This window comes from Opisthocomus hoazin, chromosome 15 (genome assembly GCF_030867145.1).
Source record: "Opisthocomus hoazin isolate bOpiHoa1 chromosome 15, bOpiHoa1.hap1, whole genome shotgun sequence".
NCBI lineage: Eukaryota > Metazoa > Chordata > Aves > Opisthocomiformes > Opisthocomidae > Opisthocomus > Opisthocomus hoazin.
The window spans coordinates 22,502,083-22,621,723 of NC_134428.1; the positions used below are offsets into that span (position 1 = coordinate 22,502,083).

The following is a 119,641-nucleotide window of genomic DNA, read 5'->3' on the forward strand; positions in this document are numbered from 1 at the left end:
CACAAACCAGCCCCTCGGGCCCCCTCACACCCTGAGGACCTCCAGACACCTGCCTCACGCCCTCCCAGCGGGGCAGCCACGGCCTCCTTCACCTCACCAGGCGACAAAGCACCAGGGACAACAAAAACTCCTTTCGCAGCGAGAATTTAAAGCTTTCCCTCTCCCACCCCTTTGAGGTGAACGGACAAACCACCGCGCATGCGCGCTCCCCACAGCGCACCCGCTCCTTTGTGTGAGGCGCGGGCACGGCGCACGGCCCCCCCCGCCCTCCCGCCGCGCAGGCGCAGAGCGGCTCCCCGGCGCGCCCCAGCTCCCCCCGCCCCTGCAGCGCGGCGGCGGCGGCGCAGGCGCGGCCGGCGGGCGGCGGCGCAGGCGCAGAGCGCGTTTCCTGGCTCCCTTGTCAGTGCCGGGCCACCCCCCCACACCCCCCCCCCTCGGCCTCCGCCGCCGGCCGCTCCCTCTCCCGCCGCCCGGAGCGGAGCCGCGTTGACTGACCAGAGTCCGCGAGTCCCGCTCCGCTCCCGCCGCCTCAGGTGAGTCCCCGCACCGGGTCTGTCCGCGGGGCTGCTGGGCCGGCCCCTCGGGAGGGGTGGGAGGCGGCGAGGGGAGCCCGCAGGCCCACCGGTGCTGAGGGGATGGCGGGGGGGGGGGGGGGAGTCGCCTCAACCCCGGCCTGCCCGGGGGCGGGGGGCCGTGCCCGGCCCTGCCGCTGCACGGAGGGGCTGGAGGGACCCTGCTGAGGGTGAGGCGGTGGGGACCCCTCAGCTCCTTCGCCGTGAAGGGCCGGGGAGGGAGCAGCCGGGCGGGCCTCGGCGGGGCAGCCCCTGCCTCGCCCCTCGCCATGGCCCCCGCCGCAGCGCCGGGCACCTGCGTTGGCAGCGCGGGGCAGGGCCGCAGCCCGCGGTCCGTCCCAAACCGGTCGGCTTGGTGAGGGTAACGGTGTCCTGGGGCGGGAGGCTTGGGGTCACCCTCCTGGGAAAGCGCCGGGTGAGCTGGAAGGGCATGACAGTGGTAGCAGGCAGTCCTTAGTTACAGGCGCTTCCCTGCCAGGTGTTTGAAAACGATGTAGGTGCTCTGAAAATAGGCAAGGATTAAAATGATCCCTTTTCTCTCTCTCTCGTGCACACTTACGCTGTCTCCACTTCTGAGTCTGCGTCTTTGCTAGCTGCTTGTCCAGGGATGGTCTTAAACCACGTATTTCTTACCCCACTGAGAGATGACAGCAGCTGAGTCCTGTGCTTCCCAACCTTGATCTTTTCAGTCCGCATACTGAAAGAACTCCTGCTGTACAAAGGTGCAAGATTTCCTTTTTTTTTCCTTTTTTAAAAATTTTTCTTGAAATCCAGGGATGGTTACTGTGCATTTGAAGAAAAAAGATCAGGAATAACTACACTAACTATTTGGCTGACAAAGTTATCATAACAGTATCTTCCCTGTGTGAGATTCTGAGGTTGGCTGACAGGAAGGCATTGAATAGTTTACTACGTATCAGTTATATCAAGGATCATAGAGCCAGTTGCATTTTTTCTTGTGAAGTGTGAGTTTGGTTTTGCCTGTGTATTGGTAAGGAATAAATATAACTGGAAGACTTCATGAAGATATATCTTCCCCAAAAAAATAGCACTTCAACTATCGGATGGCAGAAATAGTAGTGCTTTTTGAGATTATCATCACTGTTGACTTTTTATGAGTTTGCTACCAAACCAAAATGATAATCAGTCATTTACTACAAGTTACGGTGCTTGAGAAACTGAATGGGAAGGAATGGATCATATTGCTTGTCTGGGCTGTCTTTGGGAACAGCGTGTAGGTTAGTAAAAATCGCTGAACTAGAAGCTGGGACGAGACCATGTTGTTCGTATGTAGTGCCAATCTGTAGAGAAAATACCAGGGTTGTATTAGAAAGTGTTCCAAAGTAGCTGCATTCCTTGGGGAGGGGAGATCAGATATTTTTATATTTTATTTCAGAAAGAGTAGAAAAGGCTGAGCATTCCTTGTTGGTAGAACAGCTCTTCAGCTTTTCCTGTATATGGAAATGTACTGCTACTGAATGTTGGCATGTACTAAAGCAAGATCGTGGAAAAAGCGATTTGCAGTTGTGTTTTGCTTATATTAACACATGGAATCTCAAACCATGGCTGTCCAAGGTCAAAGGTAACTCGGATTATGTCAACGTTCTCACGTTAATAAAAAGTAATTAATTATTTTGCTTAGGACTGCATATATTTAATAGCTTTGGTAGAATATGATTATTAGAAGAAGCATGAAAATCATGCTGGTTAAAATTATGAGTTGGACTTAAAGCTCATATAGTTAAAAGTTATATTTGAAGTACATTTGAAATGTAACTAAGTTGTATTTCTCAAAATAGTAGTGCTTGATTTCTTAACAAAAAAAAAAAAAGGAAAAAAAAGAAAAGCAAAAGTCTCTCCAGTTACTTGCATTGGCTCGGTACTGTATCATCTCTGCTCGCACATTCAGTGCCTTCAGTGTATTTGTTACACTAGTGGTGTGGTAAGAATTGCTACGCTCCGTAAGAACGTACTCATCTTTCATTCACTCCTGAGTTTCTGTTGGACTGCCATTCGCTTCCTGTTTGCTTCCAAATTCCTACCTTGTCCTGAAGTCTCCACCCTCTGCTAACATGGCCATACTTGGGTATGTTGTAATTTCAGGCTATAATGGGTGTGGATGTCTTGGAATGACATCACAGAGAGAGTTCTTTTTAGACGTATATATAGGGGTAAAAAGACTTTGTTCCATCAGCCAAGGATAAATTGCTATGAAAATTAGTGGAATACGTGGAAGGAATCGACAAATCCAAGTTGTATGTATTGAAATATGCAGGTTCTAATTATCACAGGTGACCTTGAGTTTTTACAATGTTGTCTTCCATTCATTTATACTGCCCTTAATACAGGACATAGAATACAATATAATATTTGAAATAACTTTGTAATTGTGGGTCAGTGCGCCTCCAATTGCAGATGTTCAGTGCTGTTTCTTGTAGCAGTTATAAGTTAAAGAAAAAATAGGTGTCAGCTTTTTCTTAACAAATTAAAATACTTCCAAACTAAAATGATTCAGCTTGTTCTTTTAGTGTTTGAGTCTCATGGGGGCAAAAGCTTAACTATAAACCAGTTAAGTGCTAGGATTAATTTGAAGAAATTAGTAATTAGCTAGTTACTAATCCTAATAATTTTTCCCTAGGTTACATATAAATGGCTTTATCAAATAATACATCAGAGATTACAGTTACATATCAATGTTCTGGACACACCAATTTAACCTCCTGATACATAGATAAATATAAACATAAAGAAAAATATTTTATTATAGTGCGACCTGAGAGCCTTGATACATTGCAGTATTGTGAATCAGTTCAGTGAGTGTGTCTCTAGAATTTTTTTTGCAGGTATTCTATTTCCCTGGTAAAACTATTAGGTTTGTTAGATCTTCTAAGAACCTGCTCTCTCACCTGTGAGGATGTACTAAGAAGCGTGCGTATATGGCTTCTAGGGCAATTGCAGTTAGCTATAGTAAACAGGACAGTTAAAATTCATCGACCTGAAGATATCAGGGAGTATGGCAAAGGCAGCTCTTTAGCAGCCTTAACTTGCAAAGTTATGATCTTCTGTAAGTGAATTGTAATACTAGACTGAAACAGCCTTGGTAAATATTGAAGGCTGATGTTGTTTTCATGATTATCTAAGTTTGAAGTGTTTTCTTTTCAATTTTACACCTTTCCCCTTTTTCAATTTTTACAACATAGGAATACCTTTAACTCGGAATGTCTCTGCATCAGTTTTTACTAGAGCCAATCACCTGCCATGCGTGGAACAGAGACCGTACTCGTAAGTAATGTGCTAGTTTTGTTTTTTTTTCAATTGCTGTTTTCTGTTTGCTGTCAGTTTATGATCTTGTAATGTTCTGGGTCAAGTTTAGGGAAGGGATGGTCAAGTACATAGTGCTACGTGTTGAATGTTCCACTTGTAATCCAAAAAGCACACGTCTGCTAAATCTGAACTTTTCTAAACCCATTACTGGAACTCTGGGATACAAGCAAATCTAGTCTTCCTAGTGTTCCAGCAAGCTCTGCCGCTTGGTCTGCACCTCCTGAGAATGAGCTGGCCCTTACCCTCTTTGAAACTCTATTTCCATACCCCAAACGAGCCCTTTCTTTTAATAGCCTAATTTTCTACTATGATGTGGACTGTTAAGTTCTGAATTTATTGTCTTTCTGTGCAGCATACTCATGACCGTGTTATGACCATAATTATTTGAAATTATCCAGGGATGTTGGCCCTTTGTGTACAAAACCAATGTAATGCTCTGAAATTTGAGAACACGGGTTTTAGATTGGAAAGTCTTTCCAAGTAAAGCGTTCAGGATTAAAAAGCCTTCTGTGCTACCAGATTGTTCTATTTCTTCTTCAAGAGATTGCCATTAGCCCTAATAATCATGAAGTCCACATCTACAAGAAGAGCGGGAACCAGTGGGTAAAGGCTCATGAGCTGAAGGAACACAATGGACACATTACAGGTAAGAGAAGATTGTGCTGTGCCAGACGTCAGGTTTATCTGCCCCCTGTTTTCCCCAGCCAAGAATCTGAACAGGAAATCTGCAAGTGTTGAGTAAATAGATCTTTTAATAGGTTGACATTCCCACTTACAGAGAGTTTTGCAGCATTTTCCTGGGCTGCATGCAATGAATGTTAGCAGGAAAAGCCCAATTTCATTTCCAGGCATTTTGGTAGAATAATTGAGCCTTTCTTTCTTATCTGTTGTTTGTTTTTCATCTGTAAGAAAGTAATGAGAATAAATTTTCAGTCTACTGAAATAACCTGGTTGTGTCAGAAATTCTGCTGTTGGTGTGTGCCGCTCCCCTTCAAGTGCTAGTATTAAAACTTCATCAAGTATACAACGTTGTGTTGGTTTGAGGTTTCTGACAGCAATAAATACCCATTTTTAGGGACTGTATAAACGCTTCAATTGGTCAGTCCTGGACTGACGACAGATGGTCAGTGAGCAAATTTTACTGCAGGCCCAGAGTATCTGTCGCTCCACGATGAAAATGTAAGAAGAGCTGCCATGATGAGTCACAAGGTGTTATTTTTAAAATGTGATTGTCCTGCGGTAGTCTCTTATATCACTGGTTTTTTTCATGGTGATATTTTTATAAGGGCTTTGTTTTCTAAGGAAATGAAAGTAATTAATACAAGTGTTTGCTCAAAACAGCAGTATCCTTTATTCTGTTCTCAGCTCACTAATGGGCAGAAGTATCTGCCCAGTAGCATTTTGCAGGAACTTTGTTCAATTTATCTGATTGTTGCTGTCAAAGAGCACAACTGTACGTGCTCTTTTGTGAAGAGTCACTTGGGCTGAATTTACAAATGACGTGCTGTTCCCCAAACACATTTTTCTTGTACCTGTTAGTGTTAGAAGCCAAATATTCATGACTTGGGAGAAGAGCGCTCTCTGCTTTCCTATGCAGCTTATACCTTTGGAATACTAAATGCCGTGATTGTCGTAAAGAGTAGACTTAGACTGTGGCTGGGCACAGGAGATAGTCTGATCAAACTGCTTGTTGACACTGACAGGAGTCATTCAGCTGCTGCCACTCCAGCTTCTGATCACAAGGGACAAGGTCGCTTGTCTTGCCTTGATTCAGAGATTTGTGGTGAGCTGATTCTGTTCACTTACAGGAAGAGCATTATTCACTGTTTTTGCTGGCTTAGTTTTCTGCTAAGCTAAAAAGTTGAACTTGCCGTGAGTCAGAACAACACCAGTGCTGGGTGCAAGGGAGGTGGTGGGCAAGAGAGGTAAAGAGAGGCTGGATGGGTCCCCCTTTCAAAGGCAGTGCTAGGTTGACTCATGTAACGATGGTTTCAGACTACCAACCTCTTCAAAACTGAACTTTTTTAAGCATAAGCCTATTTGGAAGTACACCATATGTGAACAACATGGTAAAATTAGTACAAATTCTTTCCATATCTTTTATCCTTTTTTCAGTTTATGTGCTTAAGGTATGTTTTTAATACAGAACACAGTTCTGAAAAACCATTGAAATATAACTTCATTGCAGGAGAGTTAAGGATTGCACTCTGCATCTCAAAGAAGAATGCTAAAGAAAAGATGAAAAACAATGTTTTCCTGAGACTTTCCAGTTGAGAACATCCTTCATTGCATAGGAAGGGAAAGAAGCAATGGCAGGCTTATCAAAGGCTTCGTTTTATTCTTTGAATTTGTTATTTTTGCTTGGTAAATGTTTCTTTCTAATGGCACAGCTTAAATAGGCAGGGGAAAAATGTAAGGATTGTATCAGTACATAAAGATTGATAACTTCTAACCAAAAAAACCCCATGCTACCTAAACTTTGAGATCATGACTGCGGTCTGGCAGCAAGCAGACAGCTGTGTTAGAGGACTGTGCATAGTTTTAGGGTTGCTGGGTTTCAGCTGTTGAGACGGGTCTCTTGCAGAAGTCAGCGGTTTGAAGTCTGCGGGCGGACGGGCTTTAGCCAGACTGCAGAGCTCCGCCTGTTGGCCAGCTGTCGGAGCGGGCTTCCTTAGCGGGGAAATTGTCCGTGGAATCTGGGAATTTGGGATCTGCAATTTGTTGAAAGCTAGAGGGACAAACTGACATCCCTAACAGTTTAAAATCGTGCCTGGAGAATAAGTGAAGAAGGGGAATAGTCACATAACGTTAATAACTGGCTCTGTGGTAGAAGGCATGAGATTTTCTCTGTTTTGGTTTACTGTAAAGCAAACAGTATATAAAGGGAAAAGTTTATTAATGTGAATTCTAAATTGCAGGTATTGACTGGGCTCCCAAAAGCGATCGCATTGTAACTTGCGGTGCAGACCGTAACGCCTATGTCTGGAGTCAGAAAGATGGCGTGTGGAAACCAACCCTTGTGATCCTGAGAATTAATCGTGCAGCCACCTTTGTGAAATGGTCTCCCTTGGAGAATAAATTTGCTGTGGGAAGTGGAGCTCGACTTATATCTGTGTGCTACTTTGAGTCTGAAAATGACTGGTGAGCTGTTTAATTTCTATTTGTACCTTTAACATCTGCATGGGAAAGCTGAAGCCTGGATTGTAACGGTGGTAACTAGGTTGCTGTTTTCCTAATTCCTAAAATCTTCAGGAAGTGTAGAGATAGGCCTCATCTGTTCCTTCATGGACTTTTTGCATCTTAGGGAGGGAGTTTGCTCTGCTTTACTCTGGTCTAGCACCTAAAGGCCTTGGACTTAGTCTATTTTCAGGTTATACACGTTGACATGGATGTGTTCCGACTGACTGCCATAAACATACGTTGCTTTTCTAAAAGCACAAGAATTTCTGCAGAGTAAAAATGTCTTTACCACCACTGCAAGCCTGAAAAAAGAGAAATGTTCCCCGCTCGCCCCCTGAATGAAGAAACCTTGACTGGAGTCTTTCTTCTGTATAGGTTATTTTGCGCCATTTCTTGTCATTAAAGAATTCAGGTCTGTCACTTATCTCCAGGGTGGCCTAGTAGAAGATGTCATCATCTACCTGCTCCGTATTCTGTCATATATTCTTGTCACAGTTTATAGATTTCAGACAACATTATCACAAATATTTCCACTGTTAATGTTTTTTTCTCTTTGGCGTCTAAACTGAGTGGTGATCTTTAGTGGATCTACGTTTGTTGCTGTACGTGTTGAGGCTGCATTTACTGTATCATCTGTAGGTGAAATCAGTATGTTGAGTATCTTACTTTGGGGTGCCGTTCTGTGTGCAGCCTTCCACGTGGAAACGGTAAACGATGATACCATCTGCAAAACACATTTTAAAGATTGTTTTGGACTTTTATGCTTTCCCACATACTCAGTTATTAACATTTTCTCTGCCTCACTCGTCTGCAGAAGAATCAAAAGTTGAAGACAAATAATTTAATGCGATCCTTAGAACTGCTTGTGCCTGGTGGAAGTAATTTCAAAGAAAAAGCACCATCATCCCAAAGGCCATCAAGTGAATAACAGATTTCATTACTATTTTGTAGATAGTTCAAATAAACTAAATCTGCTGAGATATATTTAAGCTAATATTGATGCATTCAACATCAAGACCATTTTTCACTGTACTTAAAATAATTGAGATGTATACATTAGTCGTGTCATTGGCAGTTCACCCATTTACTTGTTGCATTTTATAATTATTGTATTATTAAACAGTAGAAAAGTTGATAGGCAAAAGAGGTGACTGCAAAACTCATCAAAAGGAGCTGGAGATGAATTGTACTTAGTTATCTAAGAAAATAGTGCCGCTTAGCTCAGTATCACCATCAAAGCTGAGGTCTTGTTCACAGGATGTAAAGGACCAGGAAATTACAGGGCAAAATTCACATTCAGAAGTTCAGTCTGATGCGTTATGAAAATGGGTTACAAGGAGAATAGGTTTCAGGTGAAGAGATACGTGTTTAACTTGAATTTGTTTATAATCTTTAAAATTTTGATTAAGATAACCGTATAAATTTCACAGACTGTACAGGGGAATATGAAAGATTTGGGCATAACGTGATTTGTCTTGCAAAGCTGGTGTGTGTAGTCATTGGCAAGGGGTGATCTTTTTGAGGAATATTTCATGGGGGAGTCCGGTAAAATATTTTAATATAAATTTTATCTCTTTTTTTTTTTTTAATTTTAGGTGGGTGAGCAAACACATTAAAAAGCCTATTCGTTCCACTGTCCTTAGCCTGGACTGGCACCCCAACAATGTTTTGCTGGCTGCGGGATCCTGTGACTTCAAGTGCAGGTGAGAGAAAATAAAGCATCTGTAAATGAATTTGGATTGCTGGTTCAAGTTGGTTAGTACCATGAGCATATTGATCATGCATTTGCTATTAGAATAAAAGATGACTTATTGCATATTGTGGTTGTTACCAAAATATATTCAGCTTGAGAAACTTTGGCTTTGGTGCTACTGGATGCAGGCTTTGGACTACTAACATTTATCTGTCGAGGGACACACCTGAATTTGATGAACTGGTGAGCTTCTTTACTAGGAGTATACAGAAATACTGCTGCGCAGCACTGAGTGCTGAGATCTAGTTGTTGGGCTGAAATTAGACTAACAGGTGCTATCTTGTAGGAAAGCATCGCTGTTAGTCAGAGTTTAAAAAGTAGTATCCTAATGCTGGAGTTCCAAAATCAGAGTAACTCGGCGCTTCCGAAGGAGGTATCCCACCTTTTTCTTCCCCGAGTCACTTGTTCTCTCCCCTTCGCCTGTGCCAGCCTGAATGTTCATGCAGTCGTGCGGTGGGCAGGGTCAAGGAATTGATGCACCCGAAACTCAGCATAACATTTCTGCAGAACAATGAGAAAAAGGCTGATAAAAGCAGCTTGGCATGTGAGATGGGTGGCGTAGTCTTTCAAACTGAGTATGAAATTACACCATGAGCGGTAGGTCCTGCAGGTTGCTCTGTACTGAGTGGTTGGTGTCACTACAATGAAGTCTGCATAGGGAACTGTCTGCAGAGTGGTTGACTTTAATTCATACTTTAGTTAATCACTTGTACCTTGAATAATAATGAAAGCTTCTTTTCTTAAATTCTTTATGTAATAGGGCAATTTTAAAGCTTCAAAGTGTGTACTGAAAATGACTAAGAAGGAGTGGGAGGGGGAGGTGGGACCAACTATTACATTCCTTATTTCAGAATGAAACCCATGCATCTAAATTCGATCCTTTAATACCTTTTTATGTAAGGAGAGACGTTAAATGGAAGCTGGGAAGAAGGGGAGAGTTGTCTCCCTTCCCTGCCTTACCTCCAGTTTTAGTTCGATGAGCTGTACATGTTCACTTCCTTTCACAAAAAAAAGGTGATGTAAAATGTGCTCATTCGTCTTCCAGAAGCAGCTGCTTTTCACATGTGGAAATTTTTTCTTACATGTTCGTAAAGCATCTCGGGACTCTGACATTAGGTCAGCTGATGTCTATCTGTCTGTCTGTCACCTTGTACTTCAGCCCTTTTGTCTCCAAGCTTTGTTCGGTGCTTGCTGCGTACATTGCATCCCTGATTATCTCCTCTCTCCTCTAGCATGTTTTGGTTGAGAAGCTAGACTTCAATAATTTTCTGTTTTTGTTGTTGGGGAACATTCAAGATGTGATTCAGTCAGTTTCCTGGGAGCATTCTCTAGAAGATTTGCTCAGTCTTTTGTTTCCTATCAGAAAATTCTTTCTGTCCTGCACCTTATTGCTCCTAAAATGGGGTATATTAAAAAAAAAACAAAACCACAAAAACCAGATCTTGGTTTAAAACATTTGGGAAACTTTCTGTTCTTCATTTTACTTTAGGATGAATCATGTAATAATTCTGCTGCTTTTATCGTAGAATATCCGTATAGAAACATTAAAGGAAGAAAGGAAAAGTAGTGGAGATTGGTACTGGGTTTTATGTTTCTATTTCTTCCCCAAAACCATGAAAGAATATTCTTTTTGGTAAATAATGAATACAAATCTCTTGAATTCCAGTCCTAGGGAATGTCGGTTGCATATTAAAGGTAATAAAGATATCTGGGCCTGAAGTATGCACCTGTTCTGATAGGTGGTTCTGAAGAAAATTATGAAATGGATCTGCCAGAGCCACTGCCAATTAATAAGCAGCTAAGTGGGAGACATTTTGGAAAAAGAACAGAGGGCAGAAGAGTCTCCAAGTTGATAGGTATTCAGCAGGGTTTTTTTAGTGGCTGGCCTAGATGAGCTCCCCTTACATTTGTCTTTACAATTATATATATAGCTAACAGCACCACATAGGCGTGAATTTTATATTCTTGCTGGAGCAATGTTGCTGTGGGAATGAAAGTCATTTCGCTATGTTCTTTGAAGGCTGAGGCCTTCAAACTGAGCTGGTTTTGGTTTTAAAAGAGAAGGAGACTTTGGTAAGGGAAAAGACTTCTTTTTTTTTGACTAGCAGTCATCTTCAAGGTCTTTTGCTACTTAGGAATGATTTTTCTGCCTTGTGTCAAAGGCTGTTGCTTTAAACATCTTGTCCTATTTCCATACATTAAGAGAACCATCCTTTTAGATGTCTCTATAAAATTAAGTTGTTTGAAGGATTATTATTAGATTATATTTAAATTTATAGAGCCAAGTATAAATTCATACTTAATTCTCTGGAAATCTGTACCTAATATAGCTGCAGTTAAACCCTTCTTGTTCCAAATGATCAGCTTTATTTGAATAAACTGAATATAGGTACCTTTTGAAGTGCATACCCCACACATGCAAAAGATTTAAAAAACAGGGAGGAGGGAGCAACATTTCCTTAAACTCACTACAAAATAATTCCTTTTTATGTTTGACTGCATCCGTGAATATATGATCTCGTTTTTTCTTTAATACTGGAATGTTTCTCTGACAGTAGTATGGCGTAGCTCACTCGCTCCTCCTGTTCAATGGACTCTAATCCTATATTTGTGACGTCCCCGTAACTTCCATGGTAACAGTCAAGAACACCATATTGTGGCATGTCTGAATCATGCAGAAGGAATTTGATGAAAGGGGGAGGCTTTCTATTTAAACATATCTTGAAAATTGTAGCACTGGGAAAAAAACCTGTAAAAACATTGTGGTATTTCAGGTTTTCAAGGCGTTCTTTCAGTAATGAGCCAGAATAAGGTGGCTTAAAGCCCCTTTGCTGGCATTTGTACATCGGTTTTCTTTCTCTGAAATCCTGCTAAAAAGTGAATGTTTTTAAAAAGTGAGTAATTTTGTAGGTGTTTCTATTAGCTTCTAATTATACAGCACAAGTTGTGGGTTTTTTCTAAAGAGGAATTGACTCTGAGGCTTATTAACATCACAAAAGGGTGAAAGGGAAATCTTAGCCCAGTGGAAAATGCAATGACAGTGTGTGGGTTTTGTGCCATCTTCTGGAAGAAAGGAGAGAAATACAAGACACAGCATTTATGAGAAAACTGTCCGCATTACCCTTTGTACTATTGCTTTGTCTCTGTATACAGACACTTCCCAGCCACCAGTGGCTTGTTGTTTAAAGATACTGTAGTATGTTATTTTGGTAGAATTAGAATGCATCTAGTTATTTCCAGCGTGAAATGTATATGCAGCTCCCAGGAGGTTTATCCTGTCTTTGTTCATGCCGAAATCTTTTATTTGCAGGGTGTTTTCTGCGTACATTAAGGAAGTGGATGAAAAACCAGCCAGTACACCATGGGGCTCCAAAATGCCTTTTGGGCAGCTGATGTCAGAGTTTGGGGGTGCTGGAAGCGGCGGATGGGTGCATAGTGTCAGTTTTTCTGCCAGTGGTAACCGCCTAGCCTGGGTCAGCCACGATAGTACTGTGTCAGTTGCTGATGCCTCAAAAAACATGATGTAAGTATGCTCTTTCTGTTTGTTGTTAGCTGTTTGATGTGAGAAGGAAGCTGTATGTGGAATGTTGTACTTGCAGCAACAAAAGGAAAGCCGTGACAATTTTACTGTAGGTTCCAGGAATCTCTTTGAGGCCTATATAAATAATGTAGATTCTTTGAATTTTATATTATATAATTTGAATTTCTTCTTAGACTTCATCAGTGAGTGTACATTCATTTACTTTGGGGGGGGAAGCATTTGGAAAAAATACGTTCCGCTCTAGTGCCTGGGAAAACAAAATTTCTGTGTAAATGGATCCAAGAGACCTGCAGAAACATGCTCGCTCCATAACTGCCGAGACCCTATCACCAAGCAGGACCTGCAAAGAAGTTCTTCATTTCATAGCGTTAACTCCAACCTTAAGACACCACTGCTGACAGGTTTCACACCTTCCAGTCCCACAAAGTATTTTAATAACAATGCTTCCGTCTGCTCTTAATCTTCATCTGAATAGTTTTTCAGTGCCCATGGCATTGCCAAGGAAGAGATTCCCCCTAGGTTCTGATAGCCGAGATCTCTGGTGGATCATCCAGGCATTGCTGTGCTTCCGTTTGAATCATGGTCCTGATGGCTACAGCTGTCTAAGTACCTGGTTGGGGATATCATTAAGGATGAAGTGTTCTAGAAAATTTCCTCATTTGTTATAAAATCACAAAAGTTGACTTAGTTTAACATCCAGGCTTTTTTCTCCTGAAAAGTTGATGTCAAGCACTAAAACTTCAAGTGTTTTTTATATGCAAATAAAATTAATAGCTTCATCAATTTGAACCTTTTTTGAGGGTATTCTTTTTAAACTCTTGCCACTGCTTACACACAATATAAGATAACTTCAGCCTTTCACTCGGAATACTTCATGTTTGTTATAGATCTTCCAGGACGCTTTCATTAGGTTAAAACTTTTTTATTACAAATTACAACCTGCTGGTGTTACCTCAGGACAACTGAGCTACACTGACTTCTTTTCCAATAATCTTTGCGTGGGTATGATCTTTATTTTTTGTTGGAGCCAAAGATGAGAGTTTTCGATGAAGCCTTCTAACAAATGTTCTTGTGTTCAGGGTTTCGCAGCTGAAAACAGAGTTCCTCCCACTCCTGAGTGTGTCGTTTGTCTCTGAGAACAGTGTGGTGGCAGCTGTAAGTGTCTATTATTTTCTCCTTGTAGAGTGTTGTAGTGTTCTGGAGAGGAGAGAAACACCATACGTTACAAAGTTAGTAAAAAGCAAGCTCTTCCAGAGTGTCTGTCTTTGCATTTCTGCAATTAACAGCAGCAGCAAAAAGCAATGGTGGTTATGTTGATTATGTTTCTTGACATGGTTTTATAAAGTAGGCTTAGAGAACTTGTAAATAACACACTTTTAAACTTACTAGTGTAAATATGATCCATGTGATCAGACACCTGGTGCTAGCCAAAATAGCAACCCACAGGCAATGGTTAATTTGGGTGTGTGTTAAAAATACACAAAGCTTTTGCTTCATTAAAAAACAAAGCTTTCCCAGGGGAACAAGTCTTTCCCGAGTGACATCTTACAAAAGCGCTGGAGAAATGTTGAGAGAAATAGATTTCACAGTTTTTCCAGCCTCGTGCCTACTCCAGTTTCTTTAGTCGCTCAGAAATGCTCTGCAGATAGAGCCGCTTCTGACTTCACTTGCTATATTTTGTAAGTCAGTGAAGAGAGAGGGAAAATTCAAGTAAGATGATGAGTTTTTTCCTTTCTTCTGCTGCATTGCTTTGTCAAGGCAGCTGTTCCAGTAAAATCCACCTGACATAAATAATCTTTTAGTATATTGCTCATTATAGGAATAAATTCCTTCCTTAGCGAACTGGACAGAGAGGAGCTGTTACCCAGCAAACTAGGTGTGAATTTATTTTCTTGAGCAACCAGTGAAGGGTTCTCTCCAGCCGGTGCCCCACCGCGTGTCCCGTCTCAGCCCAGCCCTTTGAGGGCAGGAGTCCCTCGCGACCCTGGCTGAGAAACATCAGCTCATGCTTTCATGATGTCTGGTTGCAGGGCCATGACTGCTGCCCGATGCTCTTTAACTGTGATGACCGTGGCTTGCTGACCTTCGTTTCCAAATTAGACATTCCAAAACAGAGCATCCAGCGCAATATTTCTGCTATGGAACGCTTCCGAAACATGGATAAAAGAGCCACTACAGAAGATCGTAACACTACCCTGGAGACACTGCACCAAAACAGTATAACGTGAGTGTCTTGGCCGTCAGTCCGAGTTTTTCTGGGGTGTACCGCAAACCTATGGGAGCTCAAATTTGCCATACCAGATGGGTGTAGCTGGTATCCCGTTTCCATTTTTGTTCTTCACAAACAGCTGGCTGTTTCTGGGACTTGTATGGAAGCTTGTAAAGTTAATCATTAACATGGCATGCGTGCTACTGCTGTTTGCTCATGTTTAATGTGTTCTGTAACTTGAACACGGTTTATCTTATCAAATATGTAGATAAATCACAAGAGGTTGGTAGCACTGTGCAAAATCTAGTCAGCAAAATTCACCTAAAAGAGGAATTCACCTGCCAGCTTCCTATTTCAGATGTTATTTCCATGTGTATTTGTTGATCAAAAGGATTGATTCAGGTTAATAGAGCAAAATATCCTTGCGTTTTAAAACCTGTGTGAGCCTAGAGAATGCGAACATTTCTGAAGCAATTTGTCTTTATCCAAGCAAAATGTTTAGGCTGCAGCCACTAAGCGATAAAAGAGCTTTCAGCATCCTTTTTCTTTGCTTATTTTTCTGAAGCATTGTAACAAAAACCTAGTGTAAGCTCTGCTATACTCACGCCTCCCCTTGAGACAGCAGGAGTTGAATTCAGCCCAAATGTCCCAGCTTTTTGGCTCTCTGGAGAGGGTGTCTGTCTTACAGCTGTCCCTCTCGGTTTTCAGCCAAGTGTCTATTTATGAGATAGACAAACGAGATTGCCGTAAATTCTGCACCACCGGCATTGATGGGGCAATGACCATCTGGGATTTCAAGGTATGCTTTTACTGCCCTGTTTATGTGAACTGGGAGCGGTGGTGGGGGTTTTTTTGATCTCTAGCATCAACTTCTGAGGCTCAGCCCTAACACAGGTTTTGTTAGCACTAGGAAATCCAGAACTCCATAAGGAAGGCAGAGCCAAGATTCAGCATAAATGCAGATATACTTTGTTTAGCAGATGGTGCTAATCCAGACAGAATTTTTTAATGGAATCACTTAATGTCCCTGTAGGAATCCCACTAATTTTCTCCTTTTCCAACCACTACCTCAGCCGCAATCAGGCTGGAACGATCGTTGGTACGACAAGGCCTGCTGTCTCTTCTTGCTCCCATCTCTTTGGACTCTGCTCACTGTCTTTCTGCAGAACGTGATCCTGCCCTCTCATAATGAACTTACCAAAGTAGCTAGAAGCTCCCTTGAACAGTTAGGAAATACAGTCAGCACTGTGCTGAAAACCCATAAGGACTGAAGGCAGTGCTTGCTTTGCTGAGGGCTAGCCAACAGAGGTCTCTGCCGGCCTCCCGGGCTGCGCTGCCTGGGAGGGGGAGAAGAGTTTGTCTGTGTTCTGCAGTGCCAGAAAGCTCTGGCGGGGCCAGGAGCCAAACGAGAAATTGAGGCGCTGCAAAGGCTGCTTTAATGCACTGTCAGGAGCAGAGGGTGGAATCAGTGGTCCATGTACGCATGAGTTTGAAGTGAATGATTGTAGTGGTCTCCGGCTCTGGAATATGAGCCTAATCTCAAGTATTCAGAGTTTTTACTTGTTTTTTCTTAACATCAGCCTTTATGATGAATTATTTAACGCGGGATACTGTAGCAGATTGTGATTAAGGTTTTCTCTCTTTCAAGACCTTGGAGTCCTCTATTCAAGGTCTACGAATCATGTAAAGGTGGATTTCCGTGATCTAGCAGGACAAGCTGCTTGACAGAACGCAGCTCCCACATCTGCACAAACCTGAAAAGGGAGGAGGAAGGTGGAATGTTTGGAAACACTGAGAAAATACAGCTTGGCAGATTTTCTTTTGAATCTAAATTTGGTGAATTGTGTTGGTTTCAAAATCAGCTGTGATTGTTCTTTTTTTTTTTTTTTTTCGGTTGGTTGTTTCATTCCATTCTTTACCAAAGCTGCTCCTTAAGTAGTTTATTGCAGGAAGTTATGAATCACTAACTTAAAAGGGGAATTTTATGTAAATTGTCTGCTAGAAATAATAATAATAAAAAAAAAGAAAAACTGATTCTTTGTTTTGATGTTCATTAGCAGTGATTAAAAAAGGGATATTAAAGGAATTAACTCTGAGAGAGGGGGCGGGAAAACCCTGCACTGGTATTTTATGGCCTTAAAACAGGAAGAGTTCATCTTTACTGAGAGTTTCGTAAAGTTGACAGATGAAGACCTGGAGTTCTGGTGATCTGGATGTGAAGATTCAGCTGGGCTTCTTTAGGGGGAATTATTCCCTTGAGGTGATGATTTTGGAGGATGAATGATTTTGTCCTCCTGACTCTTAGTTCTGTCTCTGCCTGGTGTTTGATCCAGTAATAACAGAAAATTAACCTGAATGTCTGTTTTATTGTCCGTTTAGTGGGTCATTCCAAAGGCAAATGTCCAGAATAATTTGTAGTTACCTTTTAGGATTTGTACAAAGGCTTCTCATAGTGCAGTGCCTAGGATGCGGGGCGGAAGGCTGCGTGTGGAAAGCGAGGCAAAAATCTGCCAAGCCGGATCTCAGGAGGACAAATTGAAAGCAAATCACTTTTGAAGTCCGTGAAGCCACCCAGGGCTGCATGTCGTGCTAGAGCCGAGTGCTCGGCCTATAAAATTCCGTGTTTCTAATGACTGACGGGGAAACGAAGCACGCTTGACAGAAGGAACGGCGTGGTCTGGCTTCTGTGCAGATCCTTGGTCTCCAGGTGACTGTATCTTTTGAAGTTCATTTCTGAGGCTCATAGGTACTGAGGCATTTGCACATAACTTATTTTATTCACATGGTTTAGTTAAGATTAACTGTGTTGCTGCCTTGAGGCAGGCTGTGCTCTGGAGGGGATTAGCTGGCTCACAACACTGCTTTATGAGGTTTAAGACTTTGTAATTTCTGTCGAAAATGCAGAAGTGTCTTAAAAAAACCCCAATGACTAAATTTACCACTTCCTCTGGAACCGGAGTTGCTTCATACACTGCTCGTTCCTCAGCTCCGGGTGATTCAGAAGGGAGAGTGGAAGATGAGCTCACAAAGCTGACGACTGCTGCTGTTCTGCTGCAAGTGAGCTGTGTCCGTCACGGAGCTGCATCCTTTCAGGGACGATGTTGGCTGCGTGTGGAGAATGAAGGGTTTTTCCAGTTCCTTCTGGTTTTCTTATGTCTCCCACCTTCCTCCCCTGGTAGTCAAGGGTGGCTTTGCAACTTCCTCTCCCTTCTAAACATAAAATCGTGACTGTTTAACCTCTACTCCTCTCTTAGTCTAGTGACCTGCTGCATACGATGGCTCGCAGTGGGGTTGGGTTTGTCAGCTAGGACACGATGCTAACGGAGTGAAGCGTCTGCTGGAGCAAAGCGACCCTGCCAGCCTTGGCCGAGGGACAGAGGAGCGCGGGTTTGGCTTTGTCCGTCTCTGTACGTACTGTTAGATGCTTATCTCTCACAGACAAGAACGGTTTTATTTCTGAATACACTTTTTGAAAGTGTGGTGGTTTGTTTCCAAAAAGTGTTCAAAAAAATGGATTCTAAAATATATGATCTGAATAAAAGGATGGGGAAAAAAATCATGTAATGAGAGTGGAGAAAATGGACCTCTAAATTTTTATGCCTTGTTCTTTTTCTGAGTGAAGGAGCTTGACAGGTGAAATGAGCCCGTTTGCTCCAAAAAGCTGGTGAACCGAGGTTGGAGGAAGCCGCCCGAGGTTGCTGGCTGAGAAACGTGTGTGCTGGAAGCCCGAGGTTCAAACCAGATTGGAGATATAAATATTAGAAAAGCACTGAGCAAGGGGAATCCAAACAACCATCGCTCAAGGCTTGATTCAACTGAACACTGCCCGGTGCGGGGGGAGCTCTGCGCCCCGTGCACCCCCCGACGTTGGGAGTGGGGGGTCTGGGTTTCCAGGCCATCCCTCCGCTCGGGGAGGTCGTGCTGCTGCCGTCCCACCCCCGGTCTCTGAGCTGTGGGGAAGATACTTGTGCTGGTTTAGCCTCTCCTGCATCCGGAACACTGTCCTTTGTGTCCGGCGTGGGTGAGAATTGGCTGCCGTACTGAGCTGACCGCAGCACCCAGCTGCTCAGCAGGTGCTTGCACGTGGTGGGGTTAACGGCGCCTTTGAAAGCCATGTTCACAACAGAGCTCGTGGTTGCAGTCTTAATTACGGGGTAGCTGCTGGCTGTGGGTGCTCGGCACTACACGCCAGCTGGCAGACGGCTGGGGGCAAGAGATGGGGCTCTGCGCAGGCTGGGATGCCAGGGACTGCTTGCTGGAGCCTGCCGGAAAAACTCCCCGGTCTCTAGAGGAAGAGAAGCTGCAGAATCGCTGCCGCTTTCCATCCCTTCTCCCCACCCCCAAAGAAAACCCCAGCAAAAACTTGTTCTGGTGTCCGCGACGTCTGCGCGGTGGGGTGGCTCCTCGACGCCTTTCTGCAGAGGATGGAGGAGGATCTTTGCACTTAAGAAAACGGAGGTGAAAGCAGGTGAAGGATGTGGCCAAACCTCGAGTTGGATCTGGAGAGGGACCCAGCAGCCCTGAGCCTTCATCCCTGGTCTCCACAGCGCTGGCTTATTCCCCCGTGGGCTGGCGAGCCCAGGGGAAACCCAAGCAGCGTTGGAAACCAGTGCATCCCTGTCGGAGGCCGCTCGCTGTGCTCGTTAGCGCGGGCTCGGAGGGGAGCCGCAGCGGGAGCCACCTCGAGACCAGAAGCGATGAGGAAACGCGATGGCGGGCCAGGCACGGCTCCGCAGGCAGCGCCGGGGGTGACGCTTGCCCCTCCCGTCGCTTGATAACGTACCCTGGTTCCTGCTGCAGAAGGCACACGGACCTACTGCTCGATCCCATCCCCGCCTGGAAGGGATCTGAGGGGATGGGCAGAGGGGTGGTCTCCTGCCCGGCGTCCTGCTGTCCTGCACGGATGAGAGCTTCGGGTCCTGGGGCAGCACGCCTGGAAAGCCTGGACCCTCCTGGTGAAGAGCAGAGGCAGAGCATCTTGTCACGAAAGGAGGACTAGAGAAAACGTGGAGGCAGCAGGAGAAGCTTCAAGGAGTCTCAACCTTGATGGTTCTGTGATTCTCCCAGCCGTGTGGGAGCTGCTCTGCCGGCTGTGTCTCTTTTGCTGCGTTTGGGGTGGCCATGATGCTGGGGATGAGGCTGGGGGCTGCAATGGGCAAACTGCTGCCAGAGAACGGGACAGCTCGCTGCTTCCAAGGGAAGCCTTTCCCACTGTGGGGATTCACTCCTGGCCAGAGCCGCCGAGACCCACCACCCTGTGGGGACATCTCAGGGTCTCCATGAGTGTCTGCGTGGGATCATGGCAGTCCAAACGTGGCTAATGGGCTCGAGGACCGAGGGAGCAATGAGCTGCCGGCTCCGTGCCGCCCCGCAGAGCCTTTATCTGCAGCTGACCCCTCGCTTGGTGAGCTGCAGAATTAACCCCCAAAGATGAGGTCAGTGCATCTGCATCCCGTAGCTCCCTGTACCAGCCCCCGGTGCGCTGCTGTCCCGCCGTGTGCTGCTGGGAAGGGAAGGGGTGAGCGCATCCCTCCACGCGTGACTGCAGCAGGGGAGCGAGGAGCTGAAGCCCATCTCTCCTTTCCAGCAGGAGCTGAGCTCCTGGGAGTTACCCTGCCCAGCCAGGAATGGGATAAAAACCAGTTGCTCTGAAGCAGGAGGGAAAGAGGGGAGCGTGTCTGGGAGGCGGGGGTACGTGCACGCAGCCAGCCTGGGTCCCGCTGGGCTCAGTGGGATGCGGGAACCGGCAGCAGCTGCTGCTCAGGGAGCCGGGATCCGGGCACCACAGCGTCCTGCTGAGCTGCGAATGTCCCCGGCTGTGGGAAGCTATGCCCACGCGCGTCTTACCCCGGGCGGGCTCCGATGGCAGCTACTGCCTGCTGTGGGCCAGCACCGGCAGATGGGGCATCCCTGCTGCACCCATCACCCCGAAACGCACCGGGAGCCGGAGGGTGGGCAACCCTCCTGCTGCCGGGGCAACGATGGGGCTCCTTCCTCGGTGCACCCGGGCGAGTCGCCCGCGTCCCGCCGAGCGGCGGGGGCTGCTGGGAGCATCCCGGAGCCGGTGGCCCGTCCACGTGCGGCGATGGCGGAGAGGCCTGGCTCGCAGGCAGGGGCAGGGCGGCCGCCGAGCTGCTTTTGCGCTCCCCCAACGCCCACGTAAGGAAGTGGTTGCGTTTCTCGGAGAGGAAAAGGGAAGTCGGGCTGCTTCGGCGGGGCGGCCAGCAGCTCCCGCCGCTCGCTCCGGGCTGCCGTTCGTGTCGACTGCCCAGAGTCCATGAACTAGCCCTGCCTGCCCTGCCTGCCCTGCCTGCCCTGCCCAGCAAGGTAAGGCAGCCCAGCCACCCCACCGCGGAGCTGGGCTGGCCCACGGCGGCCGTGGCCGTCGCCTCTCCCGCTGCTTGCACCCTGCTCCAGGGGAGGTGGGGACCCCCGGCTCGGGGCCGCTTCGGGGTCCCGAGGGGGGTGCAGGCAAGCGCCTCGCCGCTCCCGGGTTTTGCTGTCGCTGCGTTTCGGGCTTTTTTTTTTATTTTTCCCTCCAGCTTTGGCAGCAAGTTTGAGTTTTATTCGCTTGCCGGAGGCCCGGCGGCTGCAGGGTGTTGGAGGGGGGTCTCCCCGGGGGGGTCGGTCCTGGCAGTCTGCCCTCTCCTCCTCGGGCATCAGCTGCCTCTGGCGTTACCCAGCGTGAGGAAGAGGAGGGTCAGAGTTGTCCTTCATCTGCCCTGGAGCAGTGACATCCCCCCGGGGCCAGGCTGGCTCCTGGGGTACCCCGTGCCAACATCGGGGACCGAGGACGGGTGTCCCTGGCCTGGCTGGCAGGAGGACGGAGGGGTGACCCCCTGCAGCCCCCGCAGCAAGCAGAGGGGCTCTGGGGGCCTCGGCGGAGCGGGAGGACCAGGTGGCTTCACGGTGGGGGTCCCACAGCGCCCGGCGGGACTGTCACCGTGTCCCTGCGCCGGCGGGTGCAAACCCACCTCCTGCCGCCTCGCCAGGCTCCGCGAAACCGAAAACGCAGCTCCTCGGGCTCGCGGCTTCCTCCCCAGGGCCGGGAGGAGCCCCCGGCGCTCGGCTCCTGCCAAGGTTTGGTTATCATCTCCTCCGAGGACGTTTCCGAGCTGCTCGGCTCCTCGGGGCTGGCCGGGGAGATAACGGAGCTGCATCAGGTCCCAATCCCGCCCTGTCTGGCCATCGGAAAATACCCGTTGTCCTCCCTCCGTGTCGAGCAGGGGGATGGCCACAGCCCCCCGATGCCCCTCGCCGCGGGTCACCCCACGGCTCCCACCCCGGAGCACGGCTCGGCTCAGGGGGCGTCAGCGGGGAACTGGCCGTGACCCAGTCGCTGGGGCAATGAGAGACGAAGCGTTGCAGGGAGCGATGGCAGCTCGAGCGGCCCTTGCTGCGGCGGCTGGGGGACGGCTTCCGCTCCCCGGCACAGCGGCCAAGCTTCGGGGCTGGCGTCGGATGGGTGAGCAGCAGCCAGACCCCCCAGGGAGGAGGGTCCAGGCCTCTGAGCACCCAAACCAAATTAGAAAAAAACCCCAAAGCATCGCTGTTTACTTAGTGGTGAAGCCGGAGAGCGCCGCGGCGTGCCCTGCCTCCCAGCCCTCCTCCCCACGAGCCGTTTCGGCCGGGTCACTGTTTCACCCGGGTCCCTATTTCACACGTTTTTCGGCTTCTCATCTTCTACGATGCCACCGGCAGCGTCCCCGCTCGCCATCGATGTTATTCGGCCACGGGGCTCGGGGCAGGGGCTTCGTGCCCTCCCGTGGGTCACCCCATGCCGAAGCCCAGCGGGATCGGTGGGGCTGGGGCCGGGGGCTCGGCCGTGCCCGTCTCGCTGGCTGGAGGGGCCGGGTGTTTCGGCAGGGGCTCGGCCGTGGGGGTGTGACAGCAGGGCTTGTGCCGTGTGTCAGTGTTGGGATTTCTCCGTGTGCCGAAGGCAGGTGGTGGAGCTCCACGGGTTTGCTTTGCGCCAGCCCGAGCACGGAGGTTTGCTGGGAGGGGCTTTTTTTCCTTCCCCTGTACCGTTTGTAGCTGCCAAAGAAAACGGGGCAGCGTTCAGGGAGTTCCCAAAATAGCCGAGAGGCAAACTGTGAGTAATCCCCAGCCGTCACGCCCTGGCGAGGTGTTTCCCGAGACGTCGGTACGGCCCGATGGCCAAGGGGCTGCTCCACTGCTCCGAGCCCTTCCCGCTCCCGTGGCTCCCAGAGCGGACCTGGGGGAAGCTGCTCCATCCCGGCCGGTGGGCGCTGGGGGAGCGGTGGGAGCTCGGCCAGCGGAAGGGATTAGTCAGCGGCTGAGCACATGTGGGATGGGGTGGGATGGGATGGGGTGGGATGGGATGGGACGGGATGGGGTGGGGTGGGGTGGGATGGGATAGGGTGGCATGGGATGGGATATAATGCCTCCATGGGGCTTTGGCTCTTCCTAAATGAGAAGCGGGGAAGGACCAAGCGGATCCAGCCCCTTGGAGCTGCCGGAGGGAGGAGGTGCTGCCCATGGTGGGACCCCCTGGGATGCAGCTGGGGCTGGGGGTACTGGTCCCGGGGTCCCCGTGTGCCCACCTGCCTCCTGCCCACCAGGCTCCAGCCGGCCGGGGCAGGATGATGGGGGGATTTGGAAGTCCCTGGAAGTGGTCCTTGCTTCTCATCTGGCTATGAGACACCCATGTAGCACCCAGCTGTGGGGTGCCTGGCCGTGGGGCACCCAGCCCCGGGACACTCAGCGTGGGGTGCCTGGCCGTGGGGCAGCACAGTGGGGAACATCTCCTCCAGCTCCCTCCCTCGCCCCCTGAGCTGGACCCACTGGGGCACCCTTCTCCCTTGCTCCAATGCTCTCTGAGCCCGGAAATCCTCGGGGCAACCCCTTCCCTGGCAGAGAGGGGAGGCGGTGGGCTGCAGCACGGGGCTGATCCCGGCGGGAGGGAACGCTCGGTGGGGCTGGGAACGGCGGGGGGTCTCTCTGGGGGCTTGTCCCCATGGCTGGAGCAGCATCTCCTGATGGCCACGGGGGTCTCGCCCCGTCCCCAGCCCGCAAGCCATGGCCTACCACAGCTTCCTACTGGAGCCCATCAGCTGCCATGCCTGGAACAAGGACCGGACCCGTAAGTACAGCTGGGGCACCCCATTCCGAAATCCCCAGGGATTGTCCCAAGCACCAACCATCCCGGCTGCACGTCCCTGTGGTGGGCAATGCCCCCCTGGACAGGGCAGAGCTGGGTCAGGGCTGGGTTTGGGGAAGCAGGTCCTGCCATGGATGGGTTTTTGGGGCTGGAGACAGCACACGACTCCCCCGCATCGCCCTGGTCCTGCTGCTGGGACAGAACCCGGCGCAGGAGGTGCCAGCACAGCGTCCGGCCGGAGGCCCGGCGGCAGCCGGCGTGGGGAGGGATGGGCAAAGCACTGCGGAGGAGAGGAGAGCGGAGCCGGGTGATTCACAGCCGATGGCATTTCCCGGCCACTGCGCAGGGGATGTGGGAGAGAACAAAAAGGGCTTTCTCTGCTGCGGCTGGCGTGCTGGGCAGGCAGGGCAGGATGGGGCTGCACCGAAGCTGAGCACCCGCAGCCATCCCATCCCATCCCATCCCATCCCATCCCATCCCATCCCATCCCATCCCATCCCACCCCATCCCATCCTGTCTTGTCTTGTCCCATCCCATCCCATCTCATCCCATCCCAACTTGAGCCATCCCATCCCGTCTTGTCCCATCCCATCCCATCTCATTCCATCCCAACATGAGCCATCCCATCCCGTCCCATCCTGTCCCGTCCCACCTCATCCCGTCCCATCTTGTCCCATCCCATCCTGTCCCATCTCATCCCTTCTTGACTTGACCCTTCCCATCCCGTCCCATCCCATCCCATCCCATTCTGTCCCATCTCATCCCATCCCATCCCATCCCATCCCATCCCATCCCATCCCATCCCATCCCATCCCATCCCATCCCATCCCATCCCATCCCATCCCATCCCATTCTGTCCCATCTCATCCTGTCCCATCCCATCTCATCCTGTCCCATCTTGTACCGTACCATCCCATCCCACCAGTCCCACGGGACCACACACTGGGGAAAGGAGGACACTGGGCTGTCAGGTCTCCCTTCCCCATTGGAAGAGTTTGTGGGAGCAGGGCCAGCTTCGGGGCAGCATGGGGGGGGTTGGTGGGACCCCACCGTGCAGATAGGGCTCAGTGGGGTCGCACCGAGCCTGGAGCACAGCAAGGGGCCCTGCTGCCCCCGGCAGAGCCCACCACCCAGGGGAAGGCTTTGCCCGTGCTGCTCTCGCCCCGCAGAGATCGCCCTCTGCCCCAACAACCACGAGGTCCACATCTACCGCAAGGACGGGGCCAAGTGGAGCAAAGTCCACGAGCTGAAGGAGCACAACGGGCAGGTGACGGGTGAGTCCTGGCCGATGGAGGGGATAGGGACATGGCTGGTGGGTGCCCCTGCCCCGGAAAGAGTCCCAGCTCCCTTGGTGGCACCGGCATCTTCTGAATGGGGGTTGAGCAGTGGGTAGAGGAGAGACAGCAGGTTGTGTCTACCTCTCCTGGCCCTGATCTAGTCAGAGGCATCCAGGGATGGGATGGATGGGATGGGAGAGATGGAGAGGGACGGGATGGGGAGGGATGAGGTGGGACAAGGTGGATGGGGTGGGGTGGGGTGGGGTCAGAGGATGGATGGATGGATGGATGGATGGATGGATGGATGGATGATGGGTGGGAAGGAGTGCATGGATGGAAGAAATGAGGCGAGATGGATTGGGATGGAATGGGATGGAATGGGATGGGGTGGGATCATTTGGGATGGATGTAGGAGTGGGATAAAAGAGGGACTCTGGAGCAGAGACCACCCAGAACAGCTCTGCCTTCAAGTGGCCTCCAGCCCTGAGTGACCCATCCCCATGGCTCCCTGGGCCACCATCACCTCCCTCTGCCTTCCAGGCATCGACTGGGCCCCTGAGAGCAACCGGCTGGTGACATGTGGGACTGACCGCAACGCCTATGTCTGGACCTTGAAGGGCAACGTCTGGAAACCTACCCTGGTCATCCTGCGGATCAACCGGGCCGCCCGCTGCGTCAAGTGGTCCCCTAAGGAGAACAAGTTTGCTGTGGGCAGTGGCTCCCGGCTCATCTCCATCTGCTACTTTGAGCAGGAGAACGACTGGTGAGGGTCTGCCGTGGCCTCGCTGGGTCTGTCCTGGGGGGGATGAGGGATGGGGAGATGGAGAAGAGATGGAGGGATCGATGGAAGGATGGATGGAGAGAACGATAGAGGGGAGGGGGAAAGGATGTGGACTGGGAGATAGGAGACCAGAGGAGCTGGAGGTGAGACAGGAGGAGATGGGGGATATAGAGAGGAGCTGGAGGAGGAGGTGGAAGAGACGGATGGGGAGATGGAGGGAGGTGCTCCAAACCCCTGCTGCTGGGGATGGGACGTGCCGTCCCCATGCCCTGGCTGCTGCTGCAGGCTGGTCACCCAGGGCAGGTCCACCCCCAGCCAGCCCTCCAAACGCCCGGCGGGGTCCCCGGGGGCGGTGATGCTCCCCCACTTACGCCGACCTCTCTCCCCGCAGGTGGGTTTGCAAGCACATCAAGAAGCCCATCCGCTCGACGGTGCTCAGCCTCGACTGGCACCCCAACAACGTCCTCCTGGCCGCTGGCTCCTGCGACTTCAAGTGCCGGTGAGGCACGGGGGTGGTGGGTGACCAGGGAGGGCTGAGGTGTGGGGACGGCCCGAGGATGGGTTGGGGTCCCACCCTGGGAGCCAGGGACAGAGCGCAAGAGAGACACAGGGAGGGCTGCAGGGTGCCCCGGGGACCACCCCGACGTTACAGCACTCAGTGGGGCACCCCATGGGCTCCGGCAGGGAAACTGAGGCATGCAAAGTTGGGGGCAGGGATGGAGGCAGCTCCGGTGCTGCGTCCAGGGACACATGGCAGGGCTCTCCCCCTCCCAGGATCTTCTCAGCCTACATCAAGGAGGTGGAGGAGCGGCCCAGCCCCACGCCGTGGGGCTCCAAGATGCCCTTCGGGGAGCTGATGTTCGAGTCGAGCAGTAGCTGCGGGTGGGTGCACAGCATCTGCTTCTCGGCCAGCGGCGCCCGGGTGGCCTGGGTGAGCCACGACAGCACCGTGTGCCTCGCTGATGCCAACAAGAAGATGGCGTAAGCAGGGTTGGGGAGAGGAGGGGGTTCGGGGGAGGCTGGGGGCAGCCGTGCTGTGGGCGGCAAGGGTGGGGGGGTTGACCCCAAGATCCAGGGATGGAGGCATCTGGGTTGGGATGGAGGTGGAGGGCCAAGCAGACCTGGTTGGAGGAGGTGGCACGTCCTCTCCTTGCTGTCTTGTGGCTTCCACCTGCGCCACGAGCTGTGCCAGCCTCAGCGCAGAGAGGCCGAAGCTCGTCTCCCTGCTAACACCCTGCCCTCGCAGCGTCGCCGCCCTGTGCACCGAGACCCTGCCGCTCCTGGCCGTCACCTTCATCACCGAGAACAGCCTGGTGGCCGCGGTGAGTCCGGGCTGGGGATGCGGGGTGGGCGCCGCATCGGGCACTGGCGGGAGGGTGCTGAGCGGGGCTGCCTGCTTCCCCAGGGCCACGACTGCTGCCCGATGCTGTTCACCTACGAGGAGAACCAGGGCACGCTGACCTTTGGGGGGAAGCTGGACGTCCCCAAGCAGAGCTCCCAGCGCGGCCTCACTGCTCGCGAGCGCTTCCAGAACCTGGACAAGAAAGCGAGCTCGGACACCGCCAACGCCGTGCTGGACACCCTGCACAAGAACAGCATCAGGCGCGTGCTGGGGCGTGGGACAGGCTCGGCTGCGTCACCCCGGGGGCTGCTTGAGGGTGCTGGCCCTGGACATCCCTGGCTGTGTTGCTGTCTGGTCCAGGAGCTGGGACAGCCCTGAAGCATCGCCAGATTTCCCTGGGGATCCCTGGGCATCCTTGCTTATCCCTGGGCACCCCTGCACACAGGTGGGGGAGATGGAAGGGTCTAGCCCCAGGAGCTGGGACAGACTTGGAGCATCCCCTGGTATCCCTGAGCATCCCTGGAGCATCCCTGGGTATCCCTACACAAGGGCTGGGGAGATGGAGAGGTCTAGCCCCAGGAGATGGGACAGACTTGGAACATCCCCTGGTATCCCTGAGCATCCCTGGGTATGCCTACACAAGGTTTGGGGAGATGGAGAAGTCTAGCCCCAGGAGATGGGACAGACTTGGAGCATCCCCTGGTATCCCTGAGCATCCCTGGAGCATCCCTCTTACATGGGTAGGGGAGATGGAGAGGTCTAGCCCCAGGAGCTGGGATAGCCCTGGGCATTCCTGAAGCTTTTCTGGGTACCCCCAGGCCTTTCTGGGTATCCCCAGAGCATCCCTGGGCATCCTTGGGTACCCCTGGACATTTCTGGGTATCCCTGGAGCATCACTGGCCATCCTTGGGCACCCCTTGACATTCCTGCACACGGGAGATGGAGGGGTCTGGCCCCTTTCCCACCTACCGACTCCTGGGCAGCCCCGAGGGCTCGGAGGGGGCCTGGGGCTGACTCCCCGCCGCCTTTTTGCACCCCACAGCCAGATCTCGGTGCTGGCGGGCGGGAAGGCCAACTGCTCGCAGTTCTGCACCACGGGGATGGACGGCGGCATGAGCATCTGGGACGTCAAGGTGAGGCGTCCCCACTGCGGTTCACCCTGGCTGGGAGCACCCAGCGTCAGATCCTTGTTAGCCACAGCGCTAATCGCAATCCCCCCTCCCCGCTGCTGCGCAGCTCTTCGCTGTGGTGGTGGGGCCCATCCTGCCCAGGAGGGTCCCACAGCCCTGGGTGGGGGACACCCCTGGGTGGCACTTCCACAGCTCACCGTCAGGGATCCAGCACCCTCTCCTGATTTCAGCTTTTCCCACATGGCTTGAAAAATGAGCCAAAACCAGGCCAAGTTGGGATCTCCTCCCTGCGGGGATGGGTTGGCACCCCAGGGGACAGCTTCCCCCCAGCCTGTACCCCCTCTTTCAGCTCCCCAGACACCCCCTCGTTGCCTTGACAAGCAAAAAACCGATGATGAAGAACCTCCCATTTCGTTTTAGAGCCTGGAGTCTGCGCTGAAGGATCTCAAGATCAAATGAAGGAGCCAGCTGGGAAGGGCGTCGGGGCTGCCAGCCTGCCCCGTTCCCCACGCCGGCCCGCTTTCCCCCGCCAGCCCCCGCGCCACGCCAGCCGGCCACCAGGCCACCAGCGCTTCCCCGGCTGCCAGCCAGCCCCTCCGCGCTCTCAGGCAAAGAAAACGAGTATTTTTTACTATTTTTGTTACCATCCTACCTGATGCTGGTCATACATCGCTTAAAGAAATCAAAAATAAAGTAAGGATTTTGCTGTATAAACGAAATGATTGGGGGGGGGGGGGCTGTTTTTTAAGGAAATAGTTCAGTGCGAACGCGTGTGGGAGGAGAGCACACGGCGGCCGCTGTGCCGCATCGCGCCACGGACACTCGCGTCCGCCCTGCCGCCAGCTCGGCGGGTGAACCAGGATAACGGGAACATCACCGCCCCGCTCCCTGCTTCAGCAGGATTTCAAAGTAGGATCGGTGCCGGAGAAGAGTTGGAGGAGGAGAGGCAGCGCTGGTTTCTCATGTCGCTCCTGGCACCGAGCTCCCCCCGGACACGGGTCGGTCCCATCAGATGTGTAACCCCACGCCCTGGGAGCCAGCTGGGAAACCTTGCGCTGCCACCCCGGTCCTGCTGCTTTCACAGAATCCCAGAACGTTCGGGGTTGGAAGGGTCCTCTGTGGGTCACCCAGCCCAACCCCCTGCCCAAGCAGGGTCACCCACAGGAGGCTGCACAGCACCGCGTCCAGGTGGGTCTGGAATATCTCCAGAGAAGGAGACTCCACCACCTTCCTGGGCAGCCTGGGCCAGGGCTCCGTCACCCTCAGAGGGAAGAAGTTCTTCCTCCTGTTCAGCTGGAGCTTCCTCTGCTTCAGTTTGTGCCTGTTGCCCCTTGTCCTGTCGCTGGGCTGTCGCTGAAGAGAGTCTGGCCCCGTCCTCCTGACACCCACCCTTAAGACATTTGTAAGCATTTCTAAGGTCCCCTCTCAGCCTTCTCTTCTTCAGGCTGAACAAGCCCAGCTCCCTCAGCCTTTCCTCGTAGGAGAGATGCTCCAGTCCCCTCATATCATCCTCATAGCCCTCCGCTGGACTCTCTGCAGTAGCTCCTCATCTTTCTTGAACTGGGGAGCCCAGAACTGGACACAGTACTCCAGATGGGGCCTCACTAGGGCAGTGTAGAGGGGAAGGAGAACCTCCCTCGACCTGCTGGCCACACTCCTCGTGATGCACCCCAGGATCCCGTTGGCCTTCTTGGCAGCCAGGGCACGCTGCTGGCTCACGGTCACCTTGTTGTCCCCCAGCACTCCCAGTCCCTCTCCACAGAGCTGCTCTCCAGGAGGTCAGCCCCAGCCTGTACTGGTGCATGGGGTTGTTCCTCCCCAGGTGCAGGACCCTGCCCTTGCCCTTGTTGAACCTCATCAGGTTCCTCTCTGCCCAACTTTCCAGCCTGTCCAGGTCACGCTGAATGGCAGCACAGCCTGCTGGTGTATCTACCACTCCTTTCCAGCCCGTTATCACAGGCTGCCGGGCGGTTTCGATCCGAGCACCTCTGTCTTCCACCTTCTTCATCTCTGACTCAGGGAGCGAGCGGTCTCATCTCACGGCCCAGCTGGGGGGACAAAGCTGCTCCCGGGACTGCAGAGGAACCTTTGGAGGGGCTGTATGGAAGCAGAAAAACCTTTCTACGTTTCTGAGCAGGGATTAACTGTGCATGGTAAACAATGGGCAGGGTCACTCCTTTCGCAGAGGGTATGAAACTGCGGCGTGGTGGTTGGGAAGAGCTTCGCCAGAGGCAGAAGAACCAGAACCCATCAGGTATCAGGGCAGGCACGATGCGCAGCCACTGCTCCCACGTTGCCCTGTCCTACCCTGAGCCTCTCCGCAAGGGGAATCCGACATTTCTCACCAAGAACCTGCGCAATGCGGTTGCTCCTCCCGGGAGACCTCGCTGCGACAGCTCGGGTTAATCCCCATCCCGGCGCTGCTGCCCTGATGCTGAGCATGGCCCGCCCAAGGGACGGTGACATTCGGGTTCCAGTCGACACCAGTCAGCAGGAGGTGTGTTCTACTGGGAGAAGATTTTCTCACCCGTTTCTGCATGAAGCCCCATCCCTCCCTGCCCTGCTGCATCCCAGGCATCAGCCCACCACCTCCCTCGTTAGGCAGCAGGCCGAGGGTAAGGCATGAAGCTTTTCCCGACGTCTCCGATGGACGCAAAGCGTCCATCGGAGACGTCGGGAAAGGCTTCGTGCCTTCAGGTTGCATCCACCAACGGAGCTCCAGAACCTCGAGCCAAAGCCCACACCCACAACCGGCACAGAGCCGAGCAGCAGACGCAGAAAATCACCGCGTCGCCAGGCTGCTGCCGCCCCTCGCACGCCCGCGTTCACTCGCACACACCAGAGCACAGAGCAGCTACGATAATTTACATTTTAATCAGCCAAATATACAAGTTCTCTTGTTGCTGTTGGTTTTTATCAAGTTTTGGGGTTTGCTTTTTTCCCCCCCTCCATCTGGGTCAGATACACATAATGTTGGGCTTTTTTTCCTTTAAACCAAGGATGATGTGGTTAAAAACTGGCACTATCTCTAGTAAGGAGAAAAAAAAATAATGAAGAGGAGGGAAAACAGGAGACGGGCTGCAAGAAAGGAGGGATGAAACCGGGAAGGAACGGCACTCCAGATGTCCACAAAGTCAGGCTCCCAGCTCACACCGCAACGCCCCGCAGCGACATTTGACGGGCCATTTGCTCCCGAAGGATTCCTCGATACAGGATCCTTTGGGCTGTCCCCAGCAAGTCCGAGTTCCCCACCCCACGCCCCACCCCGCAACAACCCCCCCTCCCCAATCTATGTTCTTGCAATCTAATAACTGAAGCGCCTCCCCTCCCGCCCTGCCCCCCCCCCCCCCCCCGCCCCGTCTACGAGTTCTTAATTCTAAAAACGGCAAAAAAACATTCAGGTTTCCAAACTGTTACAGAGAATTGCTGTTCAGCACAGTTCCGCACCGAGAATAGCAGCTGCCCCTAACCCCAAATGGAAATCTGTGCCAGGATGAGGACAAACACGTCGTCGGTGTCTCGTGGAGGTGGAGGTGACGTCGATGCCGCAGTGCGCCCGACGTGGCATCGGTGGTACGCAACACGACGGAGCTCCCGGCAGGCACCAGGCACAGTTCCCTGGCGTTTCCTCCTCTCGCGTGTCCTGTGCTTACTTGTTCAGGGATAGTGACTGCAGTCTTTTACCTGCCATGGCCGCTTCGTCTTTTGCTGGGGGGGAGGAAAAGAACAGAGGGGCTCGTCACTTTGCAGCATCTGTCAGGGACTGCTGGTGGCGTGACAGCCCCTCAGACTGTGATCCTGCCAGCCTTGTACAGCGAGGTGACGGGAGAAAACCCGGCCAGTCCCTGCGAGATCCCCTCCAGTTAAGAGGAGCAGCCCCCCCACATGTCCCGTCCTGTCCTTGGCCCCTCTCCAGGCCTGCACAGCCTACCCTGCTGCCGATGAACAGATCTCTCAGTGGAAGGCACTGAGGAGACACGCTCATCTGACGCCTGGCTCACACCTACGGGAGCTGGAGAGCAAGGCCAGGCAGGGGAGGAGCTGCCAACCCCCTGGGCAGTCGGGATCCCAGTAGATCAACCACAGCCAGCACAGCGAACCCGCTACAACCCCAACCCGGAGCCAGCACCTCCCGGGAGGCTGAGGGCAATACGGTTATTGAGGGTGATTCCTTCTCTCCCCCTGCTCCCTGCTGAGATGTCCTGGGGCTTTACAAAGAGCTTTGTAAGGACAAGACGGCTGAACCTGGTTCTGACGAGAGGAGTTGTGATGGCACTCGGCAACCCCAGGCGGTCTCAGGAGACAAGGGACTGCTACATGTGCCGTGGGAAACCCTGCCTCTGGGCAGCGCAGCCATTGCAAAGAGAAGGAAGAGGACATGAGCAATCACTCGCTAACCTTTTCTTTCTTCTTCTTTCTTTCTGGCAGCTTCTTCCCTTTGCTTCCGAATGATGGCTAGCCGGGCGAGATCTGCCTTCGCTTGCTCCGTTTTGCCAGCTAGGTGCATTTTCATGTATCTTTCTTTCGCCTTCTGCTTCTCTATTTCCTCCCTGTTTGAGCGAAACACACCAGTCACCAGCGCAGCCGGGGACAGGCAGCGAGGGGGAGGCTTTTGGACGGGGAAGGACGGCAGGGACAGGGGTGGACTGCCCACAGAGACTGGGGGTTTCAAGCACAGGGTTTGAACAGGGACGATTCAGCTAAACAAGGACACTGACACACAACGAGGTCAGATGAATCGGCCCCAGACTGCACAGCACCGCGATGTGTTTGTCCCAGCCTCCCACCCTCGAAGGCGTACTTCTGCTGAAGCAATCTGTCCCAAAGAAGCAAGCTGAAATCTTTCACTCTGAAACTCTTCATTGCTGAATCACAGAATCATAGGTTGGAAAAGACTTCTAAGATCATCGAGTCCAACCATCCACCCAACACCACCGTTCCTACTAAACCACATCCTGAAGTGCCACATCTACACGTTTTTAAACACCTCGAGGGACGGGGACCCAACCACCTCCCTGGGCAATAAAACTAGAAAGATGAAACTAAATGAACTAAACGAAACTAGAAGATTAAACTTTGGTTCTCATCATCTGCTCAGACAAAAACTTCACCATGATGCCTTGGATCTGGGAAACCGCTACCTTGTCAGCAGGGCACCTCCTGTAGCAAGACTGAAGCCAAGTCCAGGGTGACCTCTAGTTAACGGATTTCTGTTACGCCTGATTTTTTTGGCATAAAACTTCAGGAAAGGAATGCCCTACATCCGCTTCCCAGCGACAAACTTCACTCTGTTAGTGCACCTGGCTGAGCTGCCCGGCTCCCGGATGCCCAAGGCTACTCCCAGAGGACAGACACCTTCTGTGACGTTTCGAGGAAAGACATTTTGCAGCACAGGGAGTCCTGCCTGGCAGTCCGCTGCTGTTCAGTGTCTGCTTTCGACAACAACGTATTTAAAGGGCTTCCCTCAACCACCAACGCTTACACAGCAGGGAAACACCTCCCCGTGCTAAGCTGCTGCCAGCAGGAAGGGTGCGATTCCAGGAACGCGCTAGCTCCTGGGAAGACTCACCGCTCTCGTCGCGAGAGCTCCTTCGGTCCATCCAGGTCCAGCTGAGTTACTTTTTTGGTTGTCTGAATGACGCGGTTAGGATTCTCGATGTCTATCAACCCTTCCACTCCTTTGCGCTTTTGCTAAGGTTCAAGAACAAGAGGAAGGTTAAGCAGCTCTCGCATACCCAATGCTGCGTTGCATCAGAGCTCACCAAACACACTGCAACATGCCTCAAAAGCAGAATTCAAGACGTTTTTACTACCAGACAGCAAAACCATTGATGAACCAAGATTCACGCCAGCAGGTGTCTTCAGCCTTTTTGGAAACCTTCCTGCCTTTGCATTTCACTTATAAAAACTCACAAGTTTTCATTCGGAGGACAAAATGCTGTCAAGTAAGGTTTTTTGGGCTTCTAAAAATAGGTCTTCCATAAAAAATTCACCATAGGTAGCTCTCAAAGTGAGCTCAGAGTCAAGAGCGTGCACCTCGCTCCAAGAATCTGGGTGGTGCAAATGCTTCAAGTGCCCTGAGAGTGACACTTACCTGATAATCGTCGTCATCTTCGTCACTCTCATCCGAATCTAAAGACTTCTTCTCTTTTTTGGGGTCCCCTGTTGCTCCTTCGCCTCCTTCTTCTTGCTCCTCTTCTTCCTACAAAATCACAGGAAATTAGAGAAAATGTACGTCAATAAAAATCCCAAATCCAACGGTGACTTTTCAATTTAAGATCATTTTGGAGGGATGAGGGATGGCTCCGAGAGCACTGCTGTTCCTGGCGTGGCCCTCAGGACACCAAGGGTGCCCAGCTGCTACGAAACAAGAGCTCGTTCTCAACACCTAAGTGCGCATCACCTGCCCCAGCAGATTCACAGCTCAACAACTCTGCTGTCCTCTCTGGGTAACAGGCCAGGAAAAGGACTGTAAAAGATAGAACTGGTACTTCACTCTCCCCAAATGAAAGATCTCCAGGAGACATTTTGGCCCAGGTTTCCCATGCACAGTTATCTCATGGACTGGAAACTACACGGATGTAGCGTAGAGCTGGATCCCATCCTAGATCCAGAAAAAAAAAAAACCTAGGGAAGAGCAAATTGACAACCGTCAACCAGAAGATTATTCTCCAACAAATTACAGCCTTTTTAGCACAGCTTTTACCAGTCAGCAGTCTAGGAAACAATCTGTAGATCATTAGAAGATAGGATTAGAAGAATGAATACGGGCATGAATAGTTTGCTTTACCATTGCCAAATATCCCTCATCACAGCAGCTGGCGAAGTGGACAAGCTATGGGCAGTAAGAGGAGTAATTTTGTTAATTGGGGTTTTTTTTAAGCTTTCCCTAACAAAATAGCATTAGATGTAACCATCGCTATGCAGTATGGATTATCACAAAAAAGAAGAAATCCTTCTCAAAGGGCAGTTCTCTGGTTTGTTTTGAAACAAGACAGCCATTTCAAGCGGGGTCCTGCTGGTTCTGTTCCATTTCCAGCTGGTATTTCTATTAACAAGTCGGAAGTAGTGAACACTTTTAAACTTTGTGAATGACATCGCGCTGGTAGGAGCTGGAATCATTTTGGAAAACAGCATCAAGGCCCGTAAGTGGTTTCAGGATTTGGAAAGATGGCATGACACCAAGAAGGTGGAATCAGAAAACAAACCAAGAGGAGTTCTACTTTGGAAGAAGAAATCCAACACAAAGTTGGAATATGTGGCTAAGCAGCAAACCACACAATCGTCTTGAGTTACAGCTGGCCAAAACATTAAAAAGGAGTCAACAATATGGCTCACAACTGCTCGAAGAAGTAATCTTCTTCTTGGAGGTATTCATCAGTGTTTCCTACACGGGGTATAATTACCCTCCTGCAGTCAGTGCTGTAAGGTTTCAGCTGGAACAGTGTACTCGGGCCTAGGCAGCGCTTTCAGGAAGTCACAGCACAACAGCAGTGAGAGTGCCACGGTAGCTGTGAGAATTTGGGAATACATGAGAGCAGGTACCGCAGAACGTAGCCACGCCTTGTATAACTCCACTCAGGTAGGTGTGGAAGCAGGGGGAGCTGTCACGATCCTCTGTCGGGGCACAGAAACACACCCAAAAAAGGACTGACCAGAAAACTCTGTTATCTCTCCCTACAAGTCTGAGGCAAACAAGAAAATCATGTGTACAGGAAGAAGTCAAAGGAGTTTGGTCTTTTAAGTCTAGAAAAGCAAGTGGGTAAATGTAATAATTTCAATATACAATAAGATGTGAAGATGTGACTCCTTTTTCTCCACAGCCAAGCTGCAGAGCACGGATAAAACAATTAACTGACACTGGAGACTAGAACGATGAAATGCCGGGGGAAAAGATGTCTTGAGCTGCTGTGTAATCACCTTCCCTAGCCTTTACCCTTCAAACTGTGAACTGGATGGTCTGCCTGGCCTCCCTTCTGCGAGGAACCAGATGGGATCACACCCTGCCGTCTCTCCAGGCACAGATATTCACAATTCACACTGTGATCACCGACAGAACGATCTGCAACACTTGACTAAGCTGCTGTTAACTGCAAGCTAAGCCTGCTGTATGGGCCAGGACTTATGAGAGTAAGCACATAATGCAGGCAGACACGTACCCTTGCCTTTTGCTTTTCCGCTTGGAGCTGGGCATCAATCTCTTCAGGACTTGTGTACTGTCTTGCTCGGCCTTTGTGGCCTCCTTTTCTACCTGTACAAAAAAAAAAAAAAAAAAAAAAAAAAAAGGTTTAGTGATAAGCTTCCAGAAAGTTCTACTCTTCCTGCAGCACCCTCTCTGGATTTTCGGTGCAGACAGGACAAATCAAAATAGCTCCTCTGACAGAACCTAAACAGCAACAGATAAAGGACAACAGATAAAGGACACACTGAACTTGCCGTTGTCAGTGAAACGCCCCCAGAATTTCGGTGAAGTTACACAGAGAATTGGGATTACTGATCCACAGGAAGCTACTCGGAGAATCAGTTGGTTTCTTTCCCCCTGGGCTGTTTTTGGAGACACCAGAGCCGAGAGCCACACACCTGCTGTACGGTGTTTTCCAGCTGAAGCACAGGTCTGTGCTACGGCGAGGGAGCCGGGAAGGCACTGCCCGCCGCGGGAACTCCCGGCCCTCCGACGCCGCCGAGCCCTGACACCAGTTATCAGTGACCAGATCCCAGGTGACACCACCCTGCCTTGCCCACCCACGGCTACGGTCGCGGCCTCTCCAAGCCCCTTCCTGCACAGGAGGGATCAGAGCCTGCTCCTGCAGCAGCCATGGCCACACTGACTCTCCGACACGCTTGCCTCCTTAACCCCTCCCCTACACTACGCCTGTGCCAAGTGAAAATAGGGAGCTAATTAGACCAAAGCTTTGGGAATTATAACAGCTGAAGAACTACTGAAAGGGGCCTCCGTGTTTTACTGCTTTGCAAGGGAAAATACAAACAAGCTCTAGGAACCACGAAGAGGAGAGAGTCAGCTTAGCTGGCTGGACTGCCTGGCTAAGACCCGCTCTCAAGTTCAAAATTCTGTTGATTAACGAACTGCTGGAGCCATTCGTGCTTCCTGCAAGTGCCTGCTCCGTTTCTGCTCTCACAGCTCAAAGAACTGCAGGAGAGCGAGCTGAACAGTCAGTCCCCAGCCTTGAGCTAGGGAGCTCAAGGCAGAACCAGTGCACGAGACTGGCAAAAAGCGCAGGCAAGGGAGCTCTCTGCTGCCGCAGGAGTCTTCGAAGTCCGACGGCAGGAGCAGGAAATCCTCACGCTCTCCCCCTCCTGCTTCACCCGCCGAGGACAACGGAAACCTCACGGCAGTGGGGAGAGCCAAGGGGATCGTCCCCCTTCCTCGGGACCGCGCAGGACGCAGGGGAGAGATCTGTCAGCACCGTGCTGCAGCACGCCCGGCTGCGCTGCTGGACTCGGAGGGACGGAGCACCGGTGCGGGCAGCAGGCTTTAGAAATTCAACGTTTTCTGACCAGTCCTGCTGGCTCAGCAGAGACGAACACTCACAACTTTCAGCTCAGTAAAAGCTGAGATGTGGAATAAATTATCTCAAACAACCCCCCACCCGCCGTGAAGCCCTACAGAGACCCCCAAGATGTTTTTCTCATGCAACATGGGGAAGCGCAGAGAGCAGGCTCTTCTCTCTGAGCTCAGCTGTGGAAGCTCGTTGGCTCTCAAAACACCAGCGCAACCCAAAGCTTTGCTGCACCCAAGGATGTTTTCTGTGTGCCTGTTCCCTTCCATCCCACGTGGCGACACCGACACCCTCTGCGATCCAATCGCGATCTGCCCCGGGAGCGCTCTAGCCCAGGAGACACGACCTCACTGCCCAGCAAACGACATCACTCTAGCTGGAACGCCGGGAACGTCCCTGACACACTACGTAGCATCAAGAAACCTACACGAACCAAACCAATGCTGTGCTACAAGACCAACCCGTGCCAGGCTGCCTTCGGGGCCAGCTGGGCTCAGAGCCGAAGAACAGAAAAGCCTTATTACTGCAAATAAACAGCAGCAACAAGGGGGGAAAGCAACTCCAGAGAAATTAATTTACATTACATGCCTGACACCCAAGCAAACCGAAGAGCGGATCGATGTCATTTACATCCACGGCCCTTCTGAGCGGGAGGAGCAGGGCGGCCAGCTCAGCAGCTGGAGGGATGGCTTGGGCGAACCTGCTGGAGAGCAGCTCTGCGGAGAGGGACCTGGGTATCCTGGTGGACAACAGGTTAACCATGAGCCAGCAGTGTGCCCTGGCTGCCAAGAAGGCCAATGGTATTCTGGGATGCATCAAGAGGATTGTGGCCAGCAGGTCGAGGGAGGTTCTCCTTCCCCTCTACACTGCCCTGGTGAGGCCTCATCTGGAGTACTCTGTCCAGTTCTGGGCTCCCCAGTTCAAGAAAGATGAGGAGCTACTGGAGAGAGTGCAGCGGAGGGCTACGAGGATGATGAGGGGACTGGAGCATCTCTCCTACGAGGAGAGGCTGAGGGAGCTGGGCTTGTTGAGCCTGGAGAAGAGAAGGCTGAGAGGGGACCTTAGAAATGCTTCTAAATATCTGAAGGGTGGGTGTCAGGAGGACGGGGCCAGACTCTTTCCAGTGGTGCCCAGCGATAGGACAAGGGGCAACGGGCACAAACTGAAGCACAGGAAGTTCCAGCTGAACATGGGGAAGAGCTTCTTCACTCTGAGGGTGACGGAGCCCTGGAACAGGCTGCCCAGGAAGGTAGTGGAGTCTCCTTCTCTGGAGATATTCAAGACCCAGCTGGACAAGGTCCTCTACAACCTACTGTAGGTGACCCTGCTTTGGCAGGAGGGTTGGACTAGATGACCCATATAGGTCCCTTCCAACCCCTACCATTCTGTGATTCTGTGAAGCTCCGTGCCAGGCAGGGACAGGGCTCTGCTCCTCCCGGGGAGACCAAACCGCACATCGGACCCGCGAGTGCTGGTCCCACATCTGCCACCGAGCGACCGCATCCCGCTGCGCAACTCACACCAGCTCAGGGCCTTGGTTTCCCCATCTGTAAAATCGGGATAACGAGTCTTACCCTCCTCTGCGGAGCACTTTGAAAATATAATCACCTGCAGCTTGGCCCTGCAGTGAGGACTGCTGGCGCCTCAGGCAGGCTCGCGATCAGACATATTGGTCTTTGGCTTTAAACAGAAAAATTCAGGAATTTAGATCAAAGAGAATGGAAGAGTATTGAACGAATCACTTATTCTTTTTCACAGAATCCCAGCATGGCAGGGTTGGAAGGGCCGTCTGTGGGTCACCCAGCCCAACCTGCTGCCCAAGCAGGGTCACCCACAGCAGGATGCACAGCACCACGTCCAGGTGGGTCTGGAATATCTCCAGAGAAGGAGACTCCACAGCCTCCCTGGGCAGCCTGGGCCAGGGCTCCGTCACCCTCAGAGGGAACAAGTTCTTCCTCGTGTTCAGCTGGAACTTCCTCTGCTTCAGTTTGTGCCTGTTGCCCCTTGTCCTGTCGCTGGGCACCACTGAAAAGAGTCTGGCCCCATCCTCCTGACACCCATCCTGCAGATATTTAGAGGCATTTCTAAGGTCCCCTCTCAGCCTGCTCTTCTCCAGGCTGAACAAGCCCAGCTCCCTCAGCCTGCCCTTGTAGCAGAGATGCTCCAAATTTTTGGATCAAGTTATTAAAAAACCTGAGCAAAACCATCAGAAATAACACTGTAACAAAATTTATTAATGTCTGCTTAAACCCCCCATTTTGTATCAAACAGGGAGTGCAGAAGCCCACTAGGCAACCCAGTAACTCCGACTGACTGGGAAGGAGGGTGGGTAGGGATCGCTCTTTTCCCATGAAACTGAAGGTTTGAACCAAACACGTGAAACCGCACAACAAAATACGGAGCAGGAAATCCCGAGTCAGGGGGGCATTTAAACACAGCAGCCAGGGTTATAACCCACCGCAGCCCCTCGCCTTCACGAATGATACGCGAGAGCTTCAGCCCTGCCAACCAACAGGGTGCAAACAGACCCGAAACGAAGTGCTTAAAGAAAATCCGAATAGGGAAGCAGATTTGGCACTAAAGCTTGGGAAGCGCTGACGAAATAAATTGGAGCAAACCACAGAGAAGATGAACGGGCTGGTTTACATTAATGTGCATGACTGGGCTCTCACCAACGCTGGCACGAGAGCCGACGAGGCAGACGGCGCATCTGGAGAAGGTTCTGGGTGGATCCGGCCCAGCCCCTCATCACCTCTCCTTAGCCACACCAGCAAGCCGCCACCTTGCTCCGACGCGGAGCCGCCGCGGCCCGGCGAAAGAAGCCGCGTCCGGAGCCCCCGAACCCGCCATCACCCCCGCACCACCCCCCCCACCCCCGCTGCCCCTCCAGATTCCCCGTGCCCAGCCCCGCAGGTTCTGCCGGGAGGGGAAGGCCTCCCCCCCCCACCTCGGGTGCGCCCGTGGGCCCCAAGCCGTGCCCCGGGGGGAACGGGCCGCACTCCCCAGCCCAGCGGGGAGCGCCCAGGGCCCAGCCCGCTGCCGGTCTCGGGGGGGGAGCACACACACACCCCCGACCCGGTCCCCCCCCAGGGGCTGCCGCGATCCCGCGGCTCGTAGCGGGGGAGGCGCAGAACGGGAGCCCCGGCTCCGGGAGAAACGAGGGGGACCGGCCATCTCCCGGCGGGGGAGCCAGGCGCCCCCCGAAGGCCCCCACGAGGAACCCGAGGGCGCCCCCCGGGATGGGGGGGGAAGGACGGGCCCTGCTCGCCGCGGCCTCCCCCCACGCCGCGGCTCCGCTCCTGGGGCCTAAGTGGCCTCCCCGCCCTCCCCCGCCCGCTCTCCCGGCCCAGCCCCCACCTCCTTTCGGCATCGCGGCGGCGATGGCGGCAGCGGCGGCTGCGGCGAAGCCCCCCCCCTCCCGGCTCCCTGCGGTGACCCGGAAGCGGAAACCACTCCCCTCCCCCTCGCGCGCGGGGCCCTCGGAGCCAGCCCAGTCACCGCGACCCCGCGAGGACCCCGCCGCGGGGCTGCCCTCAGCGCTGCCGCTCCCACCGCCCGCGCCGCCTCCTCCGGGCTCCCCAGCAGTGGGGAGCGGGGCCGCTTCCCCTCCCGCCGAGCCGCGTTCTCCGCCCTCCCCCGGTCGATGCGGGGGGCGCGCACGGCGCCGGCGGGTTTCCTTCAGGCAGCGCGGCGGGCAGCCCAGGGGGCGGCCCGGGCGGGAGAGGCCCCGCCGGTGAGGGCGGAGCGGAAGCGGAAGCTGCGGCCGGCGGCAGGTGAGCGGGGCGGCGGGACGGGGCCTGTTCCTGTGCCGCCAGCACTGGCCCAGCCCCGGGAGGGACCGGGGGGCCTCGCCGGGGTGTTCAGTGGGAGCTGGCGGCGGCTGCTCGGGGGCGGCCCGGGGTGGAGGAGGGGCGGCTGTCGTCTCACCGCGCTGAGGGGGAAAAACCAATCTGCTGCGGCGGGGCAGGGCCTGCGGGCGGCCCCGGGCGAGGCTTTGCCTCTTCCCTCAGCCCCGTGAAGCTCGTTTTTATCATCCGAGTAGAGAGTGGCAGATGGGCGGGGAAATACTTGTAACAACTGTTTTCATTTCGGGTTTTTTTTCCAGCGGTTCTCGGGATTTGGCAGCGCCCGCCCGCCCCGGGGCAGGCGAACCCTCGTTTCCCAGGCAATGCCCAAGGTGAAGAGGAGCAGGAAGCCTCCCCCAGATGGCTGGGAGCTGATCGAGCCAACGCTGGATGAGCTGGATCAGAAGATGAGAGAAGGTAAGCGGCAGACCTGGCTGCTCTCAGGGACGTGTCCCTCACACGAGCTCATCAACAAGGGCAAGTGCAGGGTCCTGCATCTGGGGAGGAACAACCCCAGGCACCAGTACAGGCTGGGGCTGACCTGCTGGAGAGCAGCTCTGCGGAGAGGGACCTGGGTGTGCTAGGTGGGTGACAAGGTGACCATGAGCCAGCAGTGTGCCCTGGCTGCCAAGAAGGCCAATGGGATCCTGGGGTGCATCAAGAGGAGCGTGGCCAGCAGGTCGAGGGAGGTTCTCCTTCCCCTCTACACTGCCCTGGTGAGGCCCCATCTGCAGTGCTGTGTCCAGTTCTGGGCTCCCCAGTTCAAGAAAGATGAGGAGCTACTGGAGAGAGTCCAGCGGAGGGCTACGAGGATGGTGAGGGGACTGGAGCATCTCTCCTACGAGGAGAGGCTGAGGGAGCTGGGCTTGTTCAGCCTGGAGAAGAGAAGGCTGAGAGGGGACCTTAGAAATGCTTTTAAATATCTGCAGGGTGGGTGTCAGGAGGATGGGGCCAGACTCTGTTCAGTGGTGCCCAGCGACAGGACAAGGGGCAACGGGCACAAACTGAGGCAGAGGAAGCTCCAGCTGAAGATGAGGAAGAACTTGTTCCCTCTGAGGGTGACGGAGCCCTGGCCCAGGCTGCCCAGGGAGGCTGTGGAGTCTCCTTCTCTGGAGATATTCAAGCCCTGCCTGGACGTGGTGCTGTGCAGCCTGCTCTGGGTGACCCTGCTTGGGCAGGGGGTTGGACTGGTTGACCCACAGAGGTCCCTTCCAATCCCTGCTATGCTGGGATTCTGTGATCCTCAGCTATCTCGGGGAGCACAGTTGCCCCCACGAGTATGGATTGACTTTTCCTTATATCCACCTGCAGTGACACCTCAGACTGCGCCTGGGCCAGCACCGGTCGCTTTTCCCTGGGTGTGCCTGGTCGCAGAGCGCAGCAGGTCGCTGTACAGCTGTTGTAGGGCACGCCACAGCTGAGCCCTGGCTGAACGCACTGGTGTGCGTGGAGGGACGGGTAGTTCTTGTCCGTGCTGTTGCTCTGGTCTGACGAGGCAGGGCAGCCGTGAAGTCACCTGCTGTCCCCATGTGGGTCACGCCATCCCCACTGTCATTCTGTTTTCATTTCCTAAAGGACCGGTTCCAGGTCAGGTCCCTTCCATTTGAATCTTCTTCCTTTAAGCTCAGTCTTGTCTCTGTAATGTATCAAAGTTCTTGGGGCGGTTTATTGCGAAGTGACTAAGGAAATAAGTTGTTCTGCCTGAAACCGTCAGCTGGAACCTGGTGTTTGTGTTCCCTCCCAGCGGAGACCGAGCCTCACGAAGGGAAGAGGAAAGTGGAATCCCTCTGGCCTATCTTCAGAATTCATCACCAGAAGACACGTTACATCTTCGATCTCTTCTATAAAAGAAAAGCTATCAGCAGAGGTGAGGGGTGCAAACGTGTTACCCCGGGCTGGGGCAAACGGAATGGGGGAAGCTGGTGGGATCGATCGGGTTTCTGGGGAGGGACGATGGAGGGAAGGCTGGCGGCTGCCTGGCTTTCGCTGCTAGTTACTACAGCTAGTAATCCCCGATAGTGAGTCTTCTGGCCCTTCCTGAGAGCTACTGGTGATGGTGTCTGCTCCTCTGCAGAGCTCTACGAGTACTGCATCAAGGAGGGCTACGCTGACAAAAACCTGATCGCAAAGTGGAAGAAACAGGGCTACGAGAACCTCTGCTGCCTGCGCTGCATCCAGACGCGGGACACCAACTTCGGAACCAACTGCATCTGCAGGGTCCCCAAAAGCAAACTGGAAGTGGTAAGGGTTTGCAGCTTGGTCCTCGGCTGGCCCAGGCCCTTGCGGCACCCGGTCTGACTCCTCTGGGGTCAGGGACAGCGGAGGAGGCAGTGCTGTCCCTTCGGGTAATTTCCCCTAGTTCTAGCATTTTCTGTCTTTGCTGGTAGAGTTGGCATCTAGTTGGTTCTAGAGTTACTGTCAGCTTTGGCATGCGGTCATTTAAAGTCGTTAAAGTACAGGAAACAACAACAAAGCAGAGGGCAGCAACCCTTCCCCCACAGCGCCTTTCTCTGGTCTGTCTGCTCAGGTCACTTGGCTGAAAAACCCTCCTCGTGTTTCTTTTCCAGGGGAGAATCATTGAGTGCACTCACTGCGGATGCAGAGGCTGTTCTGGGTGAAGCCTTTAGCCGTAAGACTGCTTTCTGAACCCTGAGGGGTGTCATCCTACGCCGGGGACTGTCGGTGCAGTTATAGCTGCCTTCTGTGTGATTGGGTATTCCTGTATAGCAATTAAACCAGCAGCGTATTCACCTGGATCACGGATACAGCGGTGGTTGTTCGGGAGTAGGTTTTTGTGTGGCTGTTGATTTTAAAATAAAACCTGCCTTCTTGAGAGTGGTGCAATCGTCCGGCAAAACGTTTCTAGGCCCTTCTTCCCCTGCTGGGTGTGCTTCGGTTGGTTTGGCTTAAGGTTGCTCTGCGTGCCGCGAGGTGTTCTGAACCAGCTCGTATCCCTCTTGCTCAGCTAACTGAATTTAAAAGGCCATGTGGAAAGGAAATAGTACAGTTCTCAAAGCTCCCATCTGATTTAAGCTTGTTTTGGTTTCGGCTGCCGCCGGCAACAAAAGCGCCACGCGGCCGCCCCTCCCCCCGCCGGCGTGCGGAGGAGAATGGAAAGAAAGAGGCAGAAACTGGTGGGTCGGGATAAGGGCAGTTTAACAGAACAGCAAACAGAGGGAAAACCGGAACAACAACGATACAAATAAGGAGAAAACACAACAACGAACCGCAGGACCCAGACAGCACCGGCGCCGCGTCCCCCCAAGCCCCGAGTGCCTTCCCGCTGCGCCGCCCCCCCCACCGGAACCCCGCGTGACGTCACATGGTATGGAATACCGGGCTCTGTTTGGCCAGGTGGGGTCAGCCCCCACCCCCCGGCTGTGCCCCTTCCTGGATTCCGGTGAAAATTAACCCTGTTCTGGCCAAACCCAGGACATTATCCACCCCTTATTCCATACCATCTACGTCATGCCCAGGTCCCCCATTGTCCAGTTGATCACCACTACTTCTCCTGTCTCCAGATATCATTCCCTTAGTCTATGGATCATCACTCTAAAGTGTCCGTTGAGTTCGTTTAATCCATGACTTCAGGCTCCATCTGTCGTTATGGTCTTCTGTGGCAGGGGAGGTGATGTGTGGTGATGGGCGGTCACTTGCTGCATCCGGAGCTCACGGCTGATGCATCTGGTGTGGCCCGTGCCCACAGTCTGCAGGAGATGTTGATCTTGATGAAGTTGCTGGATGCCAGTTGTTGAAAACCAGGTCCAGTTCCATCATTGCTGTGCTCTGCTAGGTTTTCATCGAAAAAGTCCATCCTTCTTTAATCTGGAGAATTCTTACTATGCTACTACTGGTACAAAATATAACAATTATAACAGTGATAACAGACAGTGACAGGGTTATTTAACAACTAACTTTATACAATTTATTTATGGACTATTCTCGCCCAAAATTAAATCCCCATGAGGTACACATCGGACTTCCCCATCCTTCCGCATTACCCACCAGGTACACCCAGGTCCTTGAGCAAAAGCAATCCCGCGGACGGGCTTGCCTTTGCCCGAGGCAGGCGTAACCCAAACCGTCTTCCCTAACACGTTCCGCATGTGCACTACAGGGACTTTATCCCCTTCTACGGGGCGCTGAGGTTTTGACTGGGCAGGACCAGCCCGGTTGGTGGACCCTCTGGTGTTAACCAACCAGGTGGCCTTTGCTAAATGGGTATCCCAATTTTTGAAAGTCCCACCCCCCATTGCCCTCAAAGTGGTTTTTAGCAGCCCATTGTAACGTTCGATCTTTCCCGAGGCTGGTGCATGGTAGGGGATGTGATACACCCACTCGATACCGTGTTCTTTGGCCCAGGTGTCTATGAGGCTGTTGCGAAAGTGAGTCCCGTTGTCCGACTCAGTTCTTTTGGGGGTGCCATGTCACCACAGGACTTGTTTTTCCAGGCCCAGGATGGTATTCCGGGCGGTGGCATGGGGCACAGGGTAGGTTTCCAGCCATCCGGTGGTGGCCTCCACCATTGTGAGCACATAGCGCTTGCCGTGGCGGGTCTGTGGCAGTGTGATATAGTCAATCTGCCAAGCCTCCCCATATTTATATTTTAGCCATCGTCCTCCATACCACTGAGGCTTTACCCGCTTGGCTTGCTTGATTGCAGCGCATGTCTCACATTCATGGATAACCTGTGCAATAGTGTCCATGGTCAAGTCCACCCCTCGGTCACGAGCCCATCTGTATGTCGCGTCTCTTCCTTGGTGGCCCGAGGTGTCATGGGCCCACCGAGCTATAAACAGTTCACCCTTATGTTGCCAGTCCAGATCCACCTGAGCCACTTCAATCTTAGCAGCCTGATCTACCTGGTGGTTGTTTTGATGTTCTTCAGTGGCCCGACTCTTAGGGACGTGGGCGTCCACGTGACGGACTTTTACAGCCAACTGCTCTAGCCGGGCAGCAATATCTTGCCACAATGGGGCAGCCCAGATAGGTTTGCCTCTGTGCTGCCAGTTGTTCTTCTTCCATTGCTGCAGCCACCCCCACAAGGCATTGGCCACCATCCAAGAGTCGGTGTAAAGATGGAGCACTGGCCACTTCTCTCGACTGGCAATGTCTAAAGCCAGCTGGATGGCTTTCACCTCTGCAAACTGGCTGGACTCACCTTCTCCCTCGGCCGTTTCTGCGACTTGTTGTGTAGGGCTCCATACAGCAGCCTTCCACCTCCGCTGCTTCCCCACAATGCGACAGGACCCATCCGTGAACAGGGCATACTGTTTCTCATCTTCTGGCAGCTGGTTATACAGTGGGGCCTCTTCAGCACGTGTCACCTCCTCCTCTGGCGATGCTCCAAAATCTTTGCCTTCTGGCCAGTCCATGATTACCTCCAGAATTCCTGGGCGACTGGGGTTTCCCATTCGGGCGCGTTGGGTGATCAGCGCGACCCACGTACTCCACGTAGCATCGGTGGCATGATGCTTAGAGGGGACCCTCTCTTTGAACATCCAGCCCAGGACCGGCAATCATGGAGCTAGGAGGAGCTGTGCTTCAGTGCCGACCACTTCTGAAGCAGCTCGAACGCCTTCATATGCTGCCAGAATCTCTTTTTCAGTGGGAGTATAGCGGGCCTCGGATCCTTTGTATCCCCGACTCCAGAACCCCAGGGGTCGACCTCGAGTCTCCCCTGGTGCTTTCTGCCAGAGACTCCAGGTTGGGCCATTCTCCCCAGCTGCGGTGTAGAGCACGTTTTTAACATCTTGCCCTGACCAGACTGGACCAAGGGCTACGGCATGAACTATCTCCCGTTTAATTTGTTCAAATGCCTGTCGTTGCTCAGGGCCCCATTCAAAATCATTCTTCTTCCGGGTCACGTGGTACAGAGGACTTACAATTTGGCTGTAATTTGGGATGTGCATCCTCCAAAAACCCACAACACCCAGGAAGGCCTGTGCTTCCTTTTTGCTGGTTGGTGGAGACATAGCTGCTGTTTTGTTGATGACATCCATTGGGATTTGACGGCGCCCATCCTGCCATTTTACTCCCAAAAACTGGATCTCTTGCGCAGGTCCCTTGACTTTACTTCGCTTAATGGCGAAACCGGCTTTCAGAAGGATCTGAACTATTTTCTCCCCTTTCTCAAAAACTTCCTCCGCGGTGTCACCCCATACAATGATGTCATCGATGTACTGCAGATGTTCTGGGGCTTCACCCTTTTCCAGTGCAGTCTGGATTAGTCCATGGCAAATGGTGGGACTGTGTTTCCACCCCTGGGGCAGTCGATTCCAGGTGTACTGGATGCCCCTCCAGGTGAAAGCAAACTGTGGCCTGCACTCTGCTGCCAAAGGGATGGAGAAGAATGCATTAGCGATGTCAATTGTAGCATACCACTTGGCTGCCTTTGACTCCAGCTGATATTGAAGTTCTAGCATGTCTGGCACAGCAGCACTCAGCGGTGGTGTGACTTCATTCAGGCCACGGTAGTCTATTGTCAGTCTCCACTCTCCAGTAGATTTTCTTACTGGCCATATGGGACTATTAAAGGGTGAGCGAGTTTTGCTGATCACTCCTTGACTCTCCAGCTGGCGGATCAGCTGATGAATGGGGAGAAGAGAGTCTCGGTTGGTACGATACTGTCGCCGGTGCACTGTTGTGGTTGCGATGGGTACCTGTTGTTCTTCAACCCTCAGCAACCCCACAACAGAAGGATCCTCCGAGAGACCAGGCAAGATGGACAGCTGTTTAATTTCTTCCATCTCCACAGCAGCTATGCCAAAAGCCCACCGATACCCCTTTGGGTCCTTGAAATAGCCTCTCCTAAGATAGTCTATCCCAAGGATGCACGGAGCCTCGGGGCCAGTTACAATGGGGTGCTTCTGCCAGTCCTGCCCAGTGAGGCTCACTTCAGCCTCCAGTACACTCAGCTCTTGGGACCCCCCCGTCACTCCCGAAATGCAAATGGACTCTGACCCTTTGAACTCTGATGGCATTAAAGTACACTGTGCACCAGTGTCCACTAGAGGTTTATACTCTTGTGGATCTGACGTGCCAGGCCACCGAATCCACACCGTCCAATAGACACGGTTGTCCCTTTCCTCCACCTGGCTGGAGGCAGGGCCCCTCTAATCCTCATCAGAGAATTTGCTGCTCACCTGCTGTAAAAATGATTTGGAGGTCCCCTCCAGAGGATCAGAATCAAGGTCAAACTGTCTACCTGGTCTGGAGAGCTGGCTGCTGGAAACTGGAGCGGCATTTTTCCTAACAGAATCCCCTTTTGTGATTGTTTTACCTCGCAACTCACGTACTCGTGCCTCTAGACTTGAGGTGGGTTTTCCATCCCACTTCCTCATGTCCTCTCCGTGGTCACGCAGGTAGAACCACAGGGTGCCCCGTGGTGTGTAGCCTCTGTATTCCCTCTCCTGAGCAGAGAAACGCTTGCCCCTAATAGCTGAGATGCGGGCCCGCACAGGTGGGGAGTAGGACATATCCTCTTTGAATTGCTGGAACTGCCGGGACAATTTATTCACAGCTGAGACAAGGGAGGAAGAGAGACTTTCCTCATATTGGCGGAGTCTGACAGCCACCTCATCCACTGTTGGTGCGTCTTTACCTTTCCAGTTTACAACTGCCAGTGAGTTGGCATGTGAGGAGGGTGCGCTCCGCACAAACTTCCTCCACATGGATTGTGAGCACTGGAGTTCATCTGGGTCTGTGGGTACCTGCTCATCGTCTGTGTCACAGTAAACCAGCTCCCGCACAGCCAATTCCCTCAAGTACTGAATACCCCTTTCCATATTGGCCCACTTGCCAGGATAGCATACAAAATCGTCACTGAAGGGGTACCTCTCCCTCACACCTGACAGAAGTCTCCTCTAGAGGCTGAGGACTTGTTCCTTTTTCCCAATGGCCTTGTCAATGCCCCCATCCCTGGCCAGGGATCCCAGCTGCTTGGCTTCCTTGCCCTCTAATTCCAAGCTGCTGGCCCCGTTATCCCAGCACCGCAGCAGCCAGGTGGCAATGTGCTCGCCTGGGTGGTGGCTGAAATCTTTCCGCATGTCTCGCAGCTCGCCCAGGGACAGGGACCGGGTGATGATCTCTGTCTCTATCTCCCGTGATGACCCTGGCTCATCGTCATCCCTCCCGGAGCGATCTGCTCTCTTTGCGTCTTTCTTTAATTTTACGGGGGCGACTGCAACCGGCACAGGTTGGTCATTGGGCTCAGCCACTGTGCCTGCTGCTGGAGCTGCAACAGCTGCCGTGCCCGCCGGGGGAGCCGGGACCACACCAGTGGCTGCAGCAGCCGTGGTGCCGGTCGGGGGGGCTGGGACTGCCTGCTGGGCTGGAGGGGCTGCAGGGCCGGCTGGGGGGGCAGCGCCAGCTGCAGTGCCTGCCGCTTCGTTTCCCCCCCTTTCCCCTTTAGGGCACTGAACAGTGTTGAACATGGCTCGGTAGGCGTGGGCCAGACCCCAGCACGTTGCTGTGATCTGTGTCTCTCTGGAGTTCCCAGGGTGGCAGCACACTTTTTGCAGATATTTTACTAGTTTTTCCGGATTCTGTACTTGCTCAGGGGTGAGTTTAAAAAACATCGGGGGTGTCCACTGCCCTAGGTACTTGCCCATGCTGTCCCACACACCCAGCCACTCACAGCTATCCGGCCCCGGGGCAGGTCTCTGCACGATGTTCTTAACGACTTGCTTAACCCTAAACAAAAGCTGAAACCCATTCAGGAGGCAAAACAAAAGGAGAGTGCTGGCCTGAGCATCCCACGGGTACTCGAAATTCTCAAAAGCCGTTAGGACCAGCTTGAGGGAAAGAGGGGGGGCGAAAGAGTGGGGGAAGGTATCCCCTTCGGCTTTCCCCACAGACTGGGTTTGATTATTCACAAATTCTAAGACATAGGACCCGAAGTACGGAAATGACCGCAGTGCCGCATGCAAATACAAGCCTAATTTCATACACAGTGATGCTATCATGTCATAAGTCGACATCGTACAGTACAGTAAAATCATAATCCTGATCCTTTTCCCCGCGATGATGAACAGCACCACAGGGAACAAGTACAGCAAGTACGGATTCAAAAACCACAGCCATCTGATGCAAGACAGAAACATTTTTACCGGCGACTATTTTAACACAGAAAAATGCGTATAACAAAATTTAACAAAATCTAAGAAAGCAGTTTTAACACCCGTTGCTCAGCCCTGCCGTTATCCCCGCCCCACGTCTGGGCGCCAATTTAATGTTTTGGTTTTGGCTGCCGCCGGCAACAAAAGCGCCACGCGGCCGCCCCTCCCCCCGCCGGCGTGCGGAGGAGAATGGAAAGAAAGAGGCAGAAACTGGTGGGTCGGGATAAGGGCAGTTTAACAGAACAGCAAACAGAGGGAAAACCGGAACAACAACGATACAAATAAGGAGAAAACACAACAACGAACCGCAGGACCCAGACAGCACCGGCGCCGCATCCCCCCAAGCCCCGAGTGCCTTCCCGCCGTGCCGCCCCCCCCACCGGAACCCAGCGTGACGTCACATGGTATGGAATACCGGGCTCTGTTTGGCCAGGTGGGGTCAGCCCCCACCCCCCGGCTGTGCCCCTTCCTGGATTCCGGTGAAAATTAACCCTGTTCTGGCCAAACCCAGGACAAAGCTCTCCCCTGCTCTTGTGTACGAGGAGGCTAAATTTCGCCAGAACCCTCTGCTAAGGTTTGTAACCTGGAATCAGTGCGCGGATCCACCCGGGAATGCCAGCAGTCCATACCCACCAGCCACGCAGTAAGTGCCCAGATACACCCAGAACACAGGACTGAGACAAAGCTAGCGCTGAGCTAAACCACTGTTAAATCGGATTTTGCTTCTCACTTGTTTAGCACAGGGTCTGTTAAACTACAGCCTGTCTATCCCTCTGCAGTTTAAGGAAATTCCCTGAAAAGGTATTTGCTTCTCCCTAAAAGAAAGGACAAGTACTTTATTATGTAGTTAGCACAAGAACTTGGATTCACAGAAATACAAAGCAGCTTTACTACAAGACAGTTTAAGGGAGCGAGTTCCAAGTCCTTCTGGCACAAGGAAGACGCAGGACATCGGCGTCCTGCTCACTGCGGCTTCTGGCCTGGCTGCTCCTGCGCGGCCTCGTCCTTACTGTCCTCTACCGCACGTTTCACCGTTCTGTATTTTTCCCAGGGGTGGGGGGTCTCCTCTCCTGCCATTACTTTTAACCACCGATAGTAGTAGCCGCGGAAACCATCAACTTTCTCCAGATACGGGTTCTTTGACTTATACTGCAAACAGAAATCCAACAAAACAAGTTTCTGTTAGAAGAGAGCTCGCTCCAGCACCAGCACGCGATAGCCACGCGCTGCTAAAGGAACGGCTGTCAGCCAGAGCAGACACAGCCAAAGGAAAAAGGCTCGGGCAGACGCCCGCGGTTCCCCTCCCTTGCCGGTGTCCTCCGCGACACCGTCACGCTCTGACCCGTCGTGGCTGCTTACCCTGTCAAATTTTGGAGGGTGCCGTGCTGCGAACTCCAGCTGGCGGATGATAACTTCATTGGGAGGCACCTGGTTATTCCTCATGTCGCGCAGGATCTCTGTCAGGTAACTGTAATCCAGCTGCCTCACAGCGGCAGCGATGAGGGTGCTGTAGATGTACTTGTTGGGAGTTACTCCAGACCTCTGGAAGCAACAGATGCTACAGTTAAAGTTGTAAACTGCCCACTAGTGCAGGATTTCTAGAAGGAAAAGGCACGCAGGCGTTGCTTACCCAAGGAGCAAGGCTCTCGCTCCAGAACCCATGTAGCAGCTTCTCTGGTGCCAGCACACCCCTTCCCATGAGCCCTCTCCTAGCCCAGCACAGGTATCGGACAGACCACCTGAGCGGGCACCTACTCTAGAGCTGCGTGGTTTTGGAGCGGGAGCACAACCCCTCAGCACAGAAACCTCAGCAGGTCTTTTTAGAAGCGTTGACGCTTCAGTCTGCCTCTTCCTGCAGCTCAAATCCCACCCAGCAGAAGTTTTGTTATTACCTTCAAATCTGAGAGTAGCTGCAGTCCGTCCTTCTCCTGGTGGCAAGCGATTGCCAAGCTACAAAATGTCTGGAGGTCAGGCGACAGCCCCCTCTTCACCAGAGCCGGCAGCACGCTCTGCAAGATACAAGCGTTGGCATCAGTCTCCAAACGTCTGGCTGTAGCTTTGCAGACAGAGAGCTGACGCTGCTAGAACAGAATCCATAGACACTTAGAAATTAACATGAGCACTGGTTTGTGGCAACCGGTGTGAGATTCCCAGTTTCTACTGCAGGTAGAGAAACGGGTCTCACAGCGAAATACAGGTGACGCTGGAGGCCTGAGACAAGGAGGTAGTGACGGGGCTGGTTCTGTGTTTTTCTCACCTTTGCTCCTTCCAGGTCTCCCTGTTTACTTTTCTTCCTTATTAAAGTGTTGAAGAAGGTCACATCTACTTTGACTTTATGCTCATCTAGGAGTGCCAGCAAAGGCTCCGAGGGCCTTTGGGGTTCCACCAGCTCAGCCAGTAACGTAAACGTTTTAATGTTGGGTGCTGCATTGTCCTCTTTCATTTTACTCAAGAAGCCCTCCACGTCCCCCATCAAGGCCAGTCGATGGGACGGCGTGGCCACTGTCCCCAAGGAAACCACGGCTGCATCAGGCATCCTGGAATCCAGCAAGTTGGGCAGGCTGCAGAAATGCTGCTTCTGGCTTCCACGTGCTTGTTCCTGCTCCACCTTGTTGTGGCCTCTCATCATCAACGCTCCAGCCTGGCTGTGAGCTATGCTGGGGCTGTCGAGAGCAGCTGGTTCTGTCTCAGCCCCATTCACATCTTTATTTTGTTGCCGGATCAGTTCTTCAGGCTGCACCGAACTCTCCTGAAATAACTGCTTTTCCATAGCTTCCACATCCAGCTGGACAGCAGCTGCACTCTCTGATCCCTGCTTCTTCTGATTTTTCACCTTTTCCTTCTGCCTCCCGGGTGCAAGCCGCAGCTGGGACGAGTTCTCATGGGGGGGTCGGAGCAGGAGCTCAGAAGCCACGGCCGGATCACCTATTCCACAGTCTCTCGCCGCGCGCAGCATCAGATTGTAAGCGTGGCTGTCCGCCTTTATTCCAAGTTTAGTCATTTGTTGCCATACCTGCAGAGGGGAAGATGAACACCAGGTGTAGGTGATATTAAACAGAAGAAGCATTTCTAGCAGGCTGTAAGCGTCTCTGCCACACCCACTGTTACAGTATCGACTTGCAGAAAAGGAGCGAGCTTACAGCATGACGAGGTGAGGTCCCCCAGGACAGGGAACAGCCACCTCGAGCTACTACAGTCCTGCGGGACCATCCAGGGTGGTTTGCCAGCGTAGGACGCGTCCTGAAGGAAGTCTGGTTTACAGAACTTCTGCTAGGAGGAGCTGAACCCCTGCTATTTCGTGAGTTCTGAGCAACCCGCTGCCTTTTCCGTGTTCAAGTAATGAGTTACAGCACAGAAGCACTTTTTCCTCCCTGCTTAGAACATGAATACAAACCTGTAAAGCGTATCGGAAGCCATTTTCGGTGTCCTTTATGCAGCTCATGAGAAGGAAGCTGAAGGTCTCGACTGTGGGAACGTGGCCCTTATGCACAATTTCCTAAAAGAGGAGAGAGAGCATTGAAGTTCCCAGACAGTCTGTCACAGCTGGCTGTGAAGCTCAAATACCACTTTTGCCTTCTGGGGATGGAGCAACGACAAAACTTAGGGAGAACTCCCACTGGCGTGAGCAGAATGATCGCTCCAAGAGAAAAAAGAGCCCCAAAACGCCTGCACAGATCCTAGCTTCTCCCTGCGGGAGCTATGGGGAGTTGGAGGCAGGAACCGCAGTCCTTTTAGCTACTCCCACACTGACCCTTCTGAGAAGAGCTGCTGTGAGAGCTCTAGAAGGAGCTAGGTATCAATATGTGGGTCTTCAAAACAGACTGAGACAGACACAGTAGCTGTGAACCCCACAAAAACATTGTTCCTGAAATCTTTAACACACCAGAACAGAGTTTTAAAGCCAACCTCTGCAGCTGCCTCTTTTTATGTACTTCAGCTTAACGTTTGCCACGTACCAAAACAATTTCATTTTGTGAGACCAAGGATCAATGAAATATAAACACATGATCTGTAACCACCTCTGCTGGAAACGAAATGGAGAGGTCTAAGCAACACGGCAACTTCCAGGAGCTTTACCCGGAGCAGGCTACACTTAATATATTGAGAGAAGTCACGTATTTACCTTGAGTACGTCAAAGCTCATCCTGAGGTCGGAGCACAGGGCGCAGACCTTCAGCAGCGCGTGGTAGGTGATCAGGTTCAGCTCTTCGTTCTTGCTCTTCAGCTGCTGCTGTAATTTGAGCGCGCTCTGCAGGCCCGAGTCCTTCCAGGGCGATTCGGCACAGGCATTGAACAGGGCTGTGTAGGTGGCCTCTGTGGGAGTTAAGCCTCTTTTTTTCATCTGAGGGAAGAGAAGGAGAATCAGAACCAGCTTTTTAGGAAAGGACTGCTGGAATTTCATAACTTGGTTTTAAGAGTTTCAGGCTGAGATGCAAACGCTAACTCTAAGGCATTTCGCAGACAAAGTAACGCAACCAAACGCTTGGAACAGTTTTAGCTTAGAAAACGTAAGGAAGGTTTGAGAAAGGAGAAAATGTGAACCTACATCGTTGTACAGCCTGAATGCCTTTTTCACGTAGCCAACCCTGCCGCAGCCGCCAATTAGAACAGTGTAATTGCTTTCTTCCGGCCGCACGCGCTCTTCCTTCAGCATCTGCACCTCAAACAGCTCCAGGGCCTCCGCCAGCTACGGGGAAGAGGAAAATCCACCATGAGGCAGCCACAGAATCAATTACAATGGATCGTAATATACACAGCTGTGGGCAGGCTGTGGTAGAAGTCCTACAGAGCACGGGATGCTCACAAATTCTTATGTTGCTTCTTTCTGTAAAGATACTAAGCGACCGGACAATGTGGGTGGGACAGAGCTGCAGGGCTTTGGGATGAGAAGTGGCGGTAGGCAAATATTAAAGCCAGGACTGCTAGAGGGGACAGCAGACTGATGGGATGGTGACAGGGCTGAGGAAAGGTACAGGTTGCCCAGGGAGGTTGTGGATTCTCCTTCTCTGGAGATATTCAAACCCTGCCTGGACAAGGTCCTGTGCAGCCTGCTCTGGGTGACCCTGCTTCGGCAGGGGGGGTTGGACCAGATGACCCACAGAGGTCTCTTCCAACCTCTACCATTCTGTGAAAGGCTCCATTTGGAGAAAAAGTAAGTGTCTGGCCATGCTCCACACCGCTGGGCTAACTCCATTGCTGGTTTCGGGGGCAGGCAGAGGAAGGTGGAGCCGTCTGCGCGGCCCCATCGCCCAGGCACTGCTGGCGGGAGCAGAGGCCGCCTTTCCCCCCAGCAAGGCCGCGCTGCTCCTCGCTCATCGCATCGCATCAAACCCCAGAGGGAGCGGCGGGCTCGGGGCGCACCTTGTCCTCCGCGATGAGGGCCTTGCACTTTAAGAAGAACCAGTGCGGGGTGTGCCTGCGCCGGGGCTGCCTCTCCGCTTCCTCCTCCCCCTCCTCCTGAAGCCTGAAGTTCTGCAGGCGCGCTGTGGCCTTGTGATAGTGCTTCCTAGAGGAAAACTTATCAGACAGCGTCCCGAACTCCACGCCTTCCTCTTCCTCCTCCTCCTCCTCCGCGCAGCCGCCGACCCCGCGCTCCCTCAGGGCGCTCCCGGGCAGCGACGAGCGGAACGGCCTCCGGTGCGGCAGCGGGCCTGGGGGTCGGAGCAGGGCCCGGGGCTGCTCGGGGACCACCCACCGGCACCGCCAGGCGAGCGGGGCGAGGAGCCGCAACGGCCTCATGGCGGGACCGGCACCGGGACCGGGACGGGTCCCCGGCTCCCCTCACCTCAGCCACCGCGCCTGCGCGGCCGGAAGGGGCGGGAGCGGAGCCGAGCGGAGCGCTTTGATTGGCGGAGGCGCGCCCGCTGCCCGCTGGGCTGCCGGGGTCGGAGGGGACTCCCGGCATTCCGCGGGCGGGCGGCGCGGGGCGGCCAGGAGCTGCCGCCGCCGCCTCCCCTCTCCTCAGGCGCTGCCGGCGCGGAGTGGAGCGGGCCGGGCCGGGCCAGCCCGGGCCCGCCCGCCCGCCGGCCCCCCCCCCCGCCGCCACCATACCCCCCCTGCCGTCCCGCTGCCGCCGCCCCCCGGCTGCCACCATGCAGGAGCTCATCGCCAGCGTGGATCACATCAAGTTCGACCTGGAGCTGGCGGTGGAGCAGCAGCTGGGGGCGCAGCCGCTGCCCTTCCCCGGAATGGACAGTGCGTGCGGGCACCGGGCGGGCCGCGGGGCTGGGGCCGGAGCACCGGCTGGGCTGGGGCGGCTGGGGGGGGAGGGGGAAGGGAGAGGAGAGGGGAGAAGGGGGTGGGGAGCGTCCGGAGGGTCTGAGTGCCTTGCTCGGGCCTTACCCTTAGATCCACCCAACTTCTGCTTCCCTGGGAGGTTTCTGTCTCAAACCAGGTCTCTTTCTTGCCTAATTAATGGAAGCTGCAGTTAGGGCCCAGCCAGTGCCCTGGTTGCCAAGAGGGCCAATGGGATCCTGGGGTGTATTAGGAAAAGTGTGGCCAGCAGGTCGAGGGAGGTTCTCCTCCCCCTCTGCTCTGCCCTGATGAGGCCCCATCTGCAGTGCTGTGTCCAGTTTCTGGGCTCCCCAGTTTAAGACAGGTGAGGAGCTACTGGAGAGAGCCCAGCGCAGGGCTACGAGGATGATGAGGGGACAGGAACATCTCTCCTATGAGGAGAGGCTGAGGGAGCTGGGCTTGTTCAGCCTGGAGAAGAGAAGGCTGAGAGGGGACCTTAGAAATGCTTACAAATATCTGCAGGGTGGGTGTCAGGAGGATGGGGCCAGACTCTGTTCAGTGGTGCCCAGCGACAGGACAAGGGGCAACGGGCACAAACTGAAGCAGAGGAAGTTCCAGCTGAACATGAGGAAGAACTTGTTCCCTCTGAGGGTGACGGAGCCCTGGCCCAGGCTGCCCAGGGAGGTTGTGGAGTCTCCTTCTCTGGAGATATTCCAGACCCGCCTGGCCGCAGTGCTGTGCAGCCTGCTCTGGGTGACCCTGCTTGGGCAGGGGGTTGGGCTGGGTGACCCACAGAGGTCCCTTCCAACCCCTACTGTGATTCTGTAATAAAGTCGAGGCATGATCGTGACTAAACATCACTTTCCCGTGCAGTACTTTATTTTTCATCCCATTGTGGTAGATGAGGCATTTTGCTGGCAGGGAGACTTCATCTTTAGGTGTATCTGCGGACTGGTCTCTCAGCCTTTTCCTCCAGGCTGATAATCTGACACAGGTGGTCTCAGGAGACTCGTGGTTTGCTGAAGTTTTTGCCTGGGCGACTAAACTTGTGTTTTAACTCCCTTGAATGCTGTGGTTCCTGTTGGTCAGGGTCAGCAAGGGATAACATGCTAATGGTTGTTTCAGGCTGTTCTGGTCAAAAAATACAAGACTGTTGTTGCCAGGACTGTGAACACAGGGTGCAGTGACATGAATGACTTAGCAGCAGAGGAAAACCCCATCAATAGAACCCAAATATCTGGGAAGCAAAACAGGCACCACCAGATCTCTGCAAATCCCCCTCAGTGTCCCCCAAGAAGAACACAGGTGTTTGCAAGGGCCAGACTCGAACATGGAGCTTACGCGGGAAAGTAAATTCCCCAAGACAAAACACTTTTATTTGGATGTTGAGGGCCAGATTGTCTTTCTGGGGAAGGAAACATTTTACAAGTTGTCACAAAACATTGTTAAAATTAATTGTGTTTCTTTGTTCTCTCTACAGAATCGGGCGCGGCTGTTTGTGAATTTTTTTTAAAAGCGGCCTGTGGAAAAGGCAAGTAATATTTCCGATACAATTATACTCAGGTGGATGGAGGGGGTAAGCTAGATTTGCTGGCACTGTCTACAGTACTCATCTTTTTTGTGACGACACGGAGATAACCTCGCTAGAGGATAAAATCAGAGGATGTTGGAATAATTGCAGCAATGGTGAAATAATGGTATTTTTTTTAAGAAGCTGGGAGGTGAATAACTAAAGCTACTGGTAAAGGAAGGCTTGAACGTACCACAAGCAGACCTTGCTGTGGCCGTGCCTGTGTTAGTAGCTGTGGGTTGTGGCTGCCAGGATTAAGAGCTGCTGACTAGGTTGCTTAGCTCGTTAGAGGCTTGGCCCCTGTGGCTGTTGCCACTAAAGGCTGAATTTGTGAGAAAAAGTGATGCCTTCTGAAACCCTGCTTGCAGAGAGGAGCAGAGTGTTGCTATTGCCCTGTGCCTTCTTGTGTGGCAGATTTTAATCATTCTTCTTTTCCCTTCTTGTGCCATCCTGCTGCAGGAGGCATGTGCCCGTTCCGACACATCAGCGGGGAAAAGACGGTCGTTTGCAAACACTGGCTACGAGGACTGTGCAAAAAGGGAGACCAGTGCGAGTTTCTGCACGAGTACGACATGACCAAGATGCCTGAGTGTTACTTCTACTCCAAATTCGGTAAGGAGCGTTGTAGCTCCTACTTAGTGTTCCTTGCTGGCGTGGGAGTCCGGTGAAGAGGATCCTGGTACATCCCTCTCATCCGTCTTCAGAACATCGCAGTTCTTCTGTGTCTGCTGATATTATTAGATTGTAATTTTTCAGATCTGCTTAGTCCTTCGCCTTATTATCCCACTAAATTTGTGACGTATTGTAGATCGTCTTTTCTCTCAAGAGCTCGTCCCTTGGGGTAGAGGGGGGAAGTTCAGGTTTTTACTGGGTTTTATGCCTTGTGTTCTGTTTTGGGTATGAGATGAGTAGGCTGAGCAGTTGGTCTTTGCATGACTCTTATTTTGGGGAGCTGATGAGCAGCAGAGGGCATGGGGGTGCAAAACTTTTATGCACTTGCTTTCCAGCTCTGGAGATCTGGACATAATGAGGCAACTTGCTGTCAGAAACTTACAGTCTTGTAGGTTTCCTTGGATTGAGGTTAGTGCGCAATTTGTAGTTTCTCCACACTTCTGGTGCACTAAATGTTTGGTTTTTGTTATCATGACTGCTCTTTCAAATTTAGTTTCCGCATTGTTTTTAAAAGCACGCATAAATAATCCAGTCTGGAAGAACTTTACTCACCGGGGGTGAGTCCTTGACGTTCTTCGTGTAGGTTAAGGCAGGCAGTAAGACTGTTGTGCCTGAACTTAGTAATGTTGGTAGCAGCTTTGTGGGAGCTACGTGATCCAGGTAACGTTTTGAGAGTCCTATGAGCTGATCTTTGAGCTGATCACAGCTGACTAAGAAGTGTGTTTGCCTTTGGTACAGGGGAATGCAGTAACAAAGAATGTCCATTCTTGCACATCGACCCGGAGTCTAAGATCAAAGACTGTCCCTGGTATGACAGAGGCTTCTGTAAACATGGTATGTATGTCGCACAGTCGCAGCTTCTGTGGCTATAAATCAAGGGTAGGGTGTTGCTATTCTTTCTGTATGTGATCTGCTTGTGTACTTGCTACTACTGAGTGCTGCGGTACGTCTGTGTGGAATGTGAACTACTGAGCTTTGTGTTGCAGGTCCCCTTTGCAGACACCGGCACACTCGAAGAGTCATTTGTGTGAATTACCTAGTAGGATTCTGTCCAGAGGGGCCTACCTGTAAATTCATGCAGTGAGTATCCTTCCGGGCTTGTTCCGTAATGCTGTGCTTCCCTTCTAGTCCGGTACATGTCAGATGAGGGTGCTCCAGTGCTTCCCAGTGGCTCTGGAGATTTGGCCAATGCTTAGCTGGTTGTAACGATTCGAGGATATGGGGCGGGGAGTTACCAGTGAGACTCCAGAGTGGCACTCAGATGCCATCGGTGCAGTGGGATCTTCTGGTTTGCATTCCAGAAGACTTCACAGCTAGAGGGATATATGACCTACTGGATTGTCATTTTTGTATGTGTAATTGCTGAGCATCAGAATGCAGAGAGAAGTGGGGAGGGCAAGATCTGTTTCCTGTGAGCTGAATTTATTTGGCTGAATGTCCGTTCTGTTGTTTGTTGTTATTTGACTGAGCTGGTGGCAAAATGTCAGCGTATGATTTGGGAATCAATTTTCTTGTTTCCGTCTAAACCAGCCCTCGATTTGAACTGCCAATGGGAACCACAGAGCAACCACCACTGCCTCAACCGACACAAACACAACAAAAGGTACACAGTTCCCCTGCCTCCCCTGCGCACCCGCCTCAAAGCATTTCCCACAGTGCTTTAAAAGAGGGTGTATTGGTTAGTGGTCAGAACTGGACACGTGGGCTCTTGGATATGGCTTGCTGGAAAGCCTTGGAGAAATACTGAACGAGGGAGAACCTTTCCTATTTTACAACAGAGTGTGATACTTTTTGGTGGTTAAGAACTTGGAGACAAATCCTAATGAACCGCAAAGCACTGTCCCTTCTCTTTCCTCCTCCCAGCCCGCTAATGTCCACCGTCTGATCAGAACGGTGCTGCTGCTTTCATCCTGGGACCGTGGTGTTTTGCTTTGTTCTGTTTCTCCCCTCGCCTTGGTTAACCTTCTCGGTCGTTAGTACTGTGCTCCAGCTCAGAGCCCAGCAGTGGCAGTTGTGTTGCTTGGGCACTGCCTGGCAGGGAGGGTGCTGTGCCAGAATTAAGCAGTGAGCAACCCTGAGTGCTGTTAGAGTGCTGAAAGTCCTACAGTTGCTCCTACTTTATGTGGAGGTCTAGTCACAGAATGCTCTCACATGACATAGAAGCACATCATGTGTGGTTGTGCAGCAATCTGCCAGGTTTTGTAATCTGTGTGACATCTCTGGGTGATGGCAATGATATTTTAGCAGCTGAAACCTACTCGTTAAATCTGCTTTCCAGAGAAAAGCAGGATTGCTGGGCTTTGTAAGCCTCAGTGCTTGGTTTCTTCTCTTTGGTGCTCCAGCTGGCAGAGCACCCACACACGGATTTGGAGGAAAATTGATCATTTGATATGTGGGGTGCTCTTTTCCCTTCTTAACAAAATAACAACCATAAAGGTCTTTATCATTGATGCACTTAACGAGCCAGAACTCCTCTCCTACCCAACAGAGGACACCCCAAGTCATTGGAGTCATGCAGTCTCAAAATAACAACAGTGGGAACAGAGGACCCCGGCCGTTGGAGCAGGTCACCTGCTACAAGGTAATTCGGGGGAGGGGGTGACGAGGGAAAGCAGAGGGTGCTAGACTGAAGAAGGACAGTGCATATTGCCTGGATGACATCATGCTGCTTTGCTGCTGATTGCTTGTCGCGGGCAAAGGAACAGGCTGTTGTGACGAGGGGTGTTGGTCCTGCAGGTTTTTTTCACAGTATGAAGAGGTTCACGAAATGCGTGCTCTGCTCACCAGATGCTGCGTTTTGGTGCGTGGATACAGCTGTGGGAATTAGCGTTGAGTTTGGAGGCTGCTGGTTTGCTGCTCAGGGGCTTGCTGTGACAGTTAAGGCTGCTGTAGCACAGACTTTGCTCGTCTGCTGATGAACAGGAAACCCTACCACAATGACAGTTGAAGGAGACTGCTGAACTGTGTGTTTCAAGTGAAGAGTTAATATTAGTTTTGTCTCATGAGTTGATTTGCTTACACTTGGTGACTGTTAGAAAGATTTTCTTCTTCCTTGGTAGCCTGGAAGGTCCTTGTGAGTAACAGAAATTGAATATGCAAAGGCTGTGTGACATTTCAGCTGTAAATGCACCCCATTGCTATTAAATGAAGGAATGAGCTGTTCATCTTGGTTGCTCATTGAGGAGCACCAGTAAAACTTTGACACAATCAAGTTTCCAGCTCTGTTTATTTTTCCACAAAAGCCCCAACCCTAGCCACTAGAAAAAGGCAAAGAATCTTCTTGTTCGATCAGCATCGACAGTTATCTTGCTGTACATGCCAGCTTCTGTGCCTTGGGTGCTTGTTTGGGTAAAAATTATTGTGATCGGACAGGGATATTAAGTAGCTGAATCCATTTCACTGAAAACCTGTAATAGCTGCTTGCTCTTTTAGCTGCAGGTAAATTACATAGCTGGAGTATGCTGTAGCATCAGATACTGACGTTTCTCTCTGGGCTTGAATAGCTTCAAGGTGCAAAGTCATAAACCTCTTGTTCAGATGCGCTTTTCTCTGTCTAATCTGGGACAGCCGACCCAGAGAGTCCCCCTGTGTCTCTGATGTAGGGCGTAGCAGATGGAGTAGTCTTGGGAACCTCAAACACTGAAATTCTCCCTGTGTGTCAGAGCCCTTTGCTGTTCGCAGTGGTGTGCTGAGAGCTTTCTCCTTTGTAGTGTGTTGTTACAACATGGTGTCAGGTTGCTCCCGGCACAGAAGCAGCTTTTGCTCCAAGGAGTGGAAATAGCCCCTGAGTCGTGCCCTTTGTGACACCACATTTCACTTCACCTGCTAAATGCTGCATCTTCCGTACGCGGAAAAGCTTCTCAGTCGGAATGGTTGCTGGCTACCTCAAAGGCAGCTAGAGGGGGAAAAAGCTGTAACTGTGTAATAACTCATCTCTCTTTCTCTTGCAGTGTGGTGAAAAAGGTCATTATGCCAACAGATGCACCAAAGGACATCTGGCCTTTCTCAGTGGACAGTGAAAGAGCAGAACAAAGAGTGCGAGGGAGCTGTTAACACTGAGAAAAGGTTTCTGCCTAGCACTATGTCTTGAACTATTAATCAGGTTGTTTTTTAATGCCATTACTGAAAGAACTGGTCAGAGGCTGGCTGCTGCTAAGCAACATTTTTGTAATTGTCCACAAGTTTTTTTTATGTTTTAACCTTTTTAAAAGAGATTTTGGCCTCCGCCTATATTCATTGAGCCCTGCTGAAAGGTAGATCTAAAAGCCCAGAGATGTGCGAACCCCTCACCGGTGCAGCACTCCACGTAAACACACCTTACACCAGTGTTTCTTTAAAGTGTTTTCCTTCTGCCACTTCTCTTTTGGAGAACCTGCAGCGTTTCAGCCCTCCCTGTGGAAGCAGGAAGCCTGACTGGGAAAACTAGTAGTTGAAATGCCTTCCCTTCAGTGAGGAAGCAGGGATTCTGCTGTCCTGTAGCTCTTAAAAAGCAAAGTCGTGTTGCCAGGTACAGCCTGCTGTAGTCAGTAAGCCTGGCCTGGTGGCTGATGTAACGCATCACGTACGCCAGGCTGCAAAACTTTCGTCCACTTGCTTTGTTTCTGTGCTTCGTGCTATACTGAAGGTTAGAAATCGATCCTCTGGGTGAGAACCGATCAAGGGGAGAATAAGTTGGCGTCTCTGTGGTTAGCCAAACGATGAGGAACTGTGATTGTAGGAAAGGCGCATCTGTGCTCATTTTCCGTTTGCAAAAAGCACGGCTTGAAGCGTAGGAATAGAGGAGCCTTGTCTCAGCCCCCGTCATCCAGCTCACACTGAGCAGGTATTTCCGTAGCCTAAAGAAGACTGAGAAGTGGAGATGTGTGTTCTTATGGAACACTGCTTTTAAAAGCGGTAGAGCATTCTTCCGAGAGCAATTTTTGCAAGCCAAAACCCATTTATTTTGTGAGACGACTGTTTCAAAAGGGCCAATGAGAAAATGTGAATTAAAAAAAAAAAAAAGTTGCACCTACAGTATGAGCCTTATTGATTCTAACCCATCTCTCATTTGCTGACTGCCTTTATACTTTGGTTTTATTGAAATGTACTGATGGAAAAAGCTGGCTGTGAATTTATTTTTAAGACCAAGGTAATATGAGTAGATTGAGAAGTGCCCGGAGCCTGTGTTGGTTTGAACGACTGCGGTTATTTCACTGTGGAGAGTCGGAGTCAGTCAAATAGAAGTTTCAGCTCTCGGTGACTATGGTATCGCAAGACATCAGATGCTTTTCGCAACACGTTGTGCCCCTGAAAGGCTGAGCAGCGGCCAAGCTGTGAGATGCGCTGTCTGCGTGTAACGAGGCACCCAGAAAGGGAACTGAAGCCCCTTGGTGTCTGGCTCAGGAGTTTGTGGTCTTCACTACCCAAACAGATGTTTTCCAAAGCTGAAAGCCTTCCTGTCACCACTGAAGCTCTTGAGAGATCCGTCCTGTCCCTTAACACGTGGTTTTCGTTCTCCCTACGATCCCGAAGCGGACACTGCAGTTGTACCCACGGTGCCCAGCTGCAGGGACAAGGCTCAGCAGTGTCGCGACAGCGGGACGCACTTGCTTAGAGGGGAGGGCGAGGAAGGTCATCAGGTGCAGCCAAACCCACAGAGGCTCCCTTAAGCTGCATTTATGCACAGTGTCTTCTGTTGAACTTCTCACCACTGCATTTAAGTCAAGAAGTGGAGTTTTCCTTTGGTTTAACTTCATGGCCCTCTGTTAAAGGTCTTTTAAGCTTATACCCATTCAGAGTAACCTTCCAGCTGCCTTTAGTAATGAAAGTAGATAGTTTTGATAGAAATGGGCTATCAGCAGTAAGAAGCATTAGCGTCCCAGTGACATAACGAGAGTGGGAGACCCCTTTTAGCTCAGACAGTGCTCTGCAATGATGGGAAACTGCCCCAGTACCCACAGTCTCTGGGTGAAGGCCTGACTGGGATTCGGGAGCACATGGCCGCACCAACAGGCTACGTAAAGCTCAGATGCTGGTCTTTCAAATCAAAATCCTTTCAGGCAGTTGTCCAACCTGTAGGTAAGGGCTATAAAGAAGCAATCCAATGCTTTTTACTTCTATCAACCAGTTAAATAGGAATCAATTGCATTGGTTTTCCCAGTTCATAATGCAACCCAAGTAGCAGATGCTTTCCCAGCCACCTCTGAGCTTATCCTTGAGGGGTGAAACTCAAAAGACTACAAACTCATTTGTGCAGTACAGTTAACATGCTGGCTATGAAGAGCATCAGCTTAGTAAGGGTAAAGTGTATGCACTTTATTATTGGTTGTAATAGTACAGATTTTAATATGAATAGTTCTGATGTCTTCTGTCAGGATAACTGTTCCAGTAGCCGAGTCTGTTCAAGCCCTGCACCTTCACGCTTCAGTGGTACTTCCTGTGGCGGTCGTGCTCTGCATCAAAGAAAAGCAAGTCAATTTTATTGGAGTCACAAGGAAAAAAACCACCGCACCTGAAATTACAGCAGAGAAAGCCCTCTAAAAAAACATCTGAGCGTGCAGTTTCTAAGTACCAGCAGGTCAGATAGGCAACAAGATCCGTGCTTTCTTTATCGCCAAGAAAATACTGGCCATCTGATAAGTTACTAAAAGCATTCAAGTTCTCCATAGCTGGAAGAAGTCTGCTTGCCCACAGTCTGGGATTCTAGCAACAGTTAGCACAGCCTTCCCTTTTAAAAGCAGCAGCCGATTATTTGTTTTTATTGCCCCAAGCAATCTCCTGTGCTGTGCCACACATGCTCAGCCACACTGCTCTGAACTTACTCAGGTGACTGTAGCTCCAGATGTAGCTGATGACAACATAACCAGCAAGCACCATGCTGATCCCTCCGAGGCCCCCTTTCTTGACGTTGATGTATTTATTGTAGTATCTGTCGTAACCTGAGCAGGAGAAAAGTTTTCATGGCAGCCAGGTGAGTTGCATATTTTTTTGTGTCAGAAAGAAGCAGCCTGGTTTCACAGAACTTCAGAAAATTGTTTCTAATGAAACATCCGAGGGGCTCAGAAGCAAGTCTGAGAGAAGGCAACCTGTGTGTTTGTTGGTTGAGCAAGGTGAACTCCAATTCTTCTCCTAAGTAACTAGCGATAGGATGAGAGGAAATAGCCTGAAGGTGTGTCAGGGGAGGTTTAGATTGGATATTAGGAAAAATTTCTTTACTGAAAGAGTGGTCAGGCATTGGAACAGGCTGCCCAGGGAGGCGGTGGAGTCCCCATCCCTGGAGGGGCTCAGAAAACGTGTAGATGTGGCACTTTAGGTATGGTTTAGCAGGCATGGGGGGGTTGGGGTGACGGTTGGACCTGATGATCTTAGAGGTCTTTTCCAACTTTAATGATTCTATGGTTCTAAGTTAATAGTGCTAAGCCTAAAAAATGGGGGGGGGGGGGGGGGGGGGGGAAGCCATTTATCATTTTTTCCTGAACATTATTGTGACTTCCGTGAGCTCAGGCTGCTTTGGAATTCCATAATTCTTTCATGCTAGGGCACACACATTATGTAGCATTTGGTATTTTGTGTTTAAATCTACCCAAATGCCTTACCTGTATCTACAGCAAGTGGCATCAGTCAAAACTTTTGCCAAGCGATCTATAAAAGCCCTGGGTCCTTTCTTACCATCTTTAGGGATCAATTGCCTTTTTTTTTTTTTTTTTTTTTTTTTAAATTTACTTGTGATGTTGGGAAACCTCCAGATTTTCAGCATACCGGTTCAGGAGTCAGGTCACTCCCTATACAAGAAAGAACACCGAAAACAAACCTCTGGCGGATAAAGCCCACGCGGGAAACACATTTTCGGGTGGGAGAACAAGACGCGACTGTCCTGGGAAAGCCCAAACCGCCGCGAAGCAGCCCCGGTGCTGCCGGACCCTCTGCCCCAGCCGGCAGCCGCACCGGCAGCCGCGGGCGCTACGCGGGGTTCCGCCGAGCTCCAGCGGGAAGAGGCGTTCGCACCCTCCGGGGCTTCGCCGGCCGAGGGGCCGCGGAGCTGCTCCCTCAGGGCCGGCTCCCCTCAGCCCCCCCCTCACCTCTTCGCACGGCCCCCACGATGCCGCCGGGGGTGAAGTCTCTCATGGCCAGCCAGGTGGGCAGCTGGCCCAGCTTCACGTCCATCAGCTTCGTGTCCTTGAGGGGAACTGCGGCACACAGAGAGAGACACGGAGCCCGGTCAGAGGGGAGGGGAGAGGGGAGCGGGGCAGCCGCGGTCACCTTGGCAGCCCGCCGCACTCACCGGGCGCCTGCGCCATCTTGCCACCGCTGCTCTGCGCCGCCGCGGGGGATGCCGGGAAGGGGCGGGGCGCTGAGGCTCACGGGAGGAGGGGCCGGCGGGAACCCGGATGCGGGCGCCATGTTGGGCGGGTCGCGCCGCGCCCCCTCAGGTCGGGCCCGCCCAGGCCATTTTGGTCCCGCTGCCGCCTTCTCCCCGTCCCGTCTCCTCGCCGGGGGGGTCTGTTCCGCAACGGCGGCTGCCTCGGTCGCTACAGGCGCTGCGTGGAGGGCTGGCTGTGCGGGTGGGGCCCCGTCACGGGGCTGGGGGCACCCGGAGGGGTTTGCCGTCCCTGCCCCGCTCCAGCAGGTCTCCTCGGCGGCAGGGCCCCTCGTCCGGAGGCGCTGGCCCAGCGATGCGAGGTGACTCGGGGCTGGTGTCCTCCAACACCCCAGGGCAGACCAGCTCCTTGCACGGTCCCTGCAGGATTGTGAGAACAGCAGGGAGAGAAAAATGCACCAGTCTTCCCCGCGACAGTCTTACAGGGGCTGCTGGTTTCCCACAAATGAACTTTTTTCAGCGTGCTCAGAAGACACTGCAACCCTCAACGCTGTACATGTGCATTTGCAGATAGTAGATACTGCAACATACATTTAAATTTGTTGACGTACATTGTAATGTAAGAAATGAGGGCTTCTCAGACCTCTTCGGGGGTCACCTGCCCTCTCCTGCAGTCTTCTTGGGTGGCTTCAAGGCGAGAGGAGAAATGTCAGACTGTATTTTTCACAGGGACTAGGTGACAGACGAATAATGCATCGTGTGGTCCCATTTCAGTCCCCGCTCGGGATTCTTCCCTGTGGAAGTACACTGTGTTTTACTACAGCTCCTCTGCAAGGGTGGCAAAGGCAAAAGGAGAGGCCAGGCCTCAGTGTATGATGGAAATAAACCTGGATGACTGGAGTGGTGGAAGAGGTAATATGCAGAAAAAGACAACTTTCGCCTTCCTGCAGTAGCGAAGAGCCACCCAGATTTATTTCACGTTCCCATGTGTCTTTTTAGAGGGATTTATTGCACGCAGAGCCCCAGAAGGGCCACCCTGGGCAGGCGAAAGGCGTGCCAAGCTGGCGGTGGTGGGACGGAGTGGGCTATGGGGGACAGGACTCCAGCAGGTGTCACTCGGACTCGGCAGAACGCGGCTGCTGGAGAGATGCTCCCCATCAGCCTGACCTCTAGAGGTTTTAAACCATATCATCCAGGTTCATAAAATAGTGTCAGGTCTCGTTGTTGTTTATTATGCTGAATCTGAAAAGCAAAGTGATACAGCAGTAAACGGGGAGCAGCCGTCCACCGCTGCTCCTGACAGGTCAGCCAGGACCCCAGATTTCCCAGATATTAAATCTCCAGCTCACAGAGGACTGTTAGAACGGATCACAGATGATGAAGATGACATTAAGGATGCTGAAGGGAGCCCACAGGGCTCTTACATAGACACTGAGCTACTGGTCTCTGCAGCTTTTGCTTCTCTTAGATCACAGAGTCCTATTCCACATGCCTTCCTCCTGCCACTGCACGATTCTTGCATTATGATCTGTAGGGTTTGTGTTACCTGGTATTAAATGAGTTGAGGCACGGGACCTCTGTTGTCTCAAGAGATGTGGTAGTCTGTAAAGCATCTTACTCAGAGGCTGGTCTGTATGTCTAGCTTCAGCCTCTAGTTTACTGAAATTAATTTATTTACATTGAATAGTGCTCTCCCTTAACAAAAATAAAAGCAGAAGGAGTAGGTTACTGCCTGCTTTTTTCTTTTAGTTACTAACAGAGAGTAGGATTAGGAAAGTATAGTATACCTGATCACTTGAAGAAAGGGTTCCAAATTTAGTCCCTGTTAAATGGGTTAAAAATCCCCTCATTGAATTATCCTTTATTTTATTATTGGACTTTACCGGTAACGGTCATTTTATTGCTGAAGTGTCCCCCGATGAACTACTATGTGGCCTTTTTACCGTGCTTGCATAAAAGCACGCTTCAGACTTGCTTCCCTCATTCTCGCAAGGCTACCTATTGTTTTAAATGGGATTGCTCATGCAAGATTAATTCACCTACAGGAAAAAAGCCAGTGGCAGGTGCCTCATTTTGAGGAGTTCCCTGCAGAGCAGAAGAGCACATAGAGTTGCTCAAACTGCTCGTAGCAAGGTCTGGGGAAATGTGGTTTGTTAAGGTAGGAATGGAAGTCCATAACAAGGGTACATCTCCAATGCAGTGAGGGATGGTGGTGACCTAAACCTCGGCTTGAACTGCCCGCTCTGGTAGAGTAAGAGAGGACTAGTGCTGTTGTCATCGTGCCATCTTAATCCTGAACCAAGCAGGAAGAGCGAAATGGTGCAGATGTGCGGGAGGTTTTGCAGCACACGTTTCCTCCCTTTGACCCGTGCTGCTGGCCAAAATCCAGGGTCTCATTGGTTGATCCAGATTGGAGGAGGAGTGATGAAGAAAGGTATTTCTGATGGATTTCTGTTTGCTTGCAAGAATGCTCACCGCCCTCCTTTCCTGAACACAGCAGCAATCATGCAGTTGAGAGCCAGTTTCCTTGCTTGTAGCTCCAGACCTGCTCCAGGCAGCAATGTGACCCCAAATCCCCGTTTCTTGTATTCGGTCCAGGTTTTATATCAATGATTGTTCAGGCTGTTTGACGTTTCCGTTCCCTGCCTGTTTCAATATGCTTTCTTTCTGTCTCCTCCTCCACCTGAACCATATTGTCCATCCACACATAACCTTCTTTCCTTTCAATCTCCTACCCGACACTGTCCTCCCAGAGCCTTCAGGTACTTGAGCAATCTTGCATTGTGGGTGGAAATAGACTTAATGTCTCCTTCAGCTACCGTAAATAAAGGAATGCAGTTAAACCTACCAGTCTCAAGAAGATTTAACCCAACCTATAAAAATAAAAGCCTAATGGAGTGTTGCCCCGAGGTTTTCATCTTACTGAAGACCCCTCTAGAAAATGCTGTGAAGTTTATAAGTAGTGGCATGGAAATAATAGGGAGTGCATCATTCAAAAAACCCAGAGTGTTTTGCAAAAGACGTCAGTAGATACGAAAGAGGTTTCCTTTTTCCGGTTGCAACCGTAACGCATGATATTGCAGCTTTCAGTCCAAATATTCAGTTGTGGCCTGAAAAGTTAAGTAACACTCTTCATTAAAGTTGCTGAAAAGGAGGAGTAAAAAGCATAACACAACCTCCCTCAGACTGTAAGATCTGAGGGGCTGGGATCATTTTTCTGTTCTTTGTGCCACCCTGTGAAAACCCAGAGTCTCAACTGGGCCTGGTGGTCAGCGATGCCCCAGCAATATGCAGACACAGTGTCCATCGGTGTCTAAAGTAGCACAGAGCGGCCTTCAAGAAGGTCAAGAGACGAGGATTTACCTAACTGATCCTGCGCCCGCTGAAACTGATGACAAAGCACCCAGGGCTTTTAATAAAGGATCAAACCTACACAAGTGGACAGATAAGGTTCTGAAACATGCGGTTTGGCATCAGATGCTTCTTGGCTCCTAAACACTCATTTCAATCCGATGTCTTCCCACTATCAGAGGTTAAGCGGCTGCAGCCATCAAGGAGAAAGAGAAATCATGGGCTACCAGCACTTCCAGAAGCTCAATGGAGAGATGCATGTTGTATCAACTGGTAATTTGGAGAAAAGTTATGGTCCCAGGTAGCTTGATCCAATCTGTTATTTTTTAATTGTATGAACAGATTGATGTGGTGAAAGCAGTGCAGCTGCTCAGCATAGGTCTCAACCTCATTCATCTAAAAATGTGCTTGCAGTGAAAACCAGACTCCTGAGTTGAATAGGATGAGCAAGGGGCGTGGAGTTTGGAATCTCTTCCACGGCCAGACTTCCTCAGGAAAACAGTGGATTGCTTTGCATAGATACTAATACCTAGAGACTGACCCAGCAAAAGCAGCTGAGAGAATTAACCTGTGGTTGTAAGCAGATATTGCTTGCTCTGTGTTATTACAGAGCCGTTTTCTTTAGTCAGCCTCAATACACTTTACAAAGGAACTCGCTTAGTGGTGTTTAATAGTTTAGCATGTACATAGTTCTTTTCTCCTTCACAGCACTTGAGTATCGATGCATCTTTATCATAGAATGTGTAAGTTAATGTTATGATGATCTTTTCAAGTGGAGAAATTAGAACCCTGTGTTTTAGCACTGTGGAGGGGGAATTCCTCCCTCCTCCTTTGGTCCCATCCTGCTGGCCTTTGCTTGTATCTAGTGTCAGTTGCAAAAGTACCTTATTCTGTAGGTCTTTGATCAGCCTGCTAGTTAGCTAAATGTATACCTGTGGGGAGATAATTACATGCTATCAGTAGTAAAGTGTAGTAAAATAACTTACGTTAATTAAAACGCTTGCAAAACAAGAGCAGGAATTTTCACTAAGATAAATCTGCGACAGCTGTATTCGAGACTGCCTGCTTCCCATGGACAAACATGAAAATAAAACTAGAGACCGGTAAAAAACGGCTTATTCATGCTCAGAAGAGGAAAGAAGTACCCACTGGGAAAGCCACAGTGGTATCAATCCAGAAGGGCAGGGCTGAACACATCTTCCATCTGTGCAAGCAGATCTGTCTTCATGAGCATGGGGAAGATTGGTGTGATGAATCCCATCTTATCAACATGTCTGGCTGGCGAAGTGTGAGTGGCCCAGCAGGAGGGTCTCATATTATCAGGGGAGGACTTGGAGACTAATTAAATCGTGTGACTGAGGCTTAAAAAAAATCACCTTGTTACCATCTTTGAATCCACTGTCAGTTCATCCAGCACAATCCTTGTACTTTCCCTCTCTTCCCACATTTATGCCTGATGAAAATACTCAGCACTTGCGTAGCCATACATGGAGACGATAAGTAGGCTCAAAACCTTGGACTTCAGGAGAGCTAACTTTGGCCTCTTCAAGGAGCTACTTAGAGGAATCCCATGGGCCAAGGCTCTCGAAGGCAGGGAGGTCCAAGAGTGCTGGTTGCTGTTTAAACATCACTTCCTCCATGCTCAGGAGCGGTGCATCCACCTGAGAAAGAAATCTAGAAAAGGAGGCAGGAGACCAGCATGGTTGAACAAGTAGCTTCTAGCGGAACTCAGGTGGAAGAGAAAGGTCCATGGAATGTGGAAAGAGGGACAGGCCACTTCGGAAGAGTACAGGTATGTTGACAGAGCATGCAGAGATGCAACGAGGAAGGCCAAGGCCCACTTGGATTTGAAAGTGGCAAGGGATGTCAAAAACAACAAGAAGGGCTTCTTCAACTACATTCAACTAAATGGAAGACTAGGGATTGTGAGACCGTCTATCTGACCTTCCCAGCTGAAGCAGTCAATGACTGTTCTCCCTCGGCTGGCTTGTGTCTCGGAAGAAGCTCAGTTTCTGACATGGGTCTAATTCAGCCCAAAGGCACCGGTGGGTTTGGGACATTATCCCTTCCAACAGCCCTGTGGAGGTGCCTACTGGTGTTGTTTCCTGCAGATCTCAGAGCACAGCCAGTCTCCAGTTCAACCCAGTGCAACTGCCCGTTGAGCGCTTCTGGAGGGGTGTGTATCCCGGGGTTTCTCTGGGATGGCTGCGGTCGCTCAGCCCGTGATAGTGAGAAGACATCAGACTGACGTAAGCTCTTTGAGCCAAGAAGCACTACCGTTTCATTTAGACCTCATTCTTATTTGTTTACCAGTGGGTGAGCTAAGCATCTTCTTAGATGACACAAAGGAATCAGGAGGTTTGTATGGCTGCAATGGGAGAGCCGTGCCTCAGTCCCCGCCCCCCCCCCCCCAGCAAATTGTCTCTCACTACATATGTAGCCCAGGCCTTCCAGTCTGGTACGTGCACGTGCAGTGAGTTAGACCATGCCTCTTTGTCCAATCAATAGATGCAGTCACCATGACAGGATTCGCAGTTGTGTTTGATCAGTTGGTGAGTGAGCTGATAAGATACCTGCTCCTCCATCTGTTCTCCCTTTGCTCAGTGCTTCTCAGTGGTGCAGCGTGGATGCACACGTGTTTCTTTGCATCATTCTCTCCCCGCATATATCTCTGTGTTTTTGTTGTCATACTTCACTCACAAATGAGTGATGCTTTGCAGCCTCTTCCCAGTTTGCACCAGATCAAATTCTAGCTTTTTGCAAGGTAGTGAAAGTGGCATAGCAGATCTGTCTGATCAGGCTTGCCCAGTGGCCACGTTATCCTATACGCTTGGCAAGAAAGGAGCTTAAAGCCAGGGTGAGAAAGAGATTCCTCTCTAAAGATCAGCTAAGAGTCGGGTGGGATTTCAGCCATCCGACTCTGACATTCAAGCAGGGCACGTGGGCACCCCCTGTCCCTCTCCTGCTCTGCAGCGTGAACTGGGAGGGACCGCAGGGGACTGGGAAGGGGGAGCCGAGCTGAAGCAGGAAGTATTCAAATGTATTTCATTTCAGGGTGACCTTTAACAGGTGTGGATTTACTGATGGGGAGGGGAGAGGGAAGTAAGCGAGGGATTAAGGGGACTTTACCCTCCATCTACTTTAAGCACCAGCTTGCACAGCATTCCAGCACTGTGAGATGCAATTTGTGGCTCTGTGGCATTATATCTTCTGCCTCCCTCGGTTCTGCTCGGGGTCGTGGCTGCCCCTGGTCTTTAGCAGTGCTGGGGATTCGATAGATGGGATACTTCCCGTGGAGACAAGGCATGCTGTACTGCCAGGTGTCTCAGATACGAACCTGGGGTGCGAGGTGGGGAGAGCAATCACCCCCTTGTCTGCAAGAGCTGGCATTTAACCCACAGTGGAAGCGCACAGTTCAGGCAAACCCAAGGTGTGTAGTACATTCGCTGGGTGACTTTGCCTGGAGAGCTTCTCCTCCTGTCCTAGCGCTGCCGCATGCTGTTGAACAGCTGCTTTCCTCTAACCCAGTGTCTGCTGCAGTTCGGTGATGGATTAAGAGCAACTCTCCATTTTCCTTATCCCTCTCCGAGGGGAGCTGTAAAGTTTAATTAATTACATTTTGTAAAACATGATGAGATTCTTGGATGATAAATGCTACACAAATGTAGAGTATTTTTTAATGAGCACTGTATGACGGCTGCAGCAAAATGCTTGTTTAATCAAAGCGATCTGAGCTGCAAAAAATCGTCACCCTGCTGCTATCAAACAGAAATGTTGCCAAGCACTCTGTCTTTCATGAGCTATTTGATTTGAGGGTCCCAAGGAGTTTTTCAAAACTTTAACAAAATAAGAATGCAAGGACTGTATGTATAGCTCTGTATATTATAGCTCTTTCCCTTCATGTGTGCAGTCTAGGTTATATAACGATACCACTTCACAATAGGGAAGGCAAAGATCAGTTAACAGCGTGGTTTGATGTCATGGCTGTGTGGCGTGGGTATGTATACCTGCTCTAGCTTTGCCTGGCTGTGACAGGCACCAGAGTTCTGGCACCCTGTATTTTGTGTTTTACAAGTTTCCCGCAGCTGTGGGTATGTGAAATCAGCCTGGATGCAGCTTCTCTGGCACTCCCTCCTAAGCAAACAAGGTTAAAATGAAATCTGGGAATGCCTGTCTTTGTTGTACACTGCAGTGTAAGCTTACCCACAGAACTAAAGGTAGTTTCCATAATGAAAATTGCAGCCTGCTGTAAGTGCAAGCAGAGTGCCATTTCTTTTGCTGGAATTCAGTCAGGAAAGAAGAGAGTAATTTCTTGAGCTAGAAGACCTGCCTTGGGCTATTCGGTGGCTAGAACTTCAGCCTTACACTTCATCCAGAAAGCTGCTTCTGCTGTTAGCAGAATACTGAAGCATCAGATCACTGGTGAACAGAGGAGAGATATGACTTGAAGCAGCACTTAAAGCAGAGCCTGGAAGAAGCAGCCTATAGATTTCCATCCAGTGACGACACAGCCCAGTCCTACCCAGCCTTTGGGATCCAAGGATGCTCTCAGCAGAGGCTGCTATGGTTTCTGGGAGTGGTGGTGTGGGATTGAAAAGGTGGCAGCAATCAGTCAGAGCCCCCTGTTCTTCATCTGCACTACCATTTCCTTAGAGCTGCTGCTTTGCAAAACTTGCCTTTTCTGGACCTTTTATAGTCTCTGCTTCTTTTGGTCAGCTGGAGTTTTCCTCAAGGGAGAAGAAGAGGAGGATAACGGCCTCTGTGCAGATATTGGCTGGCTGTGCCAGGAAGGAAAAAGAAGACATAAGAAATGAGCTGTTGAACCCATGTTGATATGAGGGGGTTGAGTGAGACATTTTAGGGAATAACCAACCAATCAACCAATCTCACAAGCAGTTTGTCTTTCCTCATTATAAAGCAGCACCGTAGTGGGAGAAATATAGGACCGTTCTTCAGAAGATTTATTGCCCTGTAGCATCTGCGTGAGAAAACTCTAAGTGCTGAGCAGAGCAGGAAATTGGATGTAGATTGCACAACCCGCAATTCAACAAAGTTCTTGGACATTCCATGGAAAGAGAGTGCTGGAGTTTCAGAGTTGGCTCTAGCTTGTAAGGCTTTCTCAGTCCTGGGAGAAGAACCGGTGTAGGTTTGGTTGGAGCTGATGGAGGCTTTGTCATTTACTGGTCTAGGTAATAAGAGCATCCCAGAGCGCTGCTTTAACCAGTACAGAGGAAAATACTTCCCAGTGCTGTGAAGGATCTAACTGTGCCTAAGATTGGTGAACCAAATGCACTTACATGAGCTATTGGAGTTTACAGGACCTCTGACAAGAGAGAGGTGTCTGTGTTTCCTGCCTGTGAACATATCTCTTTACAGCCCTCTGTATGTGCAGCATTTTCTCAGAAACCAGCCTCAGGGACAATTATACATTAATAGCTACTTCTTTCAGAAGCGGCCAGCCCTGCTCCTGAGAAACAGCTATTTTCAGGCAGTCTTGTTCCTGAGGAACTGCTATTTTTAGTGAGTTCTATTTCTGATGCAAAAAAAAAACAAGAAGAAGCCATTTCTGCATCCCTCCACCATGGCCCAGACCCACTGGCTGTGGTTGACTTGCATTTTGCGATAAACATTTCCTCTTTACATCTCAGTAGCCTGCTGAAAGTGGCTCTCCAGCCATTACAGCAAGCAGCAATCTGAGCTGGGGCTAATTATGCAGGGAGGGCTTGTGGGAGGCGAAGCCGTGCTCACATACTATAGATTCCATTAGAACGAGTAGGGAGATGTAATGGGGCTCTCCTGGGAGATGCAGGACTTTTAGATACCTAATTTGGAAGTCCGTTCTGGTATCCATTTTCAACATCCCAAGAGGAATGATTAATCCTGTACTCCAGGTTTCTCTGAATCAGTTTGTAGCTGTAGTAAATATGGGCTGAACATGAGAACGTCATTGATGCTATGGGTAAATGACTTGAGGCAAGAGAAGCTCAGGTTCTGTGGCCATTAACTCATTGTGCACAGTCATCTGGCAGCGATTTCAACTCAGGAATCTGCAGCTGAGATAAAAGAGGCTCCGTCAGAGCTGAGGAATGCGGTGTTTTGCAACAGAAGTATCTAATATGCTGAAGGCCCCATAAACGCACCCCAGCAATGCTGTGTGCTCATTCCTGCAGCATCCCAACCCCATGGACCCGGAGATCTTCCGTATGTTCTTGCGGCCATGGCCTTTCAAGGGGCATTTGGTAGACGCAACCACATGAAAATTCCAGTAATACCTTTTTGTTATTCACAGATTTAATGCAAAGACTGGTGTCCTGACACAAGGGTGAAGTGTTTCTCACCATGCTGAAGCTGTCCTGGATTTCAGCAGAGCCTGTGCAAAGTTCATCTCAGGCGTGTTATGATCTCTTCCCAACAGCTGCTTCTGCCTCTGATAGGTGTGTGGCTGAAGGTAACGGGTTTGGATAACAGCGGCATCAGCAAAGAACATACACTGGAACACTGTCTTGGCAGGTTTGTATATAGTAGTAGGTCTTTCCTTGGCAGGGCGTTGCTATCTGGATTCAACAGAATCAGCAGCTTTAGTCTTTGAACAGGGTCACGGCAGTATTGAAAAAAAGCCGCCCGTCCTTGCGCCGGCATCGTTTGCTCAGGGGCTGCTCTCTAAAGACTCTGGGGTGTGTGGTCTGAAGGTCACTCTTTCTTGGAGAGAGGCTTTTCTTTCCTGTCTGAGTGAGAAGGGGAGGTTGTTAGCGGTTCAGCATTGTAAGCAGTTTCCCTTTACTCTTGTGCAGGCAATACTGATGAACTTGGTCTCTAAGTGAGGATTATTTATGTTTTTAACCCTCTGCAAGAGGGGAACTGGGCTGTGTTTGTCCTGCAAAACAGACACTCCCTCAGCCCTCTTTGTTTTTAAAATATTCCTCATATCCTGCCATCTCCAGGAAAAGTCATTATCTCTGGACAGTTTCTTGAAACCCAGTTGCCTTTGTATTCTAGTCATAAGCAGAGCATTGTTCAAAGTGCGAGTGAGTCGTGGCTGCTTTTATCACGAGAGCCCATTATTGGCACTTTTCCCTTTTTACTGCTTCACTAGAGAAAGGCAGGCGAAAAATGGGACAGAAATCTAGGAAATGAAGGGTAATTTACAGTTCACAAAGGAGCAGTAAAAATTAATTAGCTGTCTGAGGATCCATTCCGACCTGGCCCACGGAGTGTGTGCCAGCTCTTTACATTGCATAAACTGTCTGTGCTGTGCTCAGCTGCTGAGATCAGGCTTGTGCTGTGAAATTAAGGCTCTTTGCTGAGGTAGAAGTCCTTTGGGGCATGCAAAATGTGTATGCACACCTAATTTGGTGTGCCAAAGAGACATGATGATGCATAAAACTCAGGTCATTACATGCTCAACTGGCTACTTATGACGTTCACTACTAGTTGTCACAGTAACTGCTCATGTAAATTACGGATGCAGTTATCCACATAATTTAACACTGAGCTCCTTTGAAAATCCAGGCCCAATTCCTCCCCCTTTTCCATGTTGGAGTCTGCATGAATGAAACACACTTTGCACACCATATCCATATGCTCCAATTCCAAAAGGGGACAGAGCCCCAGAGGGTCTGGAGAGGTCACAAGACACTGGCCCAGCTGGCTATGGGCCAGTTTGGTCCTGATGCGGGACACAGAACTGAGTGACTTCAGCATCTTGCCAGCCATGTTTCCAGCCCTCCAGTCAAGCCTGAGATCCCCACCTGGAGAAAGGACTTCACAAATCAGAAATGTCCTAAATTGGATCCTTTTTTGGTGCATAATTTTCAAAACTGTAATTTCCATTTGAGAACTATTTGTCCTGATCCTGAGCGTCAGCTGAACTCATTTTTTTCCCTGTAGTTTAATTTAGGCAGCAGATGCCATCAGAATGTTAATGCCTTCTTAATTCTCACCTACATGCTTTTATTCTTATTAATTTGTTATCTGGGTCTTTAATTTTCTATTTTTTTCCTACTTTGATCAGTTGAAATAATTTGATGGCAGCATTTCAACAGGGCTTGCAATGGGAAAGTGTGTAATGGTGCATCACCAATGTATGTTGCTGTGTATCCTGCAGCGTGCTCAGCTGTTGTACTGTGAGAGCATGAATCATGTGGTGTTTTTAGGTGATTATAGATGAGGCCTTACTTATCCCTGCTGTGAAGAACTAGAGAGAGAACAAGCTTTAAGGACCATTTCCCCGGTTCAGAATTTTGCCCAGTGCAATCTAAGGGTTGGCAATCCAGCAGTGTGATCCTAGCCCCTGGAAGTGCAACTGAGCTTGTATTCAGCACGCTTGGACAGCTGCCCGGCCACAGTGGATGCTTTCAGGCAGCACCCTTAAACCATCGGGACGGGGAGGCAATGGAGGTGGACCCACAGGACTCCCTCTGCTCAGCTCAGGGATGGTGCTTCCTAAAGGAGAGCCACGGGGAGCAGGGCAGGGACCTTTCCCAGCTGGGAGGCAGTGCTGGAGGACGTCACCTGCCAGGACCAGCGGGCAGCAGGAGCTCTTTGCAGAGAAGTGGGGATGGATGGGTCCGTTGCTGCTCCCCAGATCTGACTGCACAGGAGCCGCTCTGTTGCTTGGGTGTAGGGAGGCAGCAGGTTCTCAGATGGGTGTAGTGAATGTTACATAGGAAAGGGTGTTTCAACCAACAAAAATAAAGTTAAGGAGTGCCAGACAAAATGACTGGTTTTCCTACTGTAGTCAAAACACTTCTGCTTAAAGGAAGAGGAAGAAAAAAGCCCAAGTCCCCGTTTCTCAGTCAGGGCTGTTCACTCCCTCCTGGCAGCAGAGAGAGGGGAAGCCTCAGCAAACCTTGCTGGCTACTTTGGTACAACTTCCACAAGCAAAGAAGCCCTTTTGCCCAGGAAAGGATGGGAATGACCTGAATCCCCATACCAGGAGGTAAATAAATAGAGGGAGAGGGGAACTATTTGACCCTTTACATTCTGACAAAACTCCACTCTTAGTGCACTCACAGGTAGCTTTGGGGTAGGCAGCTGGAAGGTTATTTTATCACAACTGGAAGATACAAGATGAGATGTTTTTGGAGGCACTCTTCCCCACTGTGAGACAAAAGACAGAAGAGAAAGAAAGGGATGAGGATGAATCAACATTTTGCTATGTTACTTCTCCAGCCCAGTTTCTACAATGGGTTCTAACACATGCATACTTGGTGCCCTAAATTGGGTTTACCTACCCTTAAATTATTCAGTTTCTCCTAGTAAATCTAAGTGTGTGGGCTTTCAAATACCTAATTCCTAATGCCACTGGCTGAATTTTGGGAGACACCAGTTCAGGAATAAGAGCGTGATTTTCTGTGTTCTGGTTGTTTAGGGGATGGAATATGTGTCTTGGGTTGTCCCCCAGACTTTCTGGGAAAAGCGTGGGACCAGGTTCCATTTTACCCCTCCAATACTGTTTGCAGATACCAGAGGGGAAGAGCAAACATCTCTTTTCACTGGATCCTACCTACAGGATGACGGGTGCAGAAAATTGCGAAGTCATGTAATTGGCTTTTTGCAAAGGCGTTTCTGAAGGTGAGGTTTGTGTTGAAGTAAGCAATGGCCTGCATTTGCACTCCCAAACATGTCTGAGTAAAGTCTCAATCCAGATGTGCCCTTTATAGACTGTTATGAATAACTGGCTAGTCTGTGTGGGTTTTTGCACAGGGTCTGTGCTCCAAGCCGGGAAAACACTAGCCAGTACTGTGCTCAGAAGTGCTGATTGTGTTCACGGGATCACAGTGACTCCAGATCAGAGCTTGCTCATGTCCAGGCAGCCTGAAGGGTGACTGAAATGGTAACGAGCTTGTGAAACAAAATCTCTGCATTCAGACCAAAGACTGCATAAGGAAGGGGCCTGGGTAACAGCTGCATCCAGCAGTTTGGTGGGAAAAGTCTGAGTAGGGTGAAACCGTGGCTTTTATTTGGGTAGATGCAGTCTGTCTGCTGACAGGATCAAGGATGGGACAGCATCCTCTGGAAAACTGGGATTAAGATACACAAGTGGTGCATGCAAATTAGGCACCAGATTATGCACATATGAACCATGACGGTCTTCTGGTATTTTGGTTGGCTTCCAGGTTCGGATTTGGAGTCCTTTATTTGTAGTGCATGAAGGCAGCAGTGGATGGGCTGTGCCTCAGAAGATGCTTCTGCTACTGACATCCAGATTCCAGCATGACCCGGTGCAATGACAGTCACACACCTAGCACAAGGTGTTCCCCCCTCGTCCGCACTTCCCTCCGCAGGAAAGTGGCTCCTTCTGCAAACCGGTACCAGCTTGGATAGAGATGCCAGAGGAAAAAGTTTCAGAGGCCAGGTCCTGCCACAGGCTGTGCCCTGCCCATCACCCTTGAAACTCAGTCCCATTAAGAGACGATAGCTTTCTGGCTGATGGGAACTGCTGCTTGACACATCAGATATTGTGTATAGGACTTGAAGAGGTCGATGAGAGCTATCTGAATCATTCATTACCCAGTGAAGTAGGTGAGTGACCGCTGTTGTCCTTATCCTTTTAGAGAAGGATGCACAAACACAAAAAGGTTGAGAGATTTAGTGAAGGTCCCTAAAGGAGGAGGCATCAAAGCTCAGAAATAATGCTTGGTCCCATGCACAGACAATTATTCTTTACCTGTTTCTCCCTGAAAATTGCGTACTAAGGATTAATGTTATTACGGCTGGTCAGCTTATGCTGTAGAAACACCGTAATGTGAATTTAATCTTTTCCGCTATTATTTGGTGGTCCATGTTCACCGAACATTTCCTGCTGTGTCTCTGTGATAAGCTTTCTCTCTTGGTAGGTATTCTGTTTGTTTGGTTGGTCATTTGGTTCATGCGAGGGTTTTCCTGATTCTTGTTCAGAGGAATGAGGCTTTTCTTAAAAACAAGGTAATCCTAAACGTTAGATTGCTGCTAACATTCCCTGGGGCTGCATGGAAGGGTTCATTCTTTAGGCTTCCTGAATGGTTTCTCTGGTTCTCAGCAGCTCTCACGCCATTCACGAACAATGTTATTTGTGTTGTTATTGCAACCAGACATTGACTTGGGCACCAGTGGTGCTGGGTGTTGTACAAACATGGAGCAACTGGGTGATTCTTGTCCTAAGGAACTTATGAGATCAAGGTTTGCAGTGTGCTGCAGGTCAGGTCTGTCTTTATCCTTCCAGCTCTAGTGCAATTGTGAGAGGTAAATAATAGAAAGAACAGAGTGGGAAGAAGGTCTTCTGCCTGAGATATGTATCTGAGGTGATTCCAGGATAGTGGGGAATAGAGAAATTCACATATACACACTGGTAAATATGTATAAATGAGGGACTTGAAGAGACCTTCTGTCTATTTGGGAACAACTAGAATTCCTGCTAAATAAGACTCAGCAATTCATGTGGCAACTAGGGTGGTCCTGATTTTTAACCAATGAAAGAACCAGCCTCTTGATCTCTGGCCTTTTTACAGTGTCTGTTTCTTTCTCTCTTTTTCCTTTTCCCAGCCAAATGCTCAAATACCCAGAAAAGCCTGTTCTTTTCCCAGCTGGCTGCATCTCTGTGGAGAGAGTCTGTGGCCCACTCCCATTTCAGGCCCGTTTGACCTTGCCTTGTAACCAGATGTTTCACTGGAGAGCTTAGACTTGGGAGAGCCTGGGTTGCATTCAGCTGCTGGTGAACTCCCTGCCTCGGTCAAGCGGCTGTAAACAAAAACAGCCCAAGAAAAACAAAACCTTTTCTAAACTGAGTTGGCCAAGGACAGGACTGAATCCAGAGATGCAGATGGCTGTTAGGGTGTCAGTGAGGCTGCAGAGAGAAGCTCTTCTGCCATCTCTGATCTTCAAAAATGGTCTTCACTTAGCTGAGGGATCGCTTTTTGGGATAACAACTGTTGTTCCCCTGGTGTCCAGGGATTTGGAGATATGTGACACAGAGACCCCTTCCAGTGCTGCCCACAGTGCATCATACTGTTTGCAGCTGTCCATGTATTTGAGTGAGTTTCTGGCCAAGAATGTTTAGAAAGTGGTGTCTTGCTAGCCTGAAAGTCTCAGAAGAAGGAATTACAAGAACACAAGAGCAAAGCGATTAGTCAGGGACATCCTTTCTTCTGAAAGGCATGTCACATGCCTGTTGAGATTATTCACCTGGTGCTTGTAGATCAGCTTTATGCAGAAACAGTCCTGTCTTCCACACTTGGTCAGGAGAAGATGTGAGCAATGTCTTCTGGGGTGAAAACTACAGCGGGAGTTTAGATTGTCAGAACGTTGTTCTTCAGTGTGGGAAGTGGCTAACTCTCAGAGTTCTCATTTTTCACAAGATGTAGTGGGGCTGATCATTAGCTTAAATGCATGAGGTCCCCTCATCCTGTTACCATGACAAGTTACAGGAGTTGGGAGCTGCTGCCCCAGCCTCTTCAAGCTTGGTTTGGACCCGGGATTCAGATCTGAGAAGGCTTTTTCCATGTGAGTTGTGTTTGCCCAGGTCAGAGGGCGGAGGAACTTTGCAAACAGCAAGATTTTCCCCATCATCTCTGAATAGAACCAGTTCTTGAGCCAGAACCATTTTCCAGTGAGAGGATGTGTTGAGATCACTGGAAGAGGGGTGGCTTGGCACACTGATCATTGCTGTACTGGGAAAGATGGAGGCCTGTGACTGAGCAGCGTACACACAGAATTGTGTTGATATCCACATCAGTGATTTCTCCTCCAACAGGGTCAGGCGTGCCTGTCCTCAAACATCTGCTACCACTCAGCAGATGTCCACCACTGTGTTGAGATATTTATCCAATATTCAGTGTTCTCTCAGAGGGAAATGTGCCATCTCCTGCTCCTACATGTACACTAACTCCACTTTCTACAGCCAAGTACCAGCTTGCTGTAGGAAATGTCAAGGGGACCTGGCTACAGCCCATGGCCACTTTCTGCTCTGATCCATCTCTGGCCCTATAAATCATTTTTAATAACCAGAGTGCTCTTAATGCAGCAGTTCTAATGTGGGCTAGATCTGTTTAACCTAATCTGAGTATTAAAGCTGGTCACAGTGATATCTGAGCACCTGTGACTTCCTCAGACCAGCTAGAATTCAGGACTGCGAAGCCAATGGCTTTTCCTGTTCATGCTGTACTGACACGTCCCTCTTGGGGTGATTAATAACTTCCAGAGATGGCATTAAGGTCAGTTACACCAAGGTAAGGAAGAGATTAATGGGGCCATACAGCAAATATTCCTTTCAGATTCCCAAATGAAAAAGTTTTCCGACTTTCCAGGCCTGGGCTTCAGCATCTCAGGGAGACGTTCTTCTTTTGTAAGAAGCTCTGGGGATGGCATTGCTCAGCCAGCTGGGCACAAGGAGAGAGCTGGAAAGAGGAAGGGATCTGATAACACTATTTTGCCCTCTGTGTTTAGATCAACACTTCAGTCTGTTTTAAACATCCGCTTCATCATTCCTGCTGTCCAGTATCCCACTATGGCCCCAGCAAGAGCTATTTTAATCCCTCATCATTCATCGGGAGGCCCCTTCCTGTTCCCTTTCTATCTGCTCCCGCATGCATGTATGTGCATCTCTCTACCGAGAGATCCCCTGTGCTAGCTGTTGTCGGAAAGGTCACCCAGGGATATTCACAAACAGCAGGTGTAAAATTAACAACTGGTGCGATTCCAATCATCTGGCAGGAAGGAAAACATTGGAAAATAGGTAGAGCCAGGGTAAAGTTTCCAGCTGAAGGCTCATTGCCTGATATAGGACGGCAGATCGGTGGGCTGGGAGCTCTCCTGAGAATGTGAAACCGATAGGGTATTAGCAGGCCCTCTCTGCCCCTCCAACACAATTGTTTTCAGCTTGCTCAAAAATATTTGGAAATGTTACCGAGCAGGACGTGTGGGCGAGAAGGCATCCTCCAGCCAATCAGCGGAGTAGATTTCAGCCCTCCCCTTGAATTTCAAGCTTTTGTTTTCCCTGATGGAAGGGAAGGTGAATCCTCCATGATTAATTTAGGGATCTTAAAGCATTTTGGATGAATTCCTGCAGCACACTAACAAGTGGTGCTCTCAAGGATTACAGAAATTGTGGAAAGATGGCGAGATAGATGGGTGGATGTACAGTCGATATGGGTTCTGACCCCTTATCACTTTTGTTAGTGGAACTGATTTTAGCCGCTTGAAGCTATGTGAGTATCACTCGATATTGGCATCTTGATGGTATAAGACTTTTGGAGGCATGAATGGTAGATCCTGTTAGACCTGGACTAGTGTCAGCAACCAGAAGGGTGGTTTGAGTCTATGAGCACAGGAGTAAGGTTTACTGTACAATTTGGGCTGTGGATGCACCCAAGGAAAGTTGGCAGCGCTGAGCACAGTGAAGACAACGGAGAATGGAAAAGGTTATTGAGAAGTTGGCTTTAAACCATGGTGAGCTGAGTTGTTCTGCAAGTATTAGAGAGAACGTGGTAGCTGTTCCTCGCATGGAGAAAGAGTTTGGCCAGAGGTTTTAACTAACACACAGCCTTTCCTCCACTAGAGTTCAAACACAGAAGTCTTGCCTCTGCGAAGCAGGAGCAAACTTATGGGGATCACTGCACCACAAGAGCAGTACGTTGGTGCCTACAGCTGTCTGGCTTCCTTAGTCTCATCTGCCCTTCTCCTTCCCCACCCTCAAAGCTATCACTTAGTGTGATGTGATACCAGGTGTCCTTTGGCAAAATGCTACCACACCACAACCAGCACTTGTAGGCTCCTGTCCACTTACACAGTGCCCATCTTCTGCTTAAAGAGGTTTGGTACAAGCTACATCCACCACAATACAACTAGTGCTGAAAAAATGCTCTTGCGGGTCTCTGAGCCTATGTAGGGATCCCATTGCTCTCGCTTAGCAGGGATCTCACACATGGGCTGTGCTGACAAAAGATGCCTGGGCTGAGAGGAGGTCTGATAACGCAGTGTAACCCTGACGTACGTTGTCAGCAGCACTGCCATCGCCAACGAGAGCAAGGGGGAGGACTGAAATTCTCCTGTTCAATTGGGCGAATTTGACACCTTCTCGTTCTTGTGTCCTCGTGGCTCGGCCACTTGACATTTCTAAACATTCTCAAGCAAGTTCACTGGAAAACTATCCCATGTCAGGAGCTGGTGATGTCAAGGCTAATAACAGTCCTAAGGTCAGATCCTTCTGATCCTTCAGTCAAGGACCTCAAGATTTGGCTCCAAGTCAATAACAAGGTCTGTCACGTCAACGATGGCTTATTATGAATCCCAGCGCAAGCCCTTCCCAAACAAAGGGCGTTCGTTCGGTTTTCCGTGTAGGAAAAGATTAGCAGTTCTCAAAGGTGGATTCTCTCTTTCTTGTGTGGAGCAGCAAGCAAAAACGGTGAGCTTGGGATGGGCAACAGCACTTCGCCTTACAGCAGGAGACGGGGACAGCGATAAATCTTTATCTGGGAAATTCTTCCCTTCCCCTCTGGAATGGTGAAAGCTGATGGTTTCCATCTCTAGAGGTGCTGGGGGTTTTTTTCTGTGTCACCCTCCGTCATTTGGATGTTAACAATACCAGTTGGCTGCCTTTGTTAAAGTTACAATGGACCTCAGAAAGAGGGAGCTAGCCATATCGGGAAATGCACGGCTGGATGTCGGGGAAGGAGATAGCAGCGATCTTACTGGCTCACACTTGTGCTGCAGTGAAAAAAATGAATTGTAGGATGACATTCGCTTTGCTATTACGTTATAATCCCGACAGCATGTTGAGAATGATGCCAGTGGAATGGTGTCCAAAATGATAATTATAACCACTTCCTATTTTTAATTTCCTCTTAATAAGGGAAACAATGGTCATCATCCTAACAATAATGATTCTGCTCTGCCCTTCCAGATGTCAGAACATTATAAGGCATGGGTTAACAAACACTGATGTCTCTTTACAGGCCTTTCTCTGAACTGAAAACTCCTGTGCAACCTGACCCACCCAGCCACACGCATCAGCAGGTACAAATCAGGGTGCTGCAGAAAATGCTGTACCTGCTTTTCCGTTGGCCTCATTTTACAAGGGAATATTTGAATCATGGAGAAATAAGGTGACTCGCTCCATGTCCCTTGGTGAGTCAGTGGCAGAAAACAGCTTCAGCTGTTCACATCTCCCCGTTTTTCTCTGTCAAATGGCCTTTTTGCTATTTTTTAGAAGGCATTTGACACGAGGTTCCTAATGTGTAAGCTGATGTTCAGAATTGCTGAGTCCTCACTAGTTGCCCTCCAGGCAGTACCTAAACAAGATATCCATGGGGAAAGCTGTCTTGTCTTGAATATCAGCAGCCACTAATGGTTATTCCTCTTTATACACTCGTATGTGTTTTTGCAGGTGGACCCCAGCTCTGCTCACCTATCCAATCTGATGCACGCAGAACAAGCACAAGACAAGGAGGACCACAGCAGATAGCCCCTGTTTCCTGAGCTGCTATTAACAACAATGTGACTGTTTCACACATCACTCCTAAAGACCCACCTGATTATAGGAAGTCCTTTCACAGGGAGGGTTTGGACTATGGTTTTCAAAAGTCTTAGCTAAGGGAGGGTTGGTCCACGTGGCTTGGCTGAGTGACACTTTGCTTCTGAACAGCTCTTGACTCCAGAGAGAGTGAGTTTCTCATTTTGCAAAGCACTGATCTCCTGCACTGATCTGCTCGTTTATAGGAAGCTTCTGTAGGATCTCTCTCCATTGAAGGTCAGATTTGGTGTATCTTCTGAGATCCTAGATCAAGGGTTCTGCTGTGCTAGAAAAGCAAAAAGAAGAAGACTACATGAGGTTAGCAACATCTGAGCAAAACAGCATTCATGGCTTAGACAGCAATTCTAATTATCCAGCACTTAGGCGTTGAGAAGATTCAGATAAGAGGTCTCAGATTTAGCTCCTCTCTTCTCTCTGCAAGTTAATGTGCCACTTTTCTTCTTTTTTTTTTTTTTAACAGACAATCAAATCTGTGATAGCAAATTTCAAGTTAAGAGGAAAAGATTGCAGAGAATGGAAAGAACCATTTTGGCTCTAGGGTGAGTTTTGTGATCCACCTGAGGCATGGGTAGCTGTCATTCCACACACATTGAACAGAAGCTAGTGAGCTTGTTGCAAGAGTAACTGGATAAAATCCTATGGTTTTTATATACAGGGTACCAGACCAGATGGGTGGTCCTGTCTGGCCTCAAAATATTTGAGTCCATGATATATCATTTGCTGTGCTGGGTAAAATCTAACTGAGCTCCTATTATGCTGCCACCAGGGCTATTTATACACTGTGACAATGCAGGAACCTAGTTTCTGACTTCTGCCTTAAATCTGAGAAGAGTCAATTGAAAATCATATAGTTCCTGCAGTATTAGATCATATGAAAACCTTAACAAAAGATCTGCTCTATAGACCCATCCATTTCGTCTCCATTGCACAGGGCCAGACATTGCCAAAAGAAGCGATGTCATCACCAAGCTGATAGGAGCCGTCTCCCTTCCTTCCTTGGAGTATTTATACAGGTCAGCCATTCTAATACGTAAGCTCTCATCTCCTGGCAGTTTCCTCATAGAAGAGCTTCCGAATTCCTTCTCTTCTCACTGCATAGCCACCCACAAACAGCCTTTCAGTCATCTCAATGCTCATAGATCACTAGCATATAGCAAAGCTTTAAGAAGCATGGGCAAACAACCTATGTACTAATCCAACAGCACTGTGTTCGGGCTTGTCTTTATTTTCTGGGATAGATAATCATCATCTTTAGAAGAGCTTAAGAGCTTCTTCCTTAACACCTTGCTTCTAAAAGACTGTCAGTCTGATCCAACCCTGTTTTCTACCAAGAGCTCTGAACCCTGTTGCACTTCTGAGTGATGCCTGGGGCACTCACCCATTCTAGCTACTTCTGGTTACCTGGGTATGGCAGCAAAAACTTCTGCAGGGTCCTGACACCTTGTGTGAGGGTTAGGCAGCAGAAAAGCTCTGCTTCTCTGAGCCTTTTCTCTCTACCACAGAGCTGATTGAATCTCTCCCCCTGTTTGCCCTTTGCATTATGCTATGGGGTAGAGAGGAAGCAATCCTCTGAATCTAAAACTCTCCTACCCTTCTTTTCCCACACAAGTTAACTCCCAGCCCTTGCTTCCTTCTGCTCCAGCCCCCTTCTGAGCGTGCTCTCATTAAGACCCCAGAGGGAGGAGGTGATGCTCTGAAATCGTCTTAATTGCTCTTGTTTATGCTGGTTACGATGGCAATAAGTTGCCATGCAGAGGAGGCTTTCTTCAGATGTGCAGGTTCTCCATTGTTCTGTATTCTGAAGGATTGTCTGTAGGCAGCTCCAAGTCATTTACAACAATAGATTAATATGAAGATCAGTAATACCGGGTGACTCACAGTCACACACATGCAAGACCCGCCAATTGCTGTGACCTGCCACTGGATTTGAGGGGAGGTTGAATGTTGCTGGTAAGCTCTTGCAGGATGCTGAAGAGATAATGCCTTGCACTTGCACAGTTTCTGCTATCCAGGAGCTCCCCAAACATGAATGGAGAATGCTGTTTTGCTAGGGCAGGCGATGACTGCTACACTTGCTGGAAAGCAGGGAACTGGAACAAAGTGTGGTTTTTGTCCAATGTAAATTTTCAAGTGCCAAAGTTTAAACAGGGGTCAGGAATCCTGACTTTTAGTCCCTGATCTATCTGACAGGCACTCTGTCATCCAGATCCTGAAGAGAATCTTTTATGTGTGGTGTGCACTACGTGTACTGTATCCCATTTATCACCCTTGAAAAATGACAGAGAACAAGTTCCATCATGCAGGTTCTTCTCTAGACCTCTGCAGTACAGTGCCTGGGTCTTCGTTTGGCAGAGACCCATCGGAGACGACTTTGAGATACCCCAGCTGGGGGTTTGCCCCTTCTGTCCCACTGTTCAGACTTAGGGCTTCATGCTGGGACTGACTGTGTTGGACTAGGGGTACTTCACTTTCCATTCTTACTTTTGTGGATAGTCCCAGTCTGCCAGATCAATATCAGAGATACCCTACACCCTTCTGATCCATCCCTTAAGCCAAGAGGTCTGTGTGCCATCCTTTCCACTGTATCCTTGGCTCAGGTATAGATGTGCCCTCCTACTGTGTCCCCGCAAGTCCCCATTTCTCCAGGATCCACCATTCTCCTTCCAGACACTCCATGCATCCCATGCCTTCTCACCCATCATTCTCCCTACTTCTCCACCGCTGTCAGGGGCTCACCATTTCCCCCATCTTTCCTTTCCCCCATGCTGGGTGAAAGGGCAGATACCCACTCCCATTTTTTCCCTGTTTGGGAGATACATTATTCAAACAGTAGGGAACGCAGGCAGAGCTGAGAGGAAGGCTGGGTTGTGCTGGAAGGGATTAACAGCTGTCATCAACCTGCTCTTGACTCTAAAGTCCATTACGGAGCTGGGTCAAGCTGCTGGAACTCCTCACATGTTTCCTATTTTCTGTTTATTTTCAGTTCTTGAATGCTGACAACAGCTCCACAATTCCCAGTGTCAGTAAGGTTTGGTGCTCCTTGTTACCGCAATGCACGTACTCCAGCAAACAGACAAGTGGAGAAATGCTTTCCAGCTGAGTGTGAAGAATTGCCTAGCTCAGTCCATAAGTAATGATGTGCTTTGTCGAGTCTAGCTAATTTTCTTCCCCATATAAAACAGTGCAGTTTCTGCATAATTCTGTGCATTACAAAAACACCAAATCTCAAGAGCTTGATGGTAGGCCAGGCCCCAAGTGTGTCACTAAGCAATTACTGGGTCCGCACCTGCCTCAAGCTGAATAAAACCTTGAGACAGAAGCTGAGGACCTGACCCCTGATTAGATCTGTGTGCTTTTCCATATTCATAACAACAGAAGTGTGCTTATACTGGGTCAGCAAAGGGCTGATTCAGTATCCTGTCTTATATATAGCCCCAAAGAGGGTACCTAGGAAGGACTACGAAGACTTTTCTTCCATAAATACATATTTCATTTGGAAATATAACTTATATAAATGGTTAGAAGTTTTATGTAATTAGTAATCCTCAGTGACAAACAAACTTTTCCAGACTCCCCTTAAGTTTGTATACATTTATAGCTGCTTCAACATCTTGTGGCAAGGAGTTCCTCAGCTTAGCCACACATGTCCTTTCATTTGAACCTGAAGTCCCCCTGTTCCCAGGAGGTTTTGAACCACTGACCTTTTATCTAGCAGTGGTGCACATTCACAAAGATCTTGAATTAGCCATATATTTAGCAGTAAAGTTTGTCTACTTTCTCCATCCATGTGAATCCATTATCTGCTGTAAATCTGCACTGCAGTGTAGCCACCATGCTGGAAGGACAAATGCAGAACTTGAAGGTCTTTGCGTGAAATAGTGCAAAGCATCTGCATGAAGTACCAGTGGTCACCTACGAAACAGTCCCCTTGGAGTCACCACATGCTGCCATCACTAGTGACATCTCCCAAGCTTTGGAGCAGAGCTGGTTGATAATCCAGAAGAGGGCAATGGTGACACATCCTCACTGATGCTCTGAGCACCAAATCAGCTAAGGACAGCCACTGCAGGAATGTAGCCGAGTAGCCAAACCACCTTGGCTAGCAAATCTGTGTGTTCCTGGCTGTTTTGTGGCAAGCAGATTGAAGTGGGAGGCAGCTTTCAGCTACTGTCTCAGGTCAGATGGGACTGTCAGTCAATTGTTAATTATGACTCTTCTTCTTACTAATTTCTGTAACTTCTATCACCATGGCAGCTAACTGCCATGGAAAGATTCAGCCAGAAAAAGGAGAAGACAACCAAACTTTTCATAGCAAGGGAACAGGAATGAGCTACAGAGGAGGGGGATGGAGGAAGAGATCTGTGAATTGTCTTCTGGGAGAGTCTACCTCCATGCTCTGAAAGCTGGTCGGGTTTGGCTTGGCACGGTCCTATCAAAGGGAGTCCAACCTGTATTCTGACTGTCCCGTGCTTGAGACCTTACATTCAGCTAGCCTGGTCCCAGCACAGTGAATGACGAATATATGGTACCTGTTCATTGCACAGGATGCTGGGCACTATGGTTTTTCTTACTCTGTGCTGATTACTGGCAAACTGCATTTTTATCACATCTTCTCTGCCCTGACCTGGTCAGTCGATCAGCTCTAATCTTTGGTGATGGCTGTGTGTTCACGTAGGGAGGGAGGCGGAGAAACTTGACAGCACTTTGAGCTCTGATTAATTTTTAAACTTCCTCTCTTTCTGCTTATTTTGTTGCTTTTGTCCTGATGCTGAATGTGTTCTTTCCCCCATGTGTCACTTCCAGAGGAATACTGTGGAGACAAAAAGCCACTCAGCCAGCACAGGGCATTTTACCTACGGGAGCTGGATGGAAAGTCATAGGCTGGGACCACACAGGGCCCTAGGACAAATGGCCACTTCTGTCACTGCAGCAGCCCACAGTGACATAGTGCCTCAGTACTTCTGTGACATGGGCAGAGCAGGTTGCGTGGGATCGTTAAAACAACAGCCATTTTGTTGCTGTTTTGCAGCAACACCGTCCAATTCTTGCTAAAATGACTGTGTCTGGCCCGTTCAGCAACTTCAATTTCTGATTAAGCTTTCCAGTCTGTAGGTATCTTCTCTCACACCTGTCTTACCATTTCCATTTAGAAGGGTTTAATTTAGAAACCTATTGTACCTGGCCCTGCGCAGACCAAGCCAATTTATTTTGCATAATGCCTCAGCACTTTAGGGAAACAGACTTGTTCTAAGTCCTTTCTGGAGGGAAGGATGGACTCGTGCTTCAGGTACTGGTTTGAGATCCAGGAGAAACAGACCCTGTTCTGACAGTATTTGCAGACTTCCTGACACCTTTATCAAATCACTTACCCTGCAGTGAACCTAACTTCCGTATCTGGAAAATAATCAACATCACAACACTTTCCTTACCTCTTGTTTTAGGAGGATAAATGTAGTATCTAGATGGCATCAAAGTCCTTGTGCTCTGTGCTTTACAAATAGAATAAAAAGCTGATTTCTGTGCTGGAGGGACTTCAGTATGTAAGTGCAAGATGGGGACAACAGGCAGGTGCAAGCCTGCTGAGAAGCAGTGAAACAAGGCAGAGCCGAAGGGGAAACAGACCCTGGGCACTGCCCACCAGCTGCCTAGCTGCTGTCAGCCTTTCCATCGGCATCTTGTCAGGGATGTGCAAGGAGAGAACGAATCACTCCGTGGGCGTTCACAGGAAGCTACCCCCGAGCGCGAGGGAGAGGCACGGGACAATGCACACGAGGGGCGGTTTGAGAATCCACGTGGGTGATCTTCCCAGCAAGCCTGGGGGACAGGAGACTCCGTGATATGCCTGAAGGAGGCACACACCCCCCTCCTTGGCAGGGAACTCAGCTGGCAAGATTTGGTCTTTTCATACACTTGAGGCTTTCTTTTTGCTCACTAAATGTCCCTGTACCTTGCTTTTCAAGACTCTTTTCCTTCTCTTTCTTTGTCACTGCCACAGCAACATGTGAGTTTAATAAGTTATGTGCAGGGGAAGATGAGCTTGCATTGAAGAGGTGACTCGAATTGTTTGCAGACCCCACTGGAGCCAGTAGATCTGAAGGCAGGTGCTCTCCATCCATGAGACCACAAGCATGGGTGAACCTTCCAGAGGTTACATCCCCTCCAGAGCTCTTGTCACCATCAGCAAGCTCTTTCCCACAAAACAGTAGTGGAGAAAGCTCAAGAAGTATTGCATTTTAATTTCAGTGCTGCCACAGTCACTGACGTCCTCGCTAATCCTCTTGCGGCAGCAGGCTGCTAATCAAAAACTCTTTGCTCGCCACTTTGGCATCATTCTGGGAAGCCAACTGAGTGCAGAGATGCTCAATTCCTCCCCCTCCACACACCTTCCATTGTCTTCAGGACTGACAGCTCTGATGTGGAGCAGTGATAAAAGCCAGCTGATGCTGTCAGGGCCTGGTTCAATTGCACCGCAGGGAAAAAAGCGACTGGCTCTGACTCATCCTAGCCGCCTGGAGCTCAAGATGCCTTGCACATGTGCTGTCTCCTGGCACACTTAGCACAGAGCAATGCACCTTCCATGGGTTCTGGATCCTGCCCTGTGAGGCAGGAGTTGACCACAGGCCTTTGAAAAGGCTAGAACTGGTGGCCAACTGGGTGGCCAGTCATCCTTTGAGATGCTAGAAAAACCCACAGGAAAATAGGAGACTCTCTGCTGAAGTCTTTGGTGTGTATGGGGGAATAAAGGTAGTTGGTTGGGTGTTCCTCTGCATGACCCGTGTTCAGGGGTGTCTAGCAAAGCATTTTGTAGCTGCTGGATGGTAATCTATGACAGTGGCACCTCACCTTCAGCTCCTCACATGGCCATCCCTATGGAATGAGCTGAGCTGGGGTTGAATTTCTGGGAGGTTCCAAAATGCACGGGGTCCAGACTTGAAATGCATCAGGAGCGCCAAGCCAAGATGTAAAGAACATTCAAAGAGGGGAAGCTGGACTGTGATGTGAACTTCTGGGTGACCTTGAGGAAACTGGGCTCAATGCTGCCCATCCTGGCCAGGTCAGCAGCTGAAATTTCCATTATTGAAGGTAGAAACTCAGGGGTCATTTCTGTTTCATTTTTCACTTTTTCCCAAACATGACATTGAATGAGAGGCATTAGGAGTTCCTCCTATAAATAGGATCACCCCTGTCAAAGCTGGTTAAGTCATACCCAGTGTCAAGCCCATAAACAAGTTGCCTCTCAGATGCACTGCCTGGAGGGTAGAGAGGGCTGTAGAGGGAAGTTTAACAGCTCCCTCTTTGACTAGTTGGCATTGGGACACCAGCTATTGTCAAGGCCACAAACATAATCATCCCTCACTCCCATCTGGAGGATTTGAGGAGTGGTGCAGGACAGAAGCAATGTAGTTGAGGACTACTGCTACATGTTGTAGCAGAAGTGAAGTCTCCCAGCTGTATTGTGAGAGGAGGCAGCTAAGGCAGAAGGTCATAGAATCATTCAGGTTTGAAAAGACATTTAAGATCATCAAGCCCAACATAAGTGTGTGAGTTCTGGGATGTCCATGTCTGCCATCACAGCAGGGCTTAAACGCTCTGATTTCACCCATTCCTTCAAGGTGTTTCCCCAGTTCTGCTCTAGAGGTCCAGGATGACCTGGAAACCCTGCACTTTCAGTTGATTCAGTTTTCCCTGGAGAGAGCTGCAGTTTCCTCTTCCTTTAGAGCTGTCCAGTTCTTCTTCAGCTCCTTAAGAAGCAGCAGGTTCAGTGGCATCTATCACAAAGTGGCTTTGCAGTACTGGAAGTCAGCTGGGGCATGGCAGGGAAGCCAGAGACACAAAGCAAAGCATCTTTGAAATGAGAGAGTGTATGCGTCCCTCCATGCCAGCTGCAGGGACATCTGGATGGAGCTGGCTTGGCAGAGCTTCAGTGGTCACCAGGGTAATGCATCACGGGTGGCCCCGCAGCAGAGCACCTCGGGGTCACGGGAGCCTGCAGAGGCACCCTGAGCCCCCTTTTGCTTTCCTTCGCACCCCTGGGAGCTTTTTCCCACCTCTTCACCAAACTTTGTGGGGCTCTGAGACTGCGGGCTGCAAGGAACCTGTTCTGCTGAAGTGATGCAAGTGAATGTGTCTTAAAAAAACAAAGGAGGATTTTTTTTTAAAAGATCATTTCTGTGGTCTGATTTCCCCACAGATCCACAAGCAGTTGCATCAGTACAGCTGAGGGGGTGGAAAACTGAAGTGGGGGCAGAAAGGAACAAAAACTTTCTAAGTCAGCTCTACCACTGAAAATTTTCTGTAACTATATGGAGACCTATAGCTGCTTGTCCCTTCCAGACTTCGAAAGCTGTCTGGTTCTTGTGTGCGGAGACACAGGCAGCAGAGCAGAGAGGAGAGATGATTTGTTTGAAGCTGAACTGGGAGAAGCTTAGCAGGGGAGGAATCACTGCTTGTTCTGAAATAGGCTAATTATATTCTGTGTCCTTGGAAGCCAACCCTTTTCTACTCTGCTTGCATAATAGAGATCCTATAGCTTTTTACAGAAATACAAGGGTTTCCCTCCCGTCACTGCTGTACACAGCAGCCTGTCCCACTGCCAGCCTCCACTGGAAGCGTCTAGATGTCAGTCCTGCATTCCCTGGAGCGCTGCTGAAGCACTTTGGATTCCTTGGAGATGGAAACCTTTCTAGAAACGTAGGGTAGAGTTACCATAATTCCCTGCTGTTTGGGATCAAACTGAAGCCTGCTGCTTAATGGAGGATAAGTGGATGTAATGCAGTCAGTCAATAACCTTACACACACACGCAGAGCCCTTTGGATTACTGATTTCCAAAAGAGAGAGTCTTCCTCACGAGCCCTGCAACACACTGACTCAGCTCTGAGCTTTTGGCTTTGTTTTTCCTTCTTTACAAAGTGACTTGTACTTTTAATTCTTTTTCCCCCCACTTACTCATTTTTTTTCCCACTTATTCATTTTTTTCCCCCATAAAAGTTTTCAGCTTGTCAAACGGCTCTCCCTCTCCCTGTCTTTTTTCTCTTTGCCTTTTGCAGTGGGAGGAAAGATAATAATAAAAGGAGCAGTTTTCAAATAAAAAGCCCCACGTGTTACCTGGGAACTGTCTCTCAGCATCCAAATACCCGCTGGGGCAGAGATCGCTGAGTCCCCGCTGTTGTTTTGTACCCGCCAGACACTGTTTGTGTTTTGTCACTCAGCGCTGCTGTCAGCTCTGTCACTTGGTACAGGCAGGACTGACTGGGCCCTTGTAAAATAGGATTTCCCTTTACACCTCCCTGCTAAGCGCTCCTCACTCCTTCCCATCTTCCTGAGAGGGGAAATTGCTGCTTCGGCTGCTGCCATGGTAGCTCCCAGGCTGGAGGAATGGGTTTGGGACCATTTGCACTCTGTGCCTTGTTGTCTCTCTGAAATGCTTTTTGTCTTGGGCAGCCCTTTGGTCCTGCCTTGCGTTTCAGAGGGGAGGGAAGGGTGAGATGAAGGAGTCGGTGAGTCTGCATTCCTCTCTCTGTCAGTCCTGTGCTTAGCTACAAGGTGAGCCCTTCAGAAGTCCAGCACTCTCTGCAACCTCCTGGGACAGGTAGGTTTTGGCCACCTTTTTTATGGCCCTACTGAATTGCTTTAGAAGGAGAAACTTGGAGGAGGGGGAGCCCCTGACCAAGGTATTCCTGTAAGACTGAAGGACTGAAATGGCTCCCTTGGCCCCCCAGATGGGGAGAGGCAGGAGGCTCTGAGGTTTTTAGCTCATTTGACTTTTATGAGGGCTGGAGAGACCAAGCAAACAAAGCCTCAGGGTTTAGTCAGCGCCAGCGGGTACAGCACGTGCCTGTTCCTTCTCTGCCCTCCTTTCGTTCCTGATGACAGCTCTTCCAAGAACGTGGTGTCTGCTTGGCTCGGGAGCCTGTCCTCGGGAATGAGCCTATTCATTGGGGCAGGAGAGTATTTCTTACCATCTAAGCGGGGGCCACCTTCTCTTTCTCCTCCAGGACATCTCGTTATTCTTTGAGCTCCAAGGAAGCTGAGAAAGGCAGGGAAGGAAGGGGAGAGATGCTGGAAGTGTCTTGAAGCATGGAGATGCCCTGCTGGATGGAGAAGCGATTCAGGCATGAGCCCAAAAGCTTCCAGGTAGAAGGGGCATGGCATTTTCCCTCCTTGCTCTTTCACGGAGCTCTAGCTTACAACCACAGCCTGTCCTTTTCACTTCAACAGTGGTGGGGGTCAGAGGAGTTCACAGACCTCGAGCTGTGGTTCCCACAGCATCAGCCTCCCCCAGGCTGAGGGTCTGGCTTGGGTCACTATAAAGGTAGAGCTGGAAGCAATGTTTGGAGCTGCAGCAGAAAAGCTCCTTTTCCCACACGCTGCTGCCTTTTGTTGACTGTTACAAACCTCTGCCTTGGCTGCCGGGACTGTGCTCTGGGGCCAGGAATGAAGCATTGCTCATCCTGCTCATCCGTTCACTACAGGAGTTTTGGGAATCTTTGTAAATAAGCCAAGAACATGAGAAACAGAAATTCCTCCCGCTCCAGCCCCTGCCTGACACTGCACAGATCCTTTGTTCTTGGCTTCCTTCTCCCTCCCAAGGCCTCAGAGAAGTTCTTCCAACAACACACCACCCTGCTCAGCCTCTTCCACCAATTAGCAGTTATCCATTAACTAGCCATCAATAATTCCATCAATCAGCCCATCTCTTGAGGCTCTCCTTCCCCAGGTGCTAGCAATTCCACTTTAGCACCAACAAGAAAGGAGCACTCAAGAGCTCTATATATAAGTGCTTGTATAGGACCTCTTTGTTCTTGCTAGCTTTATGGTGTTCTTAGTTTCAGCTAGCCCAGAGAGAGCTTGGGATCAGCCTGTATCCTTCTTGCTAGGATTCCTGCATTCTGGGCTGCGCTGGCAGAGGGGAATCAGACCTTTCTGGCATTCATTTCCTTGCACTTTGTTGGAGGGAGTGTGTGAGGATGCCAGGAAGGCTTTGAAACAGCCCATCTGTGACCTGGTCAGGTGTGATGGATCTGGGATGTTGAGAAGTAAGCTGACTGTGTTGCAGTGGAGATGGTTCCATAAAATAAATGTTTTCAAAAAAGTAAAGTACAGCAGCTAGTAAAAGAAAGTTTTCAGCCCTTAAAGGGGAATCTGGAGAGAAAGAGATCCTTTTTAAAGTGTAAAATGGTGTCAGCAGGAATACAGTATTGTTATACCTTTGATGAGAGCCTTTAGCTGAAGATGGGAGGACTTGCAGGTTATCCCAGGTAGGAGGAGAAAGTGGCAATGGAGTGGGGGTTGCTTTGAAGTGCTCTTGTCCTGCAAAGAAAGGGCACACTCCTGCTTGCCTGCACCCAGCAGGAATCAGAAGCAGGGGACGTGGCCATGCTTGCTGCTCTGCCCTGCTTTCTCAGTGCTCAGCACAGACTTCCCTGGCCTTGTCTCTTCTTTGGGCCATATTCTCAGAGCCTGCGTGGCTGAGCTTGGAATTTCATTGCTGCTTTCCTCCATTTTCCATGGTTTGTCCTGCTTTCTCCCCCTCCAACATAACTGCAAAGCAGTGTACTTAAAACATCACCTAGCAAATTCTCTCAGCCCCTTCCTGGGCGCACTCATGTGCTTTGGTTTAGTGTTGTTTGAGGTGCGGATTTCTGATGGTTTGTTGTCTTCTATCAATGCCTGTTCTCCCCGTGCTAAAGGTGAGCCACAGGGATAGGACCAAGGCACAGGAGGAAGAGAGAAGGTAAGTGGATTAGGCAGGACAGCTCTGCATGTCTAGGAGCTCCTAAACTGTGTGATGGTCTTACAGGGTAAATGATGGAAGAATGAAAGCTGGGGATACCCAAAGCTAGCCTAAGGTGGAGGGGAGAGAAGGTGAAAGGGTGTGATATTCCCTGGAATCTGCTTTTTACTCTTGTATCTCCAGCTTTCTGCTCCTGACACAAGCAGGACAGAACCCAGGTGGTATGAGTGGAGCTGTACCTGCTTTTGTCAGCTAGGAAGGTGTGTGTATGATTTGATGCTATGCTTTTCGTGCCCAGATACCTCGTGAAAACTTCTACAGCTTGTCTCTTTTCACAGGGCCATAGTGGGGTGTTGCCAGCTATTTCCTAGTTCCTGAAGGGAAATGCTAAACAGGCACCCAGAATGTACCCATATCCTGTGAGTAAGCTGCAGGTGCTCCGCTGCACCAAGCTTGGTAATGCAGCTAGGCAGTGTGCTCGCTTCTGCTCAGGTAACTCAAAGGAAGAGGACAGTGGCTGCAAATTAATTACTGTTAATGATGCCACCTTCCTGCAGAGCACAGCAATTTCTGCAGAGGGCAGAAAGCTTGGTTTTATTGAGTGCCCAGTCTGTAAAGATGCCTTCTGGCATCCCTGCACTGTCCATGAGCCCATATGTTCCCAGTGGGAGCCATGGAGCCATCAGGCAGTGCCAGATGGAAGCACAATTTGACTCATGGGTCAGAGGCTGTGCAGAGAAGTCTATCATTCCCAGTCACTTCTCTAATTGACACAGTGAAAGAAGCCACATCTTCCTGCCTGATTTTGACCGGGTCTGTAATTGAATTCAGCTCAACATCTCCGCTTCAGCCCCCCAGGGGCCCATCAATTAATGACAGATTTTTTCTCGCCTTGGGGATTTCTCCTTGCTCCCATTCTTTTTATTTAATAGGATCTAGTGAGAAAACCGGTAGTAGTAAATCTCCCACCTCCCATTTCCTACCTTTCCCAAAGGTGCCTCGTGAAGAGAAGTGCTTGGGCATTAAAAGAGAGACAAGGGAACTTCAGGGATTGAAACTGTGTGCAGCTTTCCTGTCTTTTGTTCATTCATCGTTTCTCTTGCTCCTCTCGGGTCTTTTGTTTTCTCCTTGACAAAACTGCTTGCGCACACTTCACTCAGGATCTAATGAGACTGTTTTAGAAACTGCAAAGCTGAATTGGATCCTTTTTTCCTCTGAGTGCAGTATCTATTTAACCTTTCTCCCTTGGCCTCTGTCTCTCCCAGCAACCTATTTGCAACTCCTATGGTTGCAAAGAAATCCCAGTGCTGACTGGGTTTACAATGGGGGTTGCTGGGGATGCAGGCAGAAGTTGGTGATACGCTGTAAGGTACAAATTCAGGCTGGCTGCAGGGGGCAGTTACTCCATGGATCTGACTTAGCCTGGTCTCTCCAAGCCCTGCCAAGATGTAGAGGTTTTTCCTCGATCCTTGAAAGGGAAATGTGATTTGCATGTCAAAGAGAGAGAAAGGACAGGGGTCGGCAGTTCTCCAACCTCTTTATCCTCTTCTGCACTCTCTTGGCCTCCCCACATTGCCCTGGCTTTCGCTTTGGCATTCCCACGCTGCTAATGAGTTATTGCCGCATTAAAGGGTCCAGTCGTCATGGGAGAGATCTTGGGGTTTCTTAAAATTTTGGATCCTGTTGAACATCATTGTTAAACTTCGCCCTTGCTGCTGCGTGCGGGGAGCTTCCCACGCAGATCAAAGTTCGGTCCCCAGCCCACCGGTTCTCCTCCACAGGCAGTGACGTACGAGTCTCTGCACGCAGGAGGCGGTGAGGGGAGGCTGGTTGGGAGAACGTGTCTCTGAAGCAGTGACTGTTTGGTGAATGTGCAGAGACAAGTGGATTGGGTTTGGTGGTTAACTAGGTGAGAGCATGGTGTCTCCGGTCTGTGTTTTTAGAGAAAACTCACTAAGTCTGCTCCTTGTCCTTGCCAGCCATGGCTGGTGGTGGGTGGGATGGATGAGGGGAGGAGGTGATCGTTCTCTGACCTCTGCTTGGTGCTCTACTTTTCCTGTGTACACATGTGAGAAGGGATGTAGTTGCCCAGGTTTTGTAGGACATCTGGGTATGTTATAGGTGATACCTGCCTGAAGGGCTAGGAGGCAGAGAGCTTTTTCCCTCCTTCCCTTCACTCTCTGATTCTTTCCCAGTTTCCAGGTTGTCTGGTTTGTTCTTGGAGGTTTTTGGGGTTTTTTTGTGTTTTTTGTTTTTTTTTTTTTCCTCCACACATGGCTGCCAGATCTATGTTACACTTCTCCATGGGGACCCACATTCACTGCCCAGAACTCCTGGAGCAGGAGAGCCAGGAAGATGCTCATACACAGCTGGGAAGAGTGTATGAACCTCAGGATGTTGCATCCAGCCACCTGCTCCTGAGACCATTAAGACAGTATCTTCACAGGCTGCTGAGGCTGGTTACACCAAGAACTCACAGAACAGTACAGCTCTGCAATGTCCCAGAGGTACCAGCACCTGCCGTGACTGGTGAGAGCAGTAACCTGCTCTCCACATGCTGAGACCTCTTTCATCTGGCAATGACAATTCTGGAGGCAGGGACAGTCATACTGACATGTGCTGGTGTCCTGCCTCCACCAGCTGTGAGGAGGAGGAGTTCCTGGTCATTAGGCTGTGCTGAGACATCGATGGAATCATTGGCTTAGGGAGATTTAAGCGTTTGTTTTCTGTTCACGGTGTCGTGCTTTCCCAGGCCTGGCAGAGAGCAGGGAAAAGTCGTATGCAAGTCTGAGTTCAGATCAGTGGGAGCAGTGCTGTTACCCTGCATGTGTACAGGATTGTTCTCACGCCCTGTTTCCTTTGTGGACAGAAAGAAGAGTTATCAGGAGCCTGCACCTGCTTCCAGCTGAGGAGAGGAAATGCTTCTGGAGGGAGCAGGGGATGGTGGTGGAGTCTGAGGAGTCCAGGAAAGATCAGGGCTCTGTTGGGCTCAGCGTGGTAGGGACTGATACTGCGAGCTTGTGGTCAGGGTGGTTGGAAAAATCATTGCTGTCAGCAGGAGAGGACTCAGAATTAAGGTTATCACACTGATGATTTGTAGAACTGAGCTGCTGGTGTGAGCTGCCCTGGGCCACACAGGACATGATCCCCAGCCCATGGGTCAGTGAAGGCTGTAGCTCCCCTCCTTGCACTGTCATCTGCCTGGCTGCTTACAAGTGAGGAGCATCCCAGCTGTCCCCATCACCCTCCCAGCTGCTTTTGGGCATGGCTGGGGCTCTTGGCTCCGTCCCACAGCAGCGCTTTAGTCCTGGGGACCCTGACGTCTGTCTTGGTTGGGTCCCAAAAGCCTTGGAGACCCAAAGGAGATGTCCAGACAGCAAAGCTGCATGGCCTGAGGGAAGGGAGGGCAAATACATCTGATTAAGGGGTGATTGTGTTAATGTGATGCATTAGTGGGGAAACTGAGTTAAAGGACTCCATCAGGGATGTAAAGTGAGTTGGTGGGAGGCTGAAAGTCTCCTAATGGGTGTTCTCCCCTGGGTTTTCTACACTCTTGTGAAGCCAGGACGTGCTATTTTCAGATAGTGCATTAACTCAACACTAAGAGGCTTCCTAGAGGTGGGTGGGGAGGAAGAAGCCAGGAGACAGAGGGAAGCACTAGAGAGTAATGCTGAGAGATGCTGTTCTTGCAGAGGGTCACGCTGGATCTGAACCCCCCTGTGACTCTGGGCATGATCAGGAGCCTGGACACCCCAGCCATGGGGCATGAGCTGGTGCCTCAGCTCTGGACAAGACAACCCCAGCCCTTCCCTAATGCTGATGTGTCCTTGGAGGCATCTTCCCACATGAAGAGTTGGGCAACAGCACAACCGTGTGTTTCCCCCCCCCGGCACGGGGCACCCAGCAGTTCTCCCTACCTTTGTGTAATAAGGTTAAATCACTGCCTCATTAGAGACCACAAATGAAGTCACCACCTTTCTGGATCAATACTATTTTCCATGATGCACTTGTGACACTAAGTCCAGGAGATGGATTGATGCTGGGAGGCTGAAGCGCTGCAGGGGAGCTCCAGTTAGACCCAGCAATGGGCAGAGTTTGTTACTGGGGAAAAATAGCAAGTTTCCATGGAGAAGAGCAGCAGCTGATGACAGAGGCAGGAGGTGTGATGGAGTGGGGACATGAGGACAGTGCCCATGTCTCCTGGCACCTTGTGGGGCTTGGTGCTGGACCCCATTTTAGACTTGCAGGGCTATTACAGGAAGAAGGTCTTTGTCTGTGAGAAGCCTGTGGCAGCAATGATCTCCTCCAGGTGTGTCTGCTCTAGAAGCTTGGGCTAAAATGGGCTGTTTTCTTCCCTCTGAGCAAGGTCTGGGAGAGGAAAGGCCAAAGGAGCAGCTCCCACAGGGTGGGGTGGGTGCCCAGGGCTGTCTGATACCATACAGTCACCTCTGCACAGCAGATGCAGCCTTCCCACCCCAGCAGCCACCGTTGCACAGTATCCCTGGCCCCACAGTCCACAGGAACTGCCACCTTGTGCTGGCTGGAGCATGACCAAAGAACCCCTCCAGCTGCCTTGAGCCCTCTGGAAAGACATTAACTGGTGTCCACCAGGTTGCTGTGGCTCAGCTGAGGACTGGAGCCAAGTGAGGTGTCCCTGGGGCTGAGTTTGGGGTAAGTAACGGGGCGGTTTGGGTCCTGGGTGCCAGATCACTGTACTCCCAGATGCAGCCAGGCCAGGAAAAGTTTGCAGCCGGAGTGAATCCTGGCAGTCCCAAATCCCAGCCCAGGGATGTTTGCACTTCCGCCAGCTCCTTGCTCAGAGAGGCTCGGCGTGGACACCTCTGTCCTTTCCAGGGATATGCTGTGGACCAGAGACCACCCACCTTGTCCAGCCACCTGCCTGGCTCCAGATGCCAGGGCTAAGGTCATTACTGTATCTCTTGCCCCTGGGACCACAAAGTGTGGGACCCCCAGTCCTGGGTGCTTGTTCAGCTGGCCAGAAGGAGTAGGCAGGGCAGCAGGGTGGGTGGTGCAGAGCAGGGGCTACAACTCCCTTCCTGCTGCTGCAGCTGACCAGCACACTGCTGAGAGCTGGGGAGGGGAATGGGACCAGTCAGGTGGGTGGGCTTGGTGGGCTTAACCCTTCCAGGACAAGCCTGGCTCTGTTGAACAGCTCTGTGCAAAATCAGAGCCTTCTGCAGAGCCAGTGCTTCACAGCGTCCTCACTGGGAGCAGGGGGGGGAATTCAGAGGAGCAATTGTAGCCCTGAAACCATTCTTCACCCCACAGACCCAAACACCTCCTGCCCCCAGGGTGCCCCCATCACTGCTAAACCAGAACTCCTGGGTGCTGGCTGTATTTTCTTTCTAAACCTGTAACAGCACAATTTGAGACGCTTGGCATCAAAAATGGAATTTCTCCTCTTAATCCCTCTGCAGGCATGCCCAGAGGTGACATGACGGCTGTCCCAGCCTTGTATTTGAGCAGAGGCGGAGGAGTGGGTACCAAGGCAGCAGGTTGCTGCCCACCCCAAGGCGTGAGGGTGGGTGAGTGGGTGCATCTGAATAAAATACTAAGGCAACAGGAGGAGGGCAAAGCTGATAAAAATGCCCAGAGCAGCTGTGGCAGTGTGGGCAATGAGGTGACACCACAATTGGCTGTTGTTTATTTTGAGGCTTATCGTCTCTGGCTTGCTGAAGAAACCTTGTTCTTTCTGTCCCAAGAGCCCTCTTAGGAGCTGAAGCATTTCTGCAACCCAAACGTCTCTGATCTGTCTCCAGCAGTGATGCAGGAGCAAGTCCAGGGAGCAGGACAGCATCCGTTGTGAGAAACAGGGGGCTGCTGGCCTCGTTGGGCTGAAAAGGTCTGATTGAAAAGTGAGAGGAAGGAAGAAACTTCCATGTGTTTTAGGCTCAGGCAGGGAGCAGTTCCTGAGCTGATCCCTGACCCTGGGGAGCTCATCCCTGGGCCAGAGAGCAGGGGGAGGGCCCACAGCTCATGTCGGGGCTGCCAGGGCAGCGGGGGTGTCCCCACGGAGACAGAGAGCTGAGCTCTTTGCTCATCCCTGCCCTGCGACAAAGAAAAACACTCCTGCCAAGCGCAGCCAGAAATAACCCAGGGCTCCAGCAGCCAAAAAGCTTCCAAGGGTGAATATAAAAGTGCTGGGAATTTGCCCTCTCAGCCTGTGCTTTGGGCTCTTCTGCTGTCATAATGTCCCAGGAAGGGAAAGGCAGACCCTGAACCCAGCCCTGCTCCTGATGTCCAGGAGCCAGCATCTCAACAGCAAGCAGTTTACTCCCCAGTCACTCCAAGACCCGCTCAGCTCCTGTTTTCACCCCAGTCTTTTGCAGCACCATCATCAATATCACCATCACGGCCCCTGCCTTGAACGGACACTGGTGATGGACAGTACTTCCCCTGTGGGACGTGCTTCAGGGGCTGCAATGCCCCAACGTCCCTCAACAGCCCTTCACTTTGCTGCATCGCTGGCTCAGGATGCCCCTGAGATGAGGCCACCTTGCAATGACAGCCCTGGTGCCAGTGAGGCCAGAATTTGGGTGTCTGTAAGGGGAACATCAGAAGGATGAATAAGCTTGACCAGTCCCTTGCCCATGGGAGGGAGGAGCTGGGAGCAGTTAAAAACAGACCTTCCCTGTTACTGGAAAGCACGGCCGATTCCTGCGCTATGCAGATGGGATTTGAGTCACACTGTGAAGAAAACTGTTTCCCCGTGGCACATGTCAGAGGCTGCAGGGAAGATAAATGTTGCTTCATTGCTCCGGCCCCACTGTTCACCCACAGGGATCTTCTGGCCAGCTTTTCTGTGTGTCAGCACCTTCTCACCACCCCAGAGCAAGGGCATCGCGTGGCAGATGCTCCATGGAGGAGGAGACACCTCCTCACGCAGCAACGGCTCTGCTCCAGCTCCTAGGTGGCTCAAGGCTGCTCTGTCCCTTCACTCGGGGATGTAACCCTGTGCATCTCTCGGCTTCCAGCATCCATGCGCAGGCTGCAACCTTGGAAACCTCCCTTGCCCCTGAGCTGTCCCTGCACACCCCAAACTGCCTCTCTGGTGCAGAGTTCCAAGGTGGAATGGACCAAGTGGTCTAGGCACATGTAAGAGGTCACTGAAGACATGCTGGCTTTGCAAAATGGATCCCGTGATGGATACAGGATTGTCTATTTATTTTAAGTTTTATAGGGGGCATTTTCCCTTGCCAGGAGTTGGAGAATAGAGGACTGGGGTACCATCTGCCCAGGGGACTGGTGAATCATCCTATTTTCCAGTTAACCACACTTGTTTGCTTTGGGAGATCTCCAAGTTAAGGGGGAAGAAAAAGAAAACCCAACCCATGGATCTTTTCCCACACAATAAGAAAAATGCCTTTTTTTTTTTGTTTTTTTTACAAAAGCCAGTGTCAACTCTGCTTTTACTTAGCAGTGGGCTGGGTAAAAATAGACAGTGAAGTCATGACGCCTTCAGAAGAAGAACCAGGTATGGCCTGGGGAGAGGGTGAGTGAAGCCAGGCCTGGGGGAGAGGGACAAAAAGCCACGATGGGGGCAGGCAGGGGTTTTGTCCCAGGTCCGTGCTGGGACAAGGAGAGCTGTTTACCCCTGTGCCTTGTGATTTCCCCAGCATGTTGCTGGGAGAGGCAGGAGGTTCTTCGAAGGATGCACCAGAGTTCACATGATGCGGATGGGGCTGTGGCCCAGCAAACACCAGGAGATCAGCTCTTTGCAAAGCCGAGATTTTCAGAGCTTGAGGCACACTGGAAAGCGAGGGTAGAGGCATGGAAGGGAAGCCAAGGGGTTGTGCTGCTGCTTTCTCCAGGACCATATTGCTGCAGCCTCTGCTCTTCATCTTCTGTTTGGATCTGGCTTCTTGTCCTGTTTTATCGCCATGCCGCGCCGTGAGCATGCTGGGCTGCTTGGAAGGAGTGTACATATGTGGGACTTTGATGTCTCCTGCTCAGGACAGGGGCTGTGGAAGGCACTTGGCCACTGGGACCACCAGGACATGCAACTGATGCCCATATCCCAGTTCTGCTGGTGGGAAGCTCCTGTGGCAAAAGCTTTGTGGGGCTTTTAGTGCAGGGCTGGGGCACGTGATGAGCTCGGCCAGGCTCGGTGCCAAGGTGGCTGCAGGTGACGACCCTCTGGGGCAGAGCCTCTGCAGTATTTCTGCATCACAGGAGAGAAGAGGGATGTGAGGGCAACTTTGCAGCCCCCCCAAGGGAAAGTGAAAGCCCAGCAGGTACCAGGGAAATGGCGAATAACCCCTGCAGGGCTGGCTTGTGTCAGGTGTGACTTGACTGAGTGCTGAAGAAGACCCCAAATTGCTGGTGCACCCCAGCCCTCATTGCAATGGGACTCTGTGCTGTCCCCTCAGTCACCACACAGCTCTAGCTCTGCTCCTGCCAAAGCCACAGCTACTGCATTGGCTTTGTACCCTTGCAGCCAAGCACCAACTTAGGTCACAACTGACATGAGTTTAGCAGGCCTCAGCACGTCCTTCCATGGGTATTTCTTTACATGCTTGGAAACACCATGGAAGCTGCAAGGAGATGCCAATTTGACGTAGCAAAAGGATGCTGCACAGCAGGGGTAGTGTGCCCTGCCGGAACGGGGGAAGCTGGAACTTCAGACTTCCGATTTTCAGGATACAAGGTGAAGGGTTTTTTTGGCCTTCTACATAAATAAAGACTTTCAAGGAAAAAGTAATCCCTGTGGAGACTTTAACCTCTCCCACAAGGAAGGAACCTTCTATCAGCAAGAAAACTCACATGGTGGGAAAAAAACATGTCCTTTTCTGCTCAGCAGCAAATGTTTCCACCCGCTCCTGGATGCTGAGCCACAGTTTCTCTGCAGCAGGAGGCTCGAGAGGCACGAGGGGAATATCTGCATTTCTCCCCAATCAGTCACTGGAACGAGCATTATCGCTGGAACAATGGGTTCAGCCCAGGCCCGCCTTGCCAGGGCCGCTCCGCTGCAGCGCTCCCGGATTTATTTTTGTCTGGGCTTGGAGCGGGATGCGGAGATCAGGTGACGGTGCCCGAGGAGCGCTTGGCATCGCCTGTCCTGCCGCCGTGTGCGCACATGTCCACAGGAGTAACGAGCAGGCCAGGGATGATGGAGCGGGGCTCAGCAGGCAGGGTGGCCGCATGCTGGTTACTGGATCTTCTTCCCTTGACTGAGCCCACTCTGGCGACCAGCTCGTGGGAGAAGGGGTGCTCTCTCACACTGCGGGGACCACTGATGCTCCCACTTGCCCTGGCTGATAGCTTTGCAACTCGGTCTAGGGAATCAAAACCAGTGCCTGTGCTGTGGCACTGGGATTAGGACCTGAAACCAGTTTCTGATGGAATTGTGTCATGGGTGTTGAGGCAGGTGACCAAGGAGACATGCAAAGGACTGTGGCAGAGCTGGGGAATCCCAGCTTGCCAAGAACCAGTGCAATGTCTCCACCACCGAACTTGCCTCCTTTCCATGTGGTTTCCATACTGGGTTGTGTTTGAGCAGTGACTGAGAACGCAGTTCGTTCCCAGTGCCACCATGCTGTCCCAGAAGAGCAGTCAGCCTGGCAGGTGTGGCTGGGATAAACTTTGAGTTGGCTCGTTTGGCAAGGTGTCCAAATCCGAACAATCTTGGACACAACAATAAATACTGGGAGTCCCTGGGGCACATTAAGGAAACCTGAGCTTCTTGGTGACTCCAGCAAGCACTGGCACACAGGGACTTGGGGCAGAAGCTGGGTTCATGGTCCTGCCCAGTCTGAGGGATGCTGGGGTGGGGTTTTTCCTCCCTGCTCCCTCTTGGTGCCACGGGGATGTGGAGCATTCCCAGTGCACAGTGGTCAGCTGTGCAGAGCAGGATGGGAACGAGCATTCGAAGCTGAACCTCCCAACCTTGGCTATAAATCAACCCAAAATCTAGGTCATGCCAGCCCTGGACAGTGACAAGTTCAGAGTCATCTGCGAGGATGAACCAATCCCAGACTGGCCACTGAGTGGGGTATTTTGGAGCCTCCCTCACCCCCCAGACATCTACTTCCAAAAGGATCCAGTGAAGCTTCTACAGCAAGGAGCCAACCTCAGGCTGTGGCATCCGTGATGCTCTAAGTGAAAACATCTCCCAGCAATATGTCTTGGGCTGTTCTCCAGAAGCGACGTGAAGGTACCCGTGGGGGTTCAGGGGTACCCCACTGGCTGCCAGCATCCTTGGCCACGCAGGGACACCTCACACACAAAAAACCATCTCAGCTCCATCCCCAGCCTCAGCAGAGCCCGTTCTTGGAGGCGAGTGTGGCCACTGTCGGCAGGTTCACCCCCTGCTTTCTCCATCAGCTGGAAACAGTCTGCATCACTGGAGGTTTTTATTTCCCAGCGGGCTGTGAATAGAGAGGAGCCTGGAGTTAATCAAAGTCTGGGGAGTGAACAGGAGCAGCCATGGCCAGAGAAAGCTCAGCACAGGTTTCTGTGCAGGAGAAGGGGCAGAACTCCACTGAGGTCTGGGGAGACAGGGCCTAGGGAGGATCAGGTGTTTGTTCAGCGAGCAGCACCACAGGAACATGCGGAAAAAGACCTTAATTTTTCAGGTGTGGGATGAGGAGAGGGACCAGGGTGCTGTGCCACAGCTGGGGGTCCAGGCAGAGCCAGAGGCATGTGTAGCATCACTTGATGCACACGAGCGGCCCAGAGCCCTGTCCTGTGACTCGATGAATGGGTCCAGCCTGACCTCAAAGGGAGTCAAGTGCTCTGTGGCAGAGGCTGGGGCTCACCCTGATCCATGGGGGTAATCAAGCTGCGGTCCATGAGCAGCGCTCTGCGAATGTCATCCTCCATGGGTCAGGTCATCCTGCGAAGAATCCTCTTTTATAAAAATCTCGGCACATGATGTGAAAGTGGAAGGAGCCTACTCTGCCCCAGCAGGTCATTTCAGGCTTGGCTGAGCTTCTTTCCTCTTGAGGGGATGCTTGCCAGCATCTCGGAAATGGCACCGGTGGGATCTGCAGCCCAGGCACAGCACTGTCAGTTGAGGACCTGCTCTCTGCATCTCGGAGCAGCAAACCCCTGTTGCAGCAGGAGGATGAGGATGGACAGAGCGGGAGCAGCTCCCTCTGCCAGTCCTCGCCGAGCAGGAGGCAGCGGTACCCGCTCCCATGTTGGGAGCTCGTGACTGACTTCTCATGTGCAGCAGGGACACGGTGACAATCCTGGCCTTGCCTGCTGCTGCCTGCGGTTTCTGTGTTTCGCTGCCATGTGTGCAACAGATGATTTGTGTTTGATGCTGTGCCTCCGGGGGATGCTCCATGGCTTGTGGCATTTGGAAATCTGTGGACCCCTATGGCTACAGTTGCACTGAGTCTAACACGGCTCCAAGGGACTGACCCTGCCAGTGCCTCCCAGCTGCGTTTCCTTGGGTTGCTGTGTTTGGATATCTCTGATGTGGAGATCAAAGAGCTTGTTTTCATCCACCGGGCTGAAAACACCCAGTGGAAGGGATGCAGGCACAAAGTACCATCCTCCTCTGCACTCTCAGCATCACCCTTACGTTGCAATGTGGAGAAAGGACCCAAACACACACAGAGAAGTAAAACTGTGGCTATCACCCATCAGTCTTCCCGTGGGGAAGATTACCGGTCTGCTCTGCTGGATGACATTCTGCGGACATTGAGCCCACAGGAGCTGGCTGCGTTGCATGAGAGGAGCATCCAGGTAGGATTTGTAGTGGGGGTCTAACGCACATTCTGGTCGATGGACTGTCACGGCTGAGGCAACGTGTCCTTCTGGGCTGATTAGGGAAAGTATCAGGGACCTTGCAGCCTAACACTATAAAGCAGCCAAGACTGACAGGCCAGAGCTTCTCCTCTCACTCTGCTGGTGCTCCACTAATTGCAGCTTTCCCTGATTAAAAGGCAGTGATGTGGGCAAGCCCCAGGCAGAAGCTGGGTGGCAGAGAAGGATGGGGTCATCCCTGGAGCATGGCACGCTCCCTGCTGAGCCATGTTTGGGCACTGCAGAGGACCCAGGCGTCCAGGAGAGTCCTCAAAAGGAGGAATGAAACCAGAGCCAACTTTGCCAGAGACACGGGGCAGCCAAGGGGTGCTCCGGCCCTGAGCTGTTGCTCTGAGCTGGAGTCAGAAATGCTCTTTCCAGGTAACAATGGTGAGTTCCTGCTAAGCACACAGCTCTGGGAGCTGGGGTCCTGCAGCAGAGGTAGCAAAACCCCCGACAGACTTGTGTGAGGTGGCAATGCTCTGCCTCTCCCAGAAGGAACAGAAGGACCAGCGCACTGCCAGGTACTTAAAATACTACAAAGTAAAAGCTGGGTGGTCTTTAGAAGTGCAGATTCCTCTTGGCTTGTTGGTTGCTCAGCTAACAGCTCTTTCTCCTTCCTTATCTCCATGTGAGGACAACTCATTGTTCAGGTATGTCTTCCCATGGGATAATAATTTCTCACAGCAAACTCACCCTGAGCGAAGCCAGGAGGATCATCCAGATGCCAGCACAAAGGTGTAATGTGACTGCAGGGTGATTTTATAAGAAGTGCTTGTGCTCTTACTGCATCAATACAAATTCACAGACAACAGTGAATTTTCGCCCCAGACACATCTTCTACTCAAGCACGTGTCCTGCTCTCTCAGGTTGGGGCAAATAACATGATTTAGACTTTTTCACACCCATACATGTCCTGTTTTGAAATCCATGGGGAAAGGGGGTGTTGATATATCAGGAAGGATGTCAGTGATGGGTGTGATAGATGATGCTTTTGTCTCCTGGAGAAGCCGGAGATGGGAATAGAACCAGCAGCTTATAGCTCCTTAGAGGCTGCTGGAATGAGGTCTTGGGAGAGGGCTGATGGTTTGGGAGAGGGTGACCTGCATGGCAGCTGCTGCGCTGGGACAGGGCAGGGAGGGTCTGAAAGTGGCAGGACAGGCTGGTCTCTCTGCTGGCATGGGTGTCTCTGGGAGAGCAGGCTGTGGAGAGTGGCTCGAAGCCCTCAGCGTGGTTGCATCTCCCTAGGAATATGGGGAGGTTCACGCACAGCTCCTCTCCCTGGCCCACAGCCGGGGAGGGCTTGCAGGTGGAAAGCTTGTGGCTTGGGCTGGTTGCTCCCATTACAGGCTGTCAGACATCACCCTCATCTTCCAGAGCCTCCAGTAAAGTTTTGGGATGTCTTGGAGGGGAGCTGGTACTGGAAGCCCTCCTCCTTCACCGGGTTTCCAGGCAGCCGGCCATGCCCGGTTATCCCCACCATGGTGTGGGGCAATGCAATAAACCCCAGCACCAGTCCCTGCTCTCCTGTCCCCGCACAGCATCCTCCAAGTCACCGCATCGTGCGCGGCTTCCCTGTCCCAGTGGGACCTCGCTACCGCCGGACAGGCCTCCGTGCCATCCCACCACAGCGAATGTCCCAGCGGAGAGGGTTTTTCTTGCTGAAAAGCTGCTTAGCAGCTTATGGAAACAATAAAAGTAGTATTATCTTCAATGGCGAGGCAGATGGTTTGGATGATTGGTTTGACTTTTAAGCTGGATTTGAGCTACGGATATTCCGATTTTTAACAATTTTTGGCTGGTCAGACTCCGGCGGCGTAATCCCCAGATTCCCACTCCCCATAAATCCAGCCCTCCTGCACCAGGAGCTGCGGATGGAGACCTGCCCTGGGTGGGGGGGCATGCAGAGACCTGCATGGGGGGGGCACCCAGGCACCCACCGCCTTGGCTGGCAACTCCCAGACCCCGCTGCCACCGCAGCCTTGCCACCCCAACCTTGCGGGGACGATACCCCTCTCTGCTCTCGGCCAGCGTGGGCGGCAGCGCTCGGCAAATCCATCGCTGGCAGGAGCCCAGGCCTGAGCTTGTCCCCCCCCACACATTGTCTTTTTAAAAGGGATTTATTTAGTCTTTCTCCCAATTATCAGGAGCTGCGGACTTCCCCCTGCCATCTGAGCGCAGTTACCAGCCCGCAGCGCTCCTCCTGCCGACGCCGGGTGCCTGTTCTTGCCGTCACCCACGCACCCGGTATCATTATGGTGCTGCCGTATGGACCCCGCAGCGGACGACGTCTCGCTCGCCGGGGCACGGCCGGGGACCTTCTCCATGCCTCCCACCATGCAGGACCCTCCCCAGGGCACGGGGATCTGCCTTGCTCCAGGGCTTGCCAGCAGCCTTCGAAGCCTCTTGGGGTTCCCCATGTGTTTGGCCTGACGAAAGGAAAAGAAGGGATTCGGGGATGAAATCCAGGTTCAGCCGCACTGGGGTTGGGGAAGGCTCCTCCGGCGGGCAGCTCCAGCCAAATAACAGCCATCCCTGGGGGGTTCAAGGTTAGCTCTGGTGCCGAGGGATGTGCAGCACCCACCCAGGCAAGGAGCAGGGTCTCAAGTTATTAATTACCCAGCCCAAACCCCCCGGCTGCCCCACACGAGAGAAGCCATCACACCCAGTGCATCCTTCGTATTAGAACTGGTTTTATTTAGCAAATCTCCAGAGCATTAAAATAAAACTCCCGTAAAACAAGGGTCATCTTTGTGTTTACACTGAAGTTGTAAACTGAGCAAAAGAGGAAGACTTCTACAGAGGTCAAAGGTCACCCGAAACATCCCTTTAAGAGAAATAACATCTGTTCTCTGTTCCGATCGCGAGCTTCGGTGCTGGTTGGCAGTCACCAGCGAAGCAGAGAGTGCGGGAGGGAGGGAGGGAGGGAGTGATGGGGGTGAAGGATGCGGGGAGGCTCCGTGCAGTTCGGTTCAGTCCTGCAACTAGGCAAAATAACTTCCCTGCTGCACCCAGTTCAGGAAACACCGGGAGAAAAAAAACCTGTTTTAAGGAATGGGGGTGGTTTGGGGTCTGTTTGGAAGCGGCAGCGCAGAGGCTGCAGGAAGGCAAACCTGGAAAGGGCGAGCTGTGGCTGAGCACCCGCGGGTGCTGGGGGGGAAAAAGCAGCTGCTGGCAGCGGGGTGCAAAGCTGTTTCTTGCCGGCTGCCCACTGGGCAGCCGGGACGGCGAGCGGGGCCGTGCCCCTGCGGCTGCGGTGGCTGCCAGCTCAGTGCCCGATCCCCGGCAGCCTTTCCCCCGCCAGCTCCCGTGGGTCCCGGCAAAGCGCTTGCCGGAGCTGCCAGGCTTATCTTTAGCTCTGTTCCCTCCCTCGCCCCCGCGCCCACCCCCTCGCCGCTCACCGCATCCCCGGCCCCCACCAAAACACGCCGTTATATAAACGCTCGCAGCAACCATCTGGGGCTGAGTCAGCCACGAACCCAAACGGACAGCCAGCCCGTGAGGCGGGGATGCCAGCCCCCGGGGAACAGCCTTTTGGGGTCACCTCCCCTCTGTCACCGTCCCTGATGCCCCGCACCCTCACCCAGACCCCGCACGGGTGCTGCAGCCTGGTGAGCTGGAAGGGGACAGCAGGAAGTGTCCCAGCCTGAGGGAAAGACGCGATGCTTGGGGTCATCAGGTGGTGCTGGTAAAGAGGGGAAGGCTTAATTACACCCTAATGAGGTATTGCCTAAATAAATGTGCTGTAGGGGCAGAGGAGGGGAAGCATCCACCGGCTGGGGAAGGGGTGTTGGTCTGCCAGCTTGGACACGTCTCTTCTTCCCTCTTCATCCACAACCCCGATATCCCATCGGAAACCCTTCTGCACGTCTTCCCTTAGAGCAGCACCTCCGTGCCCAGTTTGACTCCAGATTTGTTCATTTGGGGGTTTTGTTTCCCCGAAAGCTGGGGTCAGGACGGGGGTCTCCTTCACCTCCTTTAAATCTCAGTTTTTCTCCAGGAGCAGCGTCGTGGCGAGCGTTTGTGACCTGAACTTCGCGGCATTGTGCTGATTCACGGCGGCTTGTCACCGAAACTGCCTAAAACCGACAGAAAAAGGGACGCTGACTCATGCGTTTGCCTTCCCAAGCGGGGAGAAATGTGAAAGGTGAACAAAGTACTTAATGGGTGATAATTACGTTCAGTGCTGAAAAATTCAATCCATATTAATAAGCTGGCGTGTTAGTACTAATAGAGGCCTTTTACAATTTAAAAAATAATAGTATTTAAGGTTTTTAACCTTGACAGTGACCTTTTAACAACAAGTGCAAGGAAACCCCTAATTTTGTCCCACTCACACCTATAAATCTGTGTTAAGGAGAAACTCCAGCTACTGCCTTCCCCATCTCCTAGCACGATGCTGGGGGACGGTTCCCCGGCACTGTCCCGCTAAACAGCGGGATGAAACCTGGCATGGGATGGGGTGGGATGCGGCATGAGGCTCCGGAGAGCCAGCCCCTCAGTGGGAGAGTTCTCGGCGTTGCCTTTCAGGGCAGGCGGAGGGGGAGAATGGAGTCGGAGAGGGTCCACCTTAACGCAGGATGAAAAAGCAAACTGCCGGCAGGAGAGCAGAGATGCTGCTCCGTTACTATGGTTACCCCCAGAGACAACCGAGCATCCCTGGGTATTGCCCTGCGGTACCCGAGCTGCACCCAGCCGCCCGGGATGGCACTGGGGCAATTCGGGTGGGCAAGGGAACGAATTTGGAGGGGTTTGTCGGGTCTGAGCTTCTCGAAGCAGCCAGGAGGGAGGATGCAGCCGGGCTGGGTGGAGGAGCAGCATCTGCAGTGGGGCCAGGGCAAGGTTCCTGCCTCCGCCCCTCTGAAATGTGGTGCCTTAGCCCGGCTGGGGAGGGTTTGTTGGGACTCAGACCAACGTGGCACCTTCCTTGCCTGGCACCGTGCTTCTGGCCGGAGAGCAAGCCCTGCGCCGGCGCACGCAGTCGGGACGCACAGCTCAGTGTGCAAACCCACACCGGCTCCATCCCGGTGGGAATCCAGGCTCGTGGTCCCTCTGCCCACTCCATGCCCAGTTCAGAGAGGTCAGCGCACCCCAATTTTGGTGCTGGTGTGTTTGAGCCAAACCCATCCAAGCCGATGAATAGTCGCCCTGCTTTTGGGGAGGCCACACAGCTCTGCAGGGCACGGAGAGCCGCCCTGGTACCCTGAAGCCAAAGGGAAAGAGGCAGGAGGGTGGTCAGCGAGGGCTGGTGCAATGTTGACTTTAGAGAGGGCTTGAGCATTTAAAGACATCTTGAGTATTAAAAGTGGAGGGTGCCAGCTCAGAAACAGCCCCAGCCTCGCCTAGCATCCCTGCTGAAAACACCCTGGCCGTGCCTGCAAGGTGTAAAGCAAGGTCCTTCCCCGCAGAAGCAGCTGCTGCCTTGCCCATCCCTGCTGCTCCCGGCCACCATGGCCACCCTTTAATTTAGCTCTAACCCCTGAAGATGAGGATGGTTGGAGTGGAAGTCAAGAAAGGACCGCAAGTCCTGGTAGCACGTTGCCTGTGGTGCCCGTGCCAGCTCGGCTCCCTGGGGATGCCTGCTACAAGCAGCCACCGAGGGAGGAATTCTGGAGGCAGTGGAAACCATCCCCAGGGAGCTGCCGGCTCCTGAATCATTAAATGCTTCCACAAATGAAGCGATGGGTTTTGCAGTGCAAGCTGCTGCGCGAGGGGTCACTGCCACACGGCAAAGCAAATCCCGAGAGCGGAGGCACAAGAGCTGTGGAAGCTGCTGCACCGGCCGGTGCTCGTCCCCAGGAGGGATGCTGGCAGGGCCCCACGCGAGCGTACCCCGCGCCCTCCCTGGCATTTTCCTCTCCAAGACCCAGCCCACGTTTTGGAGGAGAGAAGGGAGGTTTCTCCCACCTCACCTCCTGCCTGCCTGTAACAGGCCATTACCTTCCCCAGTAACCCTCGCTCCTCTCCTCAGCAAGAGAAAAGCTTCCAGAAAAGCATCTGGTCCAGATTTAAAGGCATTAAGAGACAGAGATTGGTAGCTTGTTCTAATAGCTAATCATTATTAAAAGATCGCTCCTTATTTCCAGGATAGATTCGTCTGGCTTCAGCTTCCAGGAAGAGCTGGTTATTATGCCTTTCCCTGGTAGATTAAGTTACCTTTTGTACCAGTGCATTCTTCCCGTGACAAATGCTGTAGTCAAGTCACCTCTCAGTCTCTCCCTTTGATAAATTAAATGAGCTGCGCTCTTAAATCATGCTTCGCCCCGGCCCTATCTTTGGTGATTAGAGTGAGTGGCTGGCAGTGATTTTTTTTTAATGAGTAAAAAAGCTCCCTTATGGGGGAAGTGATGGAACTGATGGGACCCAACTCACCATTACTGGTGGGTGGAAGGTACCGGTCACCAGTCACCCGATCCGGATTCAGACCCGTGACCAGCCTAACAAAATGCTGATGCATAATTTCTCCAGGTTATCTTGGTACACAAACCCCATTCCCTGCAGCGGCCAGGAGCAAAAACCAGGAGGCAAATCCAGAATGGCGAATCCAGGGGCTCCATGTCCACCAGGCCATTAACCTCTCCGTAAATAGCATCCCACGGACTTGCTCTGCTTTCCTTCGGCCGTGACGTACCATTAAAGACATTTAAACTGTCACTTGGCCGTGGCACATTGTCCCCTGAGGTCCCCGGAGGAGGCGATGCCTGTAGGAAATAGATCCTCGTGGAGCCCAAGGGCGACCAAGGTTGCCCTAGGAAGATTTGTTGGGTCAGTCTCGGGTGACTGGGCTCTTTCTGCCTGGGCTCCAGACGCGTTTTCCCATCTCCGGGCTCCCCGCATGGCTGAGCCGCTGCGATCCGGTCCCCTGGCGAAAGCCCATCGGGGCGGTGCAGCAGAGCAAACGCTGCCCACACGCGGGGCTGCGCAGGGAGGGGGGACCCTGCAGCCCCCTGTCCCGCCAAGCATCCATGCAGCCCCTTCCCGGGTGGAGAGGAAAAACAATCCTCTCCTGCAGGATAACAAGGAAAACTCAGATTTGGGGTTTCTGCTCCTACCTAGAGGCAGCAGGACGGACATTTGCTAAAAGGCTCCTAAAAACCATCTGTGTTTGTCCCGCCAGCCCCCAGTCTCGCTTGAAGTTTGCTGCACAGAGATATCATATGTGTGACAACCGACAGCCTCGAAACCACGGCTGAAGTTTGCTGCAGGCAGACACTTCCCTGTGATCTTTAAAATACACAGCATGACGCGAGGTATTTTAAATAGATCAAAATACATTTATTACATATTTATATTATTTTCTCTAGTCTATTTATATCTTTTGGAGACTCTTATATATAATATATATAATATATTTAAAATAACATAAAATTGGCCAGTTTTTGTCATCTGAAATACATTTTACAAATATATATATACATTGTCACATATATCTCAAATATATGTGCAATGAGACAGAAACACCGGAGGTGGAAAAGGTACAGATACTTTCATTGCATCCATCAGCTTCCCTGTCACTGCACGTCACCACTGCCCCAGCGAATGGACTCGGCCTTTTACTCCCTGGGAAACCAGTGCTCCCAGTTGCCGACCTGCCCATGTGAACTGGTACCGGGTCTCGGTCCCCGAACCGCCTGGGGCCAAGCCTGGGGGAGCACCGGGGTGCGTTTTGGGGGGGGATGGAGGAAGGGAGGGGGCAGTGGGACAATGTGCACAGCTGGCGGGCGCCGGGGCTCAGCGAGGTGACGGGTGGCATCGGGTCGGGCACCGCCCCATGTCCCTTCCCTGCTCCTAACGCGGCCGGACCCTGCCCTGCGCCACCCCCCCGTGGCAGCATCCCTGAATTGGGGGGGTGGGAGAGCAGGATCCAGCCAGAGCTGCCACACACTCATTTCAGCGTGCAAGAAATGGGGGGGGGACACACACACAGAGGGGACTCTTTTGGTTGTCAGCACGAGAAGAAAGGAAAGAGCAAGAAGGTTTAAAAATAAACGTATTTGTTCTGCCTTATTAAAGATAGAAAAGGTGGCTCTGAATTCATCTCCTACAAAAGGTTTGAAGGTCAAGCAGGCACCGAATCGCAAAAGGTTAAGCGCTAAGTGATTGTCCCAGCCCTAAAAGACTAAGTGCACGAAATTCGGTTACGAGAAGCTAAGGCTCGTCCCGACGGCTCCCGGCCCCGGGGACCCAGCGGTCACGCCTTTCGGGGCAGAGGATGCTCTTTCCAGCCGGTGGTTTTGGGGCGCAGGGATGCGACCGCTTTCTGCTCGCACCGGTGCATCTTTCCGGGGTGAAGCCGAGTGGAAGCAGCAGCGGGTCCGGCTCCCGGTCCCCAGCCAGGGCAATCGCTGCGGGATGCTGGCCAAGAGGATTAGCGGCTCCTTCCTTTCTCAGACTCCCGCCGTCCTCCGAGGATCAAGTGTAACGCTGGAGCTAACTCCGCGAACGGAGCGGCCTCAGCTCGGAGGAAATGGCCGGCGGCTGTTTCGAGGGGACATGTCCCCTCGCTCAGCTCCGAGCCCCTTCCCGCCAGGATCCCGCTCCGTCCCTGCCGTGACCGACACCAAAACCCGCATTCCTGGGCATTCCCAGCCCCCCCGGGGAACCCGAGTGCTGAACCAACACCACTTCTTGCCTTTTTTTCACCTGTTTTTTCTTCCTTTCTTTCTTTCCCCCCCTTTCTTTGACAATCCACGTGATTAACACTACCGCTGGGCAGCCCTCCCAACGCTCCCTGATGGTAGGAAAAAAGACCAGTAGCTCTGAGCACTCACAGGTAGGCAAAAATAATA

At 51.3% G+C, this 119,641-nt stretch overlaps 7 protein-coding genes across 7 annotated transcripts; 4 read left to right on the forward strand and 3 right to left on the reverse strand.

The window, feature by feature from the left end:
- The first annotated feature begins 404 nt into the window (after nucleotides 1-404).
- ARPC1A (actin related protein 2/3 complex subunit 1A) lies at nucleotides 405-16,613 on the forward strand. Its single transcript, XM_075436604.1, has 10 exons — nucleotides 405-533; nucleotides 3,773-3,854; nucleotides 4,438-4,542; nucleotides 6,815-7,037; nucleotides 8,672-8,779; nucleotides 12,140-12,352; nucleotides 13,450-13,525; nucleotides 14,401-14,594; nucleotides 15,288-15,378; nucleotides 16,228-16,613. Exons 2-10 carry the CDS (start codon nucleotides 3,791-3,793, stop codon nucleotides 16,264-16,266), a joined length of 1,113 nt encoding a protein of 370 aa, XP_075292719.1. The 5' UTR covers nucleotides 405-533; nucleotides 3,773-3,790; the 3' UTR covers nucleotides 16,267-16,613.
- Nucleotides 16,614-20,747: 4,134 nt separating this feature from the next.
- ARPC1B (actin related protein 2/3 complex subunit 1B) lies at nucleotides 20,748-28,949 on the forward strand. Its single transcript, XM_075436772.1, has 10 exons — nucleotides 20,748-20,906; nucleotides 23,609-23,682; nucleotides 24,870-24,974; nucleotides 25,518-25,740; nucleotides 26,150-26,257; nucleotides 26,533-26,739; nucleotides 27,005-27,080; nucleotides 27,164-27,360; nucleotides 28,143-28,233; nucleotides 28,651-28,949. The coding sequence occupies exons 2-10, from the start codon at nucleotides 23,619-23,621 to the stop codon at nucleotides 28,687-28,689; spliced, it is 1,110 nt and encodes a 369-aa protein (XP_075292887.1). The 5' UTR covers nucleotides 20,748-20,906; nucleotides 23,609-23,618; the 3' UTR covers nucleotides 28,690-28,949.
- Nucleotides 28,950-31,585: 2,636 nt separating this feature from the next.
- Nucleotides 31,586-41,192, reverse strand: PDAP1 (PDGFA associated protein 1). The gene is made up of 6 exons (XM_075436423.1): nucleotides 41,106-41,192; nucleotides 36,390-36,481; nucleotides 34,325-34,432; nucleotides 33,800-33,921; nucleotides 32,629-32,780; nucleotides 31,586-31,938 (listed from the first exon to the last, which is right to left on the reverse strand). Exons 1-6 carry the CDS (start codon nucleotides 41,116-41,118, stop codon nucleotides 31,880-31,882), a joined length of 546 nt encoding a protein of 181 aa, XP_075292538.1. The 5' UTR covers nucleotides 41,119-41,192; the 3' UTR covers nucleotides 31,586-31,879.
- A 231-nt stretch (nucleotides 41,193-41,423) lies between these two features.
- BUD31 (BUD31 spliceosome associated protein) lies at nucleotides 41,424-44,437 on the forward strand. Its single transcript, XM_075436477.1, has 5 exons — nucleotides 41,424-41,521; nucleotides 41,854-42,010; nucleotides 43,338-43,460; nucleotides 43,668-43,834; nucleotides 44,161-44,437. The coding sequence occupies exons 2-5, from the start codon at nucleotides 41,917-41,919 to the stop codon at nucleotides 44,209-44,211; spliced, it is 435 nt and encodes a 144-aa protein (XP_075292592.1). The 5' UTR covers nucleotides 41,424-41,521; nucleotides 41,854-41,916; the 3' UTR covers nucleotides 44,212-44,437.
- Nucleotides 44,438-50,681: 6,244 nt separating this feature from the next.
- On the reverse strand, nucleotides 50,682-56,510 carry PTCD1 (pentatricopeptide repeat domain 1). The gene is made up of 8 exons (XM_075436264.1): nucleotides 56,074-56,510; nucleotides 55,259-55,399; nucleotides 54,836-55,054; nucleotides 54,107-54,208; nucleotides 52,970-53,725; nucleotides 52,605-52,721; nucleotides 52,072-52,254; nucleotides 50,682-51,861 (listed from the first exon to the last, which is right to left on the reverse strand). Exons 1-8 carry the CDS (start codon nucleotides 56,449-56,451, stop codon nucleotides 51,676-51,678), a joined length of 2,082 nt encoding a protein of 693 aa, XP_075292379.1. The 5' UTR covers nucleotides 56,452-56,510; the 3' UTR covers nucleotides 50,682-51,675.
- A 240-nt stretch (nucleotides 56,511-56,750) lies between these two features.
- CPSF4 (cleavage and polyadenylation specific factor 4) lies at nucleotides 56,751-64,345 on the forward strand. Its single transcript, XM_075436265.1, has 8 exons — nucleotides 56,751-56,907; nucleotides 58,427-58,477; nucleotides 58,976-59,128; nucleotides 59,927-60,022; nucleotides 60,175-60,268; nucleotides 60,719-60,791; nucleotides 61,677-61,769; nucleotides 63,139-64,345. The coding sequence occupies exons 1-8, from the start codon at nucleotides 56,805-56,807 to the stop codon at nucleotides 63,205-63,207; spliced, it is 732 nt and encodes a 243-aa protein (XP_075292380.1). The 5' UTR covers nucleotides 56,751-56,804; the 3' UTR covers nucleotides 63,208-64,345.
- Nucleotides 64,346-65,461: 1,116 nt separating this feature from the next.
- Nucleotides 65,462-67,535, reverse strand: ATP5MF (ATP synthase membrane subunit f). The gene is made up of 4 exons (XM_075436266.1): nucleotides 67,449-67,535; nucleotides 67,246-67,353; nucleotides 65,989-66,105; nucleotides 65,462-65,619 (listed from the first exon to the last, which is right to left on the reverse strand). The coding sequence occupies exons 1-4, from the start codon at nucleotides 67,462-67,464 to the stop codon at nucleotides 65,591-65,593; spliced, it is 270 nt and encodes an 89-aa protein (XP_075292381.1). The 5' UTR covers nucleotides 67,465-67,535; the 3' UTR covers nucleotides 65,462-65,590.
- Between the last annotated feature and the right edge of the window lie 52,106 nt (nucleotides 67,536-119,641).

What these genes read in the sequence shown, in the direction of transcription:
- PDAP1 (XM_075436423.1), bottom strand. An exon ending in AAGATGACGACGATTATCAG is followed by an intron (nt 33,922 to 34,324) that starts GTAAGTGTCACT and finishes CTTGAACCTTAG; the next exon opens with CAAAAGCGCAAAGGAGTGGA. An exon ending in GAAAGAAGAAGAAAGAAAAG is followed by an intron (nt 31,939 to 32,628) that starts GTTAGCGAGTGA and finishes CCTCCCCCCCAG; the next exon opens with CAAAAGACGAAGCGGCCATG.
- BUD31 (XM_075436477.1), top strand. Translation starts at nt 41,917, where the DNA reads ATGCCCAAGGTGAAGAGGAGCAGGAAGCCTCCCCCAGATGGCTGGGAG. An exon ending in GGATCAGAAGATGAGAGAAG is followed by an intron (nt 42,011 to 43,337) that starts GTAAGCGGCAGA and finishes GTTCCCTCCCAG; the next exon opens with CGGAGACCGAGCCTCACGAA. An exon ending in CCAAAAGCAAACTGGAAGTG is followed by an intron (nt 43,835 to 44,160) that starts GTAAGGGTTTGC and finishes TTTCTTTTCCAG; the next exon opens with GGGAGAATCATTGAGTGCAC.
- CPSF4 (XM_075436265.1), top strand. Translation starts at nt 56,805, where the DNA reads ATGCAGGAGCTCATCGCCAGCGTGGATCACATCAAGTTCGACCTGGAG. An exon ending in TTACTTCTACTCCAAATTCG is followed by an intron (nt 59,129 to 59,926) that starts GTAAGGAGCGTT and finishes CCTTTGGTACAG; the next exon opens with GGGAATGCAGTAACAAAGAA. An exon ending in CAGAGGCTTCTGTAAACATG is followed by an intron (nt 60,023 to 60,174) that starts GTATGTATGTCG and finishes TTTGTGTTGCAG; the next exon opens with GTCCCCTTTGCAGACACCGG.
- ARPC1A (XM_075436604.1), top strand. Translation starts at nt 3,791, where the DNA reads ATGTCTCTGCATCAGTTTTTACTAGAGCCAATCACCTGCCATGCGTGG. An exon ending in TTTGAGTCTGAAAATGACTG is followed by an intron (nt 7,038 to 8,671) that starts GTGAGCTGTTTA and finishes TTTTAATTTTAG; the next exon opens with GTGGGTGAGCAAACACATTA. An exon ending in TCCTGTGACTTCAAGTGCAG is followed by an intron (nt 8,780 to 12,139) that starts GTGAGAGAAAAT and finishes TTTTATTTGCAG; the next exon opens with GGTGTTTTCTGCGTACATTA.
- ATP5MF (XM_075436266.1), bottom strand. An exon ending in CGTGGGGGCCGTGCGAAGAG is followed by an intron (nt 66,106 to 67,245) that starts GTGAGGGGGGGG and finishes TCTCCTGCTCAG; the next exon opens with GTTACGACAGATACTACAAT. An exon ending in CTGGAGCTACAGTCACCTGA is followed by an intron (nt 65,620 to 65,988) that starts GTAAGTTCAGAG and finishes TCTTTGATGCAG; the next exon opens with AGCACGACCGCCACAGGAAG.
- PTCD1 (XM_075436264.1), bottom strand. Translation starts at nt 56,451, where the DNA reads ATGAGGCCGTTGCGGCTCCTCGCCCCGCTCGCCTGGCGGTGCCGGTGG. An exon ending in TGAGCTTTGACGTACTCAAG is followed by an intron (nt 54,209 to 54,835) that starts GTAAATACGTGA and finishes CTCCTCTTTTAG; the next exon opens with GAAATTGTGCATAAGGGCCA. An exon ending in ACCCTCCAAAATTTGACAGG is followed by an intron (nt 51,862 to 52,071) that starts GTAAGCAGCCAC and finishes TTCTGTTTGCAG; the next exon opens with TATAAGTCAAAGAACCCGTA.
- ARPC1B (XM_075436772.1), top strand. Translation starts at nt 23,619, where the DNA reads ATGGCCTACCACAGCTTCCTACTGGAGCCCATCAGCTGCCATGCCTGG. An exon ending in CTGGAACAAGGACCGGACCC is followed by an intron (nt 23,683 to 24,869) that starts GTAAGTACAGCT and finishes CTCGCCCCGCAG; the next exon opens with AGATCGCCCTCTGCCCCAAC. An exon ending in GATGCCAACAAGAAGATGGC is followed by an intron (nt 26,740 to 27,004) that starts GTAAGCAGGGTT and finishes CTGCCCTCGCAG; the next exon opens with CGTCGCCGCCCTGTGCACCG.